The sequence below is a fragment of the Myodes glareolus genome, chromosome 2, assembly GCF_982192425.1.
Source record: "Myodes glareolus chromosome 2, mMyoGla1.1, whole genome shotgun sequence".
In the NCBI taxonomy this organism is placed as follows: Eukaryota; Metazoa; Chordata; class Mammalia; order Rodentia; family Cricetidae; genus Myodes; species Myodes glareolus.
The window spans coordinates 115,949,331-116,066,480 of record NC_142027.1 but is presented as its reverse complement, the minus strand read 5'-3'; the positions used below and the strand labels follow the sequence as shown (position 1 = coordinate 116,066,480).

Genomic DNA, 117,150 nt, shown 5'->3' with positions numbered 1-117,150 from the left:
GCTCACTTGGTGCCAGCTTCCCCATCCCCCTCTGGCTGGGAGGGGGTCCTTCTCCTCTTCTGGGGCCAAAGTATTTAACCCTGGATTAAGTTTGAATAAATGGGCATTCTCCTCTGGTAAATGACTCGAACTCTCTATCTGCGTGTGCGTCTTGTGTTTTAACCCCTAGGACCTTATCCAGTTCGTGGAAGGTATGGAGTCGCGGTCCATACCAGGTGGGTGGTGATGCAGACCCCGTGGCGTGGAATGTTTGCCACATATATCCTCACTTTTTTCTTCTCAAAACAAGAACCTTGAATCAAATTTTCCTTTGTTTAGTTTTTTTTCCTGCCCATTACCAATAACAACTTGTAACCAGTCCTCCTAAACAATTAGAATATCCACAACTCATTCAATGACCAAAAATCACCCACCCCACCTCTTTGGAATGTGGCATCATATTCTTAAAATGACTTCCTATTGCCTGAGGGGTGACAGCACCTTTAGGAGATTCTGAAAAGAAAAATTTGGGTTAATTATCAAGGCCTGGGAGAGGTAGCTGTGTCATTTGTGGTCCAAACTCTACATAATGTAAAACTGTAGGGCTTGTCTCAAATCCTGGCTAGAGTAGTCTGTTAGGCTGGATCATCTCAGCTAGCCACCTCGAGATTGTTCTGAGCAGTTTGTAGTCCAAAGTCAACCTTTAGGTTGTGTTTTTCAGCTTAGTGGTGTGATCTTAGTCTTGGAGGAATTGTCATTGGGGCCCCATTCTCCTTTTGGAGACTTCAAAGGTCACTATGAGGTATGCTCATGGTTCATTCCAGAAAACTGAGAGAGACTCGAACCTGAAATCATGTACAGGGAGGGAGAGGGAACCTTTTTTTTCTAGAATTAGTTAGTACTCTGTATGACTATTAATATCATGACAAAAATTAAAACTATATAAATCAGGGCTGGAGAGTTGGCTCAGCGGTTAAGAGCATTGCCTGCTCTTCCAAAGGTCCTGAGTTCAATTCCCAGCAACCACATGGTGGCTCACAACCATCTGTGATGAGGTCTGGTGCCCTCTTCTGGACTGCAGACATACACACAGACAGAATATTGTATACATAATAAATAAATAAATAAATATTTAAAAAAAACTATATAAATCATACCTTAAGAAAAGCTGCTAAAGAGTCAGTATATAACCAAAAGATTATGAAATTAGTAGCAATGAAATAGTCCTTACATTTTTGTTTCTCTTCCCTCCCATATCAGGTGGTTCTTCTGACATGAGATAGAGGTTTTAGATTTCACTTAGTAAGCATGCTTGGGTTTAGAGAAGGAGAGAGCCACACTCCAGCTACAAAGCCAGCTTTAATTTTTAATTGGACTGGGAAGGCAACAAGACCATTTGCATATATGTCTGTAGAGAATAGCAGAAACAAACATTTGGGAATATTTACGAAATCTTATCCTGTTGGAAATGTGATATACTAATAGGCCAATTTACTCTTTTTTTTTTTTTTGAGACACTTTTTCTGGATGATTTGCCTGTTTTCTTCAGATGTCTCATTTGTCTGGTGGCGTTTCAATTCCTTAGCTGGATATCTTTATTCTCCTGAAAAGACAGAAACAAAACCCTTCCCCAACACTAATTTTGAGGAGATTCTCTTCTGGCAAGTTATAACTGATCAAATGAAAAGCATTTGTTAGATTTATAAGTTAGTTCAGATTCAATGGCCATGCTGTTTGATGAACTATTATCTCTTCTAATTAAGAGGTGTCTCTTCTTCAGATCGAATCTTTATCAAGTGAGCTTCCTGCCCTGGTATGCTTGCTGGCCTGGTTTAGGGTTCTGGGATGTACCCTTTTTACAAAAGGAAATTTCTTTTGCTGGGTGACTGTCACTTTGTGTTTTTCTTTGTGTGACACTGAGATTATTTCCCCCAAAAGTTGGGGGCCTATCTTAGATTTCAAGTCCATCTAGTCCATCTAGGGGAGTGATCAGACCCTCTCTCCCGTAGGAGAGATGTGTCCCATGGCTCTGTTGCATTGATCCACGGGGGCTCAGGTGATTGACACTCTTTTGAATTGGTATTGGTAATGATCCTAGGATAGGATTCACAAAGCAGAAAACACCAGGGTATCCAAGAAAAGTCCGTGTACAGATACAGTTAAGAAATGCATAAGGGCAGAGTGCTCTATGGGGCTGGGATTTTCTGGAGGTTGGATGGGGGTGGAAGGGGTCTCTGGCTTGAAGTGAGGACAGGGTCTGGATCCAAAGCGCCATGGCTGTCCATGGTGACTTCATACAGGCTCGTGTCAGGCCATGCTGACTGGGGGACTGTACCAGCATGCCTGTGTCTTAAAAGTATTTAACGTAGGACCCCAACCTGAGAGGGGGCCAGTCAGAGATGGACAAAGAGAAGCATTTGAGTTCGGAGTGCAAAGAACCACCCTTGGAGAGAGTTGAACCTCCTAGATACACAAAACCCCTTCCTGACATGTGATCGACACCCTCAACTGAGAAAAAAAAACACATTTTCTGTGTCCTTGGCACACTGAGGACAGAGGGAAACAGTCGTACAACATGTTTTTCAGCCCAAGAAAGCTGGAAAATGCTAGATTTTTTTGTTTTTGTTTTTGCTTTTTGAGACAGGGTTTCTTTGTGTAGCTGTCACTGTCCTGGAACTCACTTTGTATACCAGGAGGCTGGCCTCGAACTCACTGATCCACCTGTGTGTGATAGCTTAAGGTTTTTCTGTATATATACATACATATCTATACATACATATATATATATGTATATATATATGAGGTGCTTTATAGCCTCATCTGTGAAGGAAACTCACCCAGTGTTTGAGAGTGCTCTGACGTTTGACATTCTAAGGACAGAAGGAAATGATCTTTATAACAGATATTACCAACGCGACGATCTATTTCCTGAGATGAACAGCGTGTTCTGTTCCCATATGTTTTTCTTCCTGTACTTCCTTGTCTTTGTTCTCCCTGATTTTAATCAAGTAAAACATTTGATTTCCTTATAAACAAGGCTTAAGGACCATCGTGTCTTTGCACGTAGTTGCCCTTAATAAAAACACAGCACAGGAGACACTCTGGAACCGTAGAGAGTCTCCCATGAGCTACCATGCTCGGCTTGTCTGGGTCCTAATGTTTGTTCCTTCAGCCCACAGTCTCCAAACTAGCAAACTAGTCCCCCAGTCGTCGTCCCCCCCCCCCCCCCCCCCCCCGAGACAGGGTTTCTCACGTTACAGACCTGGCTATCCTAGAACCCACCCTAGAGCAGGTTGGCCTTGACTTTAGAGAGAGAGCCGCCATTCTGCCTCCCGAGTGTTGGGATTAAAGGCATGCAGCACAATCCCCAGCTTCTCTCCCCCTTAAGACTCCTTTTGCTTTATGTTTGTAATCTGGTTCCCGTGGCCCACTCCTGATTTCCCTGCACCCTGAGTGCCCTTGCTTTTGTTTCTCTTTTCCAGTTACAGTGACAAACACAGGCTACAGAGAAAGAACAGACAGGCGGATGCTATCTCATTCCATTTCTTTTCGCTGCTTTTCTGATTTCTGTATTTGTCTTAGGTACTGTTCTATTGCTATGAAGACACACCACTGGGGCAACTCAAAAGAAAGCATTTAACTGGGGTTTGCTTACCGTTTCTGAGGGTTAGTCCCTCTCTCTTCTCTCTCTCTCTCTCTTAAAGACAAGACCAGTCAAGTAGACAAGTTTTCAATAATCATATTTGGAGGTCTGCATTAATGTGGTCAGAGGGATAAAAAAAATATTTTGCCTCTTCAAAGGTCAACTAGGTTCCAGAAGACTGAGACATGAAATAATGAAATGTCCCGTTCTCCAGGGAGGCAATAGAGACCCCATGCAGTAGGTTCTAAACCCGTCGTGTCTACAGAGAGGAGGGCTATGTTAGCTACCTCCTTGTTGCTGTGAGAAGACACCATGGCCAAAGCAATTTATGGAAGAAAGAGCTGATTGTGGTTTACGGCTCCTGGTGGTTAGAGTCCATGATAGCCGGGGAGCGTGGCAACAATTGGCAGGCATGGCGGCTTGAGCAGCAAGCTGAGAACTCAGCCCATCTGCTTCGGTGTGCTTGGTAGCTTGGTTTGGGTCAGGGTTCACCCCTTTTTACCGAAACGTATTGCCTTGTGGGAATACTTTCATTTTGTTTATGTGGTTTTTTTTTTTTTTTTTTTGGTGCGTGACACTGATTTTATATATATATATATATATATATATCTCCTCCTGGTGCTCCTCCTCCTCCTCTTCTTCAACTCAGAGACCCGCCTGCCTGAGCTTCCGAGCGCTGGAATGAAAGTTGGGGGCTACAACACTCAGTTTTGAGATTTTTTTTTTCCCCCCAGCAATTGCTTGGAGTCAGGCCAGGCAACATAGTTGGAACCTACGTTGGGTCCCACAGAAACTGCGAAGCCTGGCTGCAATTCACGAGACGGTGCCTCAAATCAACCCAGAACTCCAACAGAAATAAACAAAAATTGTGCCCTCCTTACTCTCTCACGCCGTACACACCATGCACTGCTCACGCAGATGCACTCCCGGACGGAACCGAACAAGCTCACCGCGATCCGCTGACATGAGCGAAACCCTTCAGGCAGACCCACGGTCCCGAACCTTTCCCGGCCTGGTAACGAGCTAAAGACACGCCCCCTCCTCGCACGCCCCGCCCCCGCGCGCGAGCAATTCTGTCCCTGCCGTGCTGCCGTCGCGCGCGCGCGCGGGGCGGGGGGGTCACAGGTCACGGCGGCGTTTGTGGTGACGTGGTTTTCTGCTCTCACCCGGAAAGGCCGGCGTTCGCGGCGGGCGCGCGGGGCCGGCGTCTCCTCGGCGCGCTCTGGCCTGTCTCCGGCTCGTCCCGTCGGCCCCGGGGAGCCGCTCGCTGTCTCCGGAGCGGCGGGGAGGATGGTGCGGGGCAGCCCGGGACCCGCCGCGCGCCGCCGCGAGTGACCGGGGCCAGGCCGCGGGCGTTCGCGGAGCCGCCGCTGTGTGGGGCGGTGAGTAAGGGACACGGTCGGGGTCTGCGCAGCGGGCGCGGGGGCCGGAACTCCGGGCGGGCGGTGCGCGGCGGGGCGCGGGCTCCTTCGCCCGCCTCAGCTCTGCTCGTCTCCCCGGCCCGCTCCATCCTCCCGAGGCCTGAGGCCTGCGAAGTCGCGGCTCCCGGAGCCGAGACTTGTGATCGTCGGGATACGGCCGAGTGGACGCGCTTTGCAATCTTTAGGAAAGAAAAAAAAAACAAACCAAAAAACAAAAAAGATTCGGTTTTGGAAAATTTAGAAAGGTTGCGTTTGTGTCTGTTTGTGCACGTGAGTGCAAGTACCTTCAGAATCCAGAAGAGGGCGTTGTGTTCCTAGAACTGGAGGCAGAGACCATTGTTAGCTGCTTGATGATGTGGGTGTTGAGAACCTAATTCCGGCCCTCTGGGGTAGCAGGTGTTCTTAACCCTCGCAGCCATCACTTCTCTCTCTCTCTTTCTCTCTCTCTCTCTCTCTCTCTCTCTCTCTCTCTCTCTCTCTGTCTGTGTGTGTGTGTGTGTGATCAGTTTTAGTTTTTTGACTTTGGTTGTGGGTGATATTCTTCGGTTGGAGAGAAGGTGGGAGGGAGCCACCCATCCGCACAAGCCCGGCACGAAGCAGTGAAATTCTGTGCGCTGTCATCTTAGATATCTTCCAGATAGGTTGGTTTGGAATTCCCTACGCAGCCAAGGCTTCCCTTCAACGACTGATCTTCCTGGCTTAGATTCGCTAGTTCTGAGATACAGGTGTGTGCCACCCTGCCACGCTTGAGAGGGTGAGAACAGTATTGTTCTGATTTTAATCTTCGGAGTACTGGAGATGGGGGTGGGTGTCACGAAACCCCGGACAGCTCAGGCACACTGATGCTGACCTTAAACTCCCGATTTTCTTGTCTCAGACCCCCTAGTTCTGGGATAGTAGGTGTGCGCCACCATGGCAGTTAAGCCTGGCTTAAAAAAAAAAAAAAAGCGTTTTCTTTGTTGTTGAGACAGTTTCACTGTGTAGTCCAGGCTAGCCCCTAACTCTCAGTATGGCTTGGTTGTGATCCTCCTGTCTCAGCCTCATAAGTTGGGGTGATAGGTATGGGCCACCAGGCCCTGTGCAGAAACGCAATAGTGGTAGCCTGCGTGGTGAGGCTAGGGAATGAGGTCAGTTCTTATCTGCTGTCATAGTTTGACACAGCAAACCAAGGGATGATGTCCATGATTTCCACATAACTAAGGCATTCAGCTCCAAGTCTCTGGATCCAGGTGTGCATTTAACTTTCGGGAAATTAAACTGGAGGCACGTCACAGCTCTGGAACTTGTCCTTCCCCTGCGCTGGTTCAGTCCTTGCTTTTGTGCAGGCATGTTCAGGAGAGCATCGACTTACTACTTCATGCTTCTTCCGTCTGGTCTTTAGTGCTCCCCCTCCTTGAACACACAGCTGAGGAGACATGGTCCTGATGGGGGAGGCAGTAGAGCATAGTGTAGGGGTGGTGGACCTACAGGATGGTTTTTGATAGTGTGGAAAATCTGTAGAATTCCAACTGTGGACCAGGTCTATGGTCCATGCTTGTAATCTTAGACACTTGTGAACTGCCACTGGGGTGCTGGGATCCTGACCCGGGTCCCCTGGAAGAACAGCTGAGCCTTCTTTCTAGTACCACAAAACTTGTTCTTAATTGTTTATTTATTTATTTTTTGATTTTTGAGACAGGGTTTCTCTGTGTAACCTGACTGTCCTGGAACTCGCTCTGTAGACCAGGCTGACCTCAAACTCACAGAGATTCATCTGCCTCTGCCTCTTGAGTGCTGGGATTAAAGGTGTGCGCCATGCCCCACTCCCCACCCTACTCCAGCCTAATTGTGTGTTTATTAAAGTTATTGTCCATAATGATGTAGTTGGTGTGTTCATAGCTTGTGAAGCGCTCATACTGGCCCTGGTACTGTGTGATAACACAGTGAGTCAAGTGAATCAGTCTCTGCCACTTACATGCCCGCATGCATCCTTGTAAATTACCTAATCTATTTTGACTGGGTTTCCTCTCCTGTAAAATAGGGATACTGCCTAGTGGTGGTATAGCGCTAATCCCAGCACTTGGCAGGCAAATCTCTGTGAGTTCGAGGTCAGCCTGGTCTACGGAATGAGTTCCAGGACAGGCTCCAAAGCTGAAAAAAAAAAAAAAGACCTGTCTTGAAACCTCCCCAAACCCAAACAATAGGGATACTAATAGTCACCTAGCAGTGTTGGTAGGATTAGAATACCCATCCGGTATATACTGAGCAGTTATGTGCTCAGTTCATTGGCATGTATTTTCTCTTTAGCCTGTTGTAATCTGGTTTTGCCTCTATTACTCTTGAGAGTTTCTTACAGTGTGTTACTGACATCTTTAATTTTCATTTCTCTTCATTTTTGGTCACATTACTTCGTTTGTATTTGCATGCCGTGGTGTGCCTATGGAGCTGAAAGGACAGCTCTGGAGTCAGTTCTCCCCTCCCACATTCATGTGGGCTCCAGGGGTCAATCTCAGCTTCTACACTTGTAAGGCGACACCTTTACCCCCTGGGTGGTCTTAGCAGGCTGTCTTTAATTTAATATTTTACAATTTTAAACACTCCTAGGCAAGCAGATCAGTAGTTAGACCTTTATTTTTTTTTTAGCCATGGTTAAGATTTTGGAACTAGAGTTGCAGACACAGAAGTGTGCTGCAGTTAATTCTGGTGAGTGTCACACAGCTGTCCCCTGTTCTTTCAAGTGACGTCCCCACAGTTAGCTGCCTTTTGCTCCAACTGTCTGTAGTTTGGCCTGCCCCTGCCTCCTGAGTGCTAGGATTAAAGTGTGTGCCACCATGCCAGACTCAGAAACCTTGCATCTCTTTGCTGAAGAATACATTAATCAGAGCCTTTAATTTCCTATTTGAAAATGTTTGTGGATGTTAGAAAGGAGTTTTGAGTTATAGATACTTGGCTGACTTAAATGGTTTTCTGGCTAAAGTCAATCAAATTCCTAAGAAGTAGAAGTGCGTCTTATTCCTGTTAGTACAGGCCTTTAACCAAGTACTTGGGAAACAGAAGCAGGTGGATTTTTGTGAGTCTGGAGCCTGCCTTATGTGAATAGCAAGTTTCAGGCTGTCCAGGCTACACAGGAAGACCTTGTTTCAATAATAATAATAATAATAAAAGTAATAATAAAATAAAAAGAGTAATAATAAAATAAAAAGATAATCATGCAGAATGGTAAGATTTTTTTAAAAATCTCATTTATGAATACATAGAAAAACTGAAAGCAGAGTAGTTTTTAATAATCCTGATCTGGGGCTGCGGTGTAGCTGTGACCTGGCATGTGTTTAGCCTTTGTAAGGCTGTGTTCATTCCCAAACACCAAAACAAGGCTCTTCAGTCTTCAGTCATACCAAATTATCCAAACAGTGAAATCAGCATGGTAAAGGTTAATCAGATTATTTATGTCAACATATTAAAAGGCAAAAACTGATGGTTTGGACATTGCACACGTGGCATCCATGGAAATGTAGTGTTTGACTGAATTCAGTAGATGCATAGCAACCAAGAGATCTGGGTTAAATACTTAGAACCAAGAAGGGGAAAAAAAGAAAGCCAGGCATGGTAGCATATGTCTGTCACCCCATCACTTGGGAGGTAGAGACAGGAAGCTCAGGGTTCAAGGCCAGTTTGAAAGACAGGAGACCCTGTCTCAGCCCTTTCCCCATAAAAAAAGAAATAACATAGTGAAAATCTTTTTGTAAACTTATGAGTAAGTACTTCCTTACCCTAGAGAAGTCTTCTGTTGTAGTTATGGCTTCTGTTGCTGTGATAAAACACCATCACGAAAGGCAACTTGGGGGTGAAAGAGTTTATTTATTCCTCTCAGGGCACACTCCATCGCTTGGGGAAGTCAGGGCAGGAACCTGGAAGCAGGAGCTGATGCAGAGGCCATGGAAGAGTGCTACATATTGGATTGCTCTTCATAGCTTTGATCAACTTGCTTGCCTATAGAGCCCAGGACCACCAGCCCAGGGATGGTACTGCCTATAGTAAGCTGGGTCCTCCCACATCAATCCTCAGTCAAGAAAATGCACCACAGGTTTGCCCTCTGGCAGTCTAATGGGGGGCATTTTCTCAGTCAGGGCTCCTTTTTAAAGGACTTTAGCTTGTGGCAAGTCGACATAAAACTAGCCAGCACAGCTTCCCATCAGAAGCCTATTTTGTGTCTCAGATTTAATAGTGAATCATTACAAAGCATTTTTGCTAAAGTTTAAGTGAGGCAAGAATTTTATTACAGCTTCTGCTGTTGCTATTTCATTTAAGTAGTAAAAAAAAATGACAAAAGGATTTGGAAAGAAGAAATACGACTAATGCACTTGTTCTTCAACAGTTTCTAACTCTATGACACCAAAGAGAGGTCTCAGATAGCTTAGTTAGAATTTAAAATATGTGAGCAAAGTGTCCAGAACCAAGAACCTTGGAAGCCAGGGCTGTAGCTCAGTGGTAGAGCACTCTACAAGGCCAATTGCTGGATAAAAGTCTTAAGTTTGCATGAACTAATAATACTGAGGTACCGTGTGGGTAAGAGTACCCTGTAGCCGAGCTTGGTTCTCTGTTGCCAAGGATAAACTTGCACTCATGATTCTTTTGCTTCTCTCTCTCAAATGCTGGTCTTAAGGTGTGTACCACCACACCTGTTTTATGTAGTGCTGGTTTGGGGACCCGGGGCTTTGTGCATGCCAGGCGAGCACTTTACCAGCTGAGCTAACAGCTCCCCCGTCCCCCTTGACCTTTTTGGTTTTTGTTGACTGAGTTTTCTGTCCCACCTGGTGCCCCCCCCCCCCGCAGTCATTAAGTCTCAAAGAAATCACACAGAGGTCTGCATTAACTATAAACTGATTGGCCCATTAGCTCAGGCTTCTTATTAACTCTTATAACTTATATTAGCCCATTATTCCTGTCTATGTTAGCCACGTGGCTCGGTACCTTATTCAGTGAGGCAGTAACATCTTGCTTCTTCTGTGGCTGGATCAGGACTGCAGACCAAGCTTTCCTCTTCCTAGAATTCTCCTGTTCTCCTTGACCCACCTCTACTTCCTGTCTGGTTGTCCTGTCTATACTTCCTGCCTGGCTACTGATCAATCAGCGTTTATTTAACAGTATACAGTCAATTGTCCCATATCAGTTTTTTTTTTTTTTTAAAGCACAGTGGCTCATGTATTTCAGGCTGGCTTTGCTAGTAACTGTGGATACATTTTGACTCCTGATCTACTTCCTGGGACCATAGGTGTGCACCACCATGCCTAACTTCATCTAGTCTTCTGAATGAATTCATTGAGACTCAGTCTCAGCCTTTTGCCCCACAGTACTGTTATATGAAACTGACGTGAGAGCTACAGCTCCCGTGTGCAGGCAGGCCACCGCTCATGTCTGTGTCTGTTCCAGGCCGCAGCTGATGAGAAGCATGTTCAGCATTAGCCCCCTGGAGAACCTGAAGCTCTACGTCAGCAGCCGGCCACCCTTGGTGGTTTTCATGATCAGTGTCAGCGCCATGGCCATTGCCTTTCTCACGCTGGGCTATTTCTTCAAGATCAAGGAGATTAAGTCTCCAGAAATGGCCGAGGTACAGTATACTCCTAATTTCCACTGTGCTGGGTGGACCTTGTATTAAGTGGGGGCAACTCTTTTTTATTTTTGAGGTCTCACTCTAGTGAAGCGAAGGCCAGTCTGCAACATACTATATATTTGCTGATCTAGAATTTGAAGTGATCTTCCTCCCTCAGCTTTATGAATATTGGGATAATATTATGTGTTGTGTATTACCACACCTAGAAGGTTTTTTGTTTTTGTTGTTTGTTTGTTTGTTTTGAGGCAGGGTCTCATGTAGCATATACTGACCTTAAACTCCAGATTCTCTTGCCTCTGCCTCTCAAATGCATAGATCTATCCAGCAAAAGATACATATTTATACAGAATTTCCTGTTCTTTTCCTTGTGAATGCTTTGTTAGGGAATACTTACATAGTTGTTTTAAATAGTACTATCAGTTCATGTAGACTATTTCAATAGAGAAATAGATGCATTTGGAAGAGTGTATTTATAAAACAAAAACCTGAGTCAAAAGAGGGCTGGAAATGGTGGTGTACTTCTATGATACAACAACAGGAGACTGAGGCAGAAGGCATGTGAGGTCAGGGCTATCCTGGGCCATGTAGTAAAACCTTGTTTCAAAAGAAGAGAGAGTGCGTGAGCTAGGGAATTCACCTCTTGGTAGTCACGTTACATTGTTCTGAAATTGTGACTGGGACAGTTAAGCACGCAGAGCCACCTTCTGGCTTTCTCATTTGTACAGGTGGTGTTTTTGTTAGACAAGGGATCCTATTGACGAGGACATGATGTAGAAGTGGTCAGAGGATGTAGAGAAGGAATGAGTGGAAACAGTGTATAGTGAAACATGTGTGAAGCTGCTGTGCTGAACCCATAACCCTGGGTGGTGGTGGCACACGCCTTTAATCCCCACACTTGGGAGGCAGAGGCAGGCAGATCTTGTGAGTCTGAGTGCTGGGATTAAAGGTATGAGCCACCACCACACAGCCATAAATATATAAATCTTAAAACAAACAAAAACAAAGCAAAAAAGCTTTTAAATGAGTGTGAATTAGTGATTTTAATTTTTCAACCACTTTTGTTCAAGACTCTCTTTTCTTTGTTTTTGTTTTGGATTTTGTTTTTTGTCTAGACAGGTTTTCTCTGTGTAGCCATGGCTGTCCTGGAACTCAGATCCACCTTTTTTTATAATATTTATTTTTAGTTTATGTGTATGAGTGTCTGCCTGCATGTAAGTATGTGTATCGTGTACCCAAGGAGAACAAAAGGCTATCAGATGCTCTGGCTCAGTAGGTACACATTGTTGTGAGCCACCATGTGGGTGCTTGGAACCGAAGTTGGTTCCTCTGTAAGAGCAGCAAGTGTTCTTAACCACTGAGCTCTCGACAGCTCTCACAACCTATTTTGTTTTTCCTTTATTTACTTTTATGTGTATGGATGTTTTGCCCACATTTATGTCTGTACCACGTGTGTGCAGTGCCAAGAAGGGCGTCAGGACTCTTGGAACTAGAGTTAGAGTGAGTGCTAGCAGCCCTGTGGGGCTGGGAATCGCTGGCGGGGCCGTCTTATCCACTGAGCCATCTCTACAGCCCATCAAGATCCCTTTGTGAGTTTGTTCTTGAGGCTAGTTGGTTTTCTCTTCCATATAATTTGCTGGATTCTCAGATAATGTGTAGATTGCACAGTTCAGGTTTCCAGGGCTAACATGATGGTGGTGTATTTTGACTTGGGACAGTCACTGTCAAGTCATTTTTTTCCTCTTGTCCTGTGGTAGCAGTTAAGGATCATTGTTATTCCTGCATTGGAGATGCTGGGGGCCTCATATCTGTCTCTCTGTTTTACTTTGCCGAAGGATTGGAATACTTTTCTGCTGCGCTTTAATGATTTGGACTTGTGTGTATCAGAAAACGAGACACTGAAGCATCTCTCCAATGACACCACCACCCCTGAGAGCACCATGACCATTGGGCAGGCCAGATCATCCACTCAGCCGCCCCAGGCCCTGGAGGAGTCAGGCCCCATCAATATCTCAGTTGCCATTACCTTGACCCTGGACCCTCTCAAGCCCTTTGGAGGGTACTCTCGAAACGTCACACACCTGTACTCCACCATCCTTGGACATCAGATTGGACTCTCAGGTGTGTCAGCTTCTTCCCTTTCAGAGCTTTTAGGCAGCAACTGAGATAGGCTGTTCTGTTTTTGCGAGTGATTCTCCTCTTGAGATGTGGACTTACTGAAGTCCAGAAGGAGTGGTTGCTGTGAGCCTTCACTCAGTTGGGTTGTAAAGTATCATACACAGTCTCTTGTTTGTTGTTTGAAACAGGGTTTGTCTTTGTATTCCTGGCTGTCCTGGAACTCACTCTGTAGACCAGGCTGGCCTCACACTCAGAGATCTGCCTACGTCTGCCTTCTGAGTACTGGGATTAAAGGTGTGCACCACCACTACCTGGCCATACACAATCAGAGGGGCTGAAGAGATAGCTCAGTGGTCAGGAGCACTGGTGGTTCTTCTAGAGGACCTGGGTTCAATTCCTAGCACCTACATGGTAGTCTGTAACTCCACTTCCAGGGGATCTGATACCTTCACACCAATGCACATAAATTTAAAATAAACAAAAGCCTCACAGAGTTAGCACTGATGGGTCCAGAGGCACAGCTCAGTCTTAGAGCACTGGGCTTGTGTGTGAGGCCCTGGCTTCCTCTATAGCACTGGGAGAGGGAGTGGGGAGAAAAAGGAGAGAGAATTTCAAGGTGCAAGGTCTGTTTCTGACCTCAGTATAAGTGACCTTTGAACAACATAGGTTTTACTTGCACAGGTCTAGTTATATACTTTTTTTTTATTATTGAAAACTTTTGTGTGAACCTGGGCGGTGGTGGTACACGCCTTTAATTCTAGCACTTGGAAGGCAGAGGCAAGCGGATCTCTATGAGTTCGAGGCCAGCCTGGGCTACAAAAGCTAGTTCCAGGACAGGCTCCAAAGCTACAGAGAAACTCTGTCTTAAAAAGCCAAAAAAAAAAAAAAAAAAAAGGGAAAAAGAAAACTTGTGTATAAATGTTGTATGGGTATATGTACATTCATGTGTGTTCCTGGTGTCTGCAGATGGCTGAAGAGGGCATTCGATCCTCTGGAACTGGAGTTACAGATGATTGTGAGCCTCTGCAAGAGCATCCAGTGCTCTTATCTGTGGAGCCATCTCTCCAGCCCTCTATTTGAAACCAAGACTAAGCAAATGTGAAGATGCTGTTTTAGGTCATAAAGGCCTTGGGCCAGGCGTGCTGGTGCAGTGATAATCCCTGCTGTGGGGAGTGAAGCATTAGGATTTGAGTTTCAGGCTCTGCCTCAGAAACAAAGAAGCCGATGGCACATCCCTTTAGTTCTCAGCACTCCAAAGACAGGCAGGTGGATCTATGCAAGTTTGAGGCCATCTAGTCTACAACAAGTCTGGAACAACGGGGCTGTATACTGAGAACTTGTCTCAAAACAGAACAAAACAAACAAAAAAACAAGAAAAACCAAAAAAAAAAAAAAAGAAAAAAGAAAAAAAACCTAGAGGATTAAAAGAAAAAGACAAGGTGACGCTTGGTAGAAGCAGGAGGATTGTAAGTTCAAGGTTATCAGTATTGAGTTTGAGGTGACACATAAAAATACAAAAACATTGTAGAAGCTCAAAATTAACTATGTTCTACAGTCTTTCTGTGATAGCTTTGTAGCCAGCTTCTGATTGCAGTGGGGTCATGAGTGTCCACTTAAAACATCTTCGTTTGCTCAGTCACCACTGTGTGCGCAGCTCATCCGTCCAGTCAGTGTCAGTGGCACACGGCAGTCAGAGGGTTTGCTCTTGTGTAGTTCTCCTTGTTTATGATAATGAATATTTATGTGCTAATTGACTGTCGATGTTATCAGTCAGCATCAGGCAAAATTAGTAGTTAAGTCTGGGGAGTCAGGAATTCTACTCAGTTTTTGAACTATGTGGGAGCCAGCACCTGAATACCATGTTGCTCAAGACACAAGTGTATTTACAAACATCTATGAATAGGTGTGTTCTTTGGGGTTTGTAATACATTGCCATTTTTATTTACTTAGTGTGTGTGTACAGTGAACATGTAAAGGTCTGAGGTCATTCCCCGGTAGTTGGTTTTCTATACATAGGTTCCCAGGATTATTCTCCCGTCACCATCGGACTTCTTTGCTCTTGGCCCACTACTGGTTATTTTTACTATTGCTTGTGATGCCGAAACTTGAACCAAGGCTTCGTGGGTGTGAAAAAAGTGCTCTTTCAGGCCCTTTCTTAAAATTTTCAATTAATTAATTAAGCCTGGTGGTGGTAGTGGTGCACACTTTTAATCCCAGCCCTCAGGAGGCAGAGACAGGTGGATGGATCTCTCTATGTTTGAGACCAGCCTGGGTTACAGAGTTGAGTTCCAGGATACCGAGGGCGGTTACACAGAGAAACCCTGTCTTTGAGGAAAAAAAAAATTATGTGTGTGGATGTATTGCCTGGTATCATGGAGGCCAGGGGAACAGGATTCCCTTGGGACTGGTGTTACAGACAATTGTGTGCTGCTGTGTGAGTTCTGTAAATTGATTCTTAGGTACTCTTAACCACCGAGCATCTCTCCTGCCCCAGGTCTGCACAGTTTTAAATGCCCACCATTTATTTAGCAGTGTGCTAACTTTCAGGAAGAATTAGAAAAAACCTCAGACCCTTGGAATTTGGGGATCATTCAAGAGGCAAAAATAACAGGAATTGGGTTGTTAAGGGCTTGTCTAGCATGTCTGAGTTCCTGAGTTCAGTTGCCAGTACTGTAAAAGATAAACCAAACAGCAGCCAAAGTCTATATACTGCCTAGTTTTTTTTTTTGGTACCTGTCCTGGAACTAGCTTTTGTAGACCAGGCTGGCCTTGAACTCACAGATCTGCCTGCCTCAGCCTCCCAAGTGCTGGGATTAAAGGCATTTGCCACCACCGCCCAGCCATATACTGCCTAGTTTTATGTCGGCTTGATATAAGCTAGAGTCATCTGGGAAGAGGAAACCTCAATTGAGAAAATGTTCCCACTAGATTGATCTGTGGGTAAGCCTGTGGGTTAATTTTAATTGATGATTTATGTGTGAGGGCACTCCTGGACTAGTACACCTGGGTTCTATAGGCTGAATAAGCTGAGAGGAGCAAGCCAGTTATCAGTTCTACTCTATGGCCTCTGCATCACCTCCTGCCTCCAGGTTCCTGCTCTGTTTGAGGTCCTGCCATGACTTTGCTATGCAGTGGAGTGCAACCTGAGAGATAAAAACAAACAAACCCTTTCCTTCCCAAATTGCTTTTGGTCAGTCTTTTATCACAGCAATAGAAGGCTATCTAAGACAGTTCACTATGAATTAACACTTACAAGGTGCTTAAAATAATTGCTGGCACAGAGGAAATGCTATCTAGGGCTTTGTTAAATGTATGTTACTTTTGTATTCCTGTGATAAAATACCATGATCAGAACAACTTATAAAGGAAAGCTTAATTGGGCGTAATGCTCTAGAGGTTTGACTTTATGACAACTGATGGTAGAGCAGGCATGGCTGCAGGGGACTGGAGCAGCAGCTGAGAGCTCACATCATGATCCACAAGCAGGAGGCAGAGAGCACACTGGGAAAGAGGCTTTTAAGCTTTAAATCCTATTCCTATGCTTCATAATCCTTCCCAAATACTTATACCAAATGTGGACTAGTGTTCAACATTTGAGCCTATGGGGACCATTCTCACTCAAACTACCACGTTAAATAATAATAATAATAATAATAATAAAATCCCATGGCATATGGCCATACCTGCTTGTATGTGCTAAGCCTTTCAAGGCTTAGGAGCACAGAAAGTGGAAGCTGGAAGACTCTGGAAAGGCTTTGTTCATCCTAAGGGCAGGCTGGGCCTTGGAAGGATAACCTTTGGTCCCTTGTAATGTCCACAAGGTGCTTGTGAGGTCTTGCCTGTTGCCTTTTTTCTATTAAGAGTGGTAAGTTGATGCCATGATAGTAAGGGTACAAACCACTCCTGTTTGTTCCAGAAAGCAAACATACCCTTTTCTCCTTATGACCTTAGGACATCTTGATTCAGTACAGACTTCACTTTCTAGTCCCAAAGCCTTCCCTAAGCCCTCTGCTTCTGCGCTCTCTCTCTCTCTCTCTCTCTCTCTCTCTCTCTGTGTGTGTGTGTGTGTACGTGTGTACGTATACAGAGACGCACTTGGGTCACATTCACGGCATGGTAGGTTTTGAATGAAGTGACACATTACATTAGTACAGAAAATTACTGCACTCAGGTTGTTCAATTCTGTTCCTGCCTGGGCTCTGGAATGGGTCTCTGTCGTGACTGAAACACACAGGAATCAATCAGGTCTCATTATTCAGATCAGGACTGTGGCTTCCAGAAGGCAGGGCAGGTGTGCAGACCAATGGGTGGCTGTTGAGTTTGTTGGAATTACTAGAGAACAGTTTGACTTTCTGCTCGTGCCCACCAATAAGCCACTAATTCTTCTGCAGGCAGGGAAGCACATGAAGAGATCAACATCACCTTCACCCTGCCTGCTGCCTGGAACGCTGATGACTGTGCCCTCCATGGCCACTGTGAGCAGGTGGTGTTCACAGCCTGCATGACCCTCACAGCTGCCTCTGGAGTCTTCCCTGTCACTGTGTAAGTGGAGACCAAGAGGACAACCTGCAGGAGTCAGTTCTCTCTTGCTATGTGGGTTCCAGGGGTTCCAGTTGTTAGACCTGGTGGCAAGCACCTTTACCTTCTGAGCCATCATGTTGGCTTCCAGGACTGTTAAGTTTAATTTGAAATTCTAGCTTCTACATATACAAATGTGCTGGGCTGGGTTTATAGCTCAGTTGGTAGAATGTTTGCTTAGCATTGATGAAGTCTTGGGATCCATTTCCCACACAGAATAAATGGGCGTGGTGGAACACACCCATAGTCCCAGCTCTGGAAGGGTTGGGTGGGAGGATCAGAAGGTCGAGGCATCTTCCTCTCCATGGTGAGGTCAGGACTAGCCTGGGGTACATGAGTTCCCTACTCAGTAAAACAAAACAAAACCAGAAAGAAGCCCAGTCCCAGAGCAAGTGATTCAGTGAGGCAGTAAACACGATGCTCTGGCCCCTCCAGCTGCCTTTCCTACCGAGAGTCATACTGGTGAAAGAAGGAACTAGGCCCTTCCTGAGTGACCTGGGATTAAAGCTGCCTAAAGGGAAAGGTTCTGTTCATCTGTGACCCAGAAATTAATTTTGGTTTCAGTTTTTTTTTTCTTAAAGATTTATTTATACAATGTTCTTCAGGCCAGAAGAGCGTATCAGATCTCATGTAGATGGTTGTGAACCACCATGTGGTTGCTGGGAATTGAACTCAGGACCTCTGGAGGAGTAGCCAGTGCTCTTAACTGAGACAGGGTTTCTCAGTAGCTTTTGAGTTTGTCCTGGAATTCACTCTGTTGACCACACTGGCCTTGAACCCAGAGATCCACCTGTCTTTGCCTCTGGAATGCTGGGATTAGAGGTGTGAGCCTCTACCGCTCGGTTCTGTTCTCCCCTCCCCCCACGAGACAGGGTTTCTCTGTGGCTTTGGAGCCTGTCCTGGAACTAGCTCTTGTAGACCAGGCTAGCCTCGAACTCACAGAGATCCACCTGCCTCTGCCTCTGGAGTGCTGGGATTAAAGGTGTGTGCCACCATCACCTGGCAAGAACTGATCTTCTTGTCTCAGTCTCTGGAATTCTGGGATTATTGGTGTGCAACTCTATGCCTGGCTCCTTATGTGTTTATTCAAAAAACAAAACAAAACATTTAGATGTTTTGATGCACACCTGCAATTCTAGCATTCATAGGCCAGCCTCTGCTTACATTGAGATCCTGTCTCAAAATACAAATAACAACAGACCATCCAAACATAATGGCACTCATCCCAGAGAACTATGGTAGTTGTTGAAAGCGTCTTATTTCTCCTTTCGTTATGTTGCTCTGTTCAGTGTTGCCAGGCGCTGGGTGTAGAGGGAGCTCAAGTAAACGTTTCAAGTCACTGAGCTGACTTCTTTCTCTCCCCTGCAGTCAGCCACCTCACTGTGTCCCCGACACATACAGCAACGCCACACTCTGGTACAAGATCTTCACAACTGCCAGAGATGCCAACACAAAATATGCTCAAGACTACAATCCTTTCTGGTGTTATAAGGGCGCCATCGGCAAAGTCTACCATGCTTTAAATCCCAAACTCACCGTTATTGTTCCAGATGTAAGTGAAACAAGTTCTGTTTGTGTGACTGTGACTGTGTGTGTGTGTGTGTGTGTGTGTGTGTGAGAGAGAGAGAGAGAGAGAGAGAGAGAATATGAGAATGTGCACATGCATCCTGGAACTATGACTATGAATGTTTACATCTTGGGTTGCTCAGTCCTGGTCAGTTACAGTTTCCACTTGGTTTGGTAGACTAGACAGTAGAGCTGTGAAAATCATGGTACCTTTGTGGTTAAGAAAAGCCTTGATCCTTAGTTTTGTGTGTTTTTCAGCAGGATATGTTGAGGTCTGTTGCATTTGTAACCCATTGTGATCACTATTCCTGTGTGGTCTTACATGCAGAGTATCTGCCAGTAGGATGCCAAAAGGAGGTAGCAGTTCATAGGAAGAGGCAATCTTTGCTTTGTTTTAGACAGTGTACACTATGTAGCTCAGGCAGGCCTGGAAATTGTGATCCTCTTAAGTGCTTCAGCCTCTTGCGTGCTAGGACTATAAGCCTTGCCACCATGCTTGGTCTGGGATGTGTATTTGACTTGATAGCAGGGCCTGCATAGCATTTAACTTCGGAGGAAAGAGGAAGCAGTTAATTCTGCTGTCAGCAGTTACAGTCTGCCACACCAGTTATTTGTACCCTTGCTTTCCTTCCTGAGTGTGCTGCATGGATTTCTTATTTTTCCCTATCCACTTAATAGAAGTTGGTTGCCTGGAAGTTCAGGTGTAGGGTGGAGGGGAAGGCTGCAGGATGAGCAGTTCAGATTCCAGAGCCTTCCCTGCCATAGCATTCACCTGTCTCCTCCAGCAGGGAGGGCCCTCACTACCTGTGTCAGGTCACTGTAAAGCAGTCCCTTAAGAAGACTGGGGCTAGGGAGATGGCTCAGCAGCTGGGAACACTTGCTCTTGTAGGGGGACCAGAGTTCACCCCATATCAGGCAGTTCACAACACCTGTAATTCCAGCTCCAAAGTAATGGCAAATCAATCCCACACCAGTTATGTTTTAAAGGGGTATTTATTTTGGGGGGTAAACTTACATGCACATAAACCGTCAGGAAAGGAGCCTAGTCGCTGGAGCAGGAGCCGGAACCAAGAGGCTGAGCCTAGGCTTGCCACTCTTCTTTTAAAGAGAAATATACCACACCCCAGTGGGCTGGTATTTCAGCGGCTATTGGTTGATGGAGCGGAATGGTACTCCTGCATCACCAAAGGACCCCATGTACTTTCCATAGGCACCTGCACACACATGGCAATACACACATAAGTAAAAACAAAATCCTAAGGGGGGGACTTGTTTTGCCTGGTATATATTTCTGAGATCTGGACACTTGGGAGGCTGAAACAAGACAAGTTCCAGACCACTGCATGCTACATAGTGAGTTCTAGGTCAAGCTATACTCAAGAGTGAGGCTGTCTCTAAAATAAAGACTTACCTACTCTCTGCTGTGAGGCTGTGAGCACGGGAGGTAGCTAGGGTTTCTCATACACTCCTCCTCCTGTGGTTGTCTGTCAGTCTCAGAAATGAGGCCAGGGACTTAGTAAAAACAGAAGGAGAAAGGATGCTGTCTGGTGGGATGTGCCAGCTGTCCATCTGAGGAGACGCACAAGGTGAGGATAGCAGAGAAGAGCAGCCCTCCCCATAGAAGATAGGCTGGTGGGGCTTTGGCAGTGTGGGGCGCAGAAGCCACAGTAGAAGAAGCAGTGGTTGCTCCTTAACTAAGGTTGCACAGAAGCTCCAAGTCTAACCTTAGTGAAACCTAGTTTGGTTTTGGAGAGAAATGGAGAGGTTGCCTGTTCAAGCGTAAGAATATTTGGGGGGCTGGAGATGTAGCTCAATGGTAGAGCATTTGTCTAGTGTGTGTGAGGCACACACATTTGTCTAGTGTGGGTTCAGTTCTGAGCACCACAAATGAAGTTGCTGCAAGCACAGAGGCTGATGTTTGAAAAGTTGTTATTAATGGACTGTGTGTGTCTGGTTTCTTTCCTTTTGTTCATTAGGACGACCGTTCATTAATAAACCTGCATCTCATGCACACCAGTTACTTTCTTTTCGTGATGGTGATAACGATGTTTTGCTACGCAGTTATCAAAGGCAGACCCAGCAAATTGCGTCAGAACAATCCTGAATTTTGTCCTGAGAAGGTGAGCAGTGGGTGGGTCTGTCTGGCTCCTGGTGACAGGCCTTTCTCAAGAAACAAAAAAAAGGGTCCTGGCATCATGATAGCTATTCTGAAATCTCTGTTGGAGAGTTCCTGGGTGCCTCTCTACCTCCAGTCCTTCCTTCAGCACAAGAGTCGTGCAGCAGAGTCCTGTCAGGGGCTGTTACCTGTGATTAGGGATGTGGCTTGGTTAGTAGAATGCTGGCCTCACATGCATGAAGCCATAGGTTCAGTCTTCAGCACCAAATAAACCAGACATGGTGGTGCATGCCTGCAATCCTGGGACTTGGGAGGTTGAGGCAGGAGGATCATGTGTTCGAAGTCATCCATAGTGAGTTTTTGACCAGCTGAAGCTACATGAATCCTTGTCTCAAAAAACAAATCCAAGGTGGTCCACACATCTTAAATTTCTGTTCTCAGGAGGCAGAGCAAAGGCAAAGCAACCAGTGAATTTAAAGCCAGCCTGGTCTACATAGAGTGTTCCAAGCCAGCAAGAGTTATATAGTGAGACCCTATCATCAAAATGAATGAATAAATCAATAATAAATAAAAGGTTAATTTTCCCATCCTAGTACAAGTGGTTTTACAGGTTGGCCACTGCTTACAAGCTGAGGTTTTCTTTCTTGCCTCCTTGGGTGAGATGGTCTCCTTAAGGTCTCTTAATTCCCTTGCCAAAAGATAATACATGTTCAGTCAACATGACCTTGTGGTATTGGGCTAGGTGCCAGCAGCTCCCTATTGACTTGTCTGCTTACTGTCTTCTAGGTGGCTTTGGCTGATGCCTAATCCTACAGCTCTCCATTTTCTGAGAGACCAAGAACCATGATCATTGCCTGCTGAACCGGCCAGGGCCTGGCCACTCTGTGAATACACGATCTTGCAATGTTGGGTTACTCCAGCCAAAGACATTTCAAGTGCCTGTAACTGATTTGTACATATTTATAAACATTGATCTGGAAATTGATCCTGTGATGCACGTGCTTTGCCCTGGATGCAGCCTGAACCCGTCACCCTCACTGGGGGAAGGAGGTCCTTCTGTGTAGTGCTGGGGCATGTGGGGCTCTTGCCCGAGCTGAGCAGGTCATGTTCCAGTGCCAGTGGGCTGATGTTTGCTGTGGTTCTTGTTTCAGCCTGATGTGTTCAGTATTGGAAGTGGTTTGCACCTTTGTTAGGATACTGCATTTCAGAAGCCACCATTCCCTCCTGTGGCTCTTACATGTCCGTGGCTTAATGATCATAGTGACAGCAGAAATACCTTTGTTTTCTATTTGCTTGCAAGGAAGCTTTTTTTTTTTTTTTTTAAAGAAAGAATAGCCACATTTTACTATTCCTCTGTTTAGGGGAGACGTGTTCGTTTATCCTAGGTAAAGGTTCCGCATTAAAAGTCACTTATGTAGTAAAGATCAAAGTTTCATTTTACACACTGGCAGCTAGGAACTTGGGTGTTCTGCCATTGTCTGCTGCTGGTGGAGAAGTAGCTGTGCAGTAGAGGCACAGCGGGGCTAACTTTCACAATGCAGGGCATATTACTCAGAGAATGAAGGTTTGGTCTAACAGTCACAAACAGGAGGGCTTCCTTTTTTTTTTTCTTTCTTTCTTTTTTTTTAAAGATGTGTTTTCTTTTTAAATTCTTTTTTGCACTCCTTTTTTGTCCAGCACACCTCTCCAGAAGGAAATGGCTGTTGTGAGCTGTGTGATGTGGAAGCGGTGCTGGTGGAGAGGTCTGAAAGAAGGCGTGAGGTGCTGATGGCTGTTGACAGAGCAGCACCGGAAGCGTTTTTCACAGGAAATTTTGATCATCTGGTTTCCCTATCCCTTTGCCCGTTTCCATTTAAAAAGCCATCATCTCTTCCACTTCCTGTTTTGTTTGTATTTTCAGTTTTTCTATCAACGCTTTGCCTTAACAGCTCCAATGCAGTGTTCCAGACTTGCTGGGTGTAGGGATGCATGCACATATGCCCAGCACTTTGGAGGCTGAGGCAGAAGAATCTCGAGCTCAAGACCAGCCTGGGCTCCATACTGATCCTCTATCTCTCAAAGCAGTCATTTTCTTTCTGGAGATGTGTGTTGTACAAAAATGAATGCAAATTTTTTTTTTGAAAAGAAAATACATCTCCATTCCAAAAAATGTCCATCAGCACTTTAGTTCCGTAAACTATAGGAACTAAATATAGAACTAGGTCTATAGTCTGTCTCAATTGGAGTTAACGTGATGGATTTTGAACCTTACTGGTCTAGAGATTTTTTTCCAGGCATTCTACATGGAAAACAATAGTTTGTTTCTAAATTGAAGATTAATCACTGTAGTTATATGATGCATTATTTTTTGCTTTTTAAACCAGTGGTGAGTTGCTTATAAGTTGGCTAATGTGTGAATTTAATTTAGTAGAGATCCTTGTCAGGCAGGATGAAGAAAAAGCCACGTGATTTGGCTGATATACATCTGTCATCGGGACCATAAGCTTCAGGTTAAGCTGCTGAATAATAAAACCCAGAGAAGCAGAGCCAGACAAATGAGAAGAGTCACTTCCACTAGTCTGCTCAGCTCAGCTGTGTTCCTCTTAGTCACCCTTGTTAGTGACAGGCAGTGACTGGGATCTGTTGGGGTGGGAGGGAGGAACACAAGGCTTGCAGAGAGGAAGTGCCAAAGTGCTTGGAACGTCACCCATCCTGAGGCCAGATACGTACTCCCAAACCCAGTATTCACCGTAGCAGGCGGACAGGTGGAAGATGGGTGGGGGAGGAGGGTGTGTGACTGTGTTTAGGGGCCTGGAGACACATCTACAGAACTTGTTACTGTGGGTAGTTCCACACACGGCCTGGTCCTCAGCTGCTCCTTGCTAGTAAACCTCAGGATTGGAATATATCAGGCTGGGCCACTGGAGACTCCGACCCCAGCAGCTGGCTTATCCTCAGGTGTCCTAGACTGGGGCTGCAGTCAGAAGTCAGTGACTTCCTGTGAATGATTGTTTCAGATCATATTGATCTCTTTCCTTTTGTCCTTTCACCATACGGTATGACTTGAATCAGTTTTGATTCTATTTGTAAGTTCTCATCATTTGGAACCTGGTGTTTCTGTTGTGTTCTTGGCAGTGCATAGGAACCCAGCCTCCTGTGTTTTGACCCTCCTGCAGGCACTGTGGGACTCGAGGGCAGCAGATCCATCTCCCGTCCCTTGCTGCATGATGGTCACTAGCTGATCTGTGATGGCGTCCCTCCCTTGTTGATTTTCTGTGTTTGAAGTATGTGCTATATGTGCTTTACAGAATAAAGCATCTGGGTTTACTTGGTTTGTCGTTCTTTCTTCCAGCCTGATAGCGATTTAAACAAAAAGTGTAGGCAAGAACACTTACCAGGTTTTGTAGGCTGTTTTTTGAAGTACCACGAGCCATGAGAATGAAACTAGTATTTACTACTAAGGTGACCTCAACAAATCCATGAGTCTTTGTCAAAACAGTGTAAAACCTTGTACTGTATGAGACCAACAAGTGCTCACTGACCTGGCCCAAACTCTACCAGAAGACAATAGTTGTGGCTCAGTGGGAGAGTTCTTGCCTAGAACATCCCAGTGAGGGGCTGAGGGCATGGCTAAGCAGTAGGTTTCTGGGTTCTACTCTCAGCACACAGGATACACAACCAGTGAACCAATATAGGCTGAAGATAACCAGTCTAATTACCTAAATCCTTAGTGTGCCTTCAGCTAGCCAGGCAGTGGTGGCATATCCTTAACCCCCAGCACTTGGGAGGCAGAGGCAGGCATATCTCTGAGTTTGAGGCTATCCTGGTCTACAAGAGCTAGTTCTAGGACAGCTAGACTCTAGTACTGTTACACAGAAAAAACCCTGTCTTCAAGACAAAACAAAAAACAGGCTATGGGCTGGAGACAGGGCTCTGTGCTTCAGTTCTTAGAGGATGTTTGCAGATGGATGAACTCTTAAAAACGGATTGGGCACAGGTCTAAAGTTCAGGAGGGTGAGGCAGGAGGATTGACTCCAAATGAGAAGAAAAAAAATTGAAGGCAAACCCAAAAAACTGTCAAAGTATATTATGCTCTTGGATCTTTATTTTTATTTAATGTTCATTTGGTGTTTTTCCTGCCTGTTTGTATGGAGGAAACTGGAGTTACTGACAGGTGTGAGCTGCCATGTGGGTGCTGGGAATTGAACCATCCACTGAGCTATCTCCCCAGCTCGCCCCCCCCCCCCCCCCCTTTTTGAGACAGGGGTTATGTGTAGCACTGGCTGTCCTGGAGCTAACTCTGTAAACCAGGCTGGCCTTGAACTCGGATCCACCTGCCTTTGTCTCCCCAGTGCTGGGAGTAAAGAAATGCCTTTGACTAAGGCCCTCAAAACACAAAGACCCCCCCCCCCCCCATTGTGAGGTTAATATTGACAGGATCTAGAATTAGCAGGGGAACAAACCTCTGGTCACATCTGTAAGAGTTTCTAGATTTGGCATACGAATCCATCTTTCTCTGCTTCCTGACTGCACACACACCTCATGATTCTGCCACCATGCCTTCTCTGCTATGATGCGCTGGGACTCCTCAAACTGAGCTAAGGTAAAACCTTTCCTTCTTTAACATGCTTTTTCAGGCATCTCATCAGTGAGGGAAGTCCCTGATACAAAACCAGAACAAAAAGGAAGCTGTCTAGAAATGCAAGCCAGAGCTTAATAAAAATAAGTTTTATTGATTATGTATAATTTTAGCTATACTAACATATAAACTTTTAAGAATTAGTATTAAATGACTTTATATATTTTACCAAGAATAATCTAAGTCAGTTGTGTGGTTCCATGTTCGTTGAAAATTAAAAATTCAAATTTTCCCTAGTCATTATATATCTAAATTTAGGGAACCAGCTCACACCCCAGACCTGGACTTCATTATGCAAAAGTACCACATCTTCATCCCAGCAAACACTCCTTTTTGTTATACAGACCCCTCTCCAATGATGTATCACATACTAACTCGAGTATCCACCACTGTCTGATCTTTCCTGTGGAACTAGAAAGGCATAGACAGCAGTGAAGAGCTGTTCTGGACGCTGTATTCTGTTATTTTTGTTGGAAACCCCAATTTAACAAAGACACCCAGTACCTAGGTAAATGTTTAACACAAGGCTGGAAAGTGGCACGTTGCTTGAGCAGGGCTTTTGGCAGTCACAGAAACAAGCTGCTGCTGCAGGGGACAACTGTCCTGTCTTGTTCCAGCTGAGGAGCTGGAGAGTGTCATTCGAATTTCTCATCTCCTTCCTCCACGTCTTTCAGACTGAGCACTTCCAGAGAACCTCTGCCTTTGGTTTCCTTTTTTATTAGCTCATCGATTTCTCTGAAGCAGCCTGGGTCGATGAGACACACCTGCAATGATTATGTAGCTGTTTACCAAGGGAGGATTAAAAGCGCAGATTAAACTCAGCTTTAATGCTCAGGGCGGATCAGACTGTGCTGGGCCTGGTGTTCAGTCTTGATGCTAAACATTTGTTATTGGCCTTTGGGAAAGGCATTCACTTACCTTGCTGGTGCTGCAGCTCACAGTGAGAGCCAGCATTAGCCTAGCATTCAGATCCTGGGTTCAATCCCTAGCACCTCACTCCTTTTAAAAACATACCCAGATTCCCCAGCTGTAAACTAACAGGGTTGTAACAGACTATGGTCTCCAGGTTGAAATCTAGCATTAGACCAGCAGATCTCAACCTGTGGGCCATGACCCCTTCAGTCACCTAAGACCATTGGAAAACGGGTATTTACATCATGATGCATAACAGTAGCAAAGTAGCAATGAAAATGTTATGGTTGGGGGAGGGTCACCACGACATAAGGAGCTGTATTAAAGGGTCACAGCATTAGGAAGGTTGAGAACCACTGCATTAGACCCTTATAGGTCAGTGACTGTCACCTCCACTTGAGAAGCAGACCCTTGGGACATACTGAGAAGTCATGGAGGGTTCTGAAAAGTGCAGAGGTTCACAGTGCTGGCACAACTGTTTCTCTCTAGAGGAACCACCCATGACCCAAGAACAAATCCTCTCATTGCTAATGTTTAAAAAACATGTTCTGGTTAAAAGGACGGATGGTAACTTCTACTCTCAAATTTACGTAATAGCTGAGGATGACCTTGAACTCATAATTCTTCTGCCCCTACCTCCGGAGTGCTGGGGTAACAAGTGTTTACCACGTGGCTCCACTTCTATTATAAAAGAAGACTCAGTGAAAAATATCTTATTTCAAAGAAAACGAATACAACCAAAACAATTTTTTGTCAATAACTTGACTAAGAAGCAAATAAAATCTTGTGTGTATTTAACTGTAGTGTTCTATTTACAATCTGACATGCTAGCCTAGCCTAGCCTACAACCTCTTAATATTGTCACATGGTTTGAGTATGAAATGTCACCAACCGGCTCATGTGTTCCAAGCTTTATACCCAGGTGGTGGTACTAATTTGCCAAGTCTGGAAACTTGAGTTGAGATCTCTATGAAGAAAGTAGATTCTGGGGGCCTCTCTCTGTAGGGTACACCTGGTCTTATTTTTCTCATTACAGATGGTTGCGAGCCACCATGTGGCTGCTGGGAAACTGAACTCAGAACCTTTGGAAGAGCAGGCAGTGCTCTTAATCACTGAGCCATCTCTCCAGCTTCCACCATTTCCCCTATTCCCTCTCCTTCCTATTCTGCCCAACTACATGAGGCCAAGCAGTCACAGACTGAACCCTCTCAGACTGAGTCAAAATAAATCCTACTTCCTTATTCTGTTCTCTCAAGCATTTGGGTCACAGCTATGCAAAAGTAAGAAAGAAATGCAGTATTAATGATCAGACAGTAAGTTACTCCAATAGAGTGAAGCCAAGTGTGTTAACGTTATAATCTTGGGGCCCAGGTTGCACCGCTGGCTCCCCACCGCCATCATCTTACTATCTCCAGCTGCTGGCTGTAGTCCTCACTCTCCACGACCTTCATCAGCGGCTTCAGTTTCTCCTTCAGCTTCTTTCCTTCGTTCAATGGGAGGAGGAAGCGCAAGCGCATGTGGGCACGCTCAATCTTTATCTTCTCTTTTAACTGCTTTATCACTTCCAAAGCCTTTCAAGACACAATGGGGAATGCTTGTTATTTAATATATGTACTGACTCCTGTGTCGGATAGCAACACAGCAGTTTGCATATAATGCATTATGCCAATAGCTTCGTGAACACACAAGCAACCCCAGGAAAACGGAGAGAAGAGAGATGTCTCATTTTGCGAAATGGAAATAAAGTAGTTCTTTGCTTTGGAAGAAAGCACTATCAAAAGCTGAGGATGTTCTAAGGACAAAGAGCGCTCGCTACCTGCTGCTTTGTGCTCTTGTTGGGCTTGACCGAGTAGTGGATGTCCTTCATGGCTCTCTCGATGAGGATAACCGTGTAGGGTCTTTTTGTTTCTGGGTTCACACACTTGTCTGCCACAATGGTTGCAATATCCCGAAACATCTGCTCCAGCTGTGTGTGCCGTTCTTTATCTGACACTTGAACTTCTCCTTTAGTCAGAATCTAAAACGGCGGAACATACAGAAAGTCTCCATCAGGTTTAGTTATCTTTTTCTACTGCACAGAATTAGTGAGCAAGGAGGAAATGAAGTTTTGTTCTCTGCAGCTGCTCATGCAGAACCAAGTGCTGCCTAAATCCAGCACCGAATTATGAGTAGCTCCAAGATCCTGCTTCTGGGCTAGGGAGACAAAGGGGAGGAAAATCCATCTAGAACAGCAGTTCTCAATCTGTGGGTCGTGACCCCATATTAGATATCCTGTATATCCGATAGTTACATCTTTTTTTTTTTGATACAGGGTTTCTCTTCGTAGTCCTGGTTATTCTAGAACTCACTTTGTAGACCAGGCTGGCCCGAAACTCAGAGATCCACCTGCCTACCGAGAGCTGGGATTAAAGGCAAGAGCCACCACCACCTGGCTTACATTATGATTCTCAACAGTAGCAAAATTACACTTGTAGAGTAGCAATAAAATAGTTTTATGGTTGGGGTCACCACAACGTGAGGGACTGTATTTCAGCGTGAATGCAATGCATCAGGAAGGATGAAAATCACTGCTCTAGAGGCATGACATACAAAAAACGGAAAGGCCCTGGGTTCAGTCCTCAGAACAAACTCAGCTTGAGGCCAGCCTGGTGAGCACAGCAGATTCCAGGCCAGCAAGTGCTGCACAGTAACTCTGCGGTGGGGGGTGGGGGGTGGGGGGTAGGAAGCACAGTGAGGTAAAGGAGGTGATTTACTAGAAAAGTTAATTTCTAAAGTTTGATTTTAAAAATCCAGGAAAAAAAAAAAAACAAACCTCAGAAGCAGGACCTGGTGGTTCCCTTTGTCTCCAAAACCAAAAAGAAACCTAAGAGTTTGGAGGATTCTGGGAAGGCTAGTTGGCTTTGTTAAGATGGAAAACCTGGTGGTCATGTGCTCTGAGGAAGGGCTGAAGCTGGGGTCCAGTGTCAAGGCCTTAGGATGGAAATTGCAAGTTTCAGTGCCCCAGCAGCCCTGCCTAAGCCTGCCAGAGATGCTCTGAGAAGTATCAGTGGTTACGGGGAAGTCTGAAGACTAAGACTAAGAGACCCCTCAAACAAGACAGCCAACTTTCACTGTGAAAAGATCAAGAAGACAGAAAGGCACCAGGCACTGCTCCTGCATCCGAGCACGCCTATCCAGAAACGGCAGTTCTTTTCCTTCCATGCTCTGCATCTGGAGCGCTTTCACCTGCCTGAAGAGGCCCAGATTGCACTCCTCCTCTTGAATGGGGTTTAACCCTCACCATTCTGAACAAGGCGAGGGGACTTGAGAGGCTGCGGCACATGCATCCCCCTTGCCTATGAGGAGGCCCTTTCTACCATGGCAAGCTATTCCACTGCTGTCTCCTCCCAGGATTTTCTCCAACCTGGATGTTGAACTGTCATGTCATCTGTTTGTTACAATACAGCTATTTCAACTGTATTTTTTTTTTTTTTTTGAGACAAGATTTCCCTGTGTAACAGCCCTGGCTATCTTGGAACTAGCTCTTGTAGACCAGGCTGGCCTCGAACTCACAGAGATTCGCCTGCCTGCCTCTGCATCCCAGGTGCTGGGATGAAAGGCGTGTGCCACCATCGCCCGGCTTGTTTATGTTATTTCAATAAAGCTGTGTATGCATAGTAAGTAGACTCCTACTAATACTGTAATCGGTATTTCTTGGAATGAAAGCAGCATAAAGAAATTGAGAGTCTGTGTTAGAAGTGATACTGGAGGGGTTGGAGAGAAGGCACAGCGGAGAGCTTGCTGCTCCGTTGAGGATTGGGGTTCATTTCCCAGCACCCACATCAGGGGCTCACAAGCGCTCGTAACTCCAGGTCCAGGGGATCCAGTGCTGTCTTCTGGTCTCCACAGGCACCTTGCACAAATGTGCACACTCGTTTGTTGATACAGGTTAAACAAATAAAACAAAAAACCCAGACCAGCTGGGCACATCTTTAATTCTAGCACTCAGGAGGCAAAGCCAGGTGGATTACTGTGAGTTTGAAGTCAGTTTGGTCTACATAATGAATTCTAGGTCAGTCAGAGCTACATAGTAATATACTGTCTCCCCTTCCCCAAACCCCAATGCTATACTGGAGCTGAGTAAGGTGACGTGATGCAGGAGGATCAGAAGTTCCAGGTCAGCATGGCTATCCAGTTGAGTGTGATGTCCCACCGTATGAACCTCCCAATTCTTTCAACATAAACTGAGAAAATAAAAAATGCTAAAACAACAAACAAAACCTGATCAAGAAGAACAGAGGTCCAGATGTTGCCTACGAACATGACAATGCGTTGCGCTGTGACCGGCAGAACCTACCTGCTTGCAGATTTCTGTCTGGTCATCCGTCCCAAATGCACTGATGAGGTCTTCCTTCTTGGCAACCTGACCTTTGGAAACATTTACAAACACTGAGTGGGTCTGCAGAACTTCATCGAGGTCTTTTTCCCTTGAAAGGGCGGGAGAGAGAGGCTCTGTGAATCCACTGCACAGCTGGGAACTCATTCACAGTTAAATACAAGAGAGATGGCAAGTGCGGCAAACCAGGTATGATGTGCTCATCTGTAATCCCAGCCACTCAGGAGATGGAGGCAGATATTGGGAGTTCAAGGGTAGCCTTGGCTATCTAGTGGGGTTCTGTGCTACTTGAAACATTGTCTCATAAAACCAACCCCCACAAAAAGAGAAACTGAACACACATGCGCCCCCACCTCTCTCCCAGGTGACTTCTGTCAGGAACAGTTATAAACTCAGGACAGTATCTGTATTCTCTCAGTTAATCAAGAAGGGGAAAAAAAACCAAACCAAACCACGTCATTGTTTTACATAAGGAAACTCGGGGTGTGGTGGGGTGTGGTGCCAAAGCTTCCACCCTGGAATATCTGTCCCTAGATGGCAGTAGTGAAGACACTACGCACTTTGAAAAATCTGGGCATTCTGAGGGGTGTGTGACATATTAGTTTCCCCGATTAGTATTCCAGCTATCAGATTCCCGTCTTAATCATTTATCCAAGAAGCCTCCAGCCCCCAAACCTAATTTCGAGGTTTCTTTGGCTTCAGTTTTATTTTGTTTAACGAAACAGAGTCTCACACACTGGCCTGGAACTCGCAGCAATCCTCCTGCCTCCGTCACCTGAGCCCTGGGATTACAGGCCTAGGCATAGGACCAGCTATGACCGAGTTTTTAGTTGTCAGTTTTTGATCCAAACAAAATCCCAAACCAGAAGCCAGTCCGAATCCAGCAAACCAGCCCGACAGGTTCCCGTGGCTCTCAGGGGCCGCGGTTAGGGAGGCCGGACTCTGGGCACGGGATCACTCACTCACACGCCACTCCGCCAGCCGACGACCTTGTTCTTATAGCAGGCGATTTCGAAGCGCTTCCCTGCTCGCTTCATCCGCACCACCGCCACATTGGTCAGTCGGATCTGGTTGGTGGGGGTGAAGATTGACATGGCGGCGGCTCCCCGACGGCGGGTTCTCCAAGCCCTCGGCTGTAACGACCCCGCGGCGCGCGAACCCCACGACTGCTGGGCTCTTCGCTAACCTGCACTTGGGCAGCCGTCACTGCGCACCCGACGACCCAACTGCGCCTGCGTCCCGCGACGCACTAGCCGGGGAAAGGAAAAGAAAGCAACTACGCCTGCGCGGTGTGACTCTTATGTCACCGCTCCCCATCCTTAGAGGAAGGCGCGGTTCGATGACGTTGTTTACGTGCGCCCGCAACTCCTATTGGCTGGTGAGTAATGTTTATTGGCCCCGGTGGAAACAGGGTGTTCATGTTGAACCATTCTGCAGGATTCAGAAGGTGCATTCATTTTGACCTTTTAAAGAGGAGAAAAAGGTGTAACGAGCTTCCATCATCCTGCTTCAATAATTATATCCTCCCTCTTTTTAAAATTTACTTTATTTATTTATTTATTTATTTATTTTTTTGAGACTGGAGCCTGTCCTGGAATTAGCTCTCGTAGATCAGGCTGGCCTCGAACTATGAAATCACAGAGATCGTCTGCCTCTGCCTCCTGAGTGCTAGGATTAACAACGGTCTGCACCACCAGGCTAGGCTGTCATTCATTTCTTGAAAGTACTTTCCTCCGTCCTGCCCTTTAGCATTTTAGCCAAACCGAGAGGAGCCCGAAGCCGGCTCTCTTCTGCACCTCCACCTCTGGGCGGAGCTCCCCTAAGTCCCGCCCCTTCCCTCTCTGAGCCAATCCGAGGCGTACAGGAAACGCTCCGGCATCTGTCCCCCCCCCCCACCGTTACGAGCTAGCCCTCTCTCTCTCTGGTCCCGCCCCCTCCTCACGTAAGCCAATCAGAGAGCAGCCTTTGAACTTCCGCTAGCTCCGTCTCCCGGGCCCGCCTCTGTCCTCTGTGGCCAATGCGGGCGGGCCTGCAGGCGGCATGGTACCTTAGTTTTGTGACCCCGATCCTTGTGCTCGCAGGCCCGCGCACTCTGACTTTGCTGTGACCTGCGGGGCTTGGGCTCCGCGGAGGATGGGTGAGGCCAGGCTGGCCAGGGTCTCGGGCGGGTAGGAGGAAACAGCTTCCCTTCCCGCGCAGGGGGCGTAGGTGTTGCATTACATGTTTTACTTTCTGTTTTAATTGTATTTTATTTTTCCCTTTGTCATTTCATTGTATTTTTCTTTGTTTTGTATCCCAGGTTGAGCTAGAACTTACCGTGTAGCTCAGGAGAATGGGACTCACCATGTAGCCTAGGTCTGAACTCATCTGTGTAGCAACTGGCTTGGCGCTCAGGGTGTAGTTGAGGGTGACTTGGAACTTACTACCCAGGGGGGTTAGGAAATTGTCATGTAACCTAAGCTGGCCTGAAACTCGGCATGTAGCCCAAGCTAGCCTCCAAATTTATAGTGTTCCTCCTGCCTCAGCCTACTGAATGCACATAGTACCAGGAGGCTGTCACTACTGGGAACAGGGAGGACCGATTGTTCTCCTAACTAGTTTTTGCCTTTATGGGACTAAGGGATATGTTTTGTAGGAAACTGACCTAACCTCGAAGAAAAAATGACTCCCTCCTTAAATACATGTTTTGAGTCTTCTGAGTCTATTGAATAGCACCTGTAAACCGAAATTTCAGGTTTCAAGTTCCTTGAAATTTCTTTCAGCTTCAGGGTTTAAGGCAAGCCTCAAATTAAAAAAACAAAACAAAACAAAAAGCAAAAAACTCAGGTGTGGACTGGAAAGTTGTCACAGTGGTTAAGAACACTTGCCATTTTTCCAGAGGACTGGGGTTCAGTTCTTAGCACCCACAGATACCTGTAAGTCCAGCTTCAAGGGATCTAGTGCCTCTGGCCTGCACGGCTTATTGCGCATATGCACGTGCTCACGTGAACATATGCAAATACACAGGCCTATACGTAACTAAAAGTAAAAAAATATTTATGAAAGAAATCAGTGGTGGTTATTGTGGCATAGGCCTTTCATCCCAACATTTGGGAGGCAGAAGCAGGTGGATTTCTGTAAGTTTGAGGCCAACCTGGTCTACATAAATGAGTTCCAGGATAGCCAGAGCTAGAGAGATCCTGTCTCATAAGAAACAAGCAAACAGAAAAGGTCAGACATAGTGCTGTTTGGATGGTGAGACAGGAGGATTATTGTAAGTTTGAGGGTGAACTGGCCTCCATAATGAAATCTTGTTTCAACAAAAAAGTAAATCAGCGGGGCTGGAGAAATGACTCAGAGGTTAAGAGCACTGACTACTCTTCCAGAGGACCCGGGTTCAATTCCCAGCACCCACATGGCAGCTCACAACTGTCTGAAAATCCAGTTCCAGGGGATCTGACACCTTCACACCAATGCGCATAAAAAAAAAATAAAAAAAAGATAAAAAAGTAAATCAGCCATTGCAATTTCTTATATTGTTGAATATGAAGTTTGATTTCTAGTCTTTCTCTCCTTCCTATTTTATTTTCCGAAACAGGGTTTCTCTGTGTAGCCTCGGCTGTCCAGACACTCACTCTGTAGGCCAGGGTGGTCTCAAACTCAAGAGATTTACCTGCCTCTGCCTCCCGAGGGCTGTGATTAAAGTCACGTGCCACTACCATCAGGCTGTTTTTAGTTCTTAAATCACCAGTGGGCATTTTTGTGGCTTCATGCATTGTTACAGCTATGTGCTGTTCTGAACGCAGGTCCTCTTCTCGATGTGTGGGACTTTTCTTCGCCTTTACTGCTGCTATGGATCAATAGGTTCTACATCTACCTGGGCTGTGCTCTGGGAGTCACCCTTTGGATCTGTGTCCAGGTTGTCATCAAGAAACAGGTAATTGGGGTAGTTTTTTTTTTCTCTCTACCTCTCCCTTTAAAATATTTTTTTAAAAAAAGATTTGTTCTGTCTAGTGTTCTGCTTGTATTCTGCCTGCAGGCCAGAAGAGGGCGCCAGATACGGATGATGTGAGCCACCATGTGGTTGCTGAGAACTGAACTCAGGACCTGTGGAAGAGCAGCCGGTGCTCTTAACCTCTGAGCCAGTTCTCCAGCCCCAAAACTTTTTCTTTTTTTAAATTAGGTGCATATGTGTGGGCATATGCACATGAGTGCAGTGCCTGTGGAGGCCAGAAGAAAACTTTTTCTTTTTTTAAATTAGGTGCATATGTGTGGGCATATGCACATGAGTGCAGTGCCTGTGGAGGCCAGAAGAGGGCGTTGGATCTTCTGGAGTAGGAGTTACTGGTGCTGGGAACCAATATGGGCTCCTCTGCAAGAGGAGTACATGCTTTAGGAGTTGGTTCCTTCTATCATGTAGGTTCTAGGACTGATCTCATCAGGCATGGCCTCAGGGTCTTTGCCCACCTATCCATCTAGCTTGTAAGAGAGAGTCCTGTTATGTATTCCTGGCTGGCCATTATGTAGCCAACTAGTCCTGACGTCTGGGCAGTCAGTCCTCCTGCCTCACCTCCTGAATGCTAAGATTACCAGCAAGCATTACCCTTCCTATATTAAATCACATTTTTGTTTGTCTAGATTTTTAAAAAATTGAATTAATTTATTTATTTTACATTCTGACTGCAGTTTCTCCTCCTCCTCTCTTTTCCTCCCATCCCTTCCCCCCACTGTCTATGGTTTATTTTGATTCCTTAATTTTTTTTTCTCTTAAGATTTTAGAGACTATGTTATAATGAACTAAGAATAGAGAGGATTTTATAATGGAATATTGACCTACAAAGAGAACTAGCTGGTGGTGGTGGTGGCAGTGGCGTACACCTTTAATCCCAGCACCCAGGAGGCAGAGGCAGGTAGATCCCTGTGAATTCAAGGCCAGCCTGATCTACAAAGTGTGTTCCAAGACAGCCAGGGCTATGTAGAGAGACCCTGTCCCAAAAAAGTTAAACCAAAACAATAAATAAATAAATGAATAAGTAAAAATAAAAGAGAGAAAAATGAAGTTGTTTTGCACAGGCAGCTCTGCAGTCCTTACTGCCTACACAGCTGAGTGGGGGCTTTGGTTGTTTTTGTTTTCTGTTTTTTTCCCCCTGAGACAGGGTTTCTCTGTGTAGCCATGGCTGTCCTGGCACTTGCTCTGTAGACCAGTCTGGCCTCGAACTCACAGAGATCCACCTGCCTCTGCCTCCCCGGGTGCTGGGATTAAAGGCGTGTTACACCACCGCTCTGCTGTGGGGGCTTCTCGAGTCTTCTAAGTTTTTGGTGAGTTTCATGCCTCTCTCGAGCCTCCCTGCTAGAAGGGAGGTTTTAGATTGGAGAGAAGAGTTGACAATACCATTCTCAAAACCCAAACGGTGTAAACACTGTATACCATTTTCATTGGATCAAACGTAAGTGTCTCTAGGAGGATGTGTGTAGGTTCTACGTAAATTCTAGGTCATTTTTATATGAGGGATTTGAAGCCAGGTTGGAGAGAGCACACTTGTAATCTCAGCGCATTGCAGGCTGAGGCAGGAGAATGATTAGTTTGAGGCCAGTGTGGGCTACACAGGTAGACTGTGTCTCAAAGTAGCAAAATCCACCCCCCCACCGACGAAAAACAATATTGTTGTTGTTGTTGTTGTTGGTGGTGGTGGTGGTGGTGGTGGTGTGTGTGTGTGTGTGTGTGTGTGTGTGAAAACACATGTGCCATCCTCTGAGTACCACAGCTGTCTTCATCAGAACCTATTACTGCTGCTTGCAAGAGACCTCTGGAGGTCAGACTTGGTGGCGGATGGCTTTCCCCCATAGGTAGAGGGCCAGCTAGTGACCCAGAGGAGATTCTGTTGCTTCCCCCAACCTCCTTCCTCTGGGCCAGTTGTTTGTAATATTGGTCTGATTGCACATAGCCTTGTGGTCTTGGACGGTGCTGGAGTCTATGGATTGTGTGAGGTTCTCCGAGCAGAGGACTCCATCTATGCAGCTGTAGGGAAGTCGTTCAGTCTCCATTCTCGGGTGGTATGGCGGCTCTGAGGTCCCCAAGGCGGGATTCTGTGGAATGGTTTGTTGTTGGAGTCCTCTCAGGAGGGGTAGACATTGTGTGCATCTCCCTAAGGGAAGTGGTCCTGCTGCTGTGTGTGTCCGTCCTGTCTGTCCTGGAACCACGTCTCCATAATCAGGTAGGTTACAGCTTTCCTCTGCAGGGAATGGACATCATATAAAAAAGGTGGGTCCTTAATGGACCTAGTTAGGTCAAGAGGCTGAGTTGAGGGATTCACCCAGAAGGATGAAGAGAATCAGACTCAGGAGTCCGCGCTCGCTTTCATTCCTCCCAAAGTGAGGGAGAATCTTGATGGATTCCCTTCCCTTGTTCATCTTCTAGGTCGTTCGCTCCCAGGAGAGAAGCGTCCCAGGTGCCCACGACAGCTCCCTCTCCCTCCAGCAGAAGCAGACCCACGTATCTGGCGTGAAGATTTTCTACGGGTCACAGACCGGCACTGCCAAGGTGAGGGCTTTGCACAATGCCTCTCCTTTGGTTTCACAGCGTTTAAAGAAAATTCTAGAAACCCTTCTTCAGCAGCAAGTTGTCAGTCTTCCAGTCCTTCTAGCCTCTCTTTCTTTCTGGAATATGGTGGGTGGCTTCCTTCCGTTGGGCCCAGTGTCGGTGCGTCCTGGGCTTGAAGGGTCCCGAAAACCGTCTGTCTCTGGGGGTTGGAGATTGTGCCTGTGGGGACAGGACGTGAACTTCAGGCACATCCAGCCCTGCAACGCTGTGACATGACATTGCAGTCTCCTATGTGAGACCCTCATAACAAGGTGGAAAAAGTTGCGGAACACTGCTAATGAAGAAAGTCTGTGGGTTTTTTGTTTGTTTGCTTGTTTTTTTGAGGACGGCATTTATAGCTTCCTTGGGGTGCCTACTCAAGAAAAGTGAATCATGGTGATGTTGTTAGGGATGGGTCCCATCTCTGCAAGTTCACACATCTGTTCAGTGCAATCTATGTACTAGACCCCAGCTGGAGATGTGTGGACCAGAGTTGCTGGCTTTTCCTCTTGGCTCCACTGTCACTGGCCTCCCTGGAATGGAGGTCACAGCTATTGAGTGTTTTCTAGGAAAAGACCGAGTAAGGCTGCCGTGAGAATGAATTCAAAAAACAAACCCAATTTAAAGCAAAAAACCAAGGGCTGTTATTTTGTGTGCTGCAGAAGAGGGTTCTGCTGCCCTCTTGTGGATATTGTACAGAATAGCTGTTCTGTTTTGAGACAATATCAGGTGGCTTTTATTTATTTATTATTATTTTTATTATTTATTATTATTATATAATTAATTATTTATTATTATTATTTTATTTGTTTATTTTAGTGTGTGTATGAGCATGTATGTGGACACACACGTGGACGCCAGAGGGACATCTGGCAGAAGTCAGTTCTTCTACCATGTGGGCTGGGGATGGGACCTAAACTCAGGATATGAGGTGTGGCGGCAAGCGCCTTTCCCCACTGAGCCGTCCATCTCACTGGCTCCGTTCAGAACCTTAATTTTTTTTTTCCCAGACAAGTTTTCCTTTATGCCAGGCTGACCTCAAATTCTCTTTGTACCAGGAAATGACCTTTGCTGAATAATTCTTGGGCATTATCTCGACATATTAATCACATAATGAGTCCTTTTAATTGCTGGACATTGGTAATTAAATTCTAGTCACGTGGTTGGTTTTTCTGGCCGCCAGCCTCTATCCTGAAACCATCTAAGGGCTCTCGGTGAGTTCTATCCCTGGCAAGATAGTGAATTCAGGGGTTTTTAGAGACTTTGTGCTGAGTATCAATGATGGACTGATTATTTTCTCACTTACGCGCTTGTGTCGACTTGTGCAAGTGTGCATGAACACTCAGGACAGAGTTGCTGGAGAAGCACCCACCACGAGGGGCACCGCACTCCCTTGACGGCTGAAGCAAGCAACAGTTTTCCTAATTTGGCACACCGAAGAATTACTTTTCATTTTTTCCCCTCCTCTCAGGGATTTGCAGTGACTCTTGCCAAAGCAGTTACCTCTCTGGACCTGCCTGTGGCCATTGTTAATTTGAAGGAATACGATCCAGATGACAATCTGATAGGGGAGGTTGGTATCTACCTTTATGTTTTTTCTTCAATTAAAACCCCAAATTTGGGGCTGCAGAGATAGCTCAGCAGTTAAGAACTCGTGTAGCTCTTGAAGAGGATCCAGTTAGTTTCCCAACACCCACCTTGGGTGGCTCGCAGCTGCCCATAATTCCAGATCTAGGGAATGTGATGTCCTCTTCTAGGCTCTAAGGCACAGCATTTATGTGCACAGACCCTCACACATTCACATAACTAAAATAAAACTTTGAAATCCAAATCTAATTGATCACCTGTCTCGTGGGGGTTATTAGACTCTCCAGAATAAATTGAATTTTCGTGCTGAACCATTTGAGCTGGAAGCTTTCCCACTGTGACTCAGAAACTTTGATTTATTTGGTTTTGAGTCAAGCTCTTGCCCTGTAGCCCTGGCTTGACCTCAGACCGAGGCAGTCCTATTGCCTCTGCTTCCCGAGAGTGCTGAGATTCCTGGTGTTCCACTATGCCCAGCTCCAATCACAGCGTTTAAGAAATGAACTTCACTTAGGTAACTGATACCTTGTATTTAATTTTTTTACAGGTTTATTGTATCTTTTTTTGGGGGGGGTTGAAACAGGGTTTCTCTGTCTAACAGCCCTAGCTGTCCTGGAACTCACTCTGTAGACCAGGCTGGCCTCCATCTCACAGAGATCTGCCTGCCTCTGCATCCTGAGTGCTGGGATTAAAGGTGTGCGCCACCACCACCCAGCTTTTTTTTTTTTTTTTAATATTAGTGTTTGTCTGTAAGTGAACCAAGTACTTAGCTGGTGCCCATGGAGGCCAGAAGAGGGCATTGTTGAATCCCCTATGTAGACAGAGACTGCATTTTTGTTTCCCAGCCTCCCAGACCTGAATAATCATACAGAAACTATATTAATTATTACACTGGCCAATGGCTCAGGCATATTTCTAACTAGCTCTTACATCTTAAATTAACCCACTTCCATTAGTCTATGTATTGCCATATGCCCGTGGCATTACCTCATTTTCTACCTGGTTTATTTCCTTGGCTGCTGGCTGGCTGGTGTCTGCTTGACTCCTCCGACATACTCTCTGTTCAGATTTCCCGTCTGGCTTTATTCTGCTAAGCCATTGGCCGGAACAGGTTTATTCATAACCAATAAAAGCAACACATATACAGAAGGACATTCCACATCAACCTCGAACTGAAGTTATAGCTGGTCTTGTTCCCCCATGTGGGTTTTGGGAGTAGAACTTGGGTCCTTGTAAGAGCAGCAGGTGCCCTTAACCACTAAGCCACTTCCATCGTGCCTTGAATATTCTTGTAATCATTCTTGGTTCTATATCCTTCTGATGTAAATACTGTTTTATTTAGATCGCTAATAAAAATGTCTGCGCCTTCCTGGTTGCTACATACACGGATGGCCGCCCTACTGAGAGTGCAGAGTGGTTCTGCAAGTGGTTAGAGGAAGCGGCTAATGACTTCCGCTTCGGCAAGACTTACCTGAAGGGTCTGAGATACGCAGTGTTTGGCTTGGGAGACTCTGCCTACCAGAGCCACTTCAACAAGGTGGGTGCGCAGTGAGCTATAGGGCCAGGCCCTTCCTTAACAAAAAGACGAGCAGATAGACAAGGCCTCACCCATGCTGTGTGTATGAGAACGAACCCACAAACTTTGCTGCTTAGATCGTTATTTTTCAATTTTACTGTATGTGTATGGGTGTTTTGCCTGCCTGGGTGTCTGTGTAGCACAGAAAGCGTTGGATAGCATGGAGCCAGAATTACAGACAGATGGGCACTGCCAGTGGGTGCTGGGAATTGAATGTGGGTCATCTGGAAGAGTAACCAGTCTTTCCAGCCCCAATAATAATATTTTTGTTTGTTTGTTTGTTTTTTAAAGACAAAGTTTCTCTGTGGCTTTGGTGTATGTCCTGGAACTAGCTCTTGTAGACCAGGCTGGCCTAGAACTCACAGAGATCCGCCTGTCTCTGCCTCCCGAGTGCTGGGATTAAAGGTGTGCACCACCACCGCCCGGCTAGGTCACTGGGTTTCTATAGTGCAGTCTGGGATTTTCAGTCTGTGTGTTTATGGGTTGTGACTTTTTCAGTCTCTCTCTTCCTGAAGGTTGGCACGAATGTTGACAAGTGGCTTTGGATGCTGGGCGCCAAACGGGTGCTCACCCGAGGGGAGGGAGACCGCAACGCAGTTCAGAGCAAACATGGCAGCATCGAGGCTGACTTCACAGCCTGGAAGACCAAGTTCATCTCCCAGCTGCAGGCCCTGCAGAGCGGGGAGAAAACGGCCTGTAGTGGGGACTGCAAGAGAGGGAAGTGCGAGTCCTCGCAGCCTGGCTCAGGAGAGGTGCGCCAGCACCTGCAAGGCGACCTGCATCCCAGGGATGCTGAGGTGTGTGCCGATGTTCCTTTCTTACCCGTGAGTGTGTGTGTGTGTGTGTGTGTGTGTGTGTGTGTGTGAGAGAGAGAGAGAGAGAGAGAGAGAGAACAGCTCATGACTTTCACTGTGTGCTAGCCACGACTAGATATGTACTCCTCCCCGTCCTCCCCTTCTCTTTCCCCTCCTCTCCCTCAACCCCTTCCCCTTTTCCTTCTGCTTTTCCTCTTCTCCTCCTGCTCTCCTCCTCTTCTTCCTTTTCTTCATCTTCCTCACTCCATTCCTGTCCCCCTCCCATCTTTCCTTCCTCCTTTCCCATTTCTCCCTTTCCGTGTTTCTCTTTGTCCTTGTTTGACAGGGTCTGGCTGTGTAGCCCAGGCTGGCCCGAAACTCATTACCTAGCTGAAGCTAACCTCAGTTTCCAAGCACTGGGCTTGAAGCTCAGGGTGTGACATTCACTCTTGTCCTTTCATTGTTGCATTGCTGAGTCAGGCAGATTTTTAACCTCTTCCTCGGGTCAAGAAATGGAAACTAAGAGAAGTGACATATGTCTTAGTCTGAGCATGTTCCTCCCTGGGTCACATCCTTCCTGACCCCAATGACCGTTGCCCACTCTTACTGGAGCAACAGGCCAGCTGGGTTCACTTGTCTACCCCATCCCCTTGGCCTCTAAACTTCACTGTGATGGTTCTTTAGGTGTCCACTTCCGTGGCTGTCGTCACAGCTGGGATCTCCTGACTGTCCTCTTGGCCACATCTGTAGGCTCAGCTTTGAATGTTGGCCCACTGCATCTTTTTTCCACTTTTGTTCCATTCGTTAGGCTAGGCTTAAGTGTCCGTGTAAATGGTTGACCCATCTCCCTAGCCTACTGCTCCAGCCCTCACACCCCCAGAGATGCTGCTGTGTTCATTTCTCTCCGTCAAGGTGGTGCAGGATTTTATTTTTGATTTTCGGATGCAGTCTCCTTCTGAGACTAGCCTCAAACATACAGTCCCCTGTCTCAACCTTCCAGGGGCAGCCACATATGGCCAGAGGCGTTTGTTTCCTCCCAGTGTGTGGCACTGGGGATTGAACCAGGATTGCAGGTCTTGCCAGTGTTTCTCCAGCATGCCATTCTTTACGTGTTTTAGACAGGGTCTTACCCAGCTGTCCTTGAACCTGACACGTAGCTGAGGAAAGCATTCCTGCCTAGTGTGCTGGGATCACGTGGGGGAATCCATCTTCTTTTTCCTTTTTTTTTTTGGTGATAGGGTCTCATCAAGTTGCTCAGGGTAGCCTTGAACTCAGTCTTCAGTGCCCAGGTTGATCATTTCCTGCTTTAGTTTTCTGAATAGTGGGGATTACAGGTGTCACCATTAGGGTTTGGTTTTGTTTTTCTTTCAAAAACAGGGCCTTGCCCTGTGTTCCCAGTTGCCTTGGAACTGACTGTGTAGCCCAGGTTAGCCTAGACCTAGTGATCTCTTTCCCAACTGCTGAGATTACAGTGATATACCACCACACCTGTCAAAAAATAATTTTTTTTTTAGACAGTATCTCAGGGCCAGGCATGGTGATACACACCTTTAATTCTAGTACTCTGGAGGTAGAGGCAGGAGGATCTCTGTGAGTTTGAGGCCAATCTGGTCTACAGAGCAAGTTATAGGATAGCCAGGGCTACACAGAGAAACCCTGTCTCAAAAAACCAAACCAAAAAAAGAAAAAAGAAAGAAAAGATATGATCTCACTATGAGGCCCTTGATGTTCTGGAACTAACTGTGTAGACCAGGGTGACTTGGAACTCACAGCGCTCCACCTGCCTCTGCCTCCGAGTGCTGGGGTCAAAGGTGTGCACCACACTCTCCCAGTACTGTTGAGTTGAAACTCCACTCCCTCACCCGACTGACCTCAGCACCTGGTCACCCTTTCGTTTCTCCATCTCGATCCCGCTCTTCCATTTCTTCATTACCAGGCTGTTGCCACACTGGTGTTCTTGGTGCTGAGCATAGGTGTCGAGTGACTGGTGAGTTTGAGCGCCAGCACCCGCTTTCTTGTCACTTGGGTTGGGCCAGCATCCTTCTTCCCTGTACTGCTCCTGTCTGCTGTCTGTCTACTCAGGTTTCTTGTGGTCCAGGTATACGTGAGCTAGAGTGCTTTCTTTTTAGGCAGTATTTTCAGAATTTGCTTTTTTCCTCACATTTTCATATTTGCGTGTGGTACGCATGTGCATGTATGCTGTTTTTGCATGCTTGTGGGCATAGATATGTGTTTGGGTTTACATACACGTGTGGATACGCGTGTGGATGCCGGAAGTTGATGTTGGGAACCATCCTTAATCACTCTTGTGCCCAGAGCTCAGAGAGATATGCCTCGTCTCTCTAGACAGCTTGCTCTACATTCCTGCCAGGCTGGAATACAGGGACAGTCGGTGCTCACCCACGATTTATGTAGATTCTAGGATCTGAACTCTGGTTCTCATGTTTGCAGAGCAGGGACTTGAACCACTGAACAGTTTCCCGCGCCTCTTTCTGCCACTTTGCCTCCAGGATGCAATCTGCCCGCATCTCTTTCCCACCCCCCCCACCTGCTGGTAATTTCCCAGTGGCTTCTTGTTGCTGTGTCCCCCTCCTATCAACGTAGGTGACTTTCCCCATCCACCCTTGTAGCTGTACTTTCCTAATGTTTGGTCAGTTGTTCTGCGATGGAGGCAGCCTCCTGTGGCTACTTATTCCTAAACCTTTAGCCACAGCGTGAGCACTCTATAGACCTGCTCCCCTATGTTGCTGTAATTGGACTGGAACCTTTCTGGAGAGGAAGGGAGTGTTTCACATTTATTGTATAACCCCAGTGGCTTCCATGAATTGCATTTAACTTTTTTTTCTTCTTTTTTAAAGGTTCATTTATTTTTAAAAATGTTATGTGTATGGGTCTTTTGCCTGCAAGAGTGTGCTACACATGCGTGCAGTGCCTGTGGGGGGCAGAAGGGGGTATGGGAATCTTCTAGAAGTAGAGTTCCAGACCATACCGTGTGGGTGCTGGGAACCGAACCTAGGTTCTCTTCCAGAGCTGCTAGTGCTTTTCACGGCCGAGCCATCTCTGAGTCCTCTGCATTCATCTCTCTGAAGACAGGTTTCAGACTTTCTGAAGGTCGCAGAACCAGTTCAATGGCAGTTTTGATTAGTTTTTATGTGGCACTGAAATGAGGTTCTCTGAGAGGCAGTGAATTCATTTCTGTCAGAGATGTGATTCTGAGCGTAAGTTACAGAAGAGCCCAAGATGGTCTCATGAGCTAAATGCCACCTGCTGCCCATTTTCAAATTGTAATTAAATTGATTACTTTTGAGACAGAGTCTCAGGTAGTTCAGGTGGCATTGATTGACTGATACCTAGTGTGGGTGACCTTGAACGGCTGAGCCTCCTGCCTCCACCTTCAGTGCTCTGGGATGATAGGTGTGCGTCCCCATGCTGGATTTGTGCGGTGCTGGGGATGGAGCTCAGGGCTTTGTGCATGCTGGGCAAGCCCTCTATCGGTCTGTCCACATCACCAGACTTTTCTGGAAGGGTTGAGGGTCGCAGCTGTGCTCGTTCCCTCTGTGTTGATGCAGGGGAGTGGCAGATAGAGCTGAGGCTGGGGTTGCTTTTCATGCTGGAAATATTCACTCTTGGCCCTTCCACAGTGGGAAATTAAGTTACTTCTCTGTATTTGCCTGCAGAGGCAAGTCATGGGCACAGCACACGTCACCTCAAGATACTTTCTGAGCTGTGGGATTTCCAGCTCAGAACCTCACCACATACACTAAAAGGAACTGAGAGGGCTGTGATGTTACAGGCAATACTGACTCCTGGGGCCACTGCCAGATATGTATGTATGTATGTATGTATAAATATACATGGCCCGTTGTTGGATGACATTTTTTGTGACACATTTTGTCATCTAGAAGCAAACAAGTCCCTACCCTCCTCCCCAAAATATTTCTTTGTGTGTGTGTGAGTGTGTGTGTGTGTGTGTGCATGTGTGCGTGTGCTCCTGCACATGTGCACACATGCCGAAACACGTGTATGGAAGTTGGATGATACCTGGTTCTCTCTGCCCAGGCTCTCTGGCTTTGTGGCAGGGACCCTCAGTCACTGTGCTGTCCTGCGGCCCCATCTTCTCTGCTCTCAGCGCTGATGATGACCTGGCCTCAAGTCATACGTGAAGGGCTGTCATGTCAATGTACCCCACAGCCCCCTGCTCCCACCTTCTCTCCGGCAGTTTCTTCCTCTGAGCCTCATCCCTTCTGTTTTCACATGGGAGGTTTGCTGAGGTGTTAGCTTTTGTCACTCTGAGTTTTTTTTTCAAGGTTTATTTTTGTTGGTGAGTGCCTGCAAGCAGGTATGTGAGCCATGTGGATGCAGTGCCCAAGGAGGCCAGAAGAGGGCATCAGATACCCTAGAACCAATATTAGAGACAGTTGTGAGCCACCATGTGGGTGCTGGTAACTGAGCCTGGGTCCTCTGCAAAGCCGTCAGTGCCCTCAACTACTGAGCCATCTCTCCAGACCCACTCTGTCATGCCTTTTCACAGGGATGACCCTGAGGCCAAAGATCTAGGGTGGTTTATACTTTTAAAAATTAATACTGTAAAGGGGTGGGGGTAGCAAGATGCCTCAGCAGGTAAAGGCACTTGCCAGCAGACTTGATGACCAGAGTTCCATCCCTGAACCCGCATAGAGGAAAGAAAGAATGGATTTCACTAGCACACCATGGTACTTGTGCACACATGTGAGCGCACACACGCTCGCGTGCACACACACACACACACACACACACTAAATAATAATGTAAAAAAAACAACCCAGGAAACAAAAGTCATACTAAAACACCGTAAAGATGGTTTTCGGTGTGGCTCAGTGGCAGAGCACCTGCTCAGTGTTGTGAAAGGCTGGGGTATGCATCCCAGCAGCACAAAGTCATCCAAACACAATAAAACAGTCAGGGCCCCAGTGGAAGGAGAAGTGAGGGATCAGCTATGGTGGGGTTCTGAAACTCTTCCCTTGCAGGAGGAGGAGCCCTGTGAGAGCAGCAGTGAGGAGGAGTTGGGGAGCCAGGACTATCAGAACGTAAATTCTGTGGTTGATGTCGAGGACCTGGGCAGCATCGTGAGCCCCATGAAGAAGGAAAAGGTACTGTTTGGGGGAACTGCAGTTGGACCCTGTGGTCCAGTCATCTCTCAGATTCTGTCACAGAATGGCATTGATTTCATGTGTGTATGTATGTATTTTGTGTGTTATGTGTGTCTTGGGGCACACATGCCCAGGTAGAGGGCAGCTGGTTCAGAGGTGGCATTCAGGGCTGTGGAGGCTGACCATCCTCAAGGATTCTGTCTTTTCTTTTCTTTCTCTTTTTGGTTTTTCAAGACAAGGTTTCTCTGGGTAGCAACAGCCCTGACTGTCCTGGAACTCGCTTTGTAGACCTTGCTGACTCGAACTCACTAAAATCCACCTGCCTCTGCCTCCCAAGTGCTGGGATCAAAGGTGTGCGCCACCACCGCCTACCTGGGAGGATTCTTTCTCGCTAAGATCTCAGAGGGAGCAGACTTAGTGCTGCTGCATGTCGTCACAGCCTGAGTCCTCTCTAGTCCTGAGTCCCAGGGTCTTCTGTAACTCAGGTGGCCTCAAACTCTCCACGCAGCTGAGGATGACTTTGAACTCCTGTCTAGTGTGATTTTGGGGTACTTAAGCAGGACCCAGGGCTTCCTAAGAACCCCAGCCTCTTTCTGACATTCGTTCTTTCAGTCTTTTCCCCAAATCAGTCAAACTGTGTACAGTGGAGGTAATTTTTGGCATTTGACTAAAAAATTAATTTTATTTGTTGAAACAACCTTAAAATAGAAAATGAAGCTGCAGATTTAGATAGAATCCTGAAATTTCTACCTAACTAAGCCTTCCTTAAAGCTTTGCCTATGAGGTTAGGATGACACATGTCTTTGCTTTTCATCTAGTGACCAGTAGAGGTCGCCACGGAATGTAGGAATGAAAACTTAATGCTGTTGGACCCTGAAGCTGTCAGTGTGTAGTATGTTAGCTTTCTCATAAAAATCATCAGATGGAGGGGTCTGTGTGTGTTTTTCACCTTTAGTAAGACCTGAAAATAAGACATCATTTTTTTCTTCATATATGTGTGTGTGTGTGTGTGTGTGTGTGTGTGTGTTTACATGTGTATATTTAATTTATTGTGTTGCTGTGGGTTGATCCTGGGGGCTCCTGTGTATGCTGTACAGTGATCGATATCAGCCTGAATACATCCCCTCTTTTTGTCTTTTTGTTGTTGTTGTTGTTGTTGTTGTTGTTGTTGTTACCGTTTCTTTGAGAGAGTCAGATGTAGCCCAGGCTGGCCTTACCCTTGGTGTTGCTAAGGAGCTTTGATTGTTGCCAGTTCTGGATTTTCCTATCTCAATTCAACACAGAGAGAAAAGGCCCCCCAGGAGGAGAAAGCTGGCGTCAGGAGGAGCTCAGAGAGGAATGAAGACAGCGAAGGAAGAGCCATGATAACGCCTGCCCTCCGAGAGGCCCTGACCAAGCAAGGTGACCAGCTGCCGGAACTGGGGCCTTACTGCTCTCTGGTGCCCAGGACGGGAAGCATAGGCCAAGGTTGTTACGGAGACAAAGAGAAAGTCTCTTGCTGGTTAGTGTGTCAGTTGGGTCACAGCGCGTGTAATTAGGGCTCTGGGACTTGAAACAGTAAGGGAGGAAGCATCTATGTAACTCAGTTTCACATGCTTAGTCTGTGTGGCCCATGTTCATGTGACTGTGTTCATGTGACCCGTGCTCATCTGGTCCGTGTTCATGTGGCTCTGTGCTCATGGGACCTGTGCTCATCTGATCCGTGCTCATGGGACCCATGTTCATGTGGTCTGTATTTCTGGGTCTGTAGTGAGATGGAGCCCGGGGCAGCAGCACTGCCTGGGAGAGACCTCAGCAGGAAGTAGATAGTTTGGAAACAGGAAAGAGCTCACCCCAGTCAGGTTTCTGCACTGTCTGGGTTTCAGGGAGTGAACTCAGCCTTGGCAGCAAATGCCTTTGTCTACTGAGCCGTCTTGCCGGCCTCACCCAAAGGACTCTTAAGTCGGAGTACCACAGAGATCCTGCTCAGACATGATTACTGTAGTCCTGTTGCCAAAGGGCTACGGTTGCCAGCTAGCCAAGACGTGGATGGAGCCTGACCAGGGGTCAGCGGATGAACGGGGAAAGAAATTGTTCATATATATTTTGTTGACTCGTAAAGAAGAATGAAATTATGTCTGTAGAAAAGTTGACACTTGAGCTCATTATGGTAAGCGGGGCTCAGAAAGACATTTTCCTCTCATTTGTGGACTCTACATTTTATATGGAGATACAAAGTCATTTATGTGAGCCTTTGGGGACATACCTCATCTACACTGCCACATGTACTCTGTAGTTGTGGAGACCAGTGTGTTCTTGGGCAGGCCCTAGTCAGCCCTGACTGTCAACTTGACACTGCCTAGAGTCTCAATCGAGACACTGCCCAGGTCGGGTTGGCCTCAAACTTGAGGATGACCTTGAACCTCACAGTGGTAGATTTTAGCTGTTTCTCGTGGTAGTCAGCACTTTCAGGAGGACTGGGGCTACTCACTGAGACCTGGTCACAAGTCAGACAAACAAAAGAAAGCTCTCCCCTCGGCAAATTAAGCTGTTTTCTGCAGCAGCGCTGTTGACCGCTGTAAAGAAGAGTGGCCTTGCTGAAGTGTCCCCTCTTGTCATGAGACTCCCTGTTCATTTCTGTTTCTGTTCCCTGGTTTCCCATGTAGGGTACCAGTTGATTGGCAGCCACTCTGGTGTGAAGCTTTGCAGATGGACAAAGGTATTTATTCGTTTTATTCCAATATTATTGCTATTTTCTGCAGCTTACTACTGTGTGCATATGTATGTGCACACATCGGGTTAGAGCGCATCTTACAGGAGTTGGTTTCCCCCTTCTCCCTGCAGGCTCTGGGGTCTGGGCTCAGGTCATGAGGTTTGGTAGCAGGGCGTCTGCTCTCTGAACTGTGTCACTGACTCCCCGTGCCCTGTCAGCAGCGTTGAGCTGTGCTTTACCTGCAGCAGAACTCCTTCATGCTAGCCTATCCGTGGGTGTCCTGGCGCGCCACACCCATCGCCCTCACCGCAGTCTAACCGTTGGGTGTTTCTTACCTCTGAAGGAAAGGTCACACCCTCGGCAGTCTCCACTCTTGAGTCTCCCTCCAGCTCCTGTGAAGCATTGATCTGCCTTTTGTCTGTACGTTAAGTGGACGATTGCATATTTCAGATGACTGGCACTGGATGTGTGGCCCTTCACGCCTGCTCTCTGTCACTCGGTGTGCTGTTTCTGTGGCACACCCGTGAGTACCGAGGACACTGTGTGCCACACCCTGTCTGTTCATTGAGCAGCTGATGGGCACTCACTCAGGTCACTTGTGTGCTTTGGATGTTGAGAGTATGCTGCGGGGGGGTGTCGCTCCGTGTGCAGGATTTTGTGTGGTGTGCACACTTCCAGGTGTCATTGTTGGATCACAGTAACTAAAACTTTTTGTCAATGAACTTTCTATTTTTCAAAGTGGTTGTACCATTTTGTGTTCCTACCAGCAGTGTAGGGAGGGTCCTGTTCCCTTACCACTCTCCACAGTCCCACGAGCCCTTTCTCAGGGTCTGTCTCTGTAACCCAGGCTGGTCTCAAATTCATGATCCTCTTGCCTCAGCCCTATTGATTTATTGATTTACTTTTGAGACAGGGTCATGTGTAGCCCAGGCTGGCCTCAAACTCTTTATGTAGCTGAGAATGACTTTGAACTCCTGATTCTCCTTCCTCTACCACCCAAATGCTGGAATTACATACCTGGTTTGTCTGGTCCTGGGGCTTGAACCCAGGGCCTCCTAAGCACTGAGTAAATGCTGAGTAAGCATTCTACCCTCCGATCTACACCCTGAAGAGACTACTTTTTCCCTTTTCCTTCTTCCTTAAGGTACAAATATTCCGTGAGATTTTTCCTCCGACCCTTTCCGGTTTTCCACAGCCTTTGGTGACAGCCAGCTCAGGCCTGCGCATTAATGACTCCCGCATGTTGTGTTCCCCACTTTCCTTTTTTCCAGTCCAGTGATTTTCAGTAATGTCAGACTCGGTGCCTTCTGTGCCCAGCCAGCAATGTGCAGCGTCCCTCTTACCACTGCTAAATTCAATTTTCAGATAGTAAATCACAAGCATAATTTTGAAAATTGGTGTTTCATCCAATCTGTAATGAAATGAAAGAGGAAGCACTTTATGTTAAATATGTATTTCCGTGCAGAAATGCTGTGATTCTTCAGCGGTGGATGGCTTGGTGAGGGGCCAGCTGCTGAATCTGGATCGGTTGCTCCTCCTCCTCCTCCTCCTCTTCCTCTTGCACCTCCTCCCTTCCCCTCCCTTTTTTCCCCTCCTCCTTCTCTGTCCCTTACTGTTTCTGCTTTTGCTCTTCTTCTTCCTGCTCCTCCTCCTCCTCCTGTGTGTGGTGCTGAGCATCAAACCAAGGGCCTTGCATGTGCCAGGCAAGCATTTTATCTCGTTCACAGCCCTTCCACTTAAATGGACACATTTAAATTGAGAAAGATTTGAAGTTACTCTGCACGGGCAGCAGTGAAAAAGCCAGGCTTATTTATATATAATGAGACAAAGACGGAAGCAGCTCTTACTTCCTCAAGTAGTGCCAAGAATCCCAGGGATTCTGTCCCAGTGGGGAAGTTGAGAAAGGCGGCCATACTCAACAGGGACTCAGGCCTCGTTTAAAAATTGGAATTGATGTGTAGAGTCCCGAGATGTCACTTGGTCGTCGGGGCTTGGGATGGAATGTCACAGGAAATAGAACTTTTGCTTTGAAGCCCCATGACTTGTTAAGGCCAATGTTTTGTTTCTAATTTATCTATTTTTATTAATTTTTATAGTGTGTGTGTGTGTGTGTGTGTGTGTGTGTGTGTGTGTGTTCACATGAGTGTAGTGCCCCCAGTGGCCTGAAGAGGGCATTGAGTCCCAGGGACTGGTGTTGCAGGTGATTATGAGTTGCCTGATGTGGATGCTGGGAACTGAACTAGACACTTCTGCAAGAGGACCGTGTGGTCTTAACTGCTGAGCTATCTCTCTAGCCCTGTTTCTAATTTGTAATAAGCCTTTGAAGATGGTTTTCTTTAAGCTCTTCCTCCCAGAACAGGTGATGTATTGAGAACAGGAATAATTAGCCCTGAAAGGGCTAGTCTAGGGTGGATGGCGGACCTGTGGTGACAGTGTCGGAGAAAGTGGATAGGCAACCCTACAACAGTTTTAGCACATGAGTAGTACAGGCTAATTTTTATTCATTCATTCATTCATTTTATTCATGGAAATTATCAACAATTTATGTGATATCAGCAGTAATTTTTAGAGCAATTACATTAATGAGAATTCTACTGGCAGTTTTTTTTTTCATTTTATTTCTTGACATTTTTGGATACAGGGTCTTACTACGTAGCCCAGGCTGGCCTTGAACTTCCTATCCCCCTGAGTCCTGGGGTTATAGGTGCACACCCCCACACCTGGCCAGGTTAACCTTGCAGCCCAGCTCCACGTGAGCTGTCTTGCCTGAAGCTGCCCTGGGACTCGGAAACTGGCAGTATCTTGCCCAGCAGTGTGGATCTGTGCTGGCATCCCGTACTTTCCCTCCCTTCAGTGGATGGTCTTCTCCCAGCTGTGCCGCCCTGCTCTCCAGTGAGCGATCACTTGCTTAGGACGACGACTGGAAGCCACCACCCCGTGTCTTTATCATTCTCATCGCTGTTTGTGAACAGATATTCCCGGGGCCTAGCAGGAAGGCTCAGTGTGAGGGTGCTTGCCGCCACGTCTGACTGGTTGAGTCAGTAACCGTGACCCATGTGGTGGAAGGAGAGAACCAGGTTTTACAATTGCCCCCTTGTACACAAGACTATGCTGATGGTTTTCCAATAAAACATTTCATCATTTAACCTAGCAGGGAAGCCGCAAATAAATAAGTCCGTGGGGCTGTGAGTGTGGCTCAGTTAAAAGAGTGCTTGCCTAGCATGCGTGGTGTCTTGGGTTCCTCCATCTCCAGCACTGGGTAAACTAGTATGGTGGTGTACCCTGCCAACCCCAGCATCTTCAGAAGGTGACGTGTTCAGGACCATCCTTGGCTACACAGAGAGTGTGAGACTATCCTGTTACACGTGAGACCCCGTCTCAAACAAACAAATAAACAAGCGAACGAAGCTGCTTTGTTGACCTCCTGGAGGACAACAAACCAAGGGCCTGAGCATCAAACCAAGGGCCTTGCATGTGCCAGGCAAGCATTTTATCTCGTTCACAGCCCTTCCACTTAAATGGACACATTTAAATTGAGAAAGATTTGAAGTTACTCTGCACGGGCAGCAGTGAAAAAGCCAGGCTTATTTATATATAATGAGACAAAGACGGAAGCAGCTCTTACTTCCTCAAGTAGTGCCAAGAATCCCAGGGATTCTGTCCGAGTGGGGAAGTTGAGAAAGGCGGCCATACCTCAAGTAAAGAGGGATGACGGGAAGGCAGCCATCTGCAGCTGTCACAGACCTGAGTGGGGTCTTCCGTGAGTGGCCATAGCTTAGTTCTCCTGATCGCAGTGTGTGACTGAGTGAGTGGCCCCAGGCGGTGGATCCCCGACCCGGGTGGCACTAGATAGTTGTGGTGCAGGGTCATGGATTGCTGCTCATTTGGAGAATGTGAGTTATCTGTGGGGTGGAGAAGCCCTGACCCAAAGCAGCGCTCGGGCTGTGGAGAGGGATGGAGATGCGGTTGCTGAGAGAAGCAAGTGATCTGCCATCGTCTTCTGGAGTTCTGAGTCGAGGGTTGTTAGCCTGAAAGATTAGGAGCTTGGCTGGGTCTCAGAGCATGCCAGTGGGGCTTGGGCATCGTTGTCTGGGGCAGTTCGGGGGCACTTTAGCCAGAGAAGCGTGACTCTCAGGTGTTCTGAGAAAAGGGGTGGAAAAGAAAAAGGAGGGCAGCTGTCTGGGATGGGGTGCCAGAACTGGGGGATGTCACAAGAGCAGGAAGTCTCTTGTCTTCCACCTGAAAGGAGAAGGCCATGGAGGCCAGCGCTTGCCACCTCAGCCTCACAGTGAGCCTCGTCAGGCTCAACTCCTGGCGTGAAGGCGAATTGCTCCTACTGAGTTAGGCAGCCCAAGTCTCCTGACAAAGGGCGCTGGGATTCCCACTAGCAACAAAGAGGGTGTGTGCTCTCCTGTCCAGCTTGGTCCGGAGTCCCCATGCTGTCTGGAGATACCAGTCAGTCAGGTCGCAGTGAGAAGACACCATTCCTCCAAAAAGTACCTAGCCCGAGATCTGCTTCCTTCCCTGCTGACCTGACACTTTCTTCCCCCATGGTACCATAGCAGTGCATGGTAACTAGGTGTCCCTTGGAAGGTGATGCCACCTGAGTGTCCAGTCAGGGCAGCCTCTATGTCCTTGGGAGGACGAGAGTCTCCTTTTTGCAGTGTGTTCACAAAGGAAGCCCTGCCACAGAAGAGCCCAGGCTGAGAGGCCTGTTGGCCTGAAACTTCTGTCTTCCAGTGAGCCAACAGGGTGGTGGAGCGGGGGAGTACCCTGCTCCCTCAGCGGCAGGGACCAGCAGGATCATGTACTCTGTGAAGGCGAGGGGAGTTGAGTCGCTGTGGAAAGTGAGAGAGGGAAGGGCCCCAGAACAGTGGATCTCAGCCTTCCTAGCGCTGGTTCTCTTTAGCACAGTTCATGCTGTGGTGGCCCTAACCAGAAGATTATTCCATTGCTACTTCATAACCGTGATTTTGCTGCTGTTATGAACTGTGATGTAAATATCTGATGGGCAGGATGTCTGATAGGTGACCCCTGCGAAAGGGTCCTTTGACCCCCTACAAGGGGCTGAGACCGCAGGTTGAGTCCACTGGTCTAGAGTCTCCTCCCTGACAGAAATGCCCAGGGTGCTACAGAAAAATCACCTGTCACAGGCAGGACTGAACAGTCATGACGAAAGATAATCAGCTGCTGTCAGCAGCGGTGGAGTCGTGGTCTTCAAACGAACGAACGAATAATAGACCAGCAAAGAGCAAGGCTAGAAAAACAACGGGGAAGGCCCAATACCACAGGAAAGCAGAAAGACGAATAAAACGGCTTCCTGAGGGCTCAGCAGGCAGGCGGGGTGGAGGGCTGTGTGCTCTGACCTCAGCAGATCGATGGGACAGTTTGCACCCAGGACTAGTCAATAGGATTTACCCAGTCCGGACCACAGAGATCAAAGTAGATTAAACATGAAGCAAGCAAAACGGGAAGTGGAGCCTTGGGGATTTGTGGACTAATGAGATACTCAGTCAACGTCTATGCCATTGGAGGGTCAGGACGAAAATGAGAGTGGGGCTGAAGGAGCCAGGTCACGTGTGCTGACAGTGGGACACACGCTGGGAAAAGCACAAGCAGAACCTGCTAACTTGGTATGTGTGTGGGCGAGCATGCCACAGCACACGTGGAGGTCAGAGGACAACCTAGAGGTGTTGGTTCACCTTCTACCGTCTGGGTCACGGGGAGCAAACTCAGGTCATCGGGTGTTTTTACCCACAGAGCCATCTCATCCTACGGTGTCATCTTCAGATGATATCTTTGGGCTGACGAGATGACTCAGAGGGTAAAGGTCTTGCCTGGTGACCTGAGTTCAATCTCTGGGACCCACATGGAGGAGGAAGAGTCAGTTCCTCGAAGCTGTCTTTGGACCTTCGCGTGTCGTGGTCTGCCTGAGCCTGCTCTCACACATCTGACACACCCGGTAATGATAAGTGAGAAGGCTAAAGCATGCACGCAGTGAAGCAGCGCCTCACCGTTGTAGTTCTGTTCGTTCTCTCAAATGATGGCGCGTTTTCTGCTTGTCACAGTCAATGCTGCGGGGCAGAGGAGGTTGCTACAAACACACATTCTACGGCATCGAGAGCCATCGCTGCATGGAGGCCACCCCGAGTTTGGCATGTGCAAATAAGTGTGTCTTCTGTTGGCGGTAAGTGGGGACGCACAGGGTGGTGACCAGATGCTGCGCACTGCCCTGGGTGTGCCAGGCTCAGCCCCTGTGCTGTGCCGCGGTCTCTAGGAAATTTGTAAGAGGCATGTCAGCCCATGTCGTCCTGTTATGAGGGTGTTAACCGAATGCGTATTTAAACATTACAGCTAGGGGCTGGAGAATGGCTTAGTGGACAAGAGCACTTTCTGCTCTGAGACAGGACAGAATTTAGGTCCCAGCTGTCACACCGGGCAGTTCACGCTGGCTTGGAACTGCAGCTCTAGGGAGATAGGATGCTCTCTTCTGGCCTCCGGAGGTCATCTGTGCATTTACGTAACCACACACAGATGTACACAGAAACACATCATAGCTGGAAGAAATGAGGCCCATATGTTTTGCCTATTCTAAGAAACAGTGAAGAAAAAAGAACTTACCTAAGAGCAAGAAGTGCTGTGGATGCGGCTCAGTTGGTAGCGTGTTTGTCTCTCATGATGAAGTCCTGGGTTCCATTCCCAACATTGCATAAACCACACATGGTGGTCCACACTGTAATTCCAGCACTGGGGATGTGGGGGCTGGAGGATCAGAAACTCAAGGTTATTCTCAATTCTGTAGGGAATTTGAGGCTAGCCTGGGCTACATGGGAGTCTGTCTCAAAATAAAAGTCTGGAGTACAGAACTAGAAGCCATGCCCACTCTTCCTGAGAAACTTGAGGCAGGGTTTCTCTGTCACTTTGGAGCCTGTCCTGGAACTAGCTCTTGTAGACCAAGCTGGCCTCAAACTCACAGAGATCCGCCTGTCTCTGCCTCCCGAGTGCTTGGATTAAAGACGTGCGCCACCACCGCCCGGCGGTCAAGAGTGTTTGATGTAGGTTGTCTCTTCTAAACCGTGAGCGCCTCTGCTCTCCTCGTGTGGTTTAGGTGTGGTCAGTCCACACTGCAGATGTGTTGGCCACAGGCCACAGGTCACCTCATGCTGGTGTCAGTATTCAGTTAGCATGGTTAGCAGCAGGAAGGTGGCTCAACAGTTAGAAGCATTTATTCCCTTTTCAGAGGACCAGAGTTTGGTTTTCTGCACCCATGTTAGGCCATTCACAGCTGTCTATAATTCCAGTCTCTGGGGATCTGATACCCTGTCCCGGGCTCCTTGGACACCTTAACATAGGTGCACATACACGCACAGACATACTTATAAATAATCAGAATCAGGTTAGTGTGTTTGGTCTACCTGTACCTGACACTGACTCTGAGCTGAGAGCCGAGCAGGTTGCTAAGGGACCTCTAGTGACCGCTCTCCACTCATCTCTGCATGTGCTGTGGTTCAAAGCAGGGAGAATCTGTTGAAGAGGGGATTTTATCAGAGCACCAACTCCGGCTTTCTGTTGGCTGGGCTGTGATGATACAGCAGGAGGCCTTAGCAGTCCACATTGTGTTTACAGGCACCATACCAATCCTGTGGGCACTGAATGGCGGTGGAAGATGGACCAGCCGGAACTGATTTTGAAGGAAGCCATCGAGAACCATCAGAACATGATTAAACAGTTCAAAGGTATTTGCCTGCTTGTGTTTTTTTTTTTTTTTTTTTTTTTTTTTTTTTTTTTTTTCTGAGACAGGGTCTTATTCATCTCAGGCTGGCCTTGAACTTGCTATGTAGTGGAGTGTGACCTTGGCGTTCTGATCCTCCTGTAGAGTGCTGGGGTTACAGGTATGTATCACCACAGCTGGTTTTATCCTTGCTGGGGATGGAAGCCAGGGCCTCAGACCACTAGGCAAGCATTCCACCAGCCGACCACATCCTCTCTGAAAAGGAATGCTAATCCCGTCAGCACAGCCTGGATCCACGTGACTGAAGAGTGGCCTCTTTTCCTCTTCCAGTGGGATTTTTGTCTTTGCCATGCGGGGTCTTTGCAAACACCAAGGCTAGCAGAGTGGACCGGTGACAGATAAGGCAGTTGCACAACTCAGTAAGTGGTGTTTCAGACTTGAGAGTCTGACCCTGAATAGTTTATTTTAGTCACATTGAGCACAGCACAATTTGGAAAGAAATTTTCTGGTGATAATGAACTCAGTCCCGTGTGCACAGCAAAGCTTAAGACATGACTGTATGGGAATAGTAGTAAAATCCAGTGACTTCTTCCATAAAGGTGGGTCCCATATTGTAACTGAGGAAGCAGGCTAAAGATAAACAAGCTCACGACAGGGTCTGGGGGAGGATTTGGTGTGGCCTGGCCATAAGATAACACAGATAGTCACCAGGCTAGTCACCGCCTCTGTTCCTAGCCTTCTTGGTTGAAAATAGGTTTATATCTCATCCTTTGAAGATACGACCCTGTGTATTTGACATTCCTGTTTCCCCTGTGCTTATCTGTGAGCACAAGGATCCACATGCCTCCTACACTACTGTAAGTCTTTGTGGAAGCCAAACCATAATAGAAGTATTTGATGTATATTTTGGCCCTTGTAACTTTTTTATTTCCATTAGATGGAAGAATTAAACAATTCCAGGCACAGCTTAGTCCCTTGTGAGGCACCCATGTCTAGAAGTTTCTCTTGGAGACAACTTGCCTTCATTCCTTGAAGCCTTTGCTCTTGCTTCATGGTGATCACAAAGTGGCTGCATGAACTGATCTGATACTTTGGTCTGTGGACAGTTCATGTGGGGCTAGAGAGAGGGGCTCAGTGGTTTAGTGTGTGCTCTGAGGTGTATTCCCATCTCTCTCTTCAGGTGGCTTACAGCCCCCTCCCCCACTCCAGTTCTGGGGATCTGGTGCCCTCTTCTGGCCTCTGCAGGTATTAGCTATACTCATATGCACATACCCTTCTCCCTCAGACACATACTCATAGTTAAAAATAAAAATAAGGTAGATATGGTAGTACATACCTTTAATCCCAGCACTCAGGAGGCGGAGGCAGATGGATCTCTGAATTTAAAGGCCAGGCTGGAGTTCTAGGCCTCGTTACATAGTGAGTCTGAGAAAAAAAAATAGTAATCACATTTTTTTTTTTAAAAAAAAAAAAAGAAGAAGAAGAAGAAGAAAGAAAGATATGGTCAGTGAGGTGGAGTTGTCGGGAGAGGGTTTCCAGGTGAATGCCCCGTGAGAAGTGGGCGCTCTTAATAAAGTGCCTCCCGCATTTCCCACAGTGAGGCGGCAGCGGCAGAAGCTCTGCCCTTCACTTTCTAGTTTCCCAGCTCGGTTCTGCCGAATACTTAAATATATTTGGCTCCACTGGTGAGTGCTGGCTCCAGACCCTCCTGTGAGTCAGAGCCATCTGGGGCTGCTCACACGCTGACGGCTGCTCCTTCCAGAGAGGAAGTCTAGCGAGCTGGAGCCTGTGAATGTACAATTCTTTCTCTTCTTGTTCACTTTCTCTTCTCTTCTATTTTTGAGAAGAGGGTCTTGCTGTGTAGCTCAGGCTGGCCTTGGACTGAGCCTCCTGAGTACTGAAATGGCAGATGGGGGTCACTGTGGCCAGCACCTGTGTGCTTCTCACAGGATTCCAGGACTCTGTGCTGTTGAACTTGGGTGCAGGATTGAGAGCCTGCTGTGGGCAGATGGGTGGTCTTGCAGCTCGGTGGCTTTGTATGAAGTGTCCTTCAAGGCCCCCTGTCTGTTCATGGGCAAGCCCCCATCCATCCCCACACAGATATGTGACCAGGAGGGAAGGGAACAGCAGAACAGCCCAGGAGTGAACCCCTGTTTCCTTGATGACAGGTGGAAGGTGACCCATTTCCAACAGAGGTCATTAGTGCTCACCCACAACATAAAAGTGCCTGTGTTGGGGGAGAGAGAGAGAGAGAGAGAGAGAGAGAGAGAGAGAGAGAGAGAGAGAGAGAGAGGCCAGACTCTTAGCCATGGAGAGAATGTGTTATCTGGAATCCAGCTGACTGTTTTGACTTCTGCTCAGTTTCTGCTTGACACTGTGACCCCTATCCCTGCATCCGTTCGTATCTCGCTATGTATGTTTACTACGGCTCGCTCTCTACCTGACAGACTCACTTAGAACTGTAAGTACAGCCATGAGTGTAGCTCATCCTCTGACTGTATAGGGTAGTGAATGACAGCTGTCAGCAATGGACTGACGTTTGTTAAATCCTTGCGGTCCTGACTCCTCCAGCACCAAGGACTTCGGTTTCTTTTCATGTGTAACAGCAACAACAACAAAAAACCAAAACAAAAGAAAATGAATAAAAGTTCTTTTGTTACATGAATATCTTCATAGGCCGGGTGTATGGTATGTGTCTTTGATCCCAGTACATGTAGACTCTGAGTTCAAGACCATCCTGGTCTATGTAGTGAGTTTCAGGCTAGCCAAGGCTATGTAGTAAGATCCTGTTTCACACAAAACAAAAACAAATCTTTATAACTCCTAGTCACTGTTTTTCTGAAAATCAGGAGATTTGTTTCTCCTTTGGGTTTTTCTCAGGGGACTCTCTTATTCATTGAATTTTAAAAAACGATTTATTGTTTTATATGTACAGGTGTTTTATTTGCATTGGTGTCTGTTCACTATGGGCATGTAATACCTACGGAGGCCAGAAGAGGGCGTCAGACCACATGGATTGGAATTATACATTCTTGTTAGCTGTAGTTAGGGTACTGGAAACCAAACCCAGATTCTGCAAGAGCAATAAGTGCTTCTAACTGCTGAGCCATCTCTCCTGTCCTGTAACTAATTTTTAAAAATGTTATGTTTGTGTTTGTATGTGTGTTTACATGTAGCTGTGTGAGTGTGTGTACTCGTGTCATGGCATACATGTGGAAACCAGAGGATAGCTCATGGAGACGGTTCTCCTACCTTTACATGGGTTATGGTTTAAATGCAGGTTGCCAGGCTTGTTACCTGCCGCGCCATGTTGCTGACCCTAGTTGTCACTGTGAAACAAGGTCTTATACCGCTCTGGCTGACTGGAACTCACTGTGTAGACCAGACTGGCCTCGAACTCAGGGCTCTGCCTGCCTCTGCCTTCTGAGTGTTGAGAGTACAGTCTGCGCCAGCTTTAGTTATCTATTTGATAAATTCTCACCATGTAGGCCAGGCTGCTGTTGAACTCCATTCTCCTGCCTCAGCTTCCCGCCAAATGCTGGGATTCCAGACGTGCACCCAGGTCCACAGCTTGCCCTTACATTCTAAAGATGAAGCTCTGGGTCTCATTTTGAGCCCAGGAGGGGTCTGTGCTCTGGTCTCCCTGGGTCTGAACTGTCCCTGGAAACTGGCCTGGAGGGAGCTCATTTCCTGAGGTATGGTCATTGCACAGGCCTCTCAGGCATCGCTGCGCCTCTCTCTGCCCCACCTCTCCGAAAGGAGACGTGTGCTCACCTCCTTGTTAGGACTACGCCCTTTCCTAAGTCAGCAATATGAGAAGCTGATTGGGAGACATCAGAATAGGGTTGTTGCCTACATGTGTGTCTGCCCTGCTGTCTCCCTGCAGGAGGTTGAGGCAGAAGGATGGTGAGTTTGAGACTTGCCTCATAAAACTGAAAAAAAGAGGTGGGTGGGAGGGGACAGAGACAGAGAAGGGAAGAGAGGGAGCATGTTAGTGTCATTTAGGCTGTGCAGATTAACATGGCATTTGTATGTTGTAACCAGAAATTCTTAGAAATAGTTTTTCTTCTTCTACTTCATTCCCCTCCTCCTCTTTATCCCACCTGCCATGCATATCCATTCTTGAGGTCCTCTTTTTTCCTCTTAGCAGCTCTCGGGGCTCCTATCTGTACAGCTACACTCTTAGATGAGTCTGTCAGCCTGGAGGTGTGGCTCAGCCAGGAGAGGGCTTGCCTGGCACGCATATGAAGCCCTGGGCTCCAGCCCTAGACCGGGTGTGGTGGTGCACGCTTGTAATCCCAGCACTGGGGAACCAGAGGCAGTAGGATCAGGAGTTCAAAGTCATCCTTGGCTGTATATTAAGTCCAAGGCCTGTCTGGGCTAGATGTGGCCATGTCTCAAAAACAAAGACACATACCCCAACAACAACAGAAGGAATGTCTTTTATCCTGACTTGAGGTTCTTTGTTTTCTAGAACAGCTCCCCACCCTGCTGGGAAGGCACCCACTCCTTCCAGTAGGGCTGGCTGCTCAGCTCATGATTTTGCTTTTGAGGTCATGGGTCTTGTTGCCCATTGTCTTTGGTTTTCTAACATTAGCACACTGACCAGCCTAGAGCCGGTTTGTATTTTTTTTTTTTTTAATCTTCTTCCAATCCTTCCCTTCTGTGCTCTGGGTTGGGTGGGCAATCATTGTCTGTTCAGCTCCTCCACCCAGCCATTAAGCTAGCTTTCTTCTCACGCCCTTCATTAGCATCTTTATACACAGTACAATTAACTGCACATTGCTCAGAAGTGGGTCAGGACTTCGGTGCAGCTCAGCCTGTGCTCACGTTAAACCCTGTCCCTGCTGAACACCATCCTGACAGGCCCGCGGTCTTGGGGAGTGAGCCCTGGGCCCCCAAGACGCAGATGGAATAGACACTTGTTGCTAGCATTCCTGTTTGTACAAAAGGCCTGCTGAAGGCCACATCGGGCAGCGGCACGGAGGCGCAGAGAGCACACGCAGCAGCTTGCTTTCTTTTTCTGTCCTTTATGATAGAAAATCCTGATTGTCCAGAACTGGAGTTGCCGAGGGTTTTGAGCTGCCATGTGGGTGCTCAGACCAAACCCAGGTCCTGGCAGGAGCCTCTCCAGTCCCTGTCTTCTGAAAGTGACTTACGAAGGGGGTGGAGAGTGGCAGAACACAGAAGTCTGACGTTGTCGGAGCCGAGGAGATAGTTCAATGCTTGTTGTGTAAGCTGACGCCCTGAGTTCAATCCCCACAAACCACAAGAGAAATCTGGACATGGTGGTATGTGCATGTCATCCCAATGCTGGGGAGACAGAGGCAGATGGATCTCTGGGGTTCCCTGCCTGCCGGCTTTGCTTCCTCGGGGATCTACAGGCTGTGAGAGGTGCCTGAGAAATGAGAATGTTGCCCTCTGATCTTTACATGTTTGCACCATTGCAAACACGTGCACACACCTGACATTGTGAAGTCTCCATCAAATGTCTGTCACGGCTGTCACTCTCAGCAAGGTGATAGCCAGGACCTCTATCATTGTGAGAACAAAGAAGAGAATGTTTTATTTGCTGTTAGCCCCAACTTCAGATATGGAGATACTTGAGCCAGGCATGGTGATGTACTCACCTGGTACTCAGGAGGCTGAGACAGGAGGATAGCAGGTTTCAGAACACCTTGGACTGCATAGTTTGAAGCCAGCTTGGGTTTTCACAGTAAGGCCCTGTCCCAAGTAACAAAGAAGAAATAAGAATATTGTGTTCTGGCAGTGTGCCATTGTGCCATGCTTGTTCGTGTGGCCTGTTCTAATGTCAGGTGAGCCCTGAAGCCCTTAGTTCATTCCTTAGATCATCTGATGACCGTTTTCGTGATGATTCAGGATGAGGAAACTGCCCGGGATGAGGAAGCGGTGCAGAAGTTGCTTAGCAACAACCAAACCAGGAAAACTTGGAAGGGTTAAGATTTTGTAAATTGGAATGTGTGTGTGTGTGCACTGTTTCTGGAAACCATCCTCTCTTTTAGAGTCTTTTAGAGCCCACATTTGCGCCCTGCATATACACTCAGCTGTTTGACAGACGGTTCAGCTTCATGTCTGACTTTTAACACTCTGCGTACTTCCCCTCTATGCCATTCAGGTTTCTGGTTACCTTGTTGGTTTGGTTGCTGCTTTTGTCTCTTGGCCAGGGTTCTGTTGCTCCGCCCACACACTCTAAACCGCGCCTTGGGCCACAGTATTCTCTCCTGCACATGTCCGGTCAGCAGAAACCATGTTGGTGGTACCTTCCACACAGACTCAGCTCACGCTACACTAACCATATTCCTGGTCCCTCAATTCTCACCATCTTGCTCCGTGTCACCAGCAAGCCTTCATTTTTGCTTATTAATTTTGGTTTTGTTGGTGTGTGTGTGTGTGTGTGTGTGTTGCCTTCAAGTCTCGTGTAGCCCAGGCTGGCCTCCCACTCACCGTGTAACTGAGGATAACATTGAAATTGTGATCCTTTGGCCTCTTCCTCCCAAATGCTAGGGTTATAGGTGTGCACCCCAGTGCCTGATGGGCAAGCGCTTGGCCAGCTGAGCCGCATCCACAGCCCCAATTTCATTCTTGTTTATGTTCTCCGTCTCCATTCACCGTGTTAAACATTGGGGAAGAGAAGGCCAGAGCCTTGCCCAAGGGTACCGGACTGGGCTCCGTAGAGTCAGGTTTGAGCCCGGTGCCTCTGCCTGGCCCCACAAGGCCTTGTCCCCCATGCAGAGTCGGAGGCTGATCCACACTTCTCTTCTGCTGCTCACGGGGAGTTTAAAGTTAACCAGGCTCGTTAGGCTCGGCGCTAGGTTGTCTTGGCAACACAGACTGAGTTTAAGGATCAAGTTTTATTTAAAACTTGGATTTATTTGAGTTAAATCTTAGATTTCGATAACGCAAGAAAAACTCTCAGAAATCCTGACAGGAAATGCACATGCAGAGTGTCAGGCACACAGATGCCATCTGTCACGTTTAGCTTTTTGACCTGCGTTGTGGTGATTAGATCCCAGGTGGGGGTGGGGCGCAGACCTTCTTGTTTTTATTTCCAAGTACATTTTCTGTTCTTGTTGGGGTGGTAGTGACATTACTCACCGTGTGTGTGTGTGTGTGTGTGTGTGTGTGTGTGTGTGTGTGTGTATGCGCACGTGCATGTGATTGAGCTCACAAGCAGTTGTCTTTGCGCAGGCTCTGCTCATCCTGGTTTTTTGTTTTGAGATAGGGACCTGAAACTTACCAAATAGGCGAGGCTGGCTGGCACTGAGCCAGGCACTCTCCTGTCTGCATCCCCAGTGTTACCTGAGGAGGTGGCACCCTCTTTTCTTTTCTTTTCTTTTTTTTAATTTTAAGATTTTATTTATTATGTATACAATACAGTGTGCTGCCTCCATGACTCCGTGGTATGACTGCATGCCAGAAGAGGGCACCAGAACTCATTGTAGATGGTTGTGAGCCACCATGTGGTTGCTAGGAATTGAACTCAGGACCTCTGGAAGAACAGTCAGCATCCTTAACCTCTGAGCCATTTCTCCAGCCCTGTTTTCTTGAGACAGAGTCTCACTATGTAGTCCTGGCTGTCCTAGAATGTGCTCGGTAGACCAGGCTGACTTCAAACTCAGCTGAGATCCACCTGCCTCTGCCTCCTGAGTGCTGGGATTAAAGGTCTGTCCTCACTACCGCCTGGTAAGAACTGAGTTTTAAGGTGGATGTGGTGTTTTGCTCCTGTACTTGCAGCTCTGGGGAGGCTGAGGCAGAAGTATTACTGAGCATTCTGGTCCAGCCTGGGCCAAAAGTGAGCTCCCATTTCAAAAAAAATAGAAAGAGTTTCCGCTAAAGTCACAGCGCCATTGGTGGTGGAAGTGGCGCACTGTGTCTGTACCTTGCTCTGACTTGGTTCTTCCCTGTGTTCTCAGGTGTGCCAGGGCTCAAGGCAGAGCGTTTTGAAGAGGGGATGGCGGTCAAGCACTGTGCATTGTCACTTGTGGGGGAGCCCATAATGTACCCAGAGATCAACCGGCTTTTGAAGCTGCTCCACCAGCATGGGATCTCCAGCTTCCTTGTCACCAACGCACAGTTCCCCGAGGAAATCAGGTGAGCTGCCTGGCGTCTCAAGCCTAGGTGAGGCTAGAGGCACCCATTTCTTCTTCTGAGCGTGGGTGTGGTGGCTCTGTGCTCTTCACATAAGGTGTGTGGGCTGGGTGCCATTTCCTGTCCTTTGGAGATTCTTCCAGTGACCTGAGGATGCAGGTGGCCCGTTGATCCAGACACGACACAGTTAGGAGTTTCCACCTTCATGAGGGCGTGGAAACTCATGAGGAGACCCTGCCCAACTGCTACGCCATGGCTGCAAGTCTCAGACTATGTTTCATTTCATCTTCCCACTAAAACCTAGTGTTCAAAGATGAACCAGATTCAAATAATTAATGTGATGTTTCAGTTTATTAGACTTCCCATTGTGTCGCATTCTGAAGTCACTGAGGGCTGGGTTGAAGCTCAGGGGTGGAGTCTTCCCTAGCTGCACATGGCCTTGGCTTCCATTCCTAGCTCTGCCAGAAAGGAAACAAAATAGGTGCTCTGGACAGGTGGCCAAATGGACTCTTCCAGACCAGAGCAGTGTTGGGTTGTCTCTTACAGACTAGATTTCATATCATGGGATCTGGTGGAGGCAGTATTTTCTCTTTTGTTTCCTTCTTCATTACCAAGGAACCTGACCCCAGTTACTCAGCTGTACGTGAGCGTGGACGCCAGCACCAAAGACAGCCTGAAGAAGGTTGACCGCCCGCTCTTCAAAGACTTCTGGCCGCGGTTCCTAGACAGTTTGAAAGCTTTAGCTGCAAAGGTAAGAGATCTGACATCATCCTAAAAATGAGTAAATAAGGAGGGGAAGTGAACGAAGTTGTGTTTACTTCATCTTTCTTTAAAATACGGAAAGATTAAAATACTTGCTTTTCTTTTGAATTTTTCTTTATTTTTTTTTTAAGATTTATGTGTGTGAATGTTTTGCCTGCATGTATACCATGTGCATCAAGCTGAGAAGAGGGCATTAGACCCCTCGCTGTGTGGGTGATAGGGACTGAATCTGGGCCTCTGCAAGGGCAACTAGTGCTCCAGAGCACAGAGCCGTCTTTTTGGAGGCCAGAAGAGGGTAGCAGGCGGTTGTGAGCTCCACAGAAGAGGGTAGCAGGCGGTTGTGAGCTCCACAGAAGAGGGTAGCAGGCGGTTGTGAGCTCCCATGTGGATGATGGAGGGCAAAGTTGGGTCTTGTGCAGGAGCAGCAAGTACTGCTGACTGCTGAGCTCTCTCCAGTCCTACACCTTATGTTTTTAAGAATTTATTTATTATTATTGGGTGGGTGGGGAGGGTGTGTGTGATATGCGTGTATGGGCACATACCAAGGCATGAAGACAACATTTGGGGTTAGTTCTCTCCTTCTACTTTGTTGAGGAAGGATTTCTCAATTTTACCCATTGAGCCTTCTTACTTACTTTCTGGCTCAGAAAATCTTCAGATGTTTTGAGACATAAGGGGCATTTCCCACATGATTACTCTTACCAGGTTTCTCTGTAGTGTGTTGACTTTATGTCCATTTGATGTCTTCTTTCTGTCATGCATTTAAAAAGAATAAGATCTCCACAAGGTCCATAGTGCGGTGTGCTGGGTAGCAGCATTCAGCATGCCTACTTGGGAGGTCAGCAGATGACCTTTGTTTAAGTATAAAGCTGATTTCCAGACATTTTTGGTATTGAGTATGTGAGCTCCTAAGTAAGTGAGTGTCAAATCTTTAAAAAAGTTTTAATGTCTTCTTGGAAATAGTTGATCCTGTGTGTACTCTTTTTCCCTTCTGATTGTGCTGTGAATGGAAGCCGAGACCATTTATGTGTTAGGCAAGTCCTTTGTCACTGAATTTTATGCCCCAGGTATTTAGCTCTCTGTGAATTCAAGGCCAGCCAGGGACACATAGTGAGACCCTGTTCCCCTCAAAACAAAACAAAAAATAAAACCCCCAAACCCCAAAGCAAACATTAGCTTGGGAAACTCCAGGTGCTGGGATGGCTTGACGGCGGTCCTGGTGTCCTGGAGTTATATCACATACTCGTTAAGACTTGTGTTTGCGTGTGTTCACGTATATGTGTCTGTATGCAGGCAGAGGGCAGCCTCAGAGGTTGCTCCCCAGGTTATTTTGAGACAGTCTTTTATTGACCTGAGACCCTACAGTGATCAGAGAGTTTCTGTAGCATTAGGGTTCCGGGCACATATCACCATATCTAGTTCTTTTGTGTGTTTTGGGGGTCAAGCTCAGGTCTTCCTGCTTGTACAGCAAACATTTTATAGACTTTAGGCATCTTTCCAACCCTGTGCCTACTGTTTAACCAGTCTTTGCACGTGGCCCACAATTCACATAGACGAACGTTTAATAGCTGCCCTGCTCATCTCTGACTATGAAAATGTTATGGGCTGAGTGTTGAAACTGAGGGCTAATAAAGAGAGCTACAGAGAAGGGAGTAAAGAAATGTGATGTGATCTTTATTTTTTCCTTTTTTGAGACAAAGTTTCTCTGTGTAGCCCTCACTATCCAGGAATTTGCTTTATAGACCAGGCTGGTCTGCTACTCAAATGTCTGCCTGCCTCTGCCTCCTGAGTACTGGGATTAAAGGCGTGCATCACCACTGCCCGGCTGTAACTTTCACTTTAAAGATATTTTTATTGTTTTTTTTTGTGTGTGTGTGTCTGATGCCACACATGTGGGGTTGACTGTAGAGACCAGAAGAGGACATCAGATCTTCTGGAACTGGAACTGCAGGCAGTTGTGAGCTGCTTGACATGGTGCTGAGACCTGAGCTGAGGTCCTCTGCAAGTGCTCTTAGCTTCTGAGCCCATGTCTTCAGCTATCTGATGGGTAGTCCTGATTGGCAGTTTGGTTGGATTGAGAGACTGCCAGGAGAAAACGGTAGAGAATAAAATATAACCTCTGACTGGGTCAGTGAGGACAGATCCAGGGACAGCTGGGTCCCGAGGGCTCTGACCTAATGGAAAGATGCGTCCTGTGTGATGACATTGGTGGTGGCGGCGAGTAGGAGGGACTAGGTCACAGGGCTTGTGTTCTAGGGACTGTGTCCTGCCTAGCTTTTCTCTGTGTGTACATTCTCTCTCTTTCTTTCTCTCTCTCTCTCTCTCTCTCTCTCTCTCTCTCTTTCTCTCCTCGTCAATTTTGAGGTCACCTTCCCCATTCACATTTCTGCAACCCCCCCCCCCCCCCCGGGCTATTTCTGGAGACTGTATCTCAAAACAAAGCCACCTCCCTACTGAAGTCCCCAATATAAAATAACCATATTTTGTAATTGTTCCTTATCTTTGGAAGTTTGCTGAAATGATGATGGTTGTTTTGTAGCACTAGAAAATTGATTCCAGAAATTTCTACATCTTGATGAGCTAGCTGACTATAAATACACAGAACAGAGGGTGACTTTCAGGAAACAATACTTATTTTTTTGGTTCAGTAAACTGTCTTTTTCTCCCAGCTAGTTGTGTATTGAGGTCAGCTCTGAGAAGATTGGGGCTTGAGCAGCAGTGGCTACTGTCTAAAAATGACAAATAGTCTTCAAGCTCTGTCTGTCCACAAGGTAATAGAGTTTTATATGTACTTTCTTTGACTTTTGGCTCACATACCGTATAAAGAATATTAGCATCCATATATCTTCCAAATGCCTCCCAAATCCAGGCAGCTCCCTGCAGATCTGCCTGGAGGTTGTTGGTTTTCCAGCAGAACAGAAATTTAATATCCAAGTTTGACTTTGCATACAGATCTTTCAACACAGTGTTTTAAATGGATGTTTGTAGGGGCAAAATTTATGTTTCTTTTCTGCAAACTGTATGCATTGTAGATACAGTCGATGGACCACTGAAGTCAGTTGAATCTGGAGTGGCCATATTACCAGATGTCACCAAGACAGGGACTTCCTGGTTAGTGCTGACACAAAGGCCCTATGCCCAGCAGCTGCTACTGACCTTTATTTTATTTTATTTTATTTATTTTTAAAAATTTATTAAACTTTATGTGCATTGGTGTGAAGGTGTCAGATTTCCCTGGAACTGGATTTACAGACAGTTGTGAGCTGCTATGTGGGTGCTGGGAATTGAACCTGGGTCCTCAGGAAGAGTAGCCAGCGCTCTTAACTGCTGCACCATCTTTTCATGTTGTTTGGAGCATGGGCCGCCCCGCTAGCTTACACCTGAAATAATCACACAGAAACTGTATTCATTTAAACACTGCCTGGCCCATTAGCTCTAGCCTCTTATTGGCTAACTCTCACATCTTGATTTAACCCATTTCTATTACATCTGTGTTCACCACAAGGTTGTGGCTTACCGGGAAAGATTCAACATGTCTGACCTGGCATCTCCATGGCGGCTCTCTGACTCTGCTCTCCTTCCCAGCATCCAATTCTGTCTTCTCCGCCTACCTAAGTTCCACCCTATTAACTAGGCCAAGGCAGTTTCTTTATTCATTATCCTATGAAAGCAACACACAAACAGAAGAAACTCCTACACCATCTTCATACTTTTATTTGTCTTTTTGAGATAGGGTTTCTCTGTAGCTTTGGAACCTGTCTTGGAACCAGTTCTTGTAGACCAGGCTGGCCTCGAATTCACAGAGATCCACCTGTCTCTACCTCCCGAGTGCTGGAATTAAAGGTGTGTACCACCACCACCCAGCTGACCTTTATTTTTTTATTTTTTTAATATTTATTTATTTATTATGTCTATGATATTCTGTCTGTGTGTATGCCTGCAGGCCAGAAGTGGGCACCAGACCCCATTACAGATGGTTGTGAACCACCATGTGGTTGCTGGGAATTGAACTCGGGACCTTTGAAAGAGCAGGCAATGCTCTTAACCTCTGAGCCATCTCTCGAGCCCCCAACCTTTATTTTTGACGTTAGGCCTGGAAGTGTTGTTTACATGTTGTTGTGTAGATCTATGCAATTGTTATTTCATGGATAGTGATCTTATCTCTTAGTTTTAAGAAGTTCTTCAGAGTATTTTAATTGATATATAACCCATTTTAATTTTTCCAATTGATTCTCAGGGTCTCGTAGTTAAGGCTGGCTTTGAACTTGCCACATACTGACCCTCACATAAGCTTGGGTTTTGGGTATATATATTATAATCATAGTGTGTGTGTGTGTGTGTGTGTGTGTGTGTGTAACTCTTTTTAACCAAATTGTTTTTCTTAAGCTAGAATCATGTCATAGTAGTTTTTGGCAAAAATGGATTGCCTTCTTCTTACACTTATAGATCTTCTTTTCCCTTGTATTTTTTGTTTGTTTTTGTTGTTTGTTTGTTCAGTTTTTTGAGACAGGTTCTCTGTGTGTTTGTGGTTTTTTATTTTTGTTTTTCTTGATGACGGAGGTTGAGCTCAGGGCTTCACACATGCTAAGCATACACTCTGCCACTGGGCTACTTTCCTAGCCCCATTCCTTGTTAGAGGTGTGTGCAGCTCTGCATACCTGTCCATAAACAAATGCTAATGTCCCAATCACACAACACTTCAACTGTCACTTTGTCCAATGAGTAATTATTGGTTGCTTAATATCTGGTAAGGTTAATCCTAGCCACAGGGCAATAATACACAAGGCAGTGGGGGCCCCTGCTCTCTTCAAGATAGAAGGAGAGAGGCGTTTGTAGGGAAGTTACTGCCCAGCATGGCTTCTTACTGGCAAGACCAAGAAGAATACCAGCAAACGAAGCTCAGGCCTGGGATTTCAGAAACTCAGCTTAATTTTTTTTCTTATTATTTGTGTGTGTGTGTGTGTGTGTTTTGGTTTTGTGTGAATGTATGCCATTCTGAGTGCAGGTGTCTGAGGAGGCCAGAAGAGGGCTTTGGGTTCCCTGGAGCAGGAGTTGCCAGCAGTTGAGAGCTGCCCTATGTGTGTGCTGGGAACCAAACTCTGGGTCTCTGGAAAAACATCAAGAACTCTTAACCATGGATAAGTCTAAAGGTTCCGAAGCTACTATTATAGATATTTTTAGCGCACGCCTTTAATCCCAGCACTCGGGAGGCAGAAGCAGGTGGATCTCTGAGTTTGAGACCAGCCTGGTCAACAAAGTGAGTTCCAGGACAGCCAGAGTTACACAAAGAAACCTTGTCTTGAAAAACAAAAACAAACAAACAAAAAATCAAGCACACACACACACGTTGCAAAGATACTTGTGAAATAGTGAAAGCCAGGTTCAAGCCTAAGGGGAGGGTGGCGTTTGGGTCCAACTCAGCTGCACAGTGCAGATTCCACAGAGACTGAGATTTGTGAGATCGAGGCCTGGGGTAGGTGAGCAAGGGCTTCGTATGCAGTCTCCGCTTCCTTCTTTTCTCCCTTGGCATACAACATTCAACAAATTTTAAAGATTGATTTTTATTCTTTTTAATTATGTATGTGTGTGTATGTATATGTGTGTGTGTGTGTGTGTGTATATACTGGGGTGTGTGTGTGTGTCTGTGTGTCTGTGTGTCTCTATATACTGGTATGTGATGTGAGTCTGTAGAGACCAGAAAGGTTGTGAGCTGCCTGACGTGGGTACTGGGAACTGAACTTACATCTTCTCCAAAAGCAGTGTACACTTTTAACTGCTGAGCCATCTTCGCATCCCCTGGTGATTTATATAACTCTTTCATTGGTATCTTGTTTGCCTGACTCAGTTCTTGCCACACTCTGCTCAAGGAAGCATGGAAAATGTGCTCTTTTTTTCTGGATGGCTTGTTACATAAAACTGCATAAAACTGAGTAACTCAAAGCAGACTGCTTAGGAGGAGGAAGCATGCTTGGGATTGAAGGTGGTTTGCCGTCTACCACCAGGGAATCAGTGCACAAACAGCCCAAAGAGCAAGGGGCAAAGAGCCCAGGGAGGTCGGGAAGAAGAGCGGCCAGTGGGTCGGTAAAGTGCCTTTAGAGCAAGTGTGAGGGCCTGAGTTCAGATCCCAGCACCACAAAAAAGCTAGGCATAGTGGCATGTTCTTGGAATCCCAGCACTGGGGCAACAGATATCGGTGGATCCCTGGGCTCAGTGGCCAGCCAGTCTCGCTTACTTGGAGAACTCCAGGCCGCTGAGAGAACTGTCTCAAAACAAACAAACACCAAAAATATAAATGCAGTGTAAGTTGGAGAGATGGTTGAGCACTTAGTTGATCACTTGCTGCTCTTCCAGAGGACCCCAATAGGTCCCAGCTCGGCACCTACATCAGGTAGCTCATAGCTCCAAGCAATTCTGCGCTCTCTTCTGGCAGTGCCTTCGTGGGCACCGCCCTCATTTGAACAAGTCCCTACCGCTTCTGGCCTCCTCAGACACCTGCACTCAGAATGGCATACATTCACACAAAAACAAAACACACACACACACACACACACACACACACATAATAAGAAAAAAAAATAAGCTGAGTTTCTGAAATCCCAGGCCTGAGCTTCGTTTGCTGGTATTTTTCTTGGTCTTGCCAGTAAGAAGCCATGCTGGGCAGTAAATTCCCTACAAATGCCTCTCTCCTTCTATCTTGAAGAGAGCAGGGGCCCCCACTGCCTTGTGTATTATTGCCCTGTGGCTAGGATTAACCTTACCAGATATTAAGCAACCAATAATTACTCGTTGGACAAAGTGACAGTTGAAGTGTTGTGTGATTGGGACATTAGCATTTGTTTATGAACAGGTATGCAGAGCTGCACACACCTCTAACAAGGAATGGGGCTAGGGAAGTAGCCCAGTGGCAGAGTGTGTGCTTAGCATGTGTGAAGCCCTGAGCTCAACCTCCGTCATCAAGAAAAACAAAAATAAAAAACCACAAACACACAGAGAACCTGTCTCAAAAAACTGAACAAACAAACAACAAAAACAAACAAACAAAAAATCTTTCCTACTCTAAGTTGCTTTTGGTCAGAGTATTTATCATACCGAAGAGTGAAAACTAGAATCGGACCCCAAGCAGTGATGCTGCTTGATTCAGATCAGCCCAGGAGATACCTGGGAAGTAAACAGGTAAGGAAAAAGAAAGGCATGCCCCTCTACAGAGGGAACCAGTCTGTGTAGCTGAAGAAAGGGAACCATGATCTCTCATTTTACTATTATCCTTCAAGGTGAAAAAGTTAATGCCCCAGTGTGGGGGTGTCGGTAGAGAAGGTACTGACTGTGTATGGTTGACACAGGAAAGCTCGTGCATTTGGAGGTCTGCACTGTGAAAGTCTCTGGTGTGCCTGGGCATCAGGGAGGGAATTATCCTGGGATAAGGGGCGTGGGCTGCACCTCTAGGGCTTTTCATAGTCTCAGCAATGCTGGTAACAAGGTTTTGGCCCTTCACCACTAAAGTGGCCATTGAAAAAATTTTTTTTACATTTATTTACTCTGTGTGTGTGTGTGTGTGTGTGTGTGTGTGTGTGTACACTCACTTGTTTGGAGGTTAGAGGACATCTTTTGGGAGTTGGCTCTCTCCTTCCACCATGTGGAGGGTTCTGAGGATTGAACTCAAACCTTGAGGCTTGCCTGCAAGTCCCTTCTCCCCCTGAGGCTGTCTGCTGACTTGAGTGGAGGGCCTCTGCCCCATGCTGCCGAGCTCTCTTCATAACTTGAGTTCCTTTGCCAGTGGGAGCCTTCACGGCTGCTCATCTCTAGTCTGGCTTAAACTTCGAGCCTAGCCATCCCCATTTTGGAGATTAGAAATGAAATCTTTTATGAGAATCATCATGTTTGATTTATTAAAAGCAGAGTTTAAGGGGAAAGGGGAATTAGAAAGAATGATCAGGAGCTAATGTCTTTGACTAGTGAAGCCAGGAGGAAGGAAGCACTTTCTCAAACTGACATCTGAAAAATCTTTCTTAGCACTTTCGGGGGAATAAAGATGCTAGAGACCATTTGGGGTCTGTTTGATTTATGACGATTTAAAGATAACTTATACCTCTGATGAGGACCTGCAAGAAGGCCCTATGTGTGGGAAAGACTCCTTTGCCTTCAGAGGAATAGAAGAATTACTCAATTGGTCCTTGAGGTATTGGGTTAGAATAAATACCATTCATATCCAGCTACTGTTCTGTTCCTAAATCCAGCATACACCAGGGACCAGTCAGACATGTTCAGTTTCGCATAAAGAACAATCCCTGGAGTGTGTGCGGTGCTGGGGATGGAAGCCAGGGGCTTTGTGCATGCCGGGCAAGCATACTGCTCCCTCCGTGTGTCTCCTGAGCTGCAGCCCTGGCCTGATAGGTTCTGTGTATGTACTCGTGTGGGGTGTGTGTGTGTGTGTGTATGTGTGTGTATGTGTATGTGTGTGTGTGTGTGTGTAATGCCTGCAGAGGCCAGAAGGAGACTTTAGATTCCCTGGAGCTAGAACTGCAAATGGTTGTGAGCTACCTGATGTGGACACTGGGAGTTGAATTTGGGTCCTCTGAAGGAGCAGTACATTTTTTTTAATTGCTGAGCCATCAAAAAACATTAGTCTGTCGGTGTGGTGTGGTATGTGTGTGTGTTTGTGTGTTTGAGTGCCACAGGACACCTTGTAGAGTTGGTTCTTTGCTTTCCCCTCCAGGTCTCGGGGATGGAAGACTTGTACAAGTGTGTTTAACTGTCAACTCATCTCCCTGACCCTGCCTTCTGGCAGGTCCGACGTGGCTGTCATTTCTGACTTTACTTTAGAACAACAGACGTGGGTTCTGTCCCCACAGGCACATGTCACTAATCGTGTTCCAGAGAGGGAACTTGATCAGCGTCAGTTAAGGGCCAGGTCACCTGTAATCAGTCTTTTTGGTTTTATTAAAGAATCTAAACATTTCTGACCTCCAAAGTCTTGCGTTTAAACAACCAAGTCCCGAAAAGGGGAGGTTATTTTCTTACTATTTGGAACGCAGACTTGGGTTGGCTTACGCAGCATTTCTGGAAAGTTAGTCTGCTATTGAGTTTATCAGCTTGATCTGAGGACGTGTGGTTACCAGTCACTCAGCATTCTTGTCAAACTGTCCCTGTTGTGGTGGTTTGGGGAGACCGATGATGCTTGCGCTTAGTGTTTATCCCATACCCTGTGTTCCATGTGCCTTGGGTTCAGCCACTTCTGTTCATGTGAGTTTACCGCAGGAATGATGGATGGCCTGTGTCTCTGAAAATACTGCCAGGGGCTTTGCTTCTCTGTCCATATCTTCAGACATACAAGTCAGTGTGCGGATGTAAGTCATGGGAAATGCCGTGGCATCTGGGCAGGGCCGCACCGTGAGCATCCACTTACTGATTTTGATGACACTGGTCTCTGACCTCTTTATAGTACTCTTTGCACCAGGACCCACTCTTCCACCTGGTGGCAGCGATCTTCAGTCGTGAGTGCTAGGATTGCAGGTGTCTCTTTCCACACCCACCTGTTACTACGGCTTCTTACAAATCCAACATGAAAATCTCTGCCTGGCATTAGCATTCTTCTAGAACAGATTTTTCCAAGGCTTTGGTGGGAATGAGGGTCTAAGAAAACAATCTCACTCAGCCTTTGCTCACCCTCTCTTTTTGAGAATCCTGCTATGATGGCTAATATTGAATGTTGATTTGACAGGACTGAGGAGACAAGCCTGGGGTGCAGGGGGCGTTCTCTTTACTAGGTTAACTGAGGTGGGCACCCCACTCTACAGGAGGGATGCGCCATCACTGGGCTTGGTTTGGAATGCATATAAAGGAGTAAGTTAGCTGAGTGTGAGTATGTGAGCGTGCATTGCTCTCCTTTTGACTGTGGGTGCACTATGACTGGCTGCCTCTGCCCTACTGCCTTGATTTCCCCACCGCTGTGGACTGCACCTGTGAACTGTGAGCCAAGGCACCCTTCCTCCCTAAAACTGCCTTTGTCAGGGTGTTTTTATCACAGCCATAGGACAAGCAGCTAGCCCACCTGTCTATGCCGAGCCTTGCTCTCATCAGGAATATCTTCCTCAGCAGTTCTAGAGTTCACAGATTGCATCTGAAATGCCACCGAAGGTGCTGACTGAATGGCCACACTATAGATATGTGGACTGTTGCTTGGCATTGAACATCTTGTGGCTCCGTATCTCCGCATGATAGAGAGACTTGACTGAATAGTCTTGCGCCTCGGTATTTGGCTGTAAGCTTTATCATTCCCATAACCTAAATTTTTAGAAGTGCAATTTCTAGGTCAACAGAGTTTCATACTTTCTAAATTCCTTAATCACATTTCCACGTTACTTCCAAAATGTGCGTGGAATCACAGTCCCACCATCAGAGAATGATATTCCTGTCTAGGAAGCATTGAGTACTGCTATTTAAAAGAAACAACCTGTGCCAATTTGATAATTCACTCTGTTGAATTTACACTTCCGTTAGCGGTCACCACTGTGGAAAACCACTGCAGCAACGAGGGCAGAAGCCATGGGGGATCACTGCAGACTGGCTCGTTCCTCATGGCTTGTTCACCCGCTTTCCTATACCATGCAGTGCGAGTTTGGCCCCTCAGATCAACCATTTAGCATTGTGCCTTACAAGAGTTGCCTGCAGGCCAGTGTTAATGTGGAGGCGTTTCCTCAGCTAAGAGCTAGCCAGGCGTGTCTAGTTTTGTGTCAAGTTGACAGAAATCAACCAACACCAGGAGCTTTCCCTCATTTTGAACTTTTTGAAAATGGAACCAGGACAGTTCACTTTGTTTCGGGACTATTCCTACACTTTTCCTTTATGTGTATCTATTGGATGTGTGGAACTATATTTTCGTTTCCATATCTCAGTGTCTGAATATGCCATAGTCTACCCATTCTGTTATTGACAAATATTCACGGTCCTGATGATTTTTGCTATTGCGAATAGCTGTCACAGTATTCTGATACCTGTCTCTGGGTATGCATACATGCTTGTTAACACTGGCTGTAGGAATGGTGTGTACTTGTTGTGTGTTCCTTCACCTGTAGTAGGGAATTATGTCTGTCTATTTTGTGGTGCCATAGAAAGAACCTAGGGCCTATGCTTTCCAGGCCACGGGAGGAGCCCACCACTGAGCCACACCCCAGCCCCTCCCTGGGGGATTCTAATTTGAGCCACCCCCCTGCAGCAGCTCATTTCTCAGCCACGTGTGACTGCGCTCTAGCAGCAGGTTGTGTATGGAAGTCGCGTCCTACCCGGGCTCCCACTCGTCTTGTCAGCTGCTGTGTTACTGGTCAGAGTCGACTTTTGCATTTCTGTGCATTGGATTTTTAATTTTCAAAAATCATTGTAGATGTGCAGGAATTAGATTCTTGAGAGAGAGGGCAGTACAGTTCTGTTTTTCAGTGTGAAAACTTGTTTTATTTTTTTGTTGGTGGTGGTCTGGTGGCCTCCTGTGCACACCGGCTGTTCCATTTCTGGACTTCAGCCCTGGGGCTGCAGAAACTCAAGGCCGTACTCCGAGATCTATTTGTTTTATTTTATGTGCATGAGTGTTTTGTCTCTGCATGTCTGTTCCCCACATGCCTGCTTGGTACCCATGGAGGTCAAAAGAGAGCATCGAATCAGTGCAGGGATTGTGTGCAGGGGATGCTGTAAGAAGGGTGAAGTCAGAGCTTTATAAACTCACACCTGAGAGGTCCAGACCACAGCAATGAAGACTGAACACAGTGTCTAGTTGCTTCTGCTGAAGGGCCCGTGCCTTGACATCTGTTGAGGTGTGGTGTGCTTTGCTTAATTGGACTTCACGGTTTCTGTTCTCAGTTATGAGACTGTAATTGTTCAGACATAAAATCCATTTTTAGGTCAAGGCCAAAGGAGAACAAGTGGAAGACCACATTCAGCCTGTGGGCCAGGATTTATTGATTCTTTCAGTTTCAAAAATTATTATACATATCCAGGAATTAGATTTTTGGATACATACTTTGTATTACAAATACTTCTAAAATGATTAATTCTTTGTTTTTCAAGTTATATGGAATGTTTAAAAGATCTCTGTGTGCGTATGTATGTGTGTGTGCTGGTACATGCATACCATAGTTTATGGGCTACATCACACATGTGGAGGTGGACGGCTTGCAGGCATGGGTTCTCCCCTTCATCATGTGGGTCCCAGGCATCAGACTCAGGTTGTGAGGCTCGGTGGCAAGCACTTCTTCCTACTAAGCCTCCTTGCCAGCCTGGGGTACCCTTTTGTTGCTGTGTAGCATCAGTTTTGCTGTGTGATGCAGGTTCTAGGAGAGTCCTCACACTGCCTCCCCATCGTATTCTCTGGATTCCGGAGGAGCATTTGGTGTCTCACCGATGAGTTTTCCTGTCGACTTTTCAAATACTTGTCATTACTCTGGAGACAGCTCCTTTTGTTCCCAGAGCCTTATGATTTTTTAAATTATGAGTAACTGTTGAGTTCACATGCTCATTCTCATTCTGTTGAGTAGATTCTGTTCTTTTCTTCTGCTAATATGGTGAATAGCACTGATTTTTCAAATACCAAGCCACATTCCATTTCTGAAATAAGCCTCAGTCACTGTGCATCTATTTTGAGTTATTGGGCTATTCTGCGTATTAATATTTAAAAGCTGTTTCTGTTCCCCAGAGATGCTGAACTATAATTTTCTTTTTCTTTTTTGAAAAGATTTATTTTATCTTTATTTATGTGTTATGTCTCTCTGTGTTATGTTGTTGCCCTTGGTGGCCAGAAGAGGGAGTCTTCCCGAGGGCTGCAGGTACAGGTGCCCATGAATGGTTCAGCGGGACCTGAAGCAGGTCCTCCTTAAGAACAGCAGGCAATCTCTAAGTCTCTCTCTAACCCTAATTTCCTTCCTTAACTTTTTTTTTTAATTTTAAAATTATATTTTTTAAATTATTTTATTCCTTTTTTTAAATGCATATGAGTCTTTTGCCTGCATATAAGTGTGTGCACCATACATGCACCTCGTGCCCAAGGAGACCGGAAGAGAGCTTTGGGTGCCCTAGAATGAGTTTACAACTGTGAGCTGCCATGTGGTCACTGGAATCAAACTCACGTCCTCTGGAAGAGCAGCCAGCGCTCTCAACAGCAGAGCCTTCTCTCCAGCCCCATTAGAAATCATTTAAAAATGTATTCCTTCCCAATTTCATACATGTATATAGTGTAGTTTGATCATATTCCCCTACTCGTCTCTTAGTTCCCTCCCACTCCCGCTGAAGCCCTCCTTCCCAGCAGTTCTGTTCACGTCCATGTGGGCTCCCCGTCAACTTTCATGCTTTTTTTTTTTTTGGACCCATCTGGGTTTAATTAGGGCTGTGCAAATGAACTGAACTGTAGATTTCTTCTCTCAACTTTGTCTTTGCTAAGAGCATTGCGGCGACCTCTTACGCACAAGGTGCTCCCCATGCTCTGAAGGGTAGGACGCTGCTGTTGGCTCTGTTCTCGTCTTCTCTTCCCTTGACTCGTTTTAGTAAGCTGGTTCTCAAGTCCTCCAGTAAACCGATAGTAATCATCCCATGATGCTCTGCTGTCCCCTCTCTGTCCCCTGGTCTCCATGTTGTTTTCTCCTCATTTGTTCCGTCCACAACAGCAGATTTTCCTGTTACTCTCTCCAGTTATTTTTTTAAATGTTACTCAGTTTTAAAAAGCTGTACATTTGCTCTCTCTCTCAGGGGCTGCAGATGACACTTTGTGTGAGGGACTGGTTCTCCTCTTCCACCGTGTGGTCTGGGGGAATTGAACTCAGGTTGTCGGGCTGGCACAAGTGCCGTCAGCTTCCCTGTGGCTGACTCCTGACAATGTTGCTGCGCTGTATTTTCTGACAGTTTCCTCTCCTTCTCACCCTTTTGAGTCCCCCCCCCCCCCCCCGTGTCTATGCTGTTATTTACATACATTTATTTATTTTGTTGGGGATGTACGTGTGTGTGTGTATGTGTGTGTGTGTGTGTGTGTGTGTGTGTGTGTGTGTGTATGCATATGTATGCATGCCATGGTGCATGTGGTAAGTCAGAGCAACTTTCTGGAGTGGGTTCTCTTCACCTTGTTGGGAAGTGTCTGTCTTATTTCTGCTGGTGGGCAGCATACGCCAGGATAGCTGATCCCTGAGTCCCAGCTGATCCTTCTGTCTCTGTCTCCCATCTCTCAATAAGATTGCTGTGATTACAGATGTGAACCTCCACATCTGGCTTCTTATATGGGTTCTGTAGATAGAATGCAAGTTGCCAGGATAATGTGGTAAGTGCTTTTCTTTACCCAACAAAAGTGACAGAGAAAAGGGCCTATTGTGGCTCACAGTTGAAGGCACAGTGCAGCAGGGGACAGGGAAATCAAGGAAGCGAGAGCTTGGTGCAGCTGGCCACATGGCTTCTAGAATCAGGGCCAGAGCAATGCATACGTGCTGCTGCTAGCATCCTCTCTACGCTGCAGGTCAGGATCCCAGCCAGGGAATGGTCCTCCTCACAGTTAGGGTCGTCTCCCACATCAGTTAATGTAATTAAGACAATTCCTCAAATGCATGCTCAGAGGCCCACCTCCCATATGATTCCAGATTCTGTCAAGTTGGCATTAACCAATGCAGGGAACATGAGATGCCGCCTCAAAATAAATAAATAAAAATCTATTTTGAAGTTGCTTCCTGCTCTGTTTCTGGTGAGGGTCTTCTGTTGCCACTGTTCTGTTCCGCCTTTGGGATACGGAGGGGGAGGCCAAGCCTATTTGGGACTGGAAACAGAATGCAGATAAATTATTTTATTATTTTTTATGTATGTGGGTGTTTTTCCTGAGTGTGTGTCTATGCACTATTACCTGGTGCCCCTGGAGGCCAGAAAAGGGTATCAGATCCTCCGGAACTGGAGTTTCAGATGTTTGGGAGCTGTCTGTCATGTGGGTGCTGGAAGTCAAAGCTGGTGGCTCTGGAAGAGCAGGCAGTGCTCTTATCTTCTGAGCCATCTCTCTGGGTTAGCAGTCTAGAGCTTTCTTCCCCATGACAAGAAACAAATGTTTTTGCAGAGACAGAGTCCCTATTTTAGTGAAGAAAGACTAAAGATCAATACATATTAAGAAGTTAGAAATGACTGCAAATTACCTCCAGAGTAAGCACTTGGGAGGGAATAAAGAGGTTAATGAGACAGAAGAACATCCCCAGAATAGAGATGATTATAAAAGCCAAAGCTGGCCCTGTACAAAAAGCCTAGAAGACTGCAGAATCAGCCAGTGAAGCGAGAGAAGATGTGCAGTATCAGGGGTAAAAGGGGGCTGCCGTGAAGAGACTCCATGACCGGGGGCTTCTGGAAGAAAGAATTTAATCGGGTCTTGTTTAGAGTTTCAGAGGGTGAGTCTGTGACCGTCATGGCAGGGGGCATGACTGCAGACTGGCATGGTGCCAGGCAGTAGTGAGAGCTTACCTCTCACCTGCAGAGTATAGGCAGAGAGCGAGGGTCTGGGCCTGGTGTGGGCTTTTGAAACTCAGAGCCCATTCCACATTGACGCGCCTCCTCTAGCAAGACCTCAAGCAGTTCCAATGTGTGAATACATGAGCCTGTGGGGGCTGTTCTCACTCAGACCACCACACTGGACACCATGAGAGTTTGCAAAATTCTAGGGTGTAATATGAGGGGGGCCTGCTTGTTTGGGTTTTCTGTCCCGCCCAGTTCCCCACAGCTGGCAAGTCAAGGTCCCAACGAAAATCACAGAGAGATCTCTATAAGTTATAAAGCTGATTGGTCTATTAGGTCAAGCTTCTTACTGGCTAACTCTCACATCTTGATTAACCCATTTTCTGATCTATGTTAGCCATGTGGCTCAGTACCTTTTTTAGTGGGGCAGATCACATTCTGCTGCTTCGGTGTTCTGGGCAGGAGTGGGAGGAATCAGCTTCCTCCTTCCCGGAATTCTCCTGTTCTCATTGCATCACTTCTACTTCCTGTCTAGTTTTCCCCGCCTATACTTCCTACGTGGCCAATCAGTGTTTATTTAAAACATGATTGACAGAATACAGACAATTCTCCCGCACCACTAGGGAGGCTAAGGACGTGGCTTAGTGGGCCAAGTACTTGCCACACACAAAGCTGAGGCTCTTGAATTCAAATCCCTAGAGCTCATGTAAAGTCAGACTGAGCAGTGCTCACCTTCAGTCTCAGTGCCCCGTCAAGCTGAGATGGGTCAGCCAGGCAGCAGTGACCAACCAAGGAAATCCTGTCACAGAAAAGATAGAAGGTGAAGACGGTCAGTCTCTGGTGGCCTCTGACCTCCACACATGTGCTGTGGCATTTGTATGATTACCTTCATGCATGCTCACAAATTTATATACATATATATCATATATGCATATGTATAAAATAAAGAAAAATAAGATTTTGAATGACTTTATGCTGATTAGATGAAATGCACAAATTCTTGGGAAGCGAAGGTAGAAAAACTTAGCACAAGAATAAACTAGGGTGCTTGAGTCTGTAATGGCTGGATTTCTACCAGTGTTGACACAGATGGAGTTTCTCTGGAAGAGGAAACCTAAATTGAGAAAATGCCCCATTGTGTTGACCTCTAGGCTTGCGTTTTCTTGAATAATGAATTGCTGAGGATGGGCCTAGTGCCCTGTGCCACCAGGCCCTGGGTTGTATAAGAAAGCAGGTTAGCAAGTCAGCAAGCAATATCTCTCCATGGTCTCTGCCTCAGTTCCTGCCTTGAGTTCCTGCTTGATTTCCTTCAGTGACGGACCGTGGCCTGTAAGCCAAGTAAACCCTTTCTTCCCCACGGGGCTTTTGGTCTTGATGTTTTATCACAGTAATAGAAAGCAACTATAATGGAGTTTGTAAATGATTTCCTTTCATTATTTCTTACTTACTGAGACAGGGTCTCAACTCTGTAGCCCTGCTTGGCCTGGAACTCACTATGTAGATCAGATTGACTTCAAAGTCACAGAGATCCACTTGTGTCTTCCTCCCAAGTGCTGGGATTAAAGGTGTACACCCTGCCTATTTTAATTTCCGTGTGTGTGTGTGTGTGTGTGTGCGCGCGCACATGTGTGTGTGTGTGTGTGTGTGCGCACGCGCGCGTGCGTGTACATGGAGTGCAGGCCCTTGGAGTTCAGAAGCCCCCCCACCCCAGCTGGGGTTGCAGATGGTGGTGATCCACCTGCCTGGTCCTCCCGAAGAGCAGTGCATGCTCTTAACCACTCCCTGAGCCATCTCTCTAGTCTTCTGGTTTTATCATTTAAAAACCCGCCCAAAGAGAGTTAGGCCCAGATGGCTTCATGGGTGACTCACCAGTTAGTTCCAGGAAGAACCAACACCAGCTCTACTCAGCTTCTCCAGGAAGAAGTCCAAGCTCCCTCCAGCTCAGGCTTCGTCATCCACAGTCACTTCTAGCAACGGCAAGGACTTTGCTGAGCGTGGTAGTGCGTTCCTGACTCCCAGAACTTAAGCTCTGATCTGACCTGTGCAGCACGCTGTGACATGTGCATGTTCACACTTAAGTGGATAGATTTTTATTATGTTTACATTCACAAAGGGGTGTTGTATATTTCTGGAAGGCGATAGTTGGATCTTAAACATAGACACTAAGCAAATGGCCAAGAACAGCCAGGACTCCATTAATGGGCGTGGACAGACCCGCACTAACAGGACTTCTGGACTTTGAATCCTTTGCCCTTTTCATTGAATAATTGTGATTTTACTGTGCTCAGCAGCAACTCTGGACTCTGCCACTAGATGTCAGTAGCACCCCCAGTTGGGGACTCAGGAAAGGGCTCTCAAGGTGTCACCCTGGGGAATGAAGTTTCAAAGTTGGAACAGAGAAGCCCCAGGGTTGCTGAGCTGCCCCTGGTTGAAAGCCACCATGTCTACAGAGTAGCAGACTCTCACTGAAACAGTGTTAGCGTGTAAGCTGGAAGTGGGTCAGCAGAACAAACTGGAAAAACTGTGAGAGCCGGCGGGAGACCCTCAGGTCTAGATACAGGCTTTATTATATTTATTACAATGGAAGATCAATATGGATATGAGTTTAGATATGGATATGAGTTTAGTTTCACATTTTAACTGATGTTTAGTATGTGTGTCTCTGTGTGGCTATGTGCATGTTCAGAGGCGAAGAGAGTGTTTTGGATTCCCTGGAGCAGGAGTTAGAGAAGCTGTAAACCGGCCAGGTTGGGTATGCAGCACAAAACTCAGGTCCTCTGTAGGACGGTGAACACCCTTGACCACTGAGCCATTCTCTTGTGCCCTCACATCTTGTCATGAGACAGGGTCTCACGTATTTCAGGCTTCCCTCAAACTTGCTACGTGTCTCAGGATGACCTTGAACTCTCCTCAGTGCTAGGACAACAGATGTGAGCCACCTTGCATGGTTTTATGGTGCTGGGGGTGGACACCAGAGACTCACTGCAGGGTAGGCAAGTACTCTACCCACCAGGTCACACCCTAAGTCTCATTTCTTTGTGGGTTTTCTCTGTTTTACAGGGTTTAGCAGATAGAGGGAGAGACAAAGAGAGACAGAGCAAGCGTACATGCAAACCCAGTTGCTAGGGCTGGTGTTGCTGGGAGCCTATTTTGGATCACCTGCTTGGCCCCCGTGTGGCTTGTGGCAATTTACTTACCTCGTTTACTCTGGGCCCAGATTTCATGTTTGTCAAATGAATATCACAGTCACACGATGGTAAGATTCTTTCTGAAGTTTAGGCAGATACAAGAATCTTGAAAAGACACAAAACACTTGGGACGACTGATCTGGCACATGGCAAGTGCTGGCTCACCTTGCTTCGTTTCTCTTGCTGGCTTCCTTGCTGGGTTCTTTGTTCAGAGGATTTGTAGAGCCCCCCCTTTTTTTTGTGGAGGCAGAGTTCTGTTTAGGTCTCCCAGAAACATATTTTATTTATTTATTTATTTATTTACCTTTTTTTTTTTACATGTAATTTCATAAATGAATCATTGGGTTTTTAATAGAGATGTTGAAATGGAATATTCTCTGCCTTCTATTCTGTACATGGTCTTTGCTGGCATAGAACCATTCCTCTGTTAGGGCTGGTTTTGGTGTGGAAGTGTGTGGTGTCAGCATGTGTGATGTGAGTGTGTGGGAGAGGCGCAGGTGCCTATGCTGTGTGCGGAGGCCAGGGGAAGAGAGCGGATGTCCTGCTGCATTCCTCCCTGCTTTATTGTGATGTGTTCTCATGCTGACCCTGGAGTGAGGCTGGCAGCCAGTGACCCTCTTGTCTCCACACCCTGCAGACCCCCAGCAGAGTCGCAGGCGTGCGTGGCCATGCCTGGCTTTTTATTTGAGCCCTGGGATCTGAACGTACGTTCTCAGGCTTGTATCCCGTGAATTCTGACATGCTGAGCCTCTCAGCTCTGTCATTGGGTGGGTTTTTGTGGTTTTGGTTTTTTGTTTTTTCTTTTTTAAATACTGGTTTGTTTTGTTTTTTGAGACAGGGTTTCTCTGTGTAACAGCCCTACCTGTCCTGGAACTCCCTCTGTAGACCAGGCTGGCCTTGAACTCCCAGAGATCCACCTGCCTCTGCCTCCCAAGTGCTGGGATTAAAGGCTTGTGCTAACATGGCCCAACCTGTCATTGGGTTTTTTTAAAGAGTTGTTTAAACAGATCCCTGGTATTTGACACGATTTATTTCTACAAGGCTTGGTTCTAAGTGCTACAGAGTAGAATGCTAAGTCCTACAAAAAGAAACAAACCAACCCCACTTTTTTGTTTGTTTGGAAACAGAATTGCACTGTGTGGCCCAGGCTGGCCCAGCACTCACTGTGTAGTCCCGACTGGCCCAGTGTTCACTGTCTAGCCTAGCTGACCCAGCACTCACTATGTAGGCCAGGCTGGCCTGATAATTTACTATGTAGCCAGGCTTTAAACTTGCTGAGTTCTTGCCATGACCTTCCAAGTGCTGGGCTTGCTGGGTTAACATTGCTAAGCCTGCACAAACCCTATTTTACAAAGACGGAATTGACCATACCGAGGAAGCGAGCATGTGTATCTATACGTGAGAGTGCAGGTGTCCACGGAGGCCAGAAGAGGGCATCAGATTCCCTGGCGCTGGATTCTAGGTGATGTGAGCTGATCAACATAGGTGCTGGTACCTGAACCCGGGTCCTCTGCAGGAGCAGGGTTGCTCTTAACTCCTGCAGCGCCCAGCTCCAGATGACTTCGATTTAGTGGTGGGAGCCTGGTAGCTATTTAAAGGGCGTTTAGAAGTTTCCTGTCTTTTCTTACCTGGTAAAATCCACTGTAAAGAACTAAGTAGACGGGAATGAGATGCCCTTGATGTACCTGACAGTTTCTCTTTACTATTTATCTCTAAGCCTGTTCTGTGAAAGATTTCAAGCATGCAGGGCGCTGTAGGGCAGCCTTTCATCCCAGCACCCAGGAAGTAAAGGCAGGAAAATCAGAAGTCCAAGGTCATGCTTGGCTACAGAGTCAGTTCAAGGCTAGCCTGGGCTCAAAAAATTAAAAAATGCTCTCAAGTGTCTCTTCTTTCTGTGAATTATGCTTTCCCCCCACAAACAGAGGTAGATAGCTTGGGGTTCTTTCTTTTCTCTTGATTATTTTGAGCCCTGCTCTTTAGGATACCTGGGAACTTGTCACGTTGTCCCCATGTCACCCGGGTCCGGCCTCCTCTCAAGGGCTCAGTGTTGGACTTTAAGCTATCAGCAATGATCTTCTGAGGGTTTCCAGTACGTCCTTGAATCTTGTTTATTTTGGGCTGGAAGGTAGCCGAGTCTCGGGTTGTATGTCTTTCACTGCCTTTAGTGACTACAATCTTAATGCTTTTTGAAAAGCCTGCACCAGTTTGGGTTTGTGGTAGATGCTAGTGATTACCCATGAACGTGACTTCCTGGAACAAGGAATGCCAAAGATTATAACTAACAAGAAAACTGGGAAGAAAAGAACCATGATTCATCCACAGTTCACAGGATTGTTGTCTGAGCACACAAAGGTTATTTGAGTTAATTTCTCTTCTCCTAAAGTGACTTAATCAACTTATTGCTTACTTTTTAAATTTTTTATTAGCATGTATCAATTTACTTAACAATGGGTTTCATTTTGTTGTTTTCACCCATGTGTGTTCAGATAATGTCACCCTCCACTGCCCTCTGTCCTCCTCATCCCCTCAGAATCCTCTTCATCTTCCTAGCAAATCTCCCTTTTATTTTACTGTCCCCTTTTTATGACCCAGAAGGTTTTTTAAATGTATGTGTGCATACACGCACGCATGCACGTGACCATGGAGATCAGAAAGACAAAATCATATCCCCCGGAGCTAGAGTTACAGGTGGTTGCAAGCTGCCATGTGGGTGCTGGGAACTGAACTCAGGGCCTCTGTGAGAGCGGCTGATGCTCTAACCACTGAACCATTTCTCCAGCCTACCATGACTTTAATTATGATTTCTTCTGTTAGCACTGGGAGAGGGGTTATTTATTTGTAGGAACATGGCTGGTGACTTATCAATGTTTGCACTAGTGGGGATCTTGCTGTTTCTTCAATAGTCATTTTGGTTATTTAGTGTGTGTGTATGCTTGCAAGCACATGTGAGTGAGGAAGACAGCTGGTTTGGAACTGGTCCTCCTCGGTCACCATGTGGGTCCCAGAGATCGAATTCAGGTTGTGACGATTGGCAGCAAGCGCCTTTACTCACTGAGCCATCTCACTAGCCCCCTTGCTCTGATTAAAGCTTATTCAGTTTGTGTGTGCCTTAGGCAGCCGTTAGGTGACTAACATAGTTGTAGATATTGGGAATAGGGGTGAGGGTGTGGGGAAAACATGTGCTAGCAATTTGTGCCTTCTGAAAGGAGTATGACAGTCTTTCTATCACTGATACTTTCCATCTGTCTGCAAAATGTAGTTTCAGGGGCTGGAGAGGAGAGATGACTCAGTGGATAAGTCATTTGCTGCTCTTCCAGAGGACCCAGGTTCTATTCTCGGCACCTGTGTTGCAGGGGAGGGTGTGATGCCCTCTACTGACTTCAGAAGGAATTACACTGTACACAAACCCACACAGACTCAGCCATATGCACACAATTAATGAAAAGTAAAATCTTTTAAGAGCCTTGTGCTCGACCAGTTGAGCTAGCTGAGCAACTGTCTTCTTTTAAAAAGTAACTTCAGTTTGTAAACGTCTCTGGGAGTCAAGTGTCGGCCAGTGTTCTTGGGTGGATCTGTGACTTCAGCTCAGTTTTAAACCCTGTTGTTTCCCCTGTTTCAGCAACAGCGAACAGTCTACAGACTGACACTTGTGAAGTGTTGGAACGTGGATGAACTCCAGGCCTATGCGGAGCTGGTGTCCTTGGGGAACCCCGACTTCATCGAGGTCAAGGTGAGTCTGCTGTCTGTGGTGGGCATGCTGTGACTTAGGGATGACTGGCCAAGGCCTGGGGACAAGCTTTCAGAACTCCTGGTTGTTTGGTCCATAGACTCAATGTCTCTGTCCTGGTCATCAGGGACAGCAGCAGTGAAGGAGACCGAGCTGTTGGTCTTCTGAAGCATCTCCTTTGGGGGCCAGAGAGATGGTTCAGTGTTTGAGAGCACTTGCTGATTTCCCAAGGACCCGAGTTTGGTTCCCAGTTATTGGACAGCTCACAACTGTCTGTAACTCCAGCTTAGGGGGATCCAGTGCTCTCTTGACTTCTGAGGGCACTGTACACACACACACACACACACACACACACACACACACACACACACACTTTTTAAATCTCTCTTTATAATGGAAAATAAGTTAATTATGGAACTGTCTAGTTTATAAAGATCAGCCATTTCACCAATTTATTTTTACAGTGTATCAGTGCTGCACACATGTGGTCAGTTTATTCTGACAGTTTAGATATTTGGTATTGGGTTAAAAAAATCGTTGAGAGCTTCTCCTCTGGTGGGAGGGAGATGACATGAGACGAAATGGTGCTGGAGTGAGGAATTGGCAATCTCTTACTGTGAGATCTTTCAAACCTATTTCAGATGTCTAATGAGCCCCGCCCACTTGTCATCTCCGACAGGAGACCAGTCTGGGGCTGGTCTGATTTCAGCTCAACTGCCACCCGTTCCCTGCTCTTATCCCTGCTTTTTTCCCCCTAAGTTGTGTAAGTTAAAGGAGAAGTTCTCCATTTCATTCATTTGTTTATTTATTTTTTATTTGTTTTTTGAGATAGGGTCTCATTCTGTAGGCTAGCCTGGGATTCCTATGTAGCCCAGACCTGTGGGCCAGCTAGCCTGGCATACACAGGAGGCCAATAATGAGACCCTTTCTCAAGCAAGGTGGAAAGCAAGGGACTGACATCCTCTCCCACAAAAACAATAAAGACTGAAAAAAAAAATAGTGCCAGTGGTTGTACATAATGTAATAGGCGTGTAATGCCGGCACCCAGGGTCAGAAGTGCAAACTCATCCTTGGCTGTACATGAGTTAGAGTTAAGAGGCTACATAAGGCACTGTCTCAAAAAAAAAACAACAAAAAAAGCTGTGTGTGTCTGTATGTCTGTCTGTGTGTGTGTATTGCACTGAAGCCTGGCTAACTGGTTATGTGGAAGGTGGGAATGGTTTACTGAGGTAGAGAAAACCGGGGAAATTAGGGGAGACATTTTCTGAGTTCCCTGTTGCCATATTAAATTTAGGGTATCTTTTAAATAATCAAGAATGAGTTTGAAGAACTCAATGGTTTGGGGTTAAGGCAGGACTGGAAGTGACAGCTGGAGCCCTACCTTTGAGGTGGGGCATAGAGTAGCTTTCTGGAGGCCAGAGAGGACTGAGTGCTTGGAGAACATCCCTACTCTGGAGGCCAGCTCGTGCCTTCTTGGTGTGCAGTTTTGAGACTGAGTATTACCTGAGTCCCAAGCGGGGAAGTTGTAGCGCTTCCCTGCTCCCCTGGAGGTAGGCACTCTGGAGGAGGGGTAGGGGTAGAGGTGGGGACACCCAGGGCTCCTGCTCAGCTCTCTGTGGGAGGGGTGGGGAGGGGGACACCCAGGGCTCCTGCTCTCTAAGCCATTATCAGTTTATCTCTGGTCAGGCCGCAGACACTCTTTGATTTTGAAATTGCTCTTGAGTTCAAAAGGTTTCTCTTGGCAGGAGTTTTAATGACGCACAAACACCAACTGTCTGAAAATATATGTCCGGTTCAGGGAAAGCTTGCCAACTGCAGAGATTAGTGGCATTTTAATTTATGGCTTAACTATTAAAAATGTTGCTACAAATTATATGGTAGTAAAATCTTTGTTTTTATTGTGCTTGGCTGGATAATGGGCATCTCTTCTCTCTTCTTCCCCCTCCCGCGTCCCTTCCCTTCGCTCACTCGCCCTTTCTTGTCATGTTTCCTATGATGAACATTTTACAATTTGGAAAAAAACCTGGCAAATATTATTATAATTTTCTTTTAAACAGGATCTTCTGTAGACGTTATATTGTGCAGCCAAGGATGACCTTGAATCCCTGGTGCTGGGATTATGGGCACACAGTGCTAGTGGTCTGTCTGTCGTTATTTACTGATAGCAGTAACTGATGTGTTTTAATAAAGATGAGTACTTGTTAGACAGTGAGCTCCCCTGCTGGGAGTTTTGTGTGTTTGACACCTGTTCACTTGACTCGGAATAGAGAAGGCTGTGTTAGAAGCTCATGGCTTCTTTCAGATGACTTCCTACTTGGTTGTTTTATCCCCGTACTTGCCGGTATTTCCAGTGCGGCTTGTGCCAGCCTCACTAAAACACTCACGGAGACAACCGATAGAGGGGATTGGAGGCATGGGTGTTGTACTGACGGCCATAACGGTAAATGAGGTGATCATGTAAGAAGTCTATCGTCTAGCAGCACTGGAGGGCAGAGGACGCTTTCCAGGAGTCGGGTTTCTCCTTCTGCCATGTGGATTTGAGAATCAAGTTCAGGCTGTCAGACATGGTAGCAATCACCTTTACCCACTGAGCCATGCCGCCAGCCCCTCCCCTAATGCCATATTTCCCTACCTGTTCATCTGTTGGTGGACAGCTGAGCTGATTCCACATGCTGGCTGTTATGAATACTGCTGCAGTAGGCGTGGACATGTGGCTGTCTCTGTGGAGACCTGGGGCTCTCCCTGGGGTTCTGCGAGGAACTGGCTGGCCGCAAACATGCTCTCCCTGAAAGACAAATGGAGACCAGTTAGAGATTAGCATCACTAAACTGTCCCAGTCCTTCTCTCGCTGGTTATTTTGAAGCAGAGTTTTGCTAAGTTGCTCAGTCTGCCCTTGGCCTCGCTCTGTAGCCCACGTTAACCCCGTTTACTACTGCTCTGCCTCAGCCTCCCCAGGGCTGGGGTTGCAGGTGTGCACCAGCTCATCCCACCACTGGAAACTCGGACTGAGGACACAGTCTGGTGGCAGAGTGCTTGCCTGGGATCTATGAGGCCCTGGGTTCTGTTCCCAGCACTTCAAGTGCACAGACAACACCCAATTAAAAATGCGTTAGTGAGTGAGACGGTAAGCTTTTTTGTTCAGGGGGACTCAAATAGTTAATGTCTGGAAGGCAATCTGCTGAGGTGGTGGCCTCACACCTGCAATCCCAGTGCTTGGGGGGCCCAGGCAGAGTTCAAGGTCATCCTGGGCTGCAGGGTGATTCGGTGTCAAAAACAAAACCAGTGGAAGAGGATGGAGAGACTGCTCAGTGGTTAAGAGTGCACGCAGCTCTCACAGAGGCCCTGGGTTCACTTCCCAGCACCAGCATCTGGCAACTCACTGTTAATTCCAGCTCCAGGGGATCTGACACCCTCTTTTGGCATCTGTAGGTACTAAACTCAGGTACATATGGGCACACATTTACATCATTAAAAATAAAATCTTCAAAGGAAAGCCAGTGGAGGCTAAGGAGACATTAAGAAGGGGGATAGGGGAGGAGAAAGAAGGCTCTCTAAAACTCTTTTGTTGAGAACCAGTGTGACAGGCTGTGATAGCCCTCATCCCCCTTGTCTGTTAGATGAGGTGCCTTAAAGTCAGGTCTGTAAGTGGCACCCTCAGGGCCTGAGAATGAGCGGTGTGCATCATACTCCGTTGCTTCAGGAGGGACCCCATCCTAAAGCACAGGAGACAGAGCCTTTCACTGCAGGGCGTGTACCGAAGGAACACTTTTCCACGGGCTGAGCATAGCACCCAGAAGCCTTGAGTCATGTCTACCCTTACTTTGCAAAAGGGCAAAGTCTCCCTTTGAGCCCGGGGAGGTTTGGTTCAAGTATAACAGTCCATCAGACTTCGCATATGCTCCCGAGTTGGGCCCAGATCATGCCCTGCTGCCCCTGCCTGTAATCTGCTTATTTTCTTAATATTCCTTTCTAGGAATCCAAGGGAGAAGCCAGCAGGCATGATGGTGCACACTGTAATCCCAGCATCTGGGAGATGCAGGCAAATGGGCCAACACATAGGGGTCACCTTTAGCTACCATGATTCCAGGCAAAACTAGACTACATGTCTCAGAAATGCAAAAGCAAAAACAAGGGCTAGCAAGATGGCTCAGCAGGCAACAACGCTTGCCACCAAGCCTGGTGACCTGAGCCTGAGTCCTGGGTAGGAGGAGAGCCAACTCTGGCAAGTTGCCCTCTGACCTCCACCTGTGCATACGCAATGGTCAGACAAATAAATACCAAAGAGTTGAAGCATGTGTATTTTCAGATGTGTTTCTAGCATGGTTCCTAATGAAAATTTCTTTTTAGTATATGTCTTGTTTTACTGCCTGAACCACATTAAGAGATATTTTGTCTGTCTTTTCCTACCTTCTCTGTCTTTTCATTCTTTATGAGGCTGAGTGGGGCATGCATCACAGGTTTTGTCTTTGTTTTTAATGTACATGTGTATGTGTGGGTGTTTCCCATCCTTACCATGGGTGCATGCAAAGGTCAGTCCATACTGGCAGGAGCCGGTTTTCATCTTCCACTGTGTGGGTTTCAGGGATCCGGCTCAGGTGCTCAGGCTTGGCAGGAAGCACCCTTGCTCGCTGAGCCGTCCTGTGCGCATTTCCATACACACAGTCAGCATGTGCCAGCATAGCCTTTCAGACTAAGCTGTCATCCTAATCTTAGAGTGACAATGGTGCCTGTTCTCTGAGGCAGGTGTCTGGCTGCGGAGCCCAGGCTCTCTTGTCTCAGCTTCCCGAGTGCTGGGATTGTAGGTGTGCACCACCCCCACCCCACCTGCCCTAAAGTAGTAATCCTTCAGGAGGTTTGTTTGAGAATTCAATGGGATAATCTGCCAGGATCCAGTAAATGTTGAGACTGCCTTCCATTAGGCGCTGTATGTAAAATAAATCAGTAGATGCTGTCTCTTCATTATATTGATTTCCTCTTTTCTTTCATTGCCAGTCTGGTAAAATATTTTTTCTTTTATATTCCCTGTAAATTAACGTGTATTTTAGCCTCATTAGGCTTGAATGGGGCCTTCATTTGTGAGCCCGAGATTCTCAGCCCTCATTATCTGGCTGCTTGTTGGTAAAAATGTGCTTCACGGTATAAACATCTGCTGCATTGAAAACTTGGATCACGGGGCCCGTTTGTAGGAAGTCCTGAGTTTGCGCTCACTACGGAGCCCAGGAAGGGATGGTAATTACTGTTGTCCGGGGATGTTTTCAAAGCCACCCTCTGTTAGCACCAAAACTGTTCCCAGGACTCAAACCTAGTGGAGCACACCCAGCAATGGGTGAGCATCTTCCCCCACTGTCCACACACAGAGTCGGGGTCGGGGTCAGGAGATTGCCAGTTCCTCATGCCTGCAGTTGTTTTTCTTCTTCCTGCATCCAAATCCTCCATAAGAGGCCATTTTCAGGAGGGCAGGATTTTTTTTTTGTGGGGGAGGGGAATGCTAATGGTGTGAGGGGAGCCTGTTTTCATCCGGCTGGATCAGTAAGCAGGAAGATGAGCACTGGCATTCTGATGGCCTTCTCATTTGTTCCCTTTTAATTCAATCACAGTTTAATTTTATTCATTCATTTTTAGAGAAAGGGTCTTACTGTGTAGCGCTGGCTGGCCTGGAATGCGCTGTGTAGACAAGGCTAGTTCTAAACTCACAGAACCTGTCTCTGCCTTTGGAGTCTGGAATTAAAGGTGTGGGCTACCACACTCAACCATTTTTTCTTAATTAAAAAGAATACATTGTGTGTGTGTGTGAGAGAGAGAGACAGAGAGAGAGAGAGAGAAAGAGAGAGAGAGAGAGAGAGAGAGAGAGAGGAAGGAAGGAAAGAAGGAAGGAAGGAGGGAGGGAAGGGGAGAGAGAGAGAGAAAAAGAGAGAGACCCATTTGAAAGCGTGAGTGTTTAGGCAGTAGAACCTGGGAGAATAGAGAGCCACAGTGAGGCTGACTGAAGTCACGTGCAATAGCCAACTTTATTCAGAGCATCAGACAGTTTATATACACTCTGAGGAGTAAGGAAAGTCACATGAGTTCAAGCTGCATGTAATCACCAGGACAAGCTGTACATGACTAAACATGTTCTTCCGTAGAGGCATATAAATAGACAGCCATGCATGCCAGTTGTCTTGGGTGATCTGAAGTAAACTCACGCCCATCAGCTCGCAAAAACCCATTCCAAGAACAGTTCTGTGTTTTTGAAGAAACTGAGGTCATAAGACAGTTGTCTTGTTTTCTTGGAGCTTTCTCACTAGCACTCAGAACTCCCCTCGCCCAACTCCATTCTTGGGCTGTGTTCAGACAGTAGAGACGCGTTTTGGGAGTCATGCTCCTACCCTGTGTGACTTGGGGATCAGCTTGGGTCTTTGGGCATGGTGACAAAGCACTTGTACCTGAGCCGTCTTGGCAGCCTTTGCTTTTCCTTTTCATTTAGTTTGGGTCCTCAGCCCACGGGATGGTGCCATCCACATTCACAGCCATGGTCACGCCTTCCCATTCAGTTAAACATTTACACGAAACCCTGTCCATCCCCAGCACTGCGTGAGCCAGGGTCGGCAGTGCTGCCTGTAAACCAAGCATGTGGGAGGAAGGGGTGGGAGTTTAGGGTCATCTTTGGCTACAGTGGAATGGAGGCCAGCCTGGGCTACATGAGACGCACAAGGTTTTAATGGTCTGCAGCATACAGTCCATCTTCACGCTGAGTCCCGTAGCAGCTCGTGATTTGTTATTGCTGCATAATAAAATATTAAAATATCTTCCTTGGTCATAGTCATGAATATAAGAGCGTGTCTGAGAGCTCTGTGCTTCAGGGAACTTTTAAATATTAACGAAAAGTTGCTTTGTGATGGCTTTTCCACACAGTCACATACCTCGCCTATCATAGGCAGCGCTGAAATCTGATGACCTGCGTGTGAGCCCTCTCACCGCCTTGTGTGCATTCCGGTTAGTAGCACACTCTTCCAACTTAATTTTCCTAATGATGTCTTGAACTGTGTTACCATTGCTTTTGAAAATCCACTGAAGCTCGGCCTAATGAGTTCTCCAAATCCCTGAACAAACAAAGGCCATTTCCCCATTTAGCCTAAGGAAGCAGGGCTGTAGGTAGTTAACACTCAGTGGCCGGCATTTGGGTGCAGTGTCTGCAGTACCTGTGAACCGCTGTCTGCAGCGCTGAGCCGTCTGCAGCGAGGGTCTGCAGCGCTTCTTTCTCTCAGGCCAAGTCCCAGCTCTGCCCTCTGTAGGGGCGGGTTACCTAAGGCTCATCTGTGGGATTGGCTCTTCTTTTTAATGTGATGAGTTGTGCCTCTCACACAGTATATGTGGGGTGTGTGTGTGTACACAGTGTCTTACTATGCAATGTCTCTGTATACCTGTGATGCCTGTGTATATGTGATGTGTGTCTCTGTATTGGTGCATAGTTGTCTCTGTGTGCATGGTGTATGTGTGGCATATGTGTCTGTTTGAATCTCTGTGTGTGTGTGTGTGTGTGTGTGTGTGTGTGTGTGTGTGTGTGTAGGGACGGACGGGGGCTTGGGGTTTTTTTTTTTTTTGGTTTTGTTTTGTTTTTTTCAAGACAAGGTTTCTCTGTGTAATAGCACAGACTGTCCTGGAACCCACTTTGTAGACCAGGCTGGCCTCTGCCTGAGTGCTGGGATTAAAGTTTAAAGACATGGGCCATCGCTGGCCTCAGGGGTGGGAGGGGGATGTCGGTAGTGCGCATGCCCTGCTGTGTCAGTTGCTGCTTGTCTCTAGGCTATGGAAGCTAGCTCTTGAGAAAGTCCAGCCTGAACTGGGCATGGTGGCCATGGCTGGAATCCCAGCACTCAAGAGGCAGAATCAGGAGCACAGGCTCATCAGGCTGCAGAGTTGAGGCTACATGAGCATCTCAAAAGCAAGCAGAGAGGTCTGATCTGGAGATGTCTGAGGATAGACCTTCTTAGTAGAGACAGAATCATTTCCCACTCTGTAATTTGCCAAGTAGAGAACTGAGGAGGCTTGGAGGTTGCATCTGGGTTCACAGGGAGGGGGTCGAAAATTTGATGCCAACTTACCTTACTACAGTTGTATTTAATAGGAATTTTCATGTTAGTAAAATAATAAGGCTTGTGGTAAATCCACAAAAGCTTCTTCTTTGGTGTAATATTTATTTTTAATTCTTTTATTTTTGATGTTATAATATAATTATGTGATTTTCCCCCCTTCCTTTTTTCTCCGTAAGCTCTCACATATACTCTTTCTTGCTCACTTTCAAATTCATGGCTTCTTTTTTCATTAATTGTTATTATATGAATATAAAATATAGATATAGAGTTTATATCTTAAATGTAACCTATATATAGGTTATTATATAAATATATCATATATTGTTATATAGGTATATACTACATATGTTTTTGTATTATATTTTTGTTTTTCTTTCTTATAATGTATGTTATATGTAATTATATATATAATATGTAGGTTATTACTATTACTGTATAATATAATATAGGTAATTATTATATATAGGTTATATAATATATAAAGCATTTTTATATAATATATAAAAGTATTATATATAGGATTTTTATTTGTTATTTAACTTATATATAATAACTCATACTTTATTTTTATAAATTCACACTCAGTGGGGCTGGAGAGGTGGCTCAGCAGTTAAGAGTTCTTGTTGCCCTTGCCAAGACCTAATTTCAGTTCCCACTACTCATGTTGATGGCTCATGACTGCCTGTAGCTCCAGCTCCAGGGGACCCAGCATCCTTTTCTGGATTCCACAAGCACCAGGCATGCATGTGGAGTACATAAATACATGCAGGCAAATACTCCCATGCATGAGATATAAGTAAATAATTTTTAAAAATCATACGTAAAACATAACGTAAGTTTGGTATGGTGATACACATCTGTAATCCCAGTACCTTTTCAGAGGCAGGAGGATTACTATACAAATTCTAGGCCAGCTTGGGCCACATAGGCAGACTGTCAGAAAAATTAGCTATCTCCTTAGAGAATTTCAGTGGGATCTGTATCAGCTACTCGTTTTATAGCTGTGGGAAATACCTTACAAAAGTGATTTAAGAAAGGAAAGATCAGATCACGGTGTAGAAGTTATGACGGCAGCACTGTGAGGCTGCCGGTCACGTGGTGTCCCCTGCTTAGGGAATGGTGCTGCTCATATTCAGTGTGAGTCCCACCTCAGTGACCTTTTCTGGAGACGGTCTCAGAGAGTGTTCCGTGAGAATGAAACGTGACCACCTCAAGTCACACCGTAGAAAGCTCTGTAACTGCCGTCCTTTCGCAGGGTGTGACCTACTGTGGCGAGAGCGCGGCCAGCAGCCTCACCATGGCCAACGTGCCTTGGCACGAGGAGGTGGTCCGGTTTGTCCAGGAGCTGGTGGCTCTGCTTCCTGACTATGAAATTGCGTGTGAACATGAGCACTCCAATTGCCTTCTGATCGGACACAAAAAGGTAAGAGGATGCAAGCGTGTGCGCATCTGCCCTGACTGCTCTTCCCCTTCCTTCTGTTCTCTTTCTGTGGCGGTCTTTCTCTTTCGCCCTCCCTTGATCACAGTGGATGTTCACTTGTCTGCTGTCTTCCCTAATGCATGCATTAAGAATGCCCTGAACAAAACAGAGAGCACCATTCCACAGTGGGAGTCCCTAGCTCTTGTTTTAAAGGTTTACTTTTATTTTTAATTGTGTGTGTGTGTGTGTGTCTGATATGTACACGTGAGTGTAGTGCCCTCGGAAGCCTGAAGAGGGCGTCATATCCAGTGGTTGTGAGTCTCTTGCCCTCATCATGGGTTCTGGGAACTGGATCCTTTTGTGAGCTGCCTAACTTGGGTCCTCTGTAGGAGCAGTACATGCTCTTAAATGCTGAACCACCTCTCCAGTCTCTGATGTCTTTTTAAATAAAAAATATAATCCTATCCAAATGGAAGATTCCATTTTTGTGGTAGGTACACTTCTAACACTGGAAAAAGTCTTCATTAAACCCCCAGTGTAATGAACTGTCACGACGACTATGTCTTTCCTGAAATATTTACAAAGAAATAATCTGGTATTCAACTCAGAGTGATGTGAAGTCCTGGGTGTGTGAGTGGGAGGGCTGAGGTGAATATGGAGGCCTATGGTGCTACCCTGCCAACGTCATTGTTCAAATTCTTCATTAAAGAAAGCCTGTTTTGGGCCGCAGAGATGGCTCGGTTGGTGAAGGCCTGAGCCCCTCTGTTTGATCCCAGCACTCATGTAAAAACAGCTTAGAGAGGTGGCACACACTTGTAATCCCATTGCTGGGGAGGTGGAGCCGGCTGAATGGTGCTTGCTAGCCAGCGAGCTTGACTACTTGGTGAACTCAGGGTCAGTGAGAGACCCTGTCTCAACAAGCAGGGTGGGTGGTGCCTGAGCAAAACCATTTGAGATTGTCCTCTGGCTTACATGTGTATGCACATGCACACACACGTGTACCTATATATACTACCCAAAATACCCCCTTTTTAAAAAAACAGACTGGGTGGTGATGGTGCACACCTTGAATCCCAGCATTCGGGGAGACAGAGGCAGGTGCATCTTATGAATTTGAGGCCAGCCTGGTTATAGAACGAGTTCTAGGACAGGTAGTACTTCATAAACAAACCCTGAAAAACTAGACTTAAAAAAAGAAAAAGAAGGATATAGAGTTGAGGGTGTAGCTCCATAATAGAGCTTATTGGTACTGGTGGTAGCTGAACCTTCTAAGGGAACCATGGCAGACACCGGATATCACTTGTAGCACAGTGTGGTCCCTTTTGTAGGAAATGCACAGAATAGGGAGCCCACAGAGATCAGAAGTGGATAAACGGTCTTGAGAGGCTGAAGAAAGAATACATTAGTCAGGTTTGGGACTTCTTTTGGGGTGATGCAACCTTTCTGGAACTGTGTGGTCACTCAACTTTGTCACTGCATTAAAAACCACTGAATTATATGATTAAATCATCATGTGATGTTTGGTGGTAGTGGCACATGCCTTTAATCCCAGCACTCAGGAGGCAGAGGCAGGCAGATCTCTGTGAGTTTGAGACCAGCCTGGTCTATAAGAGCTAGTTCCAGGACAACCCTGTCTTGAAAAACCAAAACCAAAACAAACAAAAATCAAACCAAAACAAAATTATCATGTAATAAGAGCAGGCCTCTTATCAGAAAAGTGGTAACAACCAAGTGTAGAATACCTCTTTCCCATAGATTCTCTCAAGGTTTCTGTTTATTTGTTTAGTTTTTTTTTTTTTTTTAATTTTCATGCCTATGAATGTTTGTGGCATGTCTGCCTGGTACCCTTGGAGGCCAGAAGAGGGAGCTGGGTTCCTGGAACTGGAGTTACAGATGGTTGTGAGCAACCACGTGGGTGCTGGGAACAGGACCCAGGCCTCCTGCAAGATCAGCTGGTGTTCTTAACCTCTGAGTCATCTCTCCAGCTCCCTATGTATTGATTCCCTGCTCCCTGGCCTCAGTGGCTATGAGCAACTGTTCAGCTTAATGACACATACACATGAAAATGAAATGAAATTTGTGCCCTGGCAGTGCTGAAGCTGCATGGGCAGCCTGTGTATGGTGGTTCTGTTGAACTTGTCCATATTGGGTTTTGTGGTCTAAGTTGATGAGGATGACTGACCAGGTCTCTTCCTCAAGAGGGCACCAGATCACATTACAGATGGTTGTGAGCTGCCATGTGGTTGCTGGGAATTGAACTCAGGACCTTTGGAAGAGCAGGCAGTGCTCTTAACAGCTGAGCCATCTCTCCAGCCCTTAATGACACATAGAGCCCCGAGCAAAAATTTTACCCACTCCAGTCTCAATCCTGAGGTTGACTGCAGTTAGATTGTGAGTCTGTGACCTTGGTCTGTCACAGACTTGGCCATTTAGAAAAGAATGTATCCTGGGAGAATAAAGGGTCAGAGATACAAAAAACAGTCTGCCCTTAGCTCCAAGGAATTACCAAGGTCAGTCCTAAAGACTAAGAGGACAGAGCCTCAGGTGGCCTGTCCTGCCTTCCTGATTGTCAAGTGCTTGTGTGTGTGTGTGTGTGTGTGTGTGTGTGTGTGTGTATGAGCGGCTGTGTGACTAGGAAGGAGGGGATGGAGTGGGAATGGAGTAGTTCCAGTCCAAGGGACCAGACCCCAGATTCTGTCCTGAGGGTACAGGCATTCGTGCGGGCATTTACAAACAACAACAAAATTAATATGGAGAGGGGTGAAAGAGGGCCCCTGCCTTCAAGGTGCTCCAGCAGAAAAAGACAGTTATTAATTGCTTTGCTTTTAAAAGACGTGTGTGAGAGAAGGGGGAGGGGAGAGACTGAGCATGTGCACATGCATGCACACATCACAGCGCTCAGAAGACAGCTTGGGGGATCCGCTTCTTTCCTTCTGCCATGTGTGGCAAGTCCCCAGTCCAAGACAGATGTTAAAGGGGAAAATGTGCCAGCCCCATCATTCAGGGCCGTGGTGGCAGAATAGGACCGAGCACAGAGGGGCCGCTGCAGGGGAGTTGCTGTTCTAACTGGTCCTAAAATGGCCAAGGAAGGAAGAATTAACAGCCAAAAGCCTGAGCAGAGGCCTGGGGAGACTTGTGAGACAGGATCAGGGTCTGGATGTCAGGAGGGCTCTACAGGGGGAAAAGAGTGCTGAGGTGGACCAGATGGAGACAGACTTGAATGCAGTCCTAGTATCATCCTGAGGGGATGGGGAGGCACTGCCAGAGGGTTCTCAGTAGTCAAATGGGAGTGGGGGAGGCTGACAGGAAGCTTCAGTCATGAAGGTGCTTGCTGCGCAAAGATGAGGCCCCGAGTTCCATCCTCAGAGCCTGTGTGGAAACACTGGGCATGGTGGGCGTGTGTGTGTGTGTAATTCAAGTGCTGTGGAGGCAGAGGCAGGTAGGTCCTAAAGCCTTTTGGCCGGCCATCCTAGCCAGCTTGTGAGCTCCAGGTTCAGTAAGAAACTGTCAGAGGATAAGGTGGAGCGCGATTGAGAAGGACAGCCAACGTTGCTGTCTCCCTCCGTACATACACCTGTACACGCCACCAAGAACATCCCGCGCAGACTAGACCTGTGCTCGAGAAGCACCGTGGGAATGTCCTGGGTTGTGAGACAGACAGTGCAGCGATGGTAGAAGTTCGAGAGCCAGGCTGTGGGCAGCTGGCCTGGCACAGTAGCGAATGAGCTGTTTACATGGGGTAGGTGGTTCAGCTCCCAGCATGCACCATTTACCTGCTCTCCGAACTTCTCAGTAGCTGATGGGATCCTTCACTGGGGTATTTTAGTGTTTCTTCTTTTGTTTATGTGCCTGAGGACACATGGGAAAGGACCTGGTTGGACACCAGAAAGAAGTTCCAGAAAGGCTTCAGGCAGCACATTCAGAGAGGCTGAGCATGGTGGTGCACACCTGGAATCCTAACTCTTGGGAGGCAGAGGCAGGAGGATCTCTGTGAGTCTGAAGCCAGCCTAATCTATATAGCAAGTTCCAGCCAGCCAGGGCTATGTGGAGAGACCCCGGCTCAAAAACAGAGAGGGAGGAGGGGGTAAGGGTAGAGGGACAGCGATTGACAGGTTGTGTTTAGATGCACAGCAGAGGAAACCCCACCCACAGCTATTCCCGTGCGCCCCCCCCCCAAGCCTCCCAGCTCCATCTGCTATGATACAAATAAAAGGACTGTGAGCTGTCAGTCCAGCGGACATCCCACACCAGGGCCTCCCTCTGAAGCAGCTTACTGTGGTGTTCCGCTGAGTTCTCTTCTGATACATGGTGTCCATGCCTGTGAAGAAAAGTCCAGAAGCTCACACGGAGTGGGATGAAATCCCAGGCCATATTATTTCTGGCTCCGTATCTCCTGGTATGTTTCCTACTCAAGGTTGGTGAGGCGGGTCTTACGCACTGGTATCCCCTCTCCACAGTGCACATCAGTGTGTGGTGGAGGCATAGAAGTGTGGGCCCGCTTTCTGTGAAGCAGTCTCTTTTGATACTTGTCTCCCTCTGGGCTCACAACTGGATGCATCACCTTAAGCCGGCAAGGTCAGAGACATCAAACACAAATTAATCTGGGGCCAGAGAAATGGCTCAGTGGGTAAAGGCTCCTGTCACCAGGCGTGATGACCTGACTCCTGGGACCCACGGGGTGGGTGGAGAGAACTGACTGCTTCCAAGTTGTCCTCTGACCTCCACACACAAGCACCCCCTCCCCCAATAAATAAGTGTAATAAATATTTTAAAATACTGTAACATTGATCAAAATAAGAGAACTGTGCTCCAGCCCAGGTGTTGGGGTCCAGGCTGAGCTGACCGGCCATCTTATGTAGATGGCTGTGGAATGTTTATAATAATAAAGGGATCTTACGCTGTCGTGTCATTTAGGGAATTTTCCCTGTGTGGAAGGTCAGATAATAGATGAGGTTGTGTGATTTTTTTTTTTCCTCACGGCAGGTGCTCATGCCCATGTACCAGCCTCCGAGGCTGTCTCGTTAGAGCAGCCTAACTGTACAGTCCTGACCCGACTCCTCACACTGCCACAGGATCGCCTGTGGCGTTTGTAGTTAGCTCATAATTCTGCATAGATTTACCTCTTCTCTTCAGTGTGGGGCTTGTGGGGTCCCTGAAGTCGGGTGACCCCATGTCTTAGGACACTTCCCCTCACATCTAGAGCTGGGGCTTTGTTTCCCTGTTGGCACGGCTGTCTTCCGGCAGTTTGTGTCTATCATGCTAAATGCTGCCCCTTTTACGTGAAGCAGCTGAACTTCTCTGAGCTCCTTTTCCCTCAGCTTGTCCTGAGGAGTGCAGAGGTTCAGTTTGATCCTTGAGGCCTGGTGGCTCAGCATTATTCTAGAGTCACCCATACTCTGGGTGGAAGGTTGTGTCCCCCACTCCCCAAATTCATTTGTGTTTCTAATCCCCCAGTGTGACTGTTTTAAAGATGGGGCTTCTAAGGGTTGGATGACGTCGTGAGAATAGGGCACTGATCGGCCAGACACTGAGCAGCCTGCACACAGGGAGAAAGCCTGTGTGGACACAGGGAGAAGGCATTGTTCGCCAGCCGGGAAGACAGCCCTCCCCAGAGATGGGGCTCACGGGGACCTGACCATGGGCTTACGCCGCCTCCAAAACATTTCTGTCACTGAGCCGCCCAGTCTGAGGTGCCTTGTCACAGTGATTGTGCCACAATCACTTGGCCCATTGTGCCACATCAGCTTGGTCCTCCGGTTGTGTCCTTAGAGCCTGGGAGTCGGAGTTGTCATCTGTCATTTTTAGCTTCTAATGGCCCTTTCTGTGCAGGTGGTTTCTTCAGTCGGGACCAGAGCACAGTTCTGAGGTTAGCATGCCTTCCGGTGCCTGAGTTTGCAAACCGCCTCTGGGATTGTAGATGAGATGCAGATAGCTTTTTGTGTTTCGTGAGAAAGAGCAGAGACTCAACTCTAATATATATTTAATGTCACCTGGGTAAAAGAATGGGGTTATGGTTCTAATTCAGTTTTTTTTTCAACTTCCCTAATGCCACAACCCTTAATGCAGTTCCTCATGTTGTAGTGACTCCCTCCAGCCATAAAATTATTTTCTTTGCTACATCATAACTGTCATTTTGCTTCCGTTATGAATCATAGTGTAAATATCTGATAGGCAGGATCTGCTATCTGTGAAAGGGTCGCTCCCCTTGTTGTGTTCCTATGGGCTGAGAACCGCTGCTCCAGTCTAAACAGATCTGTAGTCTCTCGGAGCCTATCCATGACAAGGAATCCCTTAGTTCTTACTTTTTTTGTTTTGCTAATGATTTATTTTTAAATATATTTGTGCGTGGGGTGGGAGGTATGTGTATGTGTGCGCAGGTGCCGGTGGAGACGAGGCATCAGGTCCCTTGGAGCTGGAGTTACAAGTGGCTATGAGCTGCCCAGTGTGGGTGCCGGGAACCAAACATGGGTCCTCTGCAAGAGAACCAAGTGCTTTTAACTACTGAGCCATCTCCCCAGCCGCACCCCTCCTTCCTTTTTCTTTTTGGAGACTGCGTTGGTTGATAATAACCTTGAACTCTTCCTGCCTTTACCTCCTGAGTTGCAGGGCTCTGGGTCTCGCCTGGCTAGAGAGCTCTCTGTCTTGGGAGGGAAAGTGACGATGGGAGTTTAGGCCCTGGGTATGTAGGAAGCCTTGGGGTGGCATTTCAAAGACTGGTCCTCATAATTCGTCAACAGACTAATTAAGCTTTTACATACATTTGGCCCTGTCTACTAGAAAGCTCTTAACTGAGATAAACCACAAACCATTTAAATTCAATAAGTATCCTAACTCCAAGAAGCTGTTTTTCATTTTCAATACTTTTTCTCAGCTGTAACTGGAAACTGTTCCTTCAGTTGGTTCATAGAATTAATTAGGCTTTTATTGTCGTTTTTCCAAGATTTATTTGAAAGGGTTTTGTGTGTGTGTGTGTGTGTGTGTGTGTGTGTGCCCGCCCTCAGAGACCAGAAGAGGGTGTTGGGTGCCCTAGAGCTGGAGTTAAAGGTGGTTGTGAGCCACCCAGCATGGATGCCGGGACCTCAGCAGTGTCTGGCCTCCGCATGAGCAGTGCATGCTCTTAACCACGTCTCCAGGCTGCTTCTGTTTTGAGACAGACTCTCACTGTGTGGCCCTGGCTGCCCTTGACCTCTTGTTCTTCCTGCCTCAGTCTTCCTACCTGGGACACTTGGCTCTTTACAGGTTACCAGTCAACAGTAACTTTACACACGGGAATGCCAGGCAGAGGCTCTGGATGAAAAGCCTTCCCCACAAAAGGAGTCTCCTCGGCCCCTCCTCTGTCGCCTCTGTTCTCTTTATTCACGGCCATTATGCCACAATGACTTTTGAGAAGCAATTTACTTAAGAGAGTACAAATTGGATTATTCCCCATTATTGAATTGAAATTCTTAACGAGGCTTTCTGCTAATGAGATATTGTATGCGTGTTAGGGTGCAAAGGCTTGAGTCATTTAGCAGCTCGGAATTAGACGCCATTGATTAAGGCTTTACTCAAGCAAAGTTTAGCAATAAAAAGCCCTCCGCACATTCTGCTAACAGAAGGGTGAAAACACATACCAGATAAAAGCAGCCGCAGCAGGAAGAGTCAGAGCCAGCGTGACTGTGAACCCAGGTGACACCAGTGCTTAGCTCTCGGTGGTCATCTGCAGTCACCCTGCCCCAGGGAAACTCAGTCTGCAGGCTGGTTGGCCTCTGACCACCTCCCCCGTTTATATAACTTCTGTTTTTTAAGGCTTTGTGTTTTTTCTTCTTTTATTTTTCAGATTATAGTGCACTTAGCATCCTATCCCCTGCACTTTTCCTCCAGTCCCCCTCCCATTGCCCTTTCTTGCACTCTTTCAACTTCTAACCTCGTCATGAATTGTTGTTACGTGGCTGTCTGTTTATGATGTACATGTATGTGTATTCCTAAATACAACCTGCTCTGGCCTCTGCCTTGTGGTCTTTCTGCCTCAGTCACCCAGGGTCTGGGCCACCGTGCCCCGTTCAGGAAGTATTCCCTATCAACAGTCGGGCCATCTGTACCTGGGGTGGAGTGGGCTTCAGGGACACAAGCAGTCCAAAAACACGTGGAACCGTGACACCAGAGGAGAACCAGGCTGATTAGCAATTTAAAACATTGTTTTGGGCAAGGGTCACATATAGCTCAGGCTAGCCTTGAACTTCTGATCATCCTGATCCTGTCTCCTGAATGCGGAGTTTCTGACGCACACCACCATGTCCAGCCTGTGCAGTGCTGGGGATGGAAGCCAAGGCTTCATACATGTTTGGAGAGCACTCTACCAACAGAGACACATTCTTGCCTCTCTCACTGGAAACTTTTGACATTTCTTTGATCTTTAAAAAAACATTTATTTTTATTTTTTGTATGCTGGTGTATATGGGGTGGGAGGAGGTTGCCAATGGAGGTCAGAAGAGGGCATTGAATCTCCTAGATCTGGAGTTACTGGAAGATGTAAGCTGCCCATCATGGGTGCTGGCACAAACTAGTTTTCTGGGAGAACAATACTCTTGATCGCTGAGCCTGCGCCATCTTTCCAGTCCAAACTAATGCTGTTTATCTCAGTTAGGGTTTCTATTGCTTAGCTAAACACCATGACCAAAAGCAACTTGGGGAGGAGAGGGTTTATTTCAGTGTATTGCTTGCAGTCAGTCCGTCACTGAAGGAAGTCAGGGCAGGAACCTGGAGGCAGGAGCTGATGCAGAGGCCATGGAGGGGTGTTGCTTACTGGCTTGCTCCCCATGGCTTGCTCAGCCTGCATTCTTACAGCACACAGGACCACCAGCCCAGGAATGCCACCACCTATGGTGAACTGGGACATCATCTACATCATTCATCAGTTAAGAAAATGCACCGCAGGCCAGTCTGATGGGTGCCTTTTTCTCAGTTGAGGTTCTCTCTTCCAAAATGACTCTAGTTTGTGTCAAACTGTCATAAACGTAGGCAGACAGCTCCTACTACAGTTATCCATGTGGGACTGGAACCCTTTTCCTTGTAGTTTTGCTTCTGACAACTTTTCTTTGTAGTTTAAGGTCAGTGGAGAGTGGTGGACGTGGATCGATTACAGCCGCTTCCAAGAGCTCGTCCTGCAGTATGAACAGAGCGGAGGCGCAAAGACGTTCAGTGCGAGGGATTACATGGCCAGAACTCCACAGTGGGCACTGTTCGGTGCCAGGGAAAGAGGCTTTGATCCCAAGGACACGAGATACCAGAGGAAGAACAAAGCAAAGGACATTTCTGGATGCTGAGCTTATCTGAATTAAGGATCTCCAAAGACAAAGCCTCCGGCCCCAGAAGATTCTCGGTCCGGTCACCTTCATCGTGTCAAGGGCAGAACTTCAGCTGTGCTCCAGAGTGACACCACCAGGCAGCTGGGCGCAGACGCAGCACCCGCATGTCAGGGTCGGACACTCGGCCCAGTGCTTCTCACCAGAGCGCAGGCCCTTCTCTGAGCTGATTTTTGAGACCGTGGAGGCGACAGTCACCTTTGGATTTTTAATAGTTTTGAATTTTATTTTAGTAATTTTCCTAAGTGCTATTCCTGGGTGTTACACAAAGAATAAATATTTCTGCCTCTTCCTTCCGAGCTACTGGCTTTTCCCCTGGCCTTCAGTCTTTTCTTTACATCTGTTCTGGTTAGGTAGCACTGGCTGGCGTCCACTCACGGCAGTGCGCCTGCCTCAGTCTGCTGAGAGCTGGGATTATGGGCGGTGGCACTGGCTGCGCTCTCTTAGCTATTGGCTCTTCCCAGAGTGAGCACCATTATATTCAGCTTATAGTAGCTGAGCCAAACCTTTCTGCCCCTTTCAAGGTAAGGAGTCCATGCTTTTTCTCAATCTTAAAGAATCACACCTCCTGAAAATGATTGTTCCCAATTCTCAAAGGTGTTTGGGTTCCCAGCATCCATGTTGGCCGGCTCACAACCACCTATAAGTCCAGCTCCAGGGACCTGACGCCCTCTCCTGGCCTCCACGAGCACAGCAGTCATTTGCATGGCCAACGTGGATGCTGGGAACTGAACTCAGGTCCTCTGGACGAGCAGCAGTGCTCTTAACTGCTGGACCATCTCTCCAGCTCTAAATGGTAGTTATTCTTCCAGATATTTTAAGATAGTAAATCAATCACTTTAAACTTTTGCATGTTCACAGCTTTTGTGGGAATTGTTTTAAACCTTAGACCAGCCTGTGCTTCATTCTGCCCCAGCCAGGTTACCATGGCAGGTGGCATGGGCTAGATGGGACACTCAGTGTGTAGTCATCAGTGCAGCAGACGTGTGGGGCAGGGTCTCTCCTTGTCTTTCTGTTCAAAGTCACTGTTGAGACTTGTGGTGTGTGTGTGTATGTGCGTGCACATACACACACACACACACACACACACACACACACACACACACACACACGTTTCTGTCTCCTCTCCATGTTTCTCTGTTTCTACCTCTGCCCTCATTGCTATGCACAATCAATCTGTCCTTTAAGACCTAAGTTTTCTGTTTCTTTTTCCCCGACATTTCTTGAGACAGGATCTCATGTATCCCAGGCTGTCTCCAAATTCACGTTGTAGCTGAGGATAGCCTTCAACTTCTGACTCTCCTGCCCCTGCCTCCTGAGTGCTGGCATTACAAGTATGCATTGCTGTGCCCAGCTCCAAGTTTTTCTACCCAGAAATATTGTAGTCAATTTTTTTTCTTAGGCAGTTGAAGTTACTTTAAAATTCTTTTGTCTAAAACACAACAATCTTTCCTAAAGACCCAGGGCACAAGTATTCTTTTATGACCACAGATTAAAGCTCCTTCTGCCCTTTGAGTTTCCGTCCCGTGAGACCCCTTCAGAAGCTCCAGAGCCGGCCAGCCTGTCTTTCCATACGACGGATGAGAAAGCCTGTCTCAAGATGGAAGAGGAGGACTAAAGCCAAGGTTTTCCTCTGACCTTCACACACTGTGTCCCAGGTAACACACATGAACTTCAGTTACACACATGAACATATGCACAGGTACACCCGCTCATAAAAATTAAAAAAAAAAAGTGGTAGGTGTATTGGAAAGATGGCTAGGTAGTTAAGAGTGTATACTGCTCTTGCAGAAGACCTGGGTTTGGTTCCTAGAACCCATATCAAGTGACTCACAAATGCCTGTAACTCCATCTCTGGGGTCTGACCCCACCTTCTGGCCTCTGGAGGTCCTACAGGCATGGAGTACGTATAAACTCATGCAGGCACACACACACACACACATGTACACATAAATAAATCTTTAAAATATCAGGGGCAGACAAAGATGGCTCTGCTGCTTAAAGTGTTTGTTCCCAAGCTTGATGACCTGAGTTGGACCCTCTCCGTGGTGGAAGGAGAGGACAGGCTTTCTGTGAGCTGTCCTCCGGCCTCGTCCTTCTGGTGTGGCGCATCACACACATGCACAGACACACAAATAGACCACGAAATTTATAAGCCTGAGTTACTAAATGAAGGAAGGAAGTAGATCGTGCATTCAGAGGTGCGTATAATTGACTGCTGGGGGCCGAGTGCTGTGTCCCATCGGGGAACAGGTTACACGTGTGCATTTTTATAGTTGGAACAAAAGTGATGTCATACATCAGTGCATTCAACGGGAACTGCACCGGAGGAGACAGCAGGTTAGGCTGGTGACACCAGAGTGGGATATCTTCCGGATTTCACGTTAACGGTTGGTAGGAGGCAGGCATGCCCTAATCTGGATACGTTCTGAGAAGGTTTTTCCTTCAGGAGGACGTTAGGTAAGAGACAAACGTTAAGGTCAGTGGCTCTTCAGTGGCTGGGGAGAGCACAGGGATTTTCAGTGAGCACCACGTCCCATGCACACTTCCCACATGCTTTCAGCTGGGGTCAGGCTGTCTGCAGCATCTTTGACAACTGTGTACTAGCCTCAGGCAGCATCCGTTCACTAACGCATCCCATTTGGGTGTGTGTGTAGTGTAGTGTATATGCACATGGGTTTGCACGTGTGCGCACATGCGCACATGCGCAGAGTCCAGAGGAGGACCACTTTGTCACTTTCAGGATTCCTGACTGTGCCTTGAGGTAGACTGATATCCAGCAAGCATTGGGGACCCCTGTCTTCACCCTCATCCCATGCATTGGGGTTACAGTCTACTCCCAGCTTACCTGGGTGCTGGGCATTCAAACCTCATACCAAGTGCTCTCACCATTGAGCTACCTTCCCAACCCCTATTTTTGGTTGTTTTTCTGTTGATACAAGGGCTTCCAAGCAGTTCAGGCTGTGCTGTATAGCCCAGTCTGGCCCTTAATCTATGGCGTTCTTCTGCCTCCTGAGCTACCACACTTTGCATTCAGTCAAGCTACTTTAAAAAGAAAAGAAAGCACAAAGGTAGACGTAATAAGGAAACAGGAGAGACACGTCAGCAGCCAAGAGTGCTTAACGCTCTTGGAGGGGACCAAGTTCAGTTCCCACCACCCACTCAGGTGGCTTACAGCTGCCTGTAACCCCAGCTCCAGGGAATCTGACACATTCTTCCTGCTTCCGTGTGCATCTGCACTCACACATGTATACACACGCACACACTTTTTAAAACTCTTTTAAAAAAGAAAGTGAGGCCAGGTGTAGTGGCGCACACCTTTAATGCCAGCACTTGGGAGGCAGAGGCAGGTGGATCTCTGTGAGTTTGAGACCAGTCTGGTCTTCAAAGTGAGTTCCAGGACAGCTAGGGCTACACAGAGAAACCCTGTCTTGAGAGGAAAAAAAAAAGAGAGAGAATGAAATGGGGGAGAAAAAAAAGACATTCTTTAGTTGAGAATGCCGAGGGTCCAGTTATGGAAGTCGGGTGAGTGGGGGGACTTTTTTTTCTTTGTCCTCCCCTCCCCTCCCATTGAGGCCTTCTTAAGAAGCGCGGGCTGTCCTTCTGCGCCCTATGTAGCCTAAACCAGTGGTTCTCAACTCCTGGGTTGAGACGTGTGCTGTGATATAGCCATCATCTCAGGAAGAATCCTGCTCTAGAGGAGAGAGGGGTGTGTGGGGGAAGGGCTAGAGTCCACCCCAGTACCTAGAGCTGAAAGGTGATGTAGAACAGGCAGGAAAGGGGGCTGGGGAGATGGCTCAGTGTAAGAGAGCTTGCTTGGCAAGTAGAAGACCTAAGGTCAGTTCCCAACACTTACATAAAAAGGCTGGGTACGGCTGTGCACCCACCCTTGGGGTTGTGTACCCCAATACTATGGGAGGCCGGTACCAGAGGATAGTTGGAGCTTGATTACTGTCACCCTGGCTGTATTAATTACTCTTCTATTGCTCTGATAAAACACTACAGCCAAGGCAACTTACAGAAGGAAGCGTTTATTTGGGTTTAGCGTTCTGGAGGGCTAAGAGTCCGCCATGGCGGGGAAGCATGGCAGCAAGCAGGCGTGGCGGCTGGAGCAGGAAGCTGAGCGCTCACCCTGAACCACAAGTACAAAGTGGAGAAAATGAGCTGGAAAGGGCCTGAGGCTTTTCATCACAGAGCTTGTCCCCAGCGACAAACTTCCTCCAGCAAGGCTGCACCACTGGTACCACCTTACACAGCACAAACAAGCAGACCAACCTCCCCAAGCAGCTGTACCAGCTGGGGAGTAAGTTTAAACACCCAAGACCATGGGGAACATTTCTTATTTGAACATTTGATGAAGGTTTAGTGAGGAACACTGTCTCAAGGGAGTAAAGTGGGGATAATCAAACAGGACACCCAGTCCTCTGACCGCTGCACACACAAGTGTGGGTACCCCACACAATCACACACACACACACACACACACACACACACACACACACACACACCTTGGGTGGCAGCAGCCAAGCCTAGAGGCCATAATGGTCCATGACTCAGGGAGATGGAGGCCAGGCCTGGGCCCTAGGAACAATTATGCAAAGGAACAACTTGAACTGATTTGCATTTTAATAAGCTCACCAGAGCTGCGGGTTTTCAAATGGCTTGGAGGGGCCAAAAGGGAAAGACATGAGTTGGTAAGCATTTTTCATAGAACAGTCTAGAAGGCCCCTGGGGTGTGCCTGTGTCTGTGGGGTGACATTTGCACAGCTGGGTTGGAGAGCTGCGGATGGACTTGAGATTCTATGAGGTAATGCTTAATGCACACAGCTGCAGACTGGTCAGATGGGGTGGGGAGGGAGTTCAAAGGTCAAGTGGACACTCAAGTATACAGAGAACCTAGGGGGACACAGAAATGTATCAATCATCACGTTGGGAGTTACCGTCAAAACTTAGGGAATGGGCCTGGGGAGATGACTCAGCATTAAGAGTCCAAACTGCTCTTTGAGAGGACCCACTTCTGGTAGCTCCTAATCCCCTGTGTAATGGATTAGTGGGACTTGTCTCTTAAAGGGAAAGGACAGATAATTAGACCCTGTAACTCCAATTCAAGAACCTGAGGTCCTCTTGACTTCATGGGTAACTACACTCAGACGCACAGATATACATAATAAGAAAAATACTAAAAAAATAAAAGAGGCAGGCTGAGCTCCCCAAAGCAGAGAGTGTATAACACAAGAACAGAAGTACCAGGCCCCGATGCAGCAGCAGCACAGGAAATGGGGTTACCAGGGGACGAGGTCAGACACATACTCTGTAGCTGTTGGAGCTCAGCAAGGAGGGCATCTGTTCATAGGAAGTGAGTTCTGTGAGGACACGTGAGTGTGTGAGCGTGTGGAGACTGGGGAGACACCCTCAGCTGCTGTTTCACTGAGCCACACCTAGAACCTTACTGGGGGATTCTATGCAAGTCCTCTATCATTGAGCCACACCTAGAACCTTACTGGGGGATTCTATGCAAGTCCTCTATCATTGAGCCACACCTAGAACCTTACTGGGGGATTCTATGCAAGTCCTCTATTACTGAGCCATACCTAGAGCCTTACTGGGGGATTCTATGCAAGTGCTCTCCCACCGGCTGAGCCACACCCCAGCCCTGTGACTTGATTTGTAGTGAAAAAAGACATTTCCAGCAGATCATCCCTACTCCCTGATCTTGTGGACGGCTTTCCTGGGACCCCTTTCTCAACCTGATCCAGTGACTGAACCCTATTTCCCGTTTCTCGGTCTCTTTCTCCTGGGGGAAGGGTGCAGGTGACATTTTGTGTTTGTCACCGGCCTGTCTGGGTCTGTCTGTGTGGCTGATACAGAGTGTGGCCATTAGACAGAGTCCTTGGTGACTCCCGTAAAAGCCTATTATTTTAATTTCCAAACCTTTTAGGGAGGCAGTGCAGCAGTTACAGCCTCATACTCTGTCTGCCTCCTGATTATGACAATTCATGACTCGGAGTCACAAACTGACCATCCCTTTGGCCACCACATCCTGTCCCACTCTGCTTGGCGTCCCCTCCAATAGAGTCAGCCTGTTGTTCCCAGGGGACAGGAAATGCTGATGTAATGGTTTCTATTACTGATATTGCCCTGGAAGTTGGGGTGCCAAGGTTGTCTGCAGTCCTGGGGAGGGAAACGAGGAGCTGAAACATCTTTATACCTTCCAGGGTGCTCATTTCACCGGGCTCTGTTAACCTGAGCTAATGTGTTTATTTAATTCAGCAGTGAAGATAAGAAAATACTCTCCCCGTTCCCACATCACTCAGACACATCTAAACATAAAATAAAGGATGTGTTTACACTTTATCCCATTAACGGGCCACTTCTCCAGCCTAATAAAAAACCCAGCAGCCAGTCTGTGATCTCCAGGATGGGGAAGAACAGGAGGTATGGGTAACCTTGTGCCCGACTGCTGGGGACAGAGGCAAACCTCTGCATCCCTGGGGCCACCAGTTCCTCCACCACCCTGCTTCTGCAGGGAAAAAAACTTGCAGATTCTCCATGGGCCCTATCGCCATTTCCCACATGCTTAGATAACTTCCATAAAAACTGGAAATGTCCCTCTTAAAAAAAGGAAACTCATTTTTTTGACTTAGTTTTTTTGGGGGAGCTACTGTGGTTGGAACCCAGAACTTTGTGCACTGGACATAGCATATGGTGTTACAGTTTGCTGACTTCCTGCGTTAGTCAGTGTTCTGTTACTGTAACAAATAACCCAATACAATTAGTTTAAAAGGAAGAAAGGTTTATGTGAGCTCACAGTTTTGGAGGTCTTGGTCTGTGATCAGTTAATGTTAGCCCCATTGAATAGGATCTGCGAGGATGCAGGGCATCATGGTGGAAGGGCAGGATGCAGCAAAACCAGACCCTAGAGGTGAGCCAGGGAGCAAAGAGGAAAAAAAGAGAAAGACAGGGCGCCACTATCCTCTTAAGAATATAATCTCCAACGACCTAAAGGTTTTTCTCTAGGCCTCACCTCTTCGAGTTTCTACCACCTTCCATAGTACCATGTTAAGGATTAAGATTTGGGGGACATGGTATAATTTTTGAGTTGTTGTGGGTGAAACACAGAAATAAATGAAGGATGCTGGTTTCAAGGGTATCAGTTCCCTCAAAGGCCGGGAAGGCATGGCAAAGCAACTCAGCCTGTGGTGGGAGCTGTTCACATCTCAATGGACCAGGACGGGGAGAGAGGGTCAGGAACCAGCAAGGGACTTGATATTATCTTCCAAGATGCCTTCCCCTTCCCCCAGCTGAGCCCCACCACCTCCTGAAATAGCGCCACCTGCTGGTTGGGGAATGAGTGAGTAAGCTGTGTACCTGTGTGGGTGTTCATTTTCAAACCTAACAGAGGACACTGAAGATCCGGCCTGTAACACCTCCCTCCCCATCCCAGATGGGAGATTATGAGTCGAGAATGGTGTCTTCATCAGCTTCCTTTGCGCCCCATCAAGGGTGGGTCTCATGCAGACGCCTTAGGAGCTATGTACGGAAGGATGAATGAAGGAATCGGTTCTTTGGCAAGCTCACAAAATAACAGATTCCTGTCTTAATTAGCTTCCTTCCCTTTATCAGGGAACCACTTATCAGGGCTCTAATAATCTCATGAGCACTTGGTAATGGATTCATTTATAAAAAACACCCCCCCCTTTAAAAAAAATAAGTCAGCGGTAACTTGCTTTGTCGATTACTGATGGCCCTTATCAAAATGCCTCGGCATCTCTTTTGGTTTTGAAAGGCTCTAAGTGGTTTTTCGAGTTTGATCAAGACCAATTTATTCTTTTAAGATATATTAATTCTACAGGGAGAGCATTTCTGAATGAGTCAGAACACTCCATCACGGTTTGCTTCTAGACAATTCAAAACATTTCTGCGTTTTGGTATTTTTTTTCTTCTGATATGTGGGTCAGTGGGTCACACCTCCCTCTGTGGGGTCAGTGGGTCACACCTCCCTCTGTGTATGTATGTGTGTGGGGGTGTGGGTAGGTGCGTTTGTGTGTACAGGTACATGTGCTCATGTATATGAGTGCTTGTAGAGTCTAGAGGACAACTTTTGGTGTTTTTGTCAGGTTCCATCTAACTATGTACATACACACACACACACACACACACACACACACACACACACACACACACGCCAGAGCAGTGAATCAGTAGTCAAGAACACTGGCTGCTCTTACAGAAGACCCAGATTTGGTACCCAGCTCTCCCTTGGCAGCTCACAACCATCTATAACTCCAGTTCCAGGGGAACTGATGCCCTCTCCTGGCCTCCTTGGGTAGTGCACACATGTGGTGTACAGATATATGTGCAGGCAAAATACCCAAGCACATAAAGTAAAAATAACCAAATATTTTAAAATATTGCACTAGATTTACTCTGTGTGTGTGTATGTGTGTGTGTGTGTGTATGTGCACTCACACATGTGTGGGGTTGTACATGTGCTGTGGTACACATGTGATATTAGAGGACAACTGGAAAGAATCAGTTCTTTCTGTCACACTGTTTCTGGGGACTGAACTCAGAGCGTCAGGATTGGTGGCAGATGCCTTTACCCACTGACCCTCCTCATCACTTTCTCCTTTTTCATGTTTTTTGCCTTATCTTTTGAGACGATCTCTCCCACCAGTCTGGAACTCACTGAGAAGGCTAAGCTGACCATCCCATGAGCCCAGGGAGCCACCCATCTCAGCTTCCTTCACTGGGGTCATAAGCACACGCCACCATGCCGGACTTCCATTTTTCTTTTCACACGGGTTCTGGGAACTGAACTCTGGTCTTCAGGAGTGCAACGTAAGCACGTTGCCGACTTGTCTCTCCAGCCCACTTTTATATTTCTCTCCTGATATGTAGGGTCAGCAGATCAGTCCCTCTTTTGGAGTGATCATGTCAGTACTTTATATCACTGGTCCCCAATACCACAGTGCCTGCTCTGACCAATTGCTAGAGCAGCCTCCCTGCTTCTCCCACAGGAACCTGCACATCTCCTTCCGGTCCCTCTCCTTGTTTGGCTCATTGTGGCCAATGGTATGTGAGCTCATATAAATATCCCAGAGAATTCTTCGAAGTGTGCGTCTGTACACACACACACACATGCACACACACACTCACAAAAGCTTTTTCAACTTTTGAGCCGTGCCTTCAGATGCTTCACAGGCTGCCTTTTAATGCACCTGTGATACATAGCATTGCATCCCTGAGATCAGATGCACAGAGGAGCGACTTAAGGGGATGGTGGGTTCATGTTACCTGGCTCAGGCTTTCAGAGGCCAGTTCATAGTCCTTGGCTGGCTACTGGCTGAACCCTAGTGGGATGGAACTGCACAGCAGGGGGAAACGGATGGAAGGCTCTCTGCTTCCTGGCAGCCAGGAAGCACAGTAGAGTCTTCAGAGGGCAGGAACCAGGGCGAGATAGAGCCCCTGGGATAGACTGGCTTCGTGTTTCTGGGCTGGCAGTGGAGGAGAGCATCACAGCGAACCAGAGTGCCTCAACTCAGAGCAGCCAGGAAGTAGATGCCAAGAGGAGGATCTCAGGGGATGATACCCAGTGACCCGCTTCTTCACCCTCAACAGTCCCGGTGCGCCAGTCAGTTATAAAAACTTCTATTTTATTTGATGTGTGTGTGTGTGTGTGTGTGTGGACCATGATGTGTGAGAGGAGGCCCGAGGATAGTCTCAGGTGTTGATCCCTGCTTCCCATCATGAAGCAGGCCCTCTTGCAGTTCATTAGTGTGTACATCAGGATGTCTGGCCCACGAGCTCCCACAGTCTCCCATCTCTGTCTCCCATGTCCCTGCAGCGGGCTGGAATGATAGGTACACGGGTCACTGCATGGGTTCCCGGGATCTGGATTCGGGCCACCAGGCTCACCCAGCAGCTTTATCCACCAAGCCATCTTCCCAGTTCTGTGTTTGGTTTTTGAGATGGGGTTCAGGAAACCCAAACTGACCTTGAACTCCCTATGTAGTCCAGGATGACCTTGAACTTTTCATCCTCTTGCCTCCAGCTCCCAAGCACTAAGATTAGAGCTGGGCACCCCTAAGCCCGATGT

At 46.9% G+C, this 117,150-nt stretch overlaps 3 protein-coding genes across 4 annotated transcripts; 2 read left to right on the top strand and 1 right to left on the bottom strand.

Annotated features, from left to right (window-relative positions):
- The first annotated feature begins 4,803 nt into the window (after window positions 1-4,803).
- On the top strand, window positions 4,804-24,314 carry Tmem248 (transmembrane protein 248). Its single transcript, XM_085681904.2, has 7 exons — window positions 4,804-5,004; window positions 10,453-10,630; window positions 12,466-12,751; window positions 17,140-17,290; window positions 18,695-18,878; window positions 20,869-21,012; window positions 21,795-24,314. Exons 2-7 carry the CDS (start codon window positions 10,463-10,465, stop codon window positions 21,813-21,815), a joined length of 954 nt encoding a protein of 317 aa, XP_085538030.1. The 5' UTR covers window positions 4,804-5,004; window positions 10,453-10,462; the 3' UTR covers window positions 21,816-24,314.
- A 1,386-nt stretch (window positions 24,315-25,700) lies between these two features.
- Sbds (SBDS ribosome maturation factor) lies at window positions 25,701-32,153 on the bottom strand. The gene is made up of 5 exons (XM_048433762.3): window positions 31,880-32,153; window positions 30,875-31,004; window positions 28,355-28,555; window positions 27,945-28,109; window positions 25,701-26,390 (listed from the first exon to the last, which is right to left on the bottom strand). The coding sequence occupies exons 1-5, from the start codon at window positions 32,005-32,007 to the stop codon at window positions 26,262-26,264; spliced, it is 753 nt and encodes a 250-aa protein (XP_048289719.1). The 5' UTR covers window positions 32,008-32,153; the 3' UTR covers window positions 25,701-26,261.
- Window positions 32,154-32,893: 740 nt separating this feature from the next.
- On the top strand, window positions 32,894-107,350 carry LOC125400071 (S-adenosyl-L-methionine-dependent tRNA 4-demethylwyosine synthase TYW1). 2 transcript variants are annotated; one of them, XM_048433763.3, is made up of 16 exons: window positions 32,894-33,050; window positions 34,699-34,829; window positions 37,311-37,433; window positions 38,944-39,045; window positions 40,399-40,593; window positions 41,148-41,429; window positions 46,433-46,555; window positions 47,839-47,956; window positions 49,201-49,253; window positions 55,316-55,434; window positions 56,874-56,983; window positions 64,914-65,091; window positions 65,704-65,839; window positions 88,105-88,215; window positions 97,543-97,710; window positions 106,791-107,350. In XM_048433763.3, exons 1-16 carry the CDS (start codon window positions 33,047-33,049, stop codon window positions 107,010-107,012), a joined length of 2,175 nt encoding a protein of 724 aa, XP_048289720.1. In that variant the 5' UTR covers window positions 32,894-33,046; the 3' UTR covers window positions 107,013-107,350. The 2 variants fall into 2 exon arrangements, with proteins under 2 accessions (XP_048289720.1, XP_085538047.2); XM_085681921.2 differs by lacking the exons at window positions 32,894-33,050; window positions 34,699-34,829; window positions 37,311-37,433; ... (4 more) ...; window positions 47,839-47,956; window positions 49,201-49,253 and adding an exon at window positions 55,065-55,209.
- The last annotated feature ends 9,800 nt before the right edge of the window (window positions 107,351-117,150 follow it).

Coding starts and splice junctions, on each gene's coding strand:
- Tmem248 (XM_085681904.2), top strand. CDS start 10,463: ATGAGAAGCATGTTCAGCATTAGCCCCCTGGAGAACCTGAAGCTCTAC. Junction 10,631..12,465: donor AGTCTCCAGAAATGGCCGAG/GTACAGTATACT, acceptor ACTTTGCCGAAG/GATTGGAATACTTTTCTGCT. Junction 18,879..20,868: donor TCACCGTTATTGTTCCAGAT/GTAAGTGAAACA, acceptor TTTGTTCATTAG/GACGACCGTTCATTAATAAA.
- Sbds (XM_048433762.3), bottom strand. CDS start 32,007: ATGTCAATCTTCACCCCCACCAACCAGATCCGACTGACCAATGTGGCG. Junction 31,005..31,879: donor GTCGGCTGGCGGAGTGGCGT/GTGAGTGAGTGA, acceptor CGCCCTTTCAAG/GGAAAAAGACCTCGATGAAG. Junction 28,556..30,874: donor AGACAGAAATCTGCAAGCAG/GTAGGTTCTGCC, acceptor CCGCCGTTTTAG/ATTCTGACTAAAGGAGAAGT.
- LOC125400071 (XM_048433763.3), top strand. Junction 37,434..38,943: donor CACAGACCGGCACTGCCAAG/GTGAGGGCTTTG, acceptor CCCTCCTCTCAG/GGATTTGCAGTGACTCTTGC. Junction 49,254..55,315: donor AGCTTTGCAGATGGACAAAG/GTATTTATTCGT, acceptor TGCTTGTCACAG/TCAATGCTGCGGGGCAGAGG.